General features: G+C 42.2%; 1 long non-coding RNA gene across 5 annotated transcripts; it reads left to right on the top strand.

The window, feature by feature from the left end:
* The first annotated feature begins 14,662 nt into the window (after positions 1-14,662).
* Positions 14,663-62,295, top strand: LOC139075758 (uncharacterized). 5 transcript variants are annotated; one of them, XR_011526523.1, is made up of 5 exons: positions 14,715-14,883; positions 15,809-15,912; positions 33,882-33,958; positions 35,262-35,376; positions 61,441-62,234. It is a non-coding gene; the product is annotated as an uncharacterized lncRNA (long non-coding RNA). The 5 variants fall into 5 exon arrangements; XR_011526524.1 differs by having other exon boundaries at positions 33,814-33,958; positions 61,441-61,666; XR_011526521.1 differs by lacking the exon at positions 35,262-35,376 and having other exon boundaries at positions 61,441-62,295.
* Positions 62,296-144,179: the final 81,884 nt, after the last annotated feature.

The following is a 144,179-nucleotide window of genomic DNA, read 5'->3' on the forward strand; positions in this document are numbered from 1 at the left end:
CTTGCTCAGCATAGCCCTGTGGCAGCAGCCTTCTGGCAGTGGAGGGAAGGGCACAAAGCTGTGCTAACCCTGAGAAAATGCCAGATTGTCCTCTAGGAAGTGTGGACCAGTTTCTCCATAGCTTCAGACCCTTCAGCTCTTTCCCATGGCTTAATTCAGAAGATGATCCTCTCTGGCACAGGACTTGCTCTGTGACCTTAGGTCTTAGTTACCTCTTCTGCACAATGAGAGGGAGGTTTCTGTGATCTCTTCTAACTCTAAAATTGTATGACTGTATTAACAAAATACAACAGACCATAAGGACATGTGTGCTTTGAATGATATGTTATTGGTTGGTTTGTGATGTCTCCTATACGTTCTGTAATTTAATATTGTTTGTAAAGTAATGGGGATGACTTCTGGGTAAGTCTGGGCATTTCATCCATTAATCTCACTTAGAAATAAGGCTGCATTAAAGAGCCCTTCTTTATAGCATTCATTTGAATCAAGTTGTGTACCCTGAGCAAAAGAATGCATATCATATCTCTTTTACTCTAAAAAGGAAAGTCGATAAAGTGGGTATTTCTAAACCCAAACCCCAGTTTCTAATGGGGTCCTACTATCAAGTCCTTCACACATCTGGAAAACATAATCTCATATTATCTGTAACTAAGACCATCACTCCTTGTTTACACGAAGCAGACCAGTAGTTTTAGACCAATTTTACGTAATCAATCTCTTTGGAAATTGAATAAAGCAATCACTTTTTCTCCTAAAATGTACATATAAGCAAAATATGGCACATCATATTGGGAGTTCCTTGGACCTTCCAGAAGGCCTGAAATGCCAGATCAGGAACCTGTGTTGTGTAGTTGCCAAGATGTTGAAGAGGGATGCAATCCGCTATTTGCTTAGAGATGGTTTGAAAAAAAGGGAGGTAAAATCAAGTCATTACAATTTTCAGACCCTAAAAGGTCACAATGTTGCTAGTTTCCTACACCCCAAAAGCAGACCTTTCTGAGTCACTGCTGCCACCAAGGCACAGGAGCCCCCTATTGAGTCTCTGCTGGACTTTTGGGAATGTCCTGCCAACTTCAGGCTCCTCTTGATTTGGGGGACTGTTCCATTTCTTGGGGACATGTAGAGGATCAATGGGAAGACCTGGGTGACCGTTGGGAGGTCACGCAAACCTAGCGCCCACTCATTGTCCTGGGAATGGAGAATCTTTGTGCAGGTAGAGATCACCACTTGTCACATAGCTTGCTAAGCAGAGCTCCCTGGGGAATGTCTACAGATTTGCTTCCTGAGGCATTGCTCTGTTCTCCATCCCCCATCACTTTGGAACTTCCAGAGAAGTGCCAGAATAGGAGAGAGGGAAGGAGAAACACATTGCTCTGTAGCTTTGGAGTTTTCTCTCTGTCCTTTGCTTTTGAATTTTTGGTTGTTGACCATTGGCTAGGACCATATGGCTCTCTGTTGTTTTCATCTCGATCTCCTTTCCAGCTCCCCACACAATGTTGGGACTGTTTGCAAGGTTCCTTTCCATCAGTCCACCCAGCAGCATATAACATCTTGGGGATTTGCGTTTTTTAGTTAAATCATTAGGTTAATGTTTGGGGGACATTAGTCATAGGAAGTTAGTCTCATTCATCCAGATGCGTTTTTGAAAGTTACAGCTCTTCTCTCTCCACTATAATGCCCCCCTCGAGCATACCTTCTCCCATTTCCTTTTAAAAACACTCTGTTCTTCTGGAACTCTCAAATAAAGATATCAAAGCTGGAAGGAATTATTAATTCAGAAACTACATTTGAGTCTTCCAGAGGAGCTGAACCTGGCTGGAGTTGTGGAGGATCTGTGCTGGTGTATAGTCAGGAAATGACTTAAACTGACCTGCAAGGGCCTGAAATTGCTCCCCTGTAAAAAGGGGAGGCATTTCTCCTGCCTACAACCCTCTGGGGAGACCTGAGTCCAGTGTTTGCTTCTCTTTCAATGGAAATGAATGAACAATTTTGCTCCCCAGGCTTCTGGCCAACAGAACTGGGAACGGTTCTTGGAAGTTGGGCTGCTTTTTGAGTTCTTGGGCCTTGTAAGTTGCTAGACAGATGGCTCTGGAGGGGAAGGTGGGGCTTTATATGGACTTTGGAAATGCTGACTTCAGATAGGAGGGAGGAATATTTTTTCCAAGTGAGCAAATGGCGTGAATAAATGTTTGGAGGTATAATAATGAATATTCTGGCCCCAGCAGCGCATCCACCTGAGTGTAAGCAGGAAATCAAAGTTGCTGAGCCTAGATAAGGCAGACTGGGCCATAGGTAGAAACCTTTCTTGTCATGTTCTTTGGAGTTCAGTTTTATTCTATGGATAACCTAGAATCATTGAAAGCACATGAGTTCAAGAATTTCAGGATCAAAGATGAGTCTTGGAATTGTGAATTAGGTAGTGATAATTCCATAGCTGGTTTCATGGGAGTTCATTTTGGGGCTTTCTTTCTCAAAGACCAGTGATAATATTTTTCTTGATAATGAAATTGTCATGTTCTTAGAGTTGCATGCGTTCTTTATACATCTAAGGACCACGTTTCAACTTTACATGTGGTTTAAAAAAATCTTCCTGTAATCCTCACTTCTCCAAGTTGAGCTTTGGGTTGCTCTTGTCCCAAGCACACAGCCTTGACAGCATTGACCTTAGAAGACATTAATCCACTTAAGCGCCGTGGGCATGGTCCAGAGAAGACATTCTTCTACATCATGCATCCCTTTCTGGGCCACAGCCTTAATGCCCTCATGACTCACGCATGCCTTGTATTTTTGCACTTTCTCTCTCTGCCTTGCTCTTAACCTGATCATTTTCCACTAGCCGCCTCCCCAATAGGAAAAATATTCTTTGCTCACTCAAAGAGCTGAAAAAGTAACCCTCTCTTTGTAGCTCTCCTGCTCAAGTTCACAACTACAACCCTTTTAGACCTTGTTATGGCCCTAATGCATTGATTCCTCCACTTTCTCTCTATCACTTCCACATGCCATATATCTAGCTTATTATATTCACAACCTTATAAACACCCTTACTCTCTTTCCTTCCTTCCCACCTGGCAGGAAAAAACACACTCTAGATGAGCTGAACAACCTATTATCTTTGTGCCTGTAATTAAACAGCAAAATATTTCTGGCAAGAAAAAGAGAGGGAGAGAGAGAGAGAAAGAGAGACAATCATCATATGACCAAGCAGCGTGTCTCCATTATAAATTGACCTCATGACCCTCAACTGTGCTCTCAACGTTGCCCAGGATTTTCCCTGCATATCTCCATTAAGCTTGCTTTCCCCTACTCCACTGACCATTGCATCTTCCTCTCTCCTCTCCTCCCCTTCTATCATCTCTGTCTCCCATCTCAGTGGTTGACCAGGCCTCATAATACATAGATAAATGCTTTTTCTCTAACTGTATTTACACATAATTTTATTTATTTTGGTCTAAGCTATACATTCAAATTGTTCACAATTCAAAAGTTGCAAAAGTCCACCATTCTACCCCAGTTCCTCCCTGTTTTCCTTTCCCTGGGCCACCAAAATTCTCAGTGTGTATGCTTTAGAGACAATTGAAGCATATAAAAACAAATATACGTGTATATTCTCTCAGTTCTCTCTTTTACTTCTATGGTATCGTTTTGCTTTTTTTTTTTTTTTTTTAACTTAACAATAGGTTAGAGATAAATCCATATCAATATATAGAGAGCATTCTCATTCTTTTTATAATATTATAGTGTGCCATTCTATAGATGTACTTTAATTTATCTAACCTGTCTATATTGATGGATAGTTAGGTTATTTCCTAATGCAGTAACATTTTGTTACTACAAATTATGCTACAATGAATACATTTATACCTGCATCATTTTGCATATGTGTTGGTATATTTGTAGGATAAGTTCCTAGAAATATTATGGAGGGCTCAAAAGGTGTGTCATTTTCAGTTTTGATAGATGTTGTTGGAATCCTCTCCACAGAGATTGCTCCAATTTATGTTCCCTCCAGCAGTGTGTAAGAGTACCAGTATCTTCCAGCCCACCACCACAGCATGCTACTCATCTCTTTTATCTCTGAAATCTGATAAATGGGAAAGGTTTCTCACTGTAGTTCTAATTTGCATTTCCACAGAGAAAGTTGAAGGCATTGGAGAAGACTCTAATTTTATCTCCACCATAACCATAAGCTTATCTGATTCCACTCTTGTCCCTTCCAACTCCCCCACCTGCGGCATTGAAAAATGTGTACTCCCCTAAGTCAAAGACTAGTCCTTTCAAATATGTTCTAGATCTCATTCCTTTTTTATTCTCAGGCACAGTGATCTTCATGGGTAAGCCCTTCTTTCTGCTGCGTCTTCAAACTTTCCTCCTTGCAAGATTCTTTCCATTGACTTTCAAACAAGCAACAGTAGCTCTCATGCTTAAAATATCTTCCCTTGACCCCAATACTCCCTCTAGTCACTACCCTAACTCTACTTCACAGCTAAACCACAGAACAGAAGTTTGTAAAAGGCTTCCTCTGCCAGTCCTTACCTCACAGTTGTTCTTCAGTACCTACATGTGTCTTTTTTCTCCACAACTCCTGACTGTTCTTGTTGATGTCACCAATGACTTCCATGTTCCTCCATCTAATGTTGAGTATTCAGCTCTCATTTTTCTTGATTTCTTCTTGGTAACATTTATCAAAGTTGCCTTCTCCCTTCTTCTGAAATCCTCTCTTCCCTCGGTGTTCTTGACACCACACTCCCTGGTTTCCCTTCTGTGTTCCTGACCGCCTCTCTCGGCCTCCTTTGCTGCCCCTCTTTCCTCACCAGGTCCTGATTGCTGTCTTCCCCAAGACCATGGTATCCATTTCCTTTTACTTTTTATTCTCTCCCAAAGAGAATTTATTTCACTCCCAGTGATCTAAACACCAATTATATGTAATAGCTCCCAAATATTTATCTCCAGCTCCAACTTCTCTTCTGAGGTTCTAGGCCCATATTTCCAGCTATCTACATCTTTAATTGAATAACATTTGCATTTTAAGCTTAAGATGTCCAGAACTGAAATCTTTCTCCCCACATACCCAAATATTCCTTTTCTCTAGTATTTCCCATTTCTGTAAGTGGCACCTCTAGTCATATGGTTGCACTTGCCACCAATTTAGGCATGATTCTGGAAAACCCCCATGGCTCCGGTCCAATATCAAATGTATAAACATTTCTGTTCTTTTTATCTCAACATGTATCTTGATTCCACCAGGTTTTCTCATTTCTAATGATTCTGCCTTTATCAAAGGCACAATGTCTCTCTTTTGGACCACCATAATAGTTTCCAACTGGTGTCCCTATTTCCACTGTACCCACTCTATGGTCCATTCTCACAAGGCAGCCAGTTTCTAAGCTTGCCAACTAGGTAAGGTTACTTCTCTTCTTAAAGGCTTTCATAGACTGTGCATCATACTGACAATAAAATCCAAACTCTCTATCATGGTAAGGCAGAGACTACTAGTGCCCTTCCTGATATCCATGCTCCCCACTCCCTGAGTAACCGAATCTGCCTGGTTACAAGACTACATTTCCCTCCCTCCCTTGCAAACAGATATGGTTATGTAATAGTCTGGCCAAAGATATATAAGCAGAAATGTTGCCTGGGAGCTCTGGGAGGGATCCTTTAAGGAAGCTGACTTAGGGTGCCCCTTTGACCTACCCTCCATATCTCCTTCCTATTGACTGGAGTACAAATGTGATAACTGGATCTCTACTAGCCTTCTTGGACCATGATGGGACCTGTCAGATGAAAGCCACATGCTAGACATCAGGGTAGAAAGATGGAAGGAATCCTAGTTCTGACAGCCATGGAACCGCAATATTGGCTGTGGACTGCCTATCTCTGGATCACTTTAATATGTGAGAGAAATAAGCTTCTGTTTTCTTCATACCACTTTATTTTGTGTTTCAGTTATATGCAGCTGAACTTAATGCTGGCTGATAGATATGGCTCATGAGGCCCTGCGCGATGATCTGGCCCCAGCTTTCCTCTTTGACCTCGTCTTGTGCGCCTGTTCTGCTGGATCACTGTTTACTTCCCGCAGTGGTCTCCTGTCAGTTTCTTGAACTGCTTCCCACCTTGGGGCCTTCCCACCTGTCGTTCCTCTGCCTCGAAAGCTCTTCTACTTCTCCTTTGCCTGGCTAACTCCTGTCATCTTTCAGGTCTGAGTCTAAATGTCATTTACTTGGAGAGGTCTTCTCTGACTCTCTGATCTAAATGATGTTTCCTGTATCTCTCTCACACCATTCTGATTTTTCCTTCACAATACTGATTACAGTTTGAAATGACATATTGATTTGTGAGATTTTTTGTTGTTGTTGTTGTCTATCTACCATGTCTGTTTGCTCAGTACTTATACCCAGAACCTGATTCTAGGCCAGGCATATACTCAGATAGTAATCAAACGAATGGGAGAAAATATAGAATGCAGTTTAGAGAGTGGAACCAGGAATCTAAGAATCTGGGTTTTAATCCTGACTTTTACTAACTCTGTGACTTAACCAAGTTACTTAACCTCTTTAGGCCTTGTTTTACTGGTCTTTAAATGAGGCTAATACTAGGATATTCCTGAGGGGATTGTGGTGAAGATTAAGTGACCAAATAAAACTAAAGAATTCAACATAGTGCCCTTCACAGAGGAAATGCTCAGTATAGACTAGCTATTATTAATGAAGAAATGAAGAAATCAATGAAAAAACGCAAGGTCATTTGGCAGCATGTTATCTGACCCAGGAAAGAGACCCGTGCTTCAACAGTGGTGTTCATTTGCTGAGGTCACAGTGCCTTTAGCCAAAGGATAGTGGGAATATCGTTTGTCGTGGGCATTTTGAATGTCTGCCTTGATCCTTTTGTAGGGCAACTCAAATGCCTCTGCTCCAACAGGGCCCACCCTTGGCCTTTGATAGTTATTGCCCTGGTTTCTACAGCACTATGACTCACTCTCCTGGCACCTACCACAAGGTGCCAGAACAGTTGCTCTTCAGGCCCATGTCCTAGCTATCCCTGGGGATGCCAGCCTCTTCCATGCTGGGCTATGTTTTATGTTCCTACCCTCCCCTGACTCTTCCCCTGACTAATGAGAAAAATCCTTCTAAAATTGAGATTTTAATCTTTATTGTCAAACAAGGGCGAGAACCAAAACACCAAGAAGTGAAGAATGTGGGAAGGGCGGGGGCGGTTGGCTTCCTGTGTGTAAACCACTCCTCACCCAATTACTTCAAACCCTTGCGAGAGCTGGAGAAACCACCTCAGAGTTTGTTTTGGTTCTGTTAGGGAAACTCCAAAGCCACGATTTTGGAAAGGCTTCAAACATTCCCCAGATGAGCCGTCCTTCCATTTATAAGATACTCCAAAATCCTGTATTTACTAAGAGTGGAGCAGGACACACGCATGCTCGCGCGCGCGCGCACACACACACACACACACACACACACACACACACAACAACCCACTCTGGATTCGCTGTAATCCTGCCTTGAACATTCAAGAGAATACTTGAATAATACTTACCTACCTCACTGGGGTGTTGTTAACGATTAATTAGTTAATGTTTTTAAAGCACTTTGTGGATGTAAAGTGCTTGTATAAGTGCTAAGTATTATTATTATTAAGCTGAAGTTCTCTGGTTTGGCTGAAAATATTTTTTTGCAATCACACATTTAACTGTAAATAAATCAAGTTTATTTACAAGAAGGTTTTCCTTTTAGGGTCACCTCCTGGTTACTATCATTTAACTAATCTCTTTTATTTTCATTTGGGTTACAATAGAGCTGCCTCATCCTGAAACTTTCTATCTTTGAGGTAATTTCAGGAATATCCTAGGAAAATAAATTCCCAAGGACCCTGCCTGCTTCCTCAGGTGTGTGTATTTCTTCAGCAAGAACTCTATACCTACCCAGTCTCCAGGACTTCCTCTGCAGAGTTCCCATCTAATTAGGTCTAAACTGGAAAAAAAAAAAATTGCATATGGAACATTGTCTTGTCAAATAAGTCAGTAGAATAAATTTGCTAGATTTGATGATGATGATAGCAGTAATAATATCAACAATAGGGACTGGAAGTATTTTGGTTTTCACTCCTTCACTTCCCTGTCTTCAATCTGTCTTTGTTCTTTGGAAATTTGTGAAGAGGATGAGGGTAGAAGGCTGAGGAAGCAGTAAGAGGCTTCTACGGCACAGCAGTATGCAAACTGTCCAGTGGAAGAGCAGCCTTAATGAAGTAGTCAACTGTCTAAGCCCATAGCAACCTGCAAGTAAAGTTCTTTCTTCCACTGCCTTAGGCGATTCCATGGGAGTCACGCCGGATCTTTAATGAACTTAGTAGCCTATAAATCAACAAGGGATATGACACTGGGGAAAGGGACATAAGAGAGGAAAGTCAGACAATGGAGGCTGCTGCTGCTCCCTTAGTAAAAAAGCAGTGTATTTTTGATGGACCCTATTGTTTTGGTCTATTTTGTGTGTGTGTGTGTGTGTGTATGTTTTAAGGTATGGTTGGACACCTTAGTAAAAAAGCAGTGTATTTTTGATGGACCCTATTGTTTTGGTCTATTTTGTGTGTGTGTGTGTGTGTGTATGTTTTAAGGTATGGTTGGACAGTGGCCATTTTTAGCAGGAACTTAAATTGTCCAGATATTGGATCGGTACCATGCAAGGGTTACATCCTTAATGTGTAATTCTAGGGTAGGTGGGAACAATCAAGTTGAATTACTGACATTGTAAGGAAATGAAAAGTCAAACTGCTGACCATGTGTATTTTATATTATTTAATTAAAAGTAGATAACGGTGTATGAATGAACCACAAATCAGATAAAAATGGCAGCATTTTCTCATATTTAACACATATTTGACTTGTGGTTGGGTGACAATTTACCAGAACAGGTCTATGATGTCTCCAAATAGAAAATCAGGAGTGTAATTAAAAAATACTGCAGGGAAGAAGCGATATTAACTCCAACCCCGAGCAGAGCTCATCACAGCCCCAGTTCCCATCACCATTATTCCTACTTAATGAGAGTCTCCTCTATTTCTTTCTTTATCTTGAAATAAAAAAGGGAAATCATCAGAATTTTTACTTTAAATATATCATGTGCCTTTTATGGAAATAAAGAAAATGGATGGATTACAAATTCTAGGTGTTAAGATTCCCTATTTATTTAATCATTTTAATGGACTCTCGTTAAATATCCAACAGTCAGTCATTCAAAGTTGTCCCTCAGGACAGAACTGCTAGTTCACTGGACTATCTTTAGAGTTTTTGGCTTCATCAGATGAGCAGTTGTGAGGAATGTCCATCTACTCTTCTTCTGTATCTGTGGAGTGACTATTCCTAAATTGTGCAGAGAATATTATCAGTGAATCCAGTCTCTTTAGCATCCATTCAAACATGCCAGGTATAATCAGAAGTCAGCATCCTCAGACTGAGACAATGCCACAGCCAAAGGGTCCAAGTCTCTGACTCTCTCTTCCAGATTCCACTTGACTTTCAAGCCAAATGGGGAAGACTTCGGCACATTCTCTGCTTTCTGATCTTCAATTATTTGATTATTCAGTCAATTCAGAACCGTTGTTTAGAAATATTCACAAAAATCTCTCACTATATCTTGGTTCTTCTGTCAGAGAGCGAGAGCAAAGTACGTAAACATATGCAATGACAAATCATTGGTAACTATTTGATATTTCAGTACCTCTTTCTGCTGTGGACTGTACAAGACTCTGAGGCGTTTCTGCATTAGAATCGGGTCTAACACTGCCACTATTCATACTTCTCTTAGTCCTTTGTCAGAATAAATCTCCTACTCTTTAAATTAAAATCTTGCACTTCTTACCTTTTGTTTCCCAAAATTAAGAGATTGTTTTACTGATTTTTACTTAAGGAGTCTCCTTGGAGCCAGGACAAAGAACTTGGTATTTTATCAATAGAGAAGAGTTTCAATTCATAGGAAGAGAAGTATACAAGTTGATGATTCCAAGTAAAGAAGAACATAGCTCATGTTCTTGTCTCCCGAGCGCAATGTCCTGATGAGAGAGCTGCCAATGAAGGGCAGTAACCAGGGAAGGACAGTCCTCGGCCAAATCAGCTGGGCAGACTGCTTATCTGTGTCAGCATACCAAGTGTAGCCACGGGGTGAGGGGATTTGGGAAACTGTCAAGTCCAAAGATGGATATGAGGATGATGACAGAAGGCAAGAGGAGAGAGTCAAGAACATGGTGGAATTGAGTAGGAGACATGGTTCAAGAGAAGAATTCAGAACTAAGACAATTTGGTGGATGCGAAAGAAAAATTCCCATTCCCCCTGAAATACGGCCCAGTGGGCATTGTAAGAATGGTCATGGTGGCTTAAAGGATTTTCAAAAAGTGTGGCAGGAAGTGGGAGGATGAAACCAAGTCAGTTGAGTAAAGCTATGGAAATAAATACAAACTTTAGTCTGAAGACAAAGAAGAAGGTCAGAATTACTCTGTTTCATAGATGTTAAGACATTCAACTTCTAACGTTTCAGCATTTCTGGCATTGGTCTGCCCCTCACAATTGATGGCATCTTGGATTTAATAAAATATGGTCTAGCGTTAAAGGCATAAAGGCACAAGAAAGAGATGAATCTCTGGCTACGAACAGTCCTCAGTTGACGTGAGGGCCAGAGGAATGCTTTCTGTTGCTTTTAACTGGGAGTTTTGTGAACACGGCCCTTTTGCCTATCACTATGATTTTTCAAATGAAGCTTTTGGAATGTCTCACTCAGATGCTGGATCTCAGCTTCTTCTTTTCTGATGTTGCCACACATTCCTTCTCTTTTTTCCATTTTGATTCCATTTGACTTATATTCAGAGAAAAGTAAGGGTGGTAAGAGATTAGGTTAAATGTCAGCCCCTCAGAGAGGCCCTCCCAGAGCACTCAACAAATAGTCACCTCCATTCGCTTTCTATCACATCACCCTATCTTATTCTCATCATAGCACTTACACTTTTCCAATAGTTTCCGATTAATTTTGTTTATGGTCCATCTTCTCTGTTAGCATGTATGCTGAAAAAGCATAAGGACTTTGTTTATTTAAAGTGTCCTCTGTGCTTAGAATAGTGCCTGGCACATAGCTGACTCTTAGCAAACATGTGGGGAATAAGTAAATGAATATATGACCTTGAAAAGAATTAAACTGTTCCTTGGGGAGTTAGGCCTCTTTGGAGTAAATATATATAATGAGCATTATATGCAACTAGTACATTTTAGGGTATTTTGTGGATTCCTCTACATTTCCCATATATCTGTTAATGAAATAAAAAAATTTAAAAATCGTGTAATTCTGAGTCTTTAAGACAGTAACCCTTAAAATATAGCTTGAGATTTCCCAGAATCTTAAATTAACGCCTCCCTAGCTCCATGTCTGGGCTCATACATGCTGATCCAGCTTCAAATCAGCTGGCAGTTATTATTCACCCTGAAATTAAAAAGCAGGAAAACAACCTCTCTTCTTGCAGACAGACGTTCATGGAAAGTTTTGGCCTTGATATGTTGGCTATAGTCTTAGTGATCCATATTTATATGGTTATAAAATATCTCTCACTTGTTTAAAATAGATTTATCATTAACGTTACGCCAGTAGGTATAATTACTAAGGTTATCACTTCAACAAATTTAAACCAACTGAAAATACAATCAAAAGAAATTAACCTACCTCCACATACAGCTCTCAAAATAGCTCACTTATTGCCTAGAGATGGAGATCACACTAAGAGAAATTGTGAAAATGGACATGAGTCATGAAACTAACTTTTAGCTTAACCTACATTAGTCCCTTGAATGAGCATCACTCTCAGAATGAAATTAACCTGTGATTTCAGCAGATCAACTCCCATTATGCCCTCATTTCAAGTTAAAAGCAAAAATATAAACAAAACCTGTTACCATTTTTAGTGTGTGTGATGCAGAGTCATTCAGGAATCATTAGAGAATATCTCTTCCAATTTAAAAGCAATTGGAAAGGCAGGGATACGGAAAGAGAATAACCCTTACTTGATCATGTTAGGGCCAACTTGATGCTGGCAGGGGTGCTTGTCATTTTGGGCAGGAATACTATAGAGAGTGTCATCATCATCATCATCTTTAGATTGATGGTTCAAGGATGAAGCTTGTGACTCATATGGATAGTAAGTGTTTCTCATTCCTTCATTCTGAAACCCTTGTCCTTCTTTATCCTACTTAGTAAGTGTACTTGTCTAACCTGTAATGACCCAGGGCTCGTTTACCCCCCAATCATTCACTGAGCATCTACCATATGGCAGATGCTGGGCTGGGTTCTGGGGATACTAGAGGGAGACCCTGATCTTTCCCTTCAATCTGCTCAGGCATGTCTCTGGCTTTTCTGACAATATTATGGCCGTGTGTAAACGACACTGGGGCATCTGAGTCACAAGTGGAAAAAGAGTCATCATATGCCTAGAACATGTCTTCTTTTCAGGCTATTGAAAAGTGAAGTATAGACCCAACTACCAAACGATTGGCAGAAACTTCTCTTTTGATCTAAATGTTTTCGTCTTGAATAGCCATGGCCGTTAGGGGTGGGACATTCCTTGGGTACCTTTTTGATTTGTTTAGATCGACAACCCCCCTAAGATGTGTGTCATTGTCTCCATTTTACCTATGAGGAACTTGAGGTTTGGAGATGTTGTATTAGATTTCTGTGGCTGCTGTAACAAATGACAGTAGGCTGGGCAGCTTAAAACAACAGAAACTTATTTTCTTATGGTTTTAGAGGCCAGAAGTCTGAATTCAAGATATCAGCAGAGCTGTGTTCCCTCTGGAGGCTCTAGGGGAGGATGTGTCCTTTACCTCTTCCAGCTGCTGGTGGCTGTTGGCATTCCTTGACCTGTGGCTGCATCATTCCAATCTCTACCTCTGTGGTCACATTGCCTCCCCATCTTCTGTCCATGTGTCTTCTCCTTTGTGCAGCTATCTTAGAAAGACACGTGTGATTGCATTTAGGGCTCACCTGGGTAACCCAGGGTCTTTTCCTCATCTCAAGATCATTAACTTAATCACATTCGCAAAGACCGTTTTTACAAAGAAGGTGACATTCACAGGTTCCAGAGATTTGACATGGATATCTTCTGGGGAGCTGTTTTCCAGGCTGCCATAGAGGTTAAGCCTTTGTCCAGGGTTATGTGTGTAAAAGAGGTGGGGTTTGAACATAACCAGGTCTGACTTTAGAGTTCATTCTCTTCAACCTCCACACTGACTCTCTGGAATCCACGTGGGCATTACAGTGATGATGAAGTTTTCAATGCAATTATTTAAGTAGTTTCAACCTAGAAATATAGATGAAGAACTAGGATGTAGGTTTCACTGATACAAGTGTTTTATTGCTATCCTCCTCCTGGTTCATTCCACAAGGATCAGCCAGTATTTACAGTGTGAGCTGTTCCAGGCTCTGTGCTGGCATGGAGACTCAATATTGAGCAAAAAACCCACCACTCCTATCCTTCTAAGCCCACCATCAGGTGGAGGGACAGAGATAGACATTAAGTAACACACACACGAATGTATAATCACAAACCCAGAAGGAAAGGGGCAATAGAGAACAAGGAATGCTGCCCAGGCTGCATGTGAAGAGAATTTTCCCTGAGGAAGTGATGTTTGAGTCAAGATTTGAAAGCTAAGCAGGAGTTAGCTAGATGAAGGAGGAGGGCAGCAGAGAAAAACATTCCAGAAAGATGGAGCGCCATATGTAAAGGAGAGATCATCGGCTTTTCAGAAATAGAAACAAGGCTGAAGCAGAGCGAGGCAGCTTTGTCAATATGAGCATTTGTTTCTAGGTCTAGTGACTGGGCAGGGTAACACTCAATGAATTCTCTGTGTTGGCAAGCTCTTTGTGGGCAGGGAATATGTTTTTTCATGTCTGAATGCTCTGGCCCAGCAGGGTGTCTAGTACAGAGTATATGCTCAATGCTATGCTTGTTGATTGACTTAATGAATAGATGAGTGAACAAACTAGCCTTGACCTTACATGTGCAGGTTGTTTGACAAAGCAAGTGAAATAGCCATAGTCCGGCTTGATACGTGTTCCTCTTCCAAATCAGGGGGTCACAGTGTAGCCAAGCATATTCTGGCCATTTTTTACCCCCTCCATGATTGTCCTATGTGAGCAAACGGCTGGTGAGGAAGCCAGGAATCAAGAGCTTTTGGCTCACAGTTGTGAAAAAATCTGGGAAGGCTGGTGGCAGCTTGCTCAGCTCTCTCCACATCTTTACCCCAGGACAAGACTTAGCTGATCGCATCCTGAGCCCAGAGTGGCAGCACCCTGTTGATTCCTCCACCTCCTTTGAGAGGAAAGAGACCAGGAGGCTTTTCTGCAAGCCGACCTTTATCTGTTGCTCCATTTTTAGGGCACAGTGCCAGAAAAGAGCTAGCTTTGCTTGCAAAAAGAGACAGACCATGAAGAAGGTTTTCCCTTCTTTCACTTTGAGAGCATCACCTCCCTTGTTCACCATACGTTGACAGGGCTGCCTCCTGTTAGAAGAAATGTTTGTGAGATACATAATTTTTACAAACATTCATTTAGTCTCTTTACCTCAGAGAGGACAAATTTCATTTCCATATAAAACGCACTCAAAAGGACAAGGTCTCAGCGATTGCTTAGAACTCAAGGACTGAAAATTGTGCCCAGGATGAAATCTCGCTGGCTATTTCAGCCACACAAATGCCACAGATGTGAAGGCCTGGCATGGAAATCTCACAGGCGAGGGGATGAAGGCCCGGTGTCTGAGACTGCCACCATTCCATACAGAAAGTTCTCAGGGCTGACAAATTGTGTGTCCTGGACTCTGCTAACCATACGTGGGTGTCGACTCAGAGATGAGTATGATATTTTAAATTTACTCCTAAAATAGAAATTCTATGCTGACCTGCTGGCTTTGTACTTCTAAGACTTTCTTCCACCCCTTTCTTACTGTCTTTCCTCCTTCTCTCTTCTTTCTTCTCTTGTTACTTCTTTATTCTTGAGATAGTATGAGGGACTAAAGATGGAGAGTGAATCAGGAGACCTCTGGACCAGGCTCTGGCACTAAGTAGCTGTGTGGCCTGGGCCGTGTCACAGAACCCATTTCGTCCTCAGTTTCCTCATCTAGAAAATGGAGCACTGGACTCTCGGAGTACCCTGTGAAGTGCCCACTCTGGCCTTCAGATCTTCCTTGCCTCTTTTTCCCCTAGACAGTCAGTTTTTCTCTCCCCTCCCCACAAGGCCCTCATTTTCTCTCTCTGGTCATCTTATTCTCTTACTTCCGTCTTCTCCTATCTGTCCTCTCTCTTCCTTGTTCTTGCTGTGAGGGGAGGATCACAAGTCAGATTAGGTGTTTGTGCTTTTTGGACAATAATGGGGAGATTTCTAAAGCCCCGACTGATAATATGTCAGCCATAATTACAAGGGTTTGTACTACTTTGATTAGGAGAATCAGCACCATGATATCGTAGGTTGGGGAGAAGCCATGGACTGCCAAATCGTGCTGGTTCATGATAGAAAAAAGAATTCAGATGAGAGGGAAAGACGCGATGGCATCTCTTTCCCTTCACGTATCTGTGCTCTTATTTATCTTCCTCATATCAGGGACACAGTCCCTACGGCCCTTTCTTGGAGGGAAGCCAAGAGATTCCCCATATTTGCCCCTTCACAGGGCTCCAGCTTCTCCCCCGACAGCAGACAATGTTGGATAAACTTGCAGGAGACTCTCTTCCTCCTTTCATCTGCTCTCCCAGATTATACCTTCTTTCTACTTTGTTTTTCAAAGACAGGACCACCTTAGAACATGGCTTCTTCCAAGAGAGCATTTGGCAGCCTTCTTCCAAGCCTGAGGGGAGACTGAGAAGTGGTTTCTTCTTTTTCCTAATACAGGTATTAAGCTGACTTAATATTCACTTACTCTGAAAAATCCCACTTCACAGAAACATTTTTTAACATGAGCCAAAGCGTTTCTCCCTAATTCAGCACAATTGCGCCTGGTTTATATCCATTGATGTTAAATGATTTCCTGTTTAATATCAATTGGAAATGGCTGATTTCCTACCCCAAACAGTAGTTAATGTCAATTATGGCAGGCAGGGCAGAGCTGTTTTTCAATTAACTACACCACTCCATTTTGTTTGCTGGCGAGTGGTGCAAAATACACGTGCGCAGAGCCACCTCATGAAAAAGTGACAGAGAGGGACTCAGCGTCAATTTTGCTGCCTGTTCCTGACCATTAGTTTGAGAAGTGGTGGTGGTGTAGGGGGATGCGCAGCTTACCTTCTCCCTTTTCCCAAGGGACTAATCTTGGTTTAATGGGAACCCCCTCTTCCATCGCAGAAACCTCTGGTCAGGTTGTTGGGGAAAGGACAACACTTAGCTGTAAACAGTCTAATTAGAATCGAGTTCCCAGAGATGTGGAAGGGGGTACAGATTCATTAGAGAGGATATGACTGTGGCGTAACTCTAGTGATTCTCAGAGAGTGTGGGTGCCAGTGTAAGGTAAGGATGAGAATGGTAGGTAATATTTATTGAACAGCGACTGTGGGTCAGCGATGTTATGTTATTTTGAATCCTCTCAATAACCGTATGAGAGATTGTATATCCCTGTTTCGTAGATGTCCATATCCGATTGCCTAGTGCTGCTGAGGTATTCAGCAGCTGAAGCTAGAGTTAAAATCCAGGACTGTTTGATTCTATCTCATGGACTAGTCTTCCTTTCTAATAAAACGAATGGTTGAAACTACCCTTGGTGAGTCTGTGTAACCCCTAAGGTGAGGCTCCTTAGGACACTGAGGATGGTAGGAGAGGGGAACAGGATTCAGTGGTTTCTCTTTCCCTTGGTCTAGGATCCAAAGCGCTACACAGTCTTTTCTTACGTTACCCTGTGTTTCTCCACCTCTCTGTGGGTAGACGCCTTTCCTCACACTTCTGCTTATGCTAATTCCACGCCTTTCAGGGACTAGCTTGAGTTGTCCATGAAACGTTCCTTGACTGCTCTGCCCATCTTGGGCATTCTCCTCTGAACCCTTTCAGAACTTCTGCTCTAAGATCCTTTGCTAACATTTTCCTCATATGGCTGCAGAAAACTTTGTTAAGAGCAGAAGCCATGCAGGAAAGAATTTCATGTGAGGGGGGCTAATACTTCTGAGCTGTTTGTCCTTCCCTACCTCATTCTTTCTTCATGCAACAAAGATTTATTAAGTGCCTACTATGTGCCAGGCATTATGTTGGGAGCTATTGATGCTGAGGAGCCACTATAGCAGTGGAGGAGACAGACACTGAAGGGAGAGCTTCAATGGAGTATAGCAGGTGCTATGGGATTGCCCAGGACACTGGCACTTAGCTCAATGGTGGGGTAGGTAGAGGAATCAAAGAAGTTTCTTTGGAGTGGGCATCTGAATTGAGTTTTGAGGAGGTGGTTAAACAAGAGGAGGTAGGGGTCAGAGAGGGATGTTTTAGCACAGGAGTCAGCAGCTGTGTGGGTGTAGATAATACTGGACCTCACAGGTTATTGAAACTCTCGAGGCTCAACCCTTCATCACACCTTCATCATAGGGATGATGTTAGGATCAATAACAGTGTACATTTACTGAGGACTTACTCTGAGCCTTGCATTGTTATAAGCTCTTTACTTGTATTAACTCAATGAGTCCTCATAACTATTTTATGAGGTAGGCATTGCAATTATGCTCATTTTACAGATGAGAAAACTGAGTCAAAAAGAATTTAATTAACTCGTCCAAAGTAACCAATCTAGTCAGCGGTAGGGCTGGTATTCAGACCTGGTGGTCTAGCTCCCAAGGCTGACCTCTTAGCCATTCATCTATGCTGTTTCCGGCATGAACTGGTGCACATGAATCGTACAGCGCAGTGCCTGAATGAAGTAGTCACTCAATTAATGGTTATTGCCTTGATTTCTTTACTCATCCTTTTTTTCCAAAATTCCTTTTCTTTGTAAAGATAAGTTCTTTCCTCATCAGAAAACGATTTTATTGGTTACAGGGCTGTGTTAGCTACGCAGTGATTCCCCTCTCTCTTCCACTGTGGGACCTAGTTCAGCGCTGCGCAAATAACGAACACGTGGAACAAAACAAAGCACTGGGATAAACACTTGTGCAGATGAAGATTGCAGCCAGATTAGGAAAAAGTGTAGCTTCTTGTTCCTCAGGTTTACTAGGAGTCAGTATGCAGATTTCTTGTCTGGGTGTTGCCAAGTGAGTGGACAACTCTTTTTTTCTGCTACTCTTTCTAAGATGGTTTGAGAATGAGCCTTCTCGGTTGTGGGGGCTCCTCTTGAGTTCTGAGATTCCAGGGTAACTCATACATTTTTTGAGGTGTCTTGAATGTCATACTTACTAATATAAGTTACATTTTTCATCCTGATCAATTTGTTTGGAGGGAATATCAGATGCCAGTGCATGGGCTGATCCCATTGGTTGGAAAATATGGTATGTCCTTCAAGTATTGCTCTGAGCAGCACTTAAGATGGACATTTTTCTTTTTCCCCTTCCTGTGTCTTCTGTTGCCCTACATGAGACATTCTGTATATCATCCATGTATCTGAGATATTCAAGTTTGTGTGAAAATCTGTGGGATTACTTAGTAGGACCATTTGAGGAGAATTTGGATTGTCTTTGAAATTTTTATAGTAGTAGGTATTTATTCTTTAAAACTTAAGATAATTAAAGTCATCCATAAATGCTAGTCATTTTTATTTTACTATATTTTTTTGAGTTTAGGATCAACTTTAAACATCAAAAGGGAAGGAGAATAAAAAAGAACGGACATGGGGTAGGGGCAGGATTCAAGAAGCCCTTTATAAGTTATCGAGCCAGCCTATCATTGTTTGCAAAAATGGTACCAATGATAACTCTTATGCAGTAATTTCTAGCTTAGGCGAACAAAGAGAGTTGTGCTATTTGACATTAAACAGTATTTATGGACATTATTCCATTCATCCTTGCAGTATCTCAGAATGTCACGAGAATAAATAGCTTGACCAATTCAGACTGGCTTAGGTCAATGCCCCAAAACCAGACCTTTGGAGTCCTTTTTACTACACTTCTGACTCTCAGCGATTGTCCTGTGCCTTGATGGAAAACACCCTTCTCTAGGGCGGGGCTTTCACAGTTGTGAAAAACGGACAAGGAAGGAGTTCCTGAGGAAATGAGAAGTTTATAAAGAATGCCTACTATGTGCCTAGTACTACGCTAGACAGATGTTAAACATCTTCTTAATTCCTCAGAGGAAGCCCAGTGCCCTGCACCTGCCGTATGTTCCCCTTTGGCATAGTCTTTACAAAAATAGGTGCTCATTATGCCAGAGAAGCCCAGGCCTTGCTAAGCAGAAGCAGGTATTTGGCAGGATCTGGGCCTCAGGTCCACAGCATTATATCCATCTCACAGGTGTGGTGGAAAGACCGACTCAAGGGTCCCTGGGCAGAAATTCTTGACATTTGGTTCAGGTCTCTCCTAGGGGCCTTTAATCCCTCATCTCCCAGAGTATCTAATCCAACTGCTAATTAAGGGAAAAATTGAGACAGCAGATGAGAAGCGTGACTTTTTTTTCCTTTTGAAGCGATTTAAACCTTTGGAAGGTACACAAATGTAGTCCTATTATTCAAGTTAATTTACAATCCCTCCCCGGTCCACCACAAGGAATTTATGAACCTGGACGAGCTGGAAGTCCCTTAGCAAAGTAAACAAACTATAACTCAGGGTTGCACACTTTCAAGGAGCCTCTATCAGCAGGTTTTATTTTCACATCAGAGGTGAAAAGATAATTTGGTGAGCCATAGTTTGTCTCATTGGCAGCAGCCAAGAGTCTGCCTGCATGGTGCAGGAAGAAAGGGGCTGACTAGGCAGCGTCTGCGGGTTAACACGCAGCAGCTGTCTTTGTCCTGGTGACAACGATGATTACAGTAAGAGCTGGCGTTTACTGAGCTGTTGCCATTAGTCAGGTACAATCCCACGCATTTCAGCCTCATCACAACCCTTTGGACTAGACACCTTTATTATCTCCGTTTTACAGATGAGGAAACTGAGGTTTTTAGATGTTTGGATATTTTCCCTCTAGAAACAAAGTCTGAATGTGACTTCATGCTGTTTATCTACAGATGGGGCGTGTCTGAGTGCAAAGGGTGGACTGTGTAGGAGGTGGGATTGGCTAGTTTTTTCTTTTTGGAAAGGGGGAAATTTCTGTCCTTCTCTCTGTGCATCCCCCTGTCTTCTGCTTTCAAAGCAAACAATGAGCAGTGATCTGGGAGACAGGAGGCCTGCATTCCAGTCCTAGCCCTAGAAGGTGCTGACCATACCATCTTGGACAAATCCCTTCCCCAATTCTGGCATCAGTTTCCTTATTCGTAAAACAAGGAGGACAACATAGGCACCTGATATCTAGAACCCATGGCTCTCAATTTCAGTGGCTCCAGGATCCTTTGAACCAGGGCCATCGCTCTTTGCTTTTCGACCCCTTCCTCATCTGCCTTTGTGTGTGGGACTGCGACGCTTCTCTTGGATGTGCAAGGCACTGAAAAGAAAGAAAGTTTTTTTTTTTTCTTTTATGTGCTATATACCAGACGACCTTGACGTGATGGACTACGGGATCTGGTGACACTGCACACTCACTACTATTCAACACTGTGCCGGAAAGGGAGGAAGGAATGGATTTATTGACTTGCGACTTTGACTCGGGCCTGTGTATCAGGCCTGTTATTATGTGGAATGATTAGGCTGCAGTGGCAGGGACAAGTTAAACTAGAACAACAAAAGACCTCCTTAACCTTTACCTGGACACAAGGCCATTCATAATGACTTTTGCATGGTTTGGAAAACCAAGTCTCTCCTGGAGCACTCAATACTTTTGCAGCCCCAGCAAATGAGCAGGAAAGGGGAAGATGGATGGGTGAGGGAGATGAAATGTAATCCAATTCTGCATAGTCCTGTTTAGAATGCTGAGTTCAGGTCTGTGCAAAAAACAGCAATGGCTTAGAGATCATCATCATTTTCTTTGGCTTGAAAAAGGAATTTGAAACCAGATACAATGGTTGCTCACTGAGAAAACTTCCAACTATTTGTTATCTGCTAGTGCAAATTATGCTGTTCCTGAAAGATATTTTCCCTCTTGAAGGAGCCATGTGCCTTCTATTAATGTGAAAGGAACTGGATACATAGAGCTTTCACACTCTCAGGCCCCCCCCTCCACCCGCCGCCACACACACACAGAGTATCAAACACAAGGTCTCCTTGAAAAGCTGAAATAGCTGCAAGCATCTCAGACTTCCCTCACTTCTGAAAGAAACTCCCCCCTCTAGCTCAGCTCACTGGCTCAGGCTCATGAGCCATATTTTCTGTGGAATGGATGCTGCATCAACCATTTAAAATACTGGGTATATGGGGGATTTATTCAGACATCTTCTCCTAAATACTGTAAGTTTTAATGGAGCTGGATACAACACAAGAATTAGGGAATCACAGAGTATTACAGTTGGAGGAGACGTTATCGATCACCTAACCCAAAGGTAAACAAACTTTTTTTAAAGGGCCGAATGGTAAATACGTTAAGCTATGGGACAGTGAAGGGGCCATGAAGCTTAAAGTCTGGGGAATGGTCTGGATCAGTGCTTCTCTAACATCAATGTTCATACAAGTCATCTGAGGGTCTTATGGAAATGCAGTAGGTCTGGAGTAGGACCTGAGATTCTGAATTTCTGACAAGTTTTGTTGATGTTGACTTCTGGAAAGGTCTTCTAGCTGTCTAACATACTGGGTAAGTGAATGGCATTGGGGCCAAGAGACCTGGGTTCAAGCCTTGACTTTGTAACTTCTGATCTGTGTGCCCTTGGGAAAGTTATGCCATCTTTCTGAACTTCAGTTTCCTCCTTTATAAAATAACATTAATTATATCTGGCAAATAGGGTTGATGCAAGGATTAAATCAGATAGTGGCTACAAAGGGCTCATCACAATGCCTAGCACATTGTAAAATGCCCAATAAATATTTGCAATTTTTGTTAAAATTAACCGTAATCTAATACACAAAATGAGTAGATGTCTGCAAGCTCAAGCATTTTACTCTGTTGGAGTGGAGGAGAGCCACCCCCAATTTGACATGGTTTATTATACAATATACCAAGTACAACAGACAAAGAGGGCAGCTGTCCTCTTATTCAGAGTAGTATATTTCTTCCTAGGGAAACACCCCACATATTTTCCAAGAGGAGACAACAGATTAAAAACAGTGAATTCCATGAAGGGAAAAAAGCTGTGAGATACTGAACTAGTAGCAGCCTTGAGATTTGAAAAGGAACAGGGAAGGAGGAGGGAGGGAGTCAGTAAATGGATAAGCCAACTCAAATATGCAACAACGTGGGGTTATACAGTGTGAGGGACAAACAGCCTTGCATCGTTTCATAGACACCACTGGAATCCAGTTTCCGGAAGAAAATGAGAGATAACCATAGCAAAGGCGGATACAGAGGACAGTAGAAAATCCTTAGAAGCAAATGACACTTGATTTTGGTTCTGTGCAGTGATGGCTTTATTTCTTGGGGTTACTTGATGACTCCTTCCAGTTTGTAATGATGGTAATATGGCTGGACCAAGAGGGGTTCAAGACCTGTACCCAGGGTTGTGAGTCTGGGAGAACCTGTGCACATGTCCATCTGCCTGTAGCAGGAGTTTTCAAGCCAGACAAATTTGAATCTCTGTCTCAGGCACTAGGCGGTAGTGGCCAAGAGAACCAGCTCCTGAGTCAGACTGCCTGGGTTGAATACCATTTCTGTCACTTATCAGCCATGCGAACTTAGGTTAATACTTAACCTCTCTATGCCTCAGTTCCCTCATCTGTGAAATGGGGATAATATTCATAATATTTTCCTCATGGCATTATTGTCAAGTTTTAAGGAGTTTAAACTACATAAAGTGTACAACGTGCTATTCAGTAAACAGCAGTTCAGTGACAGCATCATTACTAATTTCTCCATTGCTGTAAAAATGAGAGTTGACTTTTTTTTGCACGTCCAACCATGAAAGCACAATATTGTCTATCAGGAATAAGTCTGCAAACAACCATGAAGGAGTATCTTGCCCCGTTTTAACCAGCATGGCAGGGTGTGCAGTAACTTGAACTCAAGAGATCTGATTGGTTAAAGTTAAGGCAGGAGTGGAGAGGTTGGGGAGAAGGATGATTACAGGACCCAAGAAAGAGGTATAGAGGTGTCTTGGTGCGTGAAGCCAGATGACATTCTGAAGAGCACCATCAGGAGACCTGGTCCAGAAGGTCGAGGTTGAGACCAGCTAGCTCATCGTTGAGGCTGAAGGTGAGGAACTGAGCACTTGCGGAGTGGGAAAGAGTCAGGCAAGCTGAGATGTGGTGATGAACACAGATCAACACCACAAGGCAGACTGTGGTTTGGCCAACTCTTCCTCCAGCTATGCAAACCAGAAACCTAGATGTCATCTTGGCAACCCCTCCCCCGACATCTCCAATCCAAACCCTTTTTGCTTTTACCTCCTAATGCATTCACTCCCCCTGCCCCCAATTTCCACTTCCAACACCACCCTTATCCAAGTCAAATCATCTTTTCCTTGGACTGTAAAAGCCTCCCCACAGATCTCCCTGCTTCCATGCTGGCTTCCTTACTTTCTTTTCTCCATCCTACAGAAAATGCCAGAGGGACTTTTTCTAAAAACCAATATGAGCATTTGACAGCCTGCAAAATCTTTTCATAGTTCTTAGGACAAAGTCGCACTTCCTGCTGAGTGTTGTCAAACTGCCATGTGCTCTTCTGTAGCTGTGTCTTCTTCCAGGTGCCCCTTCATGCTGTGCTCCACCAACCCTGGCCTGCCTTCAGTCCTGCTACTCACACACCGCACCCAGCTCCTGTGACTGCAGTCGCCTCTGCCTGGAGCACTCTTCCCTCCTCCTTTTCTCTAATTCTTCTCATCCTCTCAATCAGAGGTCAAGATCAGGGAAATTATCCCTGATCTCCCTGATCAGGTCAAGCCTCCCTCTCCATTTTATTTATTTATCTTTTTTGAGGAAGATTAGCCCTGAACTAACTGCTGCCAATCCTCCTCTTTTTGCTGAAGAAGACTGGCCCTGAGCTAACATCCGTGCCCATCTTCCTCTACTTTATATGTGGGACGCCTACTACAGCATGGCTTTTGCCAAGTGGTGCCGTGTCCGCACCTGGGATCTGAACTTGTGAACCCGGGGCCGGGGAAGCGGAATGTGCATGCGCACTTAACTGCTGCGCCACCGGGCTGGCCCCTCCCTCTCCATTTTAGACTCTCATGGAGCACCACGAATTTCTCCTTTATGGCACTTAGACAATGGAAATTCCACATATACTTGTAATTAGTTATTAATAAGCTCCATGAAGGCAGGAATCATGTTTGGGTTTTGCTCAGCATTATATATCTAGAGCATAGCATGATGTTTAGAATATACTAGGGATTTGATAAATAATGGTTAACTGAATAAATGTACCCGTGAATAAATGAATGGGCACATTCATAAACAAGCAGAGATTCAGGCAGAGGCAGGATGTGGCATTGTACAAAAGTGCAGGGTCATTGGGAGGCATTGACAGCTGAGTCATCTTATCAGGAGGGAGCTCAGACCTTCCCTAATTGGTCCTATCTCTGAGCTCACCTTTCAAACCATAAGGAGTCTTCACTCTCCTACAAGGTTCAGGAATTTGGAGGCTGTATTCTGGTTGGTTCTTCTCTGCATGCTGAACTCAGTGTGTGGCATGCAGTGGGCACATAATGTGTTTTTTTCCCTTATGAATGAATGAATCACTGCCCGGGGAGGAATAATTCCTCACATTCCCAGCTTATCTATAATTTTACTGTTGAACAGTTGAGCTTGGGTGCCTGGTTTCTATTGGAGTTGGTATGGTTGATGCCTCTGGATGTGTATTAGATCCACCTCTCCTTGGGAAAGGATTCTGAACACTGTAATTTAATGTTTTAAGCCATTTATAGTCAGAGTTTTTGCCTCGCCATCCCACCTCTGCCATGTTGTGACATACCAAACCTAAGCCCTCTCACTCTGGGGTGAATTTGGACCAAGACTGCTGCCATTGGCCTAGGACACCAAGCTGGGTCAGGAACCCTCTTCCCCTCTAAAGCCTGGGAGTACCTTTGTTTCCTCAGTTGTTCTGAGGAAATGACTCTTCCGGAAAGAACAGACCCAGGCCGCAGTTTCTTGGCAGTCAGAACTGGAGGGAGAGAGTAAGCTGAGCCTCGTCCTTTCTCCCTGTGCTTTACAAATATCTCATTCTTTATTTCCCTCCAACAACATGTGATGACCCTTTGGCAAGTCCTTAGTGCTAAATTTCTTTTTTATGGAGGCAGCAGTAAAAACTCTAGGGCCTTTGATAGGCAGTGCTGGGCCGTAGAGCAGATGTAAATCACTTGAGCATTGGCTGGATTCGGTTGACAGATTTTTAGGTTCAATGAAACTTTCCTTTCCCAAATAAATCAAATTCTGACCTATGAAGGTCTGAGCTGGGAACACTTCTGAAGTGTCTGAATTTGGGCTGAGGTTGGAGGCTGTCCTGTTTGGGTGACGGGCGTGGATTTTGTAGTGCGCACAAAGGGAAACTCAGGACCTGGAATCTTGCGCATTTCCCTTTTGCTTGAGGCTTTTGGTGCTTTTTGCTCCTGGTCCCTTAAATGAAATGGATTAAAAAAAAAATCAAGTAGGTCTTGGAATAAGCATGGAGAATGAAACCTAAGCTTTGGTGGTGGAGACATTTTTATTTGAAAAGAAGTGTGTGTGTCTGTGAAACTCTAAACTCTATGAGCTTGTTGAAGTTTCTCCACAGTCAAAAAGAACAGCTATGGCGGAACCCTTGTAAGAGATTTGCGTATGGAATGGCTTTGAGAAGATCGGCTTTTAGCGTGACTTGGAAGTTTAGGATTGTTCCCAAAGGGTCAGTTATCTTGCTGTGACTCAAAGCACCTTGAGGATCAGAGGGACCTATTTATTTGCTTTCAGACTTCATTTTGTCATTTCAAATGGAATACTGTTTTCCCTTATAACCCAATTGTCCATAAGCTGCTTTGCTATAGGAGTCCCAAAAAGAGACTGTAAAGGGACACATGGTGTCCAGAATGGGCAATTTAAGAAGGCACCCACCCCACCTCTCACCTGTGGGGGCACCATCATGGATGGAAATGCGCAGCTTCACTGAAGCCAGATATCAGTCAGGTGGGGGACTGCGCTGACACTCGCTAATGGCCCAGTTATCACAGAATAGCATAGTGCCATTAACAACTGATTATACACATTATTGGGTAGCTCACAGCTAATGGGACCTGTCACAAGATCTCAGAAGACTGAGCTTATGATCTGTTGATAAATAGATACGTGGTACACATGGGTCAGTCATTTCCTTGTTAAGAAGGAAGGAGGAAATGAAGTGACAGACTCGGCAGTTCCATATAGACCATGGCTGCGTGCCTGGCTGGAGCTGGGTATCAGGATGTGAGGCCTGGGAGGTGCAGCGGGCCGTGTCTCCCTTCTACACTTGCAAATATCAGGAGTGGTTGTGGATGCGGCAATGCCACAGAGATTTTAGAAAGTGCGTTGGAACTTCCACATTCCAAAGGAGGTGTCCTCCTCCTAGGAGCCCCCTTGCAAAGCTGAGAATGCCTGCTAGTGAGGTGGCCTTTGTTCTTGCATTTCCTTTGTGGGGCTTTTTTTTGGGGGGGTGGTATATTCTTTTTGAGTGTCCCCAATTGTGTCAGATCTTTGAAGGAGTAATTTGCAAATGTCAAATGAACAGGGATGGGAATATCACTGCAGACTAGCTCTGTATAATTTAAATGCCGGTTGAGGTCTACTTCCCATCCTGATACAGTTATCCAGGGTGACAGTAAAGTAGACCTGAGCATTAGGCCACAAACTCAGGTGTGCAAAATTATTTTATTTAAATCAAACGATATCTGATTTCACTCAGAGGAGAAATTCCGTGTCACTCATTTTGGCGGAGAGTCGGGGATGAAGATGTTTCTTGAGGCCTGTCTGGCATTGGTCCACCCTGGGTATTGTTCAGACCCCAGTCTGCACCGGTTCCTTGAAGTCTGGTAAATGCAATGCTTCCCCGGCGCCATATTTTTGCCAAGTCTGGGAGCCTTCCTGTCTAGGGTCAGCCTCTTCAGGCAGAACTCCCCACCAGAGGCTCTGTCACCTCCCCAGGGAATGGCAGAAGAGCCTTTGCGTCCCACTCCACTCCAATCCCTTCTCAATCTTGGGAAATCTCCCAACTCAAAAGCATTTGTTTCCTTTCCTGTGTCTCAAGGAGCTCAAAGTTTTAGGGGGCAAAAAAAGCCAGGTAGAGATTTTTCTGCAGGCAATTTCTACTTTCAGCCTTTACAATCCTCTGCTAAAGTAAGGAACACAAAGAGCCTGGCTACTCTCTGGGAACCAAGGAAGGGAAACATAGAACAAAATGCACATTAATATCCTAGCATATTCTACTGCTGTGATAATGGCGGTGATGGCAATGACGGTGATGAAGATGATGATTTATATTGGCATTTTGCTTTAGAATTTCAAACCACTACCCAGCGTGATCCCTATAGTAGGTCAGTAAGACAGAATGGTGTGCCAAAATGAAATGAAGACTCAGAGAGGTTTTGTGAGTTGACCAAGTCCACACAGCAAGTTAGTAACCACAAGCCCTCCTTTGTTGGTTCAATATAGTTTTCTTTGAAAGAGGCCACATGTTGCCATTTTTTTGTTTGCAGAGTACCAAACCCACTGTCTGGGAGAAAGTGACTGTAAGTGACTTAGAGACAGTCAAGGTTTTGGATATCCAGGAATGTTAACAGAAGGAATCCTGAGACCAGCTGAACCTCACAAAGTCTGCCTGCTGTCTGGGCAGGAGGGGTCCCTCTTAGATCAGACATAATTTGACCTCTGCCATAGGGCACAGGTTCTCCTGGAAAGGAAGGAAAGTTTATTTTGTTGTTATTTTTCTCCTCTGCATCCATCTCAAATTTCCGCTGCTCCTTTCCTTATACTAGGACTGTTTACTTAATTATTCTGCCAGGAAACGTGGTTAAGGGTTAGACAGAAGATGCAGAAAAAGATTGTGCTAGAAGGAAAGAGAAATGTTCTAGTTTCTCAGAGGGATGCAGATTTATTTCAGTTTTTAATAGTTCTTATTCAAATTCATCCGAAGTAATTAATGAAAGCTAGAAGAAAGCCCAGACTCACACATGCACACACACCTTGCTGGGATATTTTCTTTCTTGAAATATGTTGAGTTGTTTGGTCTATTGGTTCAGTACCCCAAGCCTAGTGCACTATTGTCATCCCTTGCTTTACAACACGGTCATTATATCCCTAAACCACATTGTGATACACAGTGCCTTCTGTTTACGACTCCCGGAACTCCCACTCCATATATCACCTGCCATAAAACCCATCAAACTACTGCTACTAAAATGGTGCACAGTGGTCTAAACAGGAGCCAGGCAAATTGTGTGATACCCTACTGTGGTTAATGAGAGTGAAAATGTGGTTAGGATTTTATTCAGGCGATGTTCATTTGCAGCGCCATTGTAGTGAGATGGCAAAGAAAGATTCTTTTGTTAACTTGAATGACAATATATTTTCTATTGTACAGAGACGTTTGGTGCAGAGTTTGCCAAGTTATTTGTCAATTGTAAATAAGTCAAACTGTGACCTTGAACAACTAGATTTTTATTGCTTGGGGGTCTTGAAAACTAATTAATACACTGAGATTGTTATATTGAGTATCGGAAACCTGTTGCCAGATTTTAAAATACAGTAGTGCAATGTCTGATAAAGACCAAAAAAAGTTAAAACAGAACGTCTCTTTTCTGTAAAATAGATGCAATTTGTTGTGTCTTCTACCTGGGGGATTTTTAAAAAGAAAATGGAGGATAGGAGAAAGGGCATGGTACCTTTGGAGCTTTTTGCATTCTTATAAAACCTGAACATCTGCAGAAAATTCTTAGCAATATCTGTAACCATCCCTGAGTCTCTAAAAGATATGTGAGGATCTTCATTCAAAAATAATTAGAGATCCCACAACTAGAAGGACCTTCAGCTAGGATATACAACTGTGCATAGGGGGGATTTGGGGAGATAAAGTAGAAAAAATATTTTAAAAAAATAATTAGAGTAATTAAACGTAGCTTTGTTCTGTAAATAATCTTAATTCAAAGGAATTCTCACCCCTCCACATACCCTCCCCAACTTCCAGTTCAAGCAAGGGCCAAGACATTTTGATCCTAGAGAAAGGATTTCTTAAAATGGTTTAATAAATGCAGGTATCTTACTCAAGGAAAAACAACATAAACTTCTGTTATTAATCCATCACCCACCTTATTATCTCGCAGTTCTTTCGTTCCCTCTAAATGACTAACTGTGTGGCGTGGAACACATATACTGCTAAGGATATTAGAAAACTTTCTTCCACAAGCCTTGGTTCATTTATGAAAACTTTGAAGAAAAAATTAGAAGAGTTACGTACAGCATGTCTGATCTCATTAACTCATTAATTCATCACTGAGCTATGAGTATCCCCAGAGGCCACTCTGGGCAATGTCATGGAAGCAGAGCTTGTCCCTGGTCTGCTCTTGTCTCTCTGTTTTGATCTTCTCCATTGCTCTCCCTAGGATGAATGGGGTCCTGGGGCTGTCCCTGCAATAGAGTTGTTACTACTGCCAAAGCTGGTACCGGCACCCCACCAAACCCCAAGTTCTCTACTAAGTGCTTCCTGTATGTTATATATTTGATACACACAAAAATGCTATGAGGTGGGTTCTAGTGTGTTTCCCACTGTACGGATAAAACAAATATGAGACCCAAGGCAATTAAACGATTTTCCCAAGGGTAAGTAAGTGAGAAGAGGCAGGGCTTATTGTGACCTCCTTCTTCTAGACCTTTTTCTTCTTCTTCTGATCACCTTCTCCTGGGATTCCGTCCACTCCCAGTCCTCTTCCCCGCATCATTTCTTTGAAGTCTTGGTCTTTTCTGGAGAAAATGGGTGGCCAAGGGATGAGCTACCTGCCCTCTCCCCACTCCCGTGTAAGCACATGCCTTAATCTCAGTGCAGGGCTCTTGTTTCCTGAGGCTCTTAAAATGATGCTCTTGGGAACGTCACATGCTATGGCCTCAGCAGGGAAGCTGTTGGGAAGGAGGCAGTAAGCCCCCTTTGTAAGTATTGCCCTGTCTGCAGTGAACAGATTTCCTTAGATTCCTGTCTCTATGTTCATACCTTGGCCGCCCCAACCATGAAAGGAATTATCAGGACGGGCTAAAGAGGGGCTGAAAGAAGAATCCCACCCACAAAGCTTTTGTGGGTGATACTAGTAAATTCTATGTACTTTCAGGAGGCTTTGTTCATCACCCCAATACTACTCGGTTGTAAGGCTGAAACTCGCCAATCATTCAGGTAGAAACAAAAGGGTAGCACAGGAAGAGTGTGATTCTCCATGGAATGACCACAGGCTATGGGGCAGAGTTCTCAGATTGGGCCCCTCTGTGATCTGCTTGACTTCTTTAGGGGAAATCTGATTTCAATTGAGTCGTATTATTTTTAAAAAATTCCAACCCTGAACAGCACCACGAAAAGGAAATTAAACTATAAAAAGTGCATTAAGGTAAGGGTAGGGATCTAAGTTACTGGCCCAGAAACAAGTCAAAATCAAAGGTAAGAGTAGAACTTGTAAGTTGCTCCAGGTAGACATTACAGATGCCACCAGTATTTACAATTGCTTGACGTAAAACAGTCTACCTCGCAGTGGATGCTGACATCATCAGCATAGCACTTAGGACTTGGGGATCTCCAAGTACTTTATAAGCATCCCTTTCCTTATTCATTTCTGGTGGAAAATCAGATAACTAGAAAGTACCATTATTCAAGCCACATCCATAGAAGCACTCCAATTGGAAATGCATACTCAGCATGGGGGCTTAGTGATGATTTGGTGGCCAGAAAGGAGTTGTTGGCCCTCAAAAGCCCTGACTTCATTCTCTCCTTCACTCAGTTCTCTCATACTTTTTAATTCCTATTTCTGGTGTTAGAGATCTGCATTAAGATAGGCAGCTAGGTAAAGAGGATTATTTATATTCTAGCCTTGGTGGTGCCGCTAACTAGCTACGTGACCTTGGGCAAGCCACTTATCCTCTCTCCCATCCCTACTGTCCAAGGTTATTTTGAAGATCAAGCAAAAAAATAATGGGGAAAAACCTGGGAAAGTCTAGAGCACGAAACAATTGTATTATCATTATATAGGAGAAAAAGAAGAAAAATAAAAAAAGAGATATAATTAGAAAAATTAAGTTGAGGATCAGCCACAGTGTTTTGCAGGCATATAAATGTAATATCAAATTTAATTTAGGTACAGTTGTGCCCTTCCTAATTATTTCTTACACCAGTATGTGACCCATGGGAAAATTCTCTCAGAGGCCATGCATTTAGGGTCTTGTATATTTTCAGTTTTTCTTATTAAGTAGAAACCAGAAGCCTTTTTATGTCTCCATGGGGGCACCTCCAGAGCTTATATCAGCAAAAAAGAAACCATAACCTGAGGTGCTGGGGTTAAGACAGAAAGCCTAAAGGGACTCAAGCCCAGAGAAATGGGAGACCAGTCCACCTGGCTGGCTTCATGGGCGGCACAGCCCTATGGTCTTCTCCTGGACATGGAATGGTCATTGTGATTAAAAGGAGCTTTGCCTTTTAAAGAGGAAAGAGTGTGGGGGGCGGGGTTGGAGAGAGAGAGAATGTGTGTGTGCGTGTGTGTGTGTGCTGTGTTTATATGTAGGCTCTTAATCCAAAGTTTTGGGTCTCTCCATTAGCAGTGGGAAGAAAGTAGCAGAGAGGGTGGAGAAGGAAAAGAAGTAGCTAACAGACATCAGTTTAACACCTGGAGACATCGAGTATTGTCCAATATGTTACCTGTGATATGCTCTTCTAAACGAGGGTGGACATTCCCGTTTCTTTTCATTCTCAATTGCTAATTGTTTTCAGACTTGCCAAATCATTCTGTCGGATGGTTAATCCACCACAATTTGCCTAGTTTTGAGCTGGGTGCTCTGAGGTGCAAAAGAAGTCAGAGTCATGGTCACTGACCTGGAGAAACATGGACTGGTCAAAGAGAATATATTGATAAAAAGAGAGACAGAGCACAAAGTAAGAGGATTTGCAGTAAAGTGCTGCATCTAGTGGCAAAGACAACCCCTGCTTCGGCGGTTCAGAGAAAGGGAAATTCCAGTATTTGAGACATGAGTATTGGAGTTGCGAGTTGGGTCAGGGGGCCTCCTGGAAGCACTGAGACCAGAAGTGGCAGAGAGGAATGGACAGAGTTTGGAGACTCACCTCTGTACACACCTTGGCTCTGTGAGCAGGGACCAGCAGGGGGAGCACAAGGTAATAAACAGCTTCCTCTGAGAACTGTGCTCTTTGGAGCTCAAGGAAAATGAGGCTGTGAGCAGGATGCGATCATTCACTACTGTCCCCTCTCCCGTTGTATGTACCTGTTGCCTTTTAATAGTCCGCCATGTCTTGCTCCCACGAAACTGGTTGCACAGTAAATGTAGAAACAAACCCAAAATCTAGACAAAGAACATCTAGACAAGGAAAAAACAGTAACATTCAATTCTTAATTGTTCTTTAAAATGACTTCAATCCTTTAGCCTCCCAACTTTTGAATAACCAGGTAATATGAGGAGCTAACAGAACATTATAGCGCGGAGACCTGTTACTTTAATATTTTCTCTGCCTCGGGGAAATGGGCAATTTAGCAAAATTCAGCAAATCAATGACTGTTGGGAAGGAGATTTGGAGAAACTAATGCGATCTTTATTAGGCTTCACTGGTGAAACATACGTCAAGAAAGGCTGCAGCCTCGTGTTTATTCTCAGCAGAACTACTTTAAATTTCTAGAAACTTGCTCAAATATGGCCATAGATGTGTTAGAGTGAGGCTCCAGCTTTACTGAGCTGCTCTGCCTGGCTCTCCATAGCCCATTTTATGGGTCTTCTATCAGTTCATCAAAGAACAACACAACTCTCCCTGCCTTGGGACCTTTGCACATGCTATTTCCATTGGAAGTCCCACTCTCCATCTCCTTCTCAGCCTTTATTTTGCCTAGTTAATGCCAATTCATCATTCAGATCTCAATTCAAGTGTCACTTCTTAGGAAAGTCATCCATAACCTACAGACTAGATCTGTCTGCCATACATTCTCAAGGCACTTTGCACTTTTTAGTCATAGCACTTAAAAAAGTTTGTAATTGCATATGTATTTTTGTGACTATTCCACTGACTGTTCTTTACCTTACTAGGCTGAAAGCTCCAGGGTGCAGGAACTCTTTCCTTTTTATACACCATTGTATCCTCAGTGTGAAGTATAGTGCCTGGAACCTAATAAAGCTCAGTAACTACTCAGTTGTGGGAAGAAAAAAATACAGACATAATAATTATCAACTGCTAACAGCAGGTGTCACGTTCTGCTGAGGGCTACTGGAGTAGAGAGAAGAATTGAGACTTAGGGTAGGACAGTAAGGTCAGGAGAGCCTTGACAAAGTTTTTGAAAGAGAAGGATGGACTGGGGAGGAGAGAGAGAAGGGTATTGGGAGAGGGGCTGGATGGGGGAGCATTCATAGTGCTGGCTGAGGAGTGTATGGGGCCATTTGATGGAATATGTGGGGATAATGGCCCTGTGCCTTACGTAGTTTGAAACACCAGTCACAGCTCAATGTACCACAATCTAAAGAATGTTACTGATCGTACTAGTTATTGTCTGTTTGCTTCCCACCTCTGAATCCATTCTACATCCTTTACATCCTGCTCTGTGTCCCAAGAGGCTGACCCTGGCTCCTGGTTGGATTTGGCCAATGGAAGGCACTGGCATGGACTGGAGGGAGAGAGGAGAGAGAAGGTGGGTATGCCTACTCCCTCGCTTCCTTGAGTGCACATCTCTGATTACAGCTGCACCCCTCTGTTGCTGTAGCTCCCACTTCATTGGTCCTCTCCCTTGATCCAGCTCTCACTGATCTCAGGAAGCCATTTCCCACCCTCCTTCCATCAGCTTTAGGGCTTCCCGCTAACCTGAGTCTGTACGTGCCTCTCAGCTCATTCCTCATTCCTTGCTTGTTTCCTTAACTCTGCTTACTCCTCTGTCAGTAACCCCTTCTTTAAAGTCTCCTCTTTTGAACCATATGGAGACAACTCTGTTTCCTGCTGGGACCCTGACTAATGCACTTATTTTCTCCAAGTGATGGCACTTACTCACATGTTGCATTTGGTACAGTGCTAGGTACAGGACTGCCCGCCAACAGGCAACAAGATTACAACTGGCCATTTGTCTAGGCTCATGTTAGAAATATCCTTTTTATTTCTGGGCAGCACATTGACTGTTAGATTCTTGGCTCTGTCAATGGAGGGAAAGGCATCTTTTTCTGCTCTTCTACTCTGCATGCAACGGCTATACTGTTAACAATCTGATCCCAAATCTAAAATCTCTGACTGAAGAAATGTGACTTAGAAAACCCTCAGCTGACAGGGGCAGGGAGAAAAGACCATTAGCACGGAAGGATGCTTATTAGACATCCAGGCTGCAAAATTCAGGTCACCAAATTTTTTGAACTGGATTATTACACTAGCTGCCTCAGTTCTCTAATTTATTTTGCTGGTGCGGACCCAGGGTCTGCACCCCTTCTCTCCTCTTCCCCCCACTAAAAAAAGTAGAGCAAAGTGGAACAGGAGGATTATGGGTATAAGAGATTCTCTCCTGGTTCCGGTCCTATTTTGATATTATTGGCTAGTTAGATTTTTCTCCCTAGACATATTGAACATGTACCCCCAGATCTATAAAATGTCCAATTAAGAAACCAAATGAAAGTGTTCAGGAACCAACTCAGTTACACTGATACATAATGTAAGGCCTTAAAAAATAGAAGAGAATAATTTAAATATGTTTTTAAACTTATGGCGTATTATTTCTTCTGACATTCCCCTCACCCAACTCCCTGCCAGATACCCAGAGCAAGAAAATTCACTGAGTGAATTTTCTAAATTAGGAATTGAGAAATGACCCATTTACAGAAAATCAAATGCAGTCTCTCTCATGTTCTGCAAGTACCCAAAGAAAATATACAGAGGGCTCATTTTAGAATCTGCCACGGAAGGGGCCGCCGTTTGATCTGTAGAATCCTGTTCACTAAGGGAACTTTTCCTCGTAGGATGGAATGTTGGAATAGAAGACACCAGGACCTGGATCTTGTCTTCACTTGGACTTAATGGGACTAGGCTGGGATGTCACCCACAACTCAACAAACTGAGGAATGGAAATGTCAGGTGGAATGACGACTTGATTGTTTATTCGCTAGTTTCCTTCAGATTATTTTAAAGAACAACTTTGTATTGTACAACTTGCGCTTTTCTGTAAATAGACTTATTCTGTTTGTTTTGGTGCTCTACTATTGTTTATCTTGCATTCCTGAGTAGGAAATTGTATTCAGAGACCATCGCCCATAATCTCAAGGCTTCAGAGAAGAGCTGACGTGGCCCCTCGTTGTGCTCCCTGTGTGCAGACCTTTCCTTCTGCTGAGTCTTTAATGGGGATGAGCAAAGATAAACATAAGAATATCTGGACAGGGGGCTGGCCTGGTGGCGTAGTGGTTAAGTTTGTGCACTCTGCTTTGGCAGCCTGGGGTTTGCAGGTTCGGATCCTGGGCTTGGATACACACTGTTCATCAAGCTACACTGTGGCAGCATCCCACATAAAATAGAGGAGGATTGCCACAGATGTTAGCTCAGGGCCAGTCTCCCTCAGAAAAATTAAAAAATCTGGAGTGTACCTGAATCAAAGCTTTGGACATTTTCCTTAGCCAATTTCCCCACCCTTTTCTTTCTCAGGAGGTGCATTGCTAAAGGAAAATCAAGCTTTTTACAGTTGGTCTTGGAGTATTCGCCTTATGTAATGGGCTGATTTATAAGCATGTGGGCTATGGTTCACAGCAGAAATTCACTTCAGTAATAACTCCAAGCCTTGCTGTGTTGGTGCTCCAGGGGGGCTGGACTCATTTCAAAGAGAGTCAAAAGATGCTCAAAGTTAATTATTTTAAATTCAGTTTCATTTTAATCATATAAGCCAACCAGTTGTAGTGGTGCGGGAGTCAGAAGAATAGCTCCGTTCCTGCCACAAGCTTGTCGTGAATTTCGGGCAGTTCCCTTAACTCTTCTGAGCTTCACGTTCCTCTCCGTGAGATGAAATGTCTGGACGCAGGTTCTCTGTGTCGCACAACTATAGGGCGCGTTGTTCACATGGCCATCTGTATGGTGCTTCAGGGAGGCTCCATTTCCACAGTCCACAGTGAGGTGGTGTCCCCTGGGATGGTGCATTGCTGAGGCCAGGCTTGACTTCTAACTCAATAAATAGCTACTGACTGCCCATTACGTGCCAACAACAGACAGGCATGTAGAAGTCAAAAGGCACAATGCAAGCATTCGGGGGGGGACACCTGACGGAGGGTGACAATTATTTCATTTATGTTCATGTGCTTGTTTCACAGACAGGTGCTGAGCATCTGCTAAGTGCCAGAAATGGTGCTAGGCTGTTGCGTAGTTTTCCTCTAAACTTAGCTCAAACCTGACTTCCTTTGCAAAGACCCAATCCCCTCCCTCCAGAAGCTCACTAGCTTTTGGGGGACAAACAGAACTGGTGATAAGTACCATGGTAGTGACATGAACCTGAGGCGTGGCGAAAGTTAGCCATAAGGATTTTAGGATTATCTGATGTTTTATATTATTTATATTTCCTTTCTCTTTTGAGGAGTAATTGAGATATCAGTAATTTGGTCACCAAACTAAATAGTGGGTGAAGCACTTAAGAATGCAAGGATAGGTGACACGTAATACGTGCTGTCGAGGATTAAGAAGGCCAGACAGATTGGTAAATAACGCGGATGGACATAGTGAAGGGCTTAGCAGGATGCGATAGGATTCCAAGAGGGAGAGAGAGGCAGAGTACGCTGGCACACCAGCTTGGAGAATCAGAAAGGTCTCCGGCAGGAGGTGCCATCGAGATGACTCATCCTTGTTCTTCCACCATTGGCCTGGTCTCTGTTTCAACTCTTGTGCCTCCTGGTGCTTTGCCTTGATGGCATGTCTCCCAGTTGTAATTCTACATTATTGTATTATTTGAATAATGTCTGTCCCACTAGATTGTAAGCTCGGCAAGGGTAGAGACTGTCTCTTTTTTACTCACTATGGTGTGCCCAGGGTCTTGAATGGTGCCCCTTTAGAGGCAGTCAAAAATACTCCATAAATGAATGAATGAGTGGACATTGAAAAATAGCTGGAAATTGGGATAGAGAAGGAGTCTTCCAGGAGAGGGAACCATCTGAACAATCACCATGCCTAAATGGCCTCAGAGTTTATGGACGCTAGAAATGGCCAATGGAATCAGATCCTCTTACGGAATGCCTGGAGGGCTTATTGAGAGAAATTGTGACAGCTGCCCAGACCTGACCTCTCCTTAATAAACTCAAGAAAGATGATCACCCCGATTTTATTTAAGCTCTTCTTGAATCTAGTAGGTGCTCATTAAATATTTGAAAACAAAATTAGAGCCTGGACGTATTGACTGATATTTTCGGTCCGACAACCTTTTGGAATAACAAGCTATCATTGCCCAGCCTCTGCCCCCTCCTGCTTCTCACTTAAGCCATGTCTTTATGCTGTGAGAAAAATGGTGCAATACGGGGAAAAAAAAGCAGGGCATCTGGTTCACCAGATATGCATATGGCCACAACATATGGCAAACCCAGGGCATTTGACCATTGTGCTCATTAGGAGGTGCCGGCAAACCGGATGCCTTGCGTTGGCTGCGTCTGTGTCGTTTTTCTCTCAGCGTCCCGACCTGGTGTTAATCATCAGGACGTACTTGCCTTTCCCGAGCAAATCGCTTCCTCCATTCCTTTCACCTCTGATTTCTTCTGTAATTCCCTCCTCTTTTGTGTTTGCATTCAGTTGGTCGGTGGCCTTCCAACTTGCAGGATGGTCTGACTCTACAGATCCTATTAAAAGCATCAACAAACCACACTAACAACAAAAAGCGACAATGGCAGCTCATGGCCTTCTGGGGTGATGAGAAGAAAACACAAGGTTCATTGGCATTAAGGCATTAAGGGAAATAGTCTGTTTTTCTCAGAGAGTCTGGGATAATTAACTTTGAGCAGAAAAAAGAAAATCCAACCCTGCAGATCCCTGATTTTCACTTGGGGACATCACAACTTCAGGAAGAGAGGGCTGGGGATCGTGCGACCCACCCCTCCGCTGGCGAACAAAACAGAACAACAAGGAATTCAAATGGTTGAGAGTGGATCAGTCTTCAAAAGGCAGTGAGCTGCTCTTTCATTTTGTGTGTTTGATCGTTTCCCCCTGAAACGTCCTGGCTCCAGTTTTCCAGACCCATCTCGTGTTTTTATTGCCCTCTCTCGGCAGACCCCCACATCCCCTTCTCTAAGGGAATTCCACTTTTCAGCTCTCACTGGCCGTTGTAACACCCTTCATTTAGTATGTTTGCATTTTCCATTTTTGTCCAGGTTGCTCCTCTCCTGTTGCATTTCTAAAAATGAGAAATGAGATCTAAACTCACATTAACCCCGATGTCATCCCCTTTGCTTTTCATTCATTGCTGTTCTTTGTTTATCATCTTTCAGCAGATTTTCAGTGTGTATGACAATACTCCCATCGAAATCAATTAGAACCAGTTTCAGAAAATAGACTTACTGATGACCTGTGTCAATCTTTTCTTGAATTCCAGCTGTACACTGTCGACGCACATTCACTTATTGCTAGATATACATTATTCCTTCATCTGCTAGTAACTATCAAAAAACGGTAACAAAATTTGTCTGGAAGGATCGATTCTCTGCATAGTTCCTTCTTCTCTTTCTAAGTATTGCTGATGATTTGATTGAACTCAAAATAGTTACAGATTTTTCTCGTTTAATACCCACTCCATTATTTCAAGTCAGGAAAAGTGCAGATTTTTTTTTCTTTTAAATAGTTTTATAGACAAAGTGAAAGATTTTTCATTCTTGCTTCAAATTCATTGTGAAAACAGAAGGCAGTTTTCCCAGATGGAAATCTGTCATATCATTATGGAAATGTCAGATTTCCACCTGGGGCATATTGACAAAAAGCCATGGTTTTTGCCCAGGGGGTGGAATTTCACAAATTTCCCCAAGAAGAGGCTGCACTCCGTGGTAGAAGACAGAGGCAATTTCTTTCCCCATTTCAGATTTGTGAGACTGAGCTCTAAGAGATTGGTTTCAGGCAAATATCCAAAAAGGAGAAAAGAAGATTTTAACATCCCAGTGACTGGCCATAGGGGCTTGGCTCTTGCTCATGAGTCAGTCCTGGCTGTATTTACTTTAGTGTTATAGTCACCTTGAGCTGTAACTCTGTTAGTTATATCACAGAAAATGGGTGTGTCATATCGCCGAACAGAGGAGAAGTTTCATTTTTTGGCCTACCTGATTCTGCCATGTAAATATCTCCCCTTTCATTAATAGAGAGTCTCTTCTTAAAGTCTCTCTTAATTTTGGTAATTGTCTTTTTTTCCCCTGGGAATGGAGCATTTTAAACCTCCGTTAGTGAGGAATTCATGCATGCATTAGAAATATTAGCAAATCATGTCCATGTTAATGAATGATAGGACATTTAGAGGAAAATAAAACAATCCCCAAACATTTTCATACATTTGTAGTCATCAGAATCTCACGCTTTAAATAGATGAAAGAGATTTGTGAGTGGCATAAGTCATGGCAGAAATAGCCTTGGGACATGAGTTACTCTATTCTATTACGTAAAAGTCTTGCTGCCTTGTATAATAGCTGCAGATTAGCAAGTACAATGGAAAGGGTCTCAATATTTTTCTTAAATAAAGATTTGCTATTCTCAACAGAAAACCTCCAAAGATTATGCTAGGATAGGTACTCTGCTCTGTTAATATAAATGACTCCAATGTATATTTTTTCCTAGCAGAAATACCTGCACTTTTTTTAAAAATGCAGCAATAACTTCAAACTTCAAAGGTCTAAACTTCAAAAGGTTTTTTGCATTCTGCTTGATGGGACAGCATCTTATGCACACATGCTTTTTTCCCTGCTAAATGCCTTAATAATGAGCTCGGGTTCAGATTTTGTGAATCGGAGCCAAGTAACTCTATTTTATTATATTTGCTGGGAAATGAACTAGCTCGGGGTAATTAGGAAAGCAATTTTATTAGCTTCTATTTCATAAAGATTGTTTTTTAATCAGAGTCAGAACTTACTAGAAATGATTCTGTGCTCATTGCTTGGGTCTCAGGAAATGAAGTGGGGCACCGTAGGTCCTAACCCACAGTAAAACCAATGTGACGAAGACAGAAGCTTTGCTCTTAATCTCTAACAATGCTGTAAAAATAAACCCAATCTGATGGTGTTGTAAATAAAAGGGTCACAGCTTACGATTACCTGTGTCTAGTTTACTATAGACTAGAGCCTTGACAACTGAAGAAATTAAAGCTTTCTTTTAATTGACCAAGGAGTCTTGGATTCAAGTTGTGAACAATCCTGGTTTGGGGGTTTGGGGGACTGAGGTGGGTAGGAAGAAAAGGAGAAACCTGGATTAGGTGAGTCATGTCTTCAAGAGACAAATGAGAGAAGGAATTGGGACTGATAGTGTATTTAGATAATGTAGTGCAGCTGCGAAAAAGACAAATGCTCTACGGAGACACAGCATACGAGGGAGGTGTTGCTTATAGGAAAATGGAGTTCCTGCGATCGTGCCTCTCCTGGCAGCCACTTACGGAGCACGGCATACTGTTTGGGGCACCTCATTATAAAGGGAACATCAATACTGTAAATTAGAGAGAACTCAGAGAAGGGTGACAAAAAAGATAAAAGGATTAGAAGAGATGACCTATAAAGAAAGGTTAAAGGAACATAACATTTAAAGCTTTCAGGAAAAGGAGCTGGAGAGATGGAAGCCTATGCTAACTGTCTACAAATATTTGAGCAATAATAATTTTAAGGAAAGAAGGGGATGGCTTGCCGTGGTTGAGAATGGTCTAATAAGAAGTAACGGCTTGAAACTAAGGAAAGGGGAAAATGTCGGTTAGGAGACATTAGGAAAAATTTCTTCCCAGTAAGGGCAATTAGGCACTGAAGTGAACTGCCTGGGGAGGTGGCAGAGGCCCCATCACTGCAAGTGTTGCAAGTATTTAAGAGGAGCTAAAACACTCAGAGAGCTCCTGTGAAAGGAAAGAAAGCCTACCCTGTTCTGAAGACATTCCCATATAGGAGAATTGGGCTAGAAAACCCAGGAGGACTTTGCCAATGGTCTCAACTGTAATTTAAACCTCGTAAAGTGAGTGTGTGGAGGGTGGCGGTGGAGGTGGTAAATATCGTCCAAGAGAAAAGCCCATCCTATGTGTATGGGAAATATCTTTCCAAAAAGCTGTTATTTTGTATTGTCGGTCATTAGTGTTGGTGTTCCTCATTTCCGTTTGCAGTTATCAAGACATTTACATACATCATTGCACAACACCTCCAGAAGTCAGAGCTAAAGTGGAAAGGGAAGGATGCCTCTGACAAGGAAGCACACTTAAAAATGAATGGTATGAGGTTGTGTGCATCAGTTTCTGTTGTGCAAGCAAAGGGAAATAGAGAAAATTGCCATGTTCTATCATGTCGGATGAGCTGGGACAGGTGATACCGTGATCAGGTGTGCATGCATAATCAGTCCCCCAAATAATCGCCATGTGGAGACATTCCCCCCAAATCTTGCAGCTTCAACTGATTCTTTGCGAGTGACTCATAAATCTTGGCCTTGAATGTGAATCAAGATTCCAAGCTGCAGGCTCAGGGGTTTGTTGGATTTATTCAACTTTAGTCTTTATTTATAGACATAAAAGTGTATTATTGGTTGTAACATCCAAACAAAAGAAAACAGATTGTAAGCATCCATTAATGTTTTCCCAAAAGGGAAATCGCACGTTTCTCTCGGGTCTTTCATTCTCTCCTTTGTAATATTAAGATGATGTCATAAACTCGTAATTACTTTGTGATGTTCTCGTGCACTTTATATCTGTTGGTTCGGAGATGCAAATTCCCTCTCTGATCTGAATGCAGCAAACAATATGAGCAGGTGGAAGATAAGTCTTTGGTGGCTTGCAATTTAGAAGCCTCTGAAGTTCTGAATTCTGTTTAAACTCTGTTGTCTGGGAGGGGAAAGATGCATTTAAAAAATCTGGGATCTTGCACTATATGCATGAGATGAGGTGTTAATTTCCTGGAACAGTGACTCTTACTACCAGAAAAGAAAATCATTCTGGCTAACAAATGAATGTAAGGCTATATGAAAAAATATTATTGTATTTATCTGACAGAAATTTTTCACCCACTAATCATATCCAGGAAAGCAAAGATGCTTTAAAAGAAGGAATATATTTGTATGCATATTATTAGATGTTTAGCTTTCAAGAACGTGTGACATTGGGATAAATAGAAAATACAAAAGATAGGTTCTTGAACAAAAAAATGATCATGAGATGGTGACTTTCTATTTCCTTGGCCAAATCTTTGTTCTTTTACTCCCAGCTCATCTCTTCAATTCTGCGAGAAAGGGGCCATAAAGTATCTATTTCCGAGCCCTCTTTAAGCCTTGCTCAGATTTCTTATTGCTCATTGCTAACCATTTTAATTTCTGACCTCTTCTGCTCCACTAGTTATAGACCCATTCACTGACCCTCTAGGATTTCCAACTCAGTGATTTATGTCCTTGCCATATTCATGTGAAGCGCCAGCATCAACCTCAGAGAGAAAGAGAGAGAGAGAGGTGCTTCCCCACCGTTCTCCTGCTTGGCGTCACAGCAACTTTTCTTTACGTTTCTCTTTTCTTATAATCTTAATAATGATCTTGTTGCTGGCAATTTTAGATGTCTCCAGAAATGCCTGCCCAGGGGAAAAAAATAACAGAACTCCTCTTTTGAGTTTTCATCGCTGCAGCTATTGTAGACCGAGAGGCAACATTTTCTTGAGTGGTGGAGTTTGGGACAGGATGGAGAGAAGTGATCCTACAGTAACTGTCTGATCAATAAAAGCTATTGACTTCTGGGAGAGTCAGAGAGGGAGGGTAGGGTCTGGGGACACGTCCTTCTGCCTTGGCTTTAGAACCATCTCTCTCCTTTGGGGAAACAGAGCGCTTCTTCCTTTATTATCAGGGTGTTGAAGGTTATGGAGCCATCCGTTGGAAGGAGCTGAGCCACTCTTGTCATTTGTTTAATATATGCCTGCTCCAGTCTTCTTATAAGTTGACGAGTAGACCAACAAATGTGGATGACATTTGCCAACTTCAGCTGAGTTGTTTGCATTCAAGGGTGAGTTAAAGGTGATTTGGCTTTTGAGCTTTGTTTAGCCAGTTTCATATATATTCCTTTCTGTATCTTTTTCTCACCCCTATGTTTAATGTCCAGTCCTTTCCCCCATTCCTTGCATTCTTTACAAATCCTAGGTCTTCAGCAAGACAACCACTTTTTATGTGAGCCCCGCTCATGGATCAACTTTATTTCTCTCTGACCCAGCCACGTGCTGTGTGGTAACACTGTTCAGAATGGAATACAAATGCAGACTAGCGAGGCTCTTTGTCAGGATATGGACGTGTCCCACACGTTGATCCTGTTTAGTTCTTAGAATCTGAAAACTTAATCATACACTCTAAGAAAAGGCTTTGATAAAGAATTTTACTCCTGCATGTTCATTTAAGATTTAGACTTGACGTATTAACGCCAAATTTAAAATTGTGTCCTCTTCATTGCAATCCTCTGTAGTTACAAGGTTCTAATAAATATTATGTCCTCCCATCATGCAATTAAAATTTTCCACCTCATTTCACAATGCAAAACATTCACATGTTGTCAATCATTTTGAAACATGATTTTTTGACATCATATAATTTCGCTTCATTTTTTCAGACAGACATCGCACCAGGAAATTATTTAAGAAAGAATCCTATTATATCTTTATTTTTCCACCAAATTTCACCTTCAAATGCAGTCATTTGTGTACATTTCAGTAATTTCAACAATAAACTTGTGAGGAGAGGGAATGGCAACTCCTCAGACAGACGTTCCCAGATGGGTTTTGCCTCTCTCGTGCGGCTGTGGCTCAGTTGTGGGAATCCGGTTAGAAAACACGGTTTTAGCCACGGGAAGTTTATAAGTCTTGCTGCACAAAGTGAAAAGGTTGCTGCTTGAAACAGCTACCACCTGGGAAGCTGGGAGAAAAACATGCGTATGCTGTTGAACTTTCCTCTGTCTAATAACTAGCAGACACTAATGATTTGCCCAACATCCTGATTTAAGATGGCGGTAGTCAAAAACAAGGCTGCCTGCTGGTTGTCAGGTAGCCCACCTGTTCTCTGAACCAAAGTTCCCCTGACCTGTGCCCAACGCAAAGCTGTTATCCTTTAAGCCACTGCTAGATGTGAGTGCTCACCTCGTTTGGCTCTCTTGCTAACATTCTGGGCTGCATTTGGAGAGAAGCTTCTTACCGGAAGCGCCACATTGCCTTTTTTATGAAGGAGGATCTTTGGAGAATGACCTCATGGATAGCCTTTGGGGACGTTGGGGTGGGAAGTGAGTGGAGGAGAAGAGGAGGGTTCATCTTGTCTGAGCAGCAAGGGAGAGGTAATGGGAAAATGTTGACTAAGAAACTGCTCAGTTCAGTATAGGATGAGTATCACTTCCTAGTTTTTTAAAATAGGGGGGGTTGGGTTTTCAAGAGGATCAACCATGTTATTTCATGACTTGGTGTAGTTTTTGTGAGAGGAGAAGCAGAAAACAGCTAGTGGTTGAGGGTGAGGAAGATGTGAAATAGGGAAAGCACTGTTGAAATGGTGTCTGTATTCTCTAATAGGGTCAGCAAAGGTGGTTTTGATTAAAACAAAGGGGCCTGAGGAGGCAGAACACCATTTTGGTGTGACCCAAAGTAGAAAGGTGATTAGAAGAGTTTATTAGATGCCAGTTTGCTTATCATCTGTTAGCACAAGAAAGTTAATTTAATTAACACTCTGTGATATTCAAAATCATATGGACTTTGCAATGGGCCAGATTATTGTTTCCAGCCAACCACGCAATGGCAAGAATTTGGAAGCTGCTAGGCCTGGGCTCTTTCTTCATGTTCTGCTGCTGCTTGTTGAAGATATTCTAGGTTTACATAGACACTGTAATGTAAATATCAAGAAATATACCAAAGAGTGAAACATTCAATAGCACAGGAAGGATTTCTTTTAAGATAGTTCCATCTAATACTGAATGTTGTATTAAAGTGATTACATTTGGGATTTTATTAATGTTTAATCTGGGAAAGTACTTGGTATGGAGTAAGATTCCATGGCACATTTTTGAATACCTACTGTGTTCTGTGCTTTAAAAATATTATGTCATTTAAATCTCACACCAACCCAACAAAGTTGGTATTATTATATCTCTTTTACTTATGTGAAATCTAAGATTCACACTAAGTCATATGGCTAATAAAGTGGAGAGCTCAAAATCAAATCTCCCGTACTCTAAATGTTTGTTCAATTTAATGTTGACACTTAAATCCATACCATGTTCTCTTATGGATATTCGTACACACTTATCTATTAATTACACCCCCACATGTCAGAATACCCATTTGATTTTTGGTGGAATGACTAGTAAATTAGAAGGATACCCTTTATGATAGGCAAAAACATGCTTCCCCATCTTTCTTCTAAGTAAAGACATTTGTAACGTTCTTTAAGCCCAAATCCAGAAGGGTTGTCTCCAGGGACCAGGGGATGCTTAACTTTGCTCTCTAAAGCCAATTGGGCTACAAATGAAGACAGCAATTAGCATTCAACATCCTTGATGACTTTTATCTCCCTCTCTTGGTTGACAAAGTGCTTATCACTGTGGTACCTAAGTCCATTGATGTGCTTGCTAACTTCTCATGAAATGGTACTGGAAGAATAACTCCTTCCTCTGAGCTGTTCAGGGCTTAGGTCATAGATAACCATTTAATTTTCTCAATATTGCCAGTCTTTCATTATCTGAACTCCTATGTTCTTTATACTTGTGCAACATTAATGCAATGAAATTCTTATGTGATGCTGAGCAGTCTTTTGAACCACAATAAGATATATTGAAGAGTTTATGCCATGCTGTGTCTACATACTACTTAATAGTTGCTTTAGGAATTATTTGGTGCAAGGAAGAACATCAGGGCCGGCCTGGTGGCGCAGTGGTTAAGTTTGCAAGTTCCACTTTTCGGCAACCTGGGGTTCGCCGATTCGGATCCCTGGTGCAGACATGGCAGCGCTTGGCAAAAGCCATGCTGTGGTAGGTGTCCCACATGTAAAGTAGAGGAAGATGGGCATGGATGTTAGTTTGGGGCCAGTCTTCCTCAGCAAAAAGAGGAGGATTGGCAGTAGTTAGCTCAGGGCTAATCTTCGTAAAAAAAAAAAAAAAAAAAAGGAAGAACATCTACTTGAATAAGCTAAAAAAAAAAGGTAGGTGTTTTAAAAGGCTTCATGAGCACTTCATGAAACCTGCGTGTACTCATAGCGCTTTGCCTCACAGAAATGGGAGTAGAAGTGGGCATCCACTCATCCTCTCTCTCATCCCATCATCTCTCCTCTCTGCTTCTCTTCATTTCTATGCTTTATTCTCATCTCTGATGATCAATTTCTCTGTTTACATATCTGCTTACACATGGCCCATCATGGCTGCCTTCAAATGGTGGCCCTGGCCTGCAAATCTACATGACCATCCAGTTCATATTTCCCACGTCAAAGTAAAGCAGATTCTAGTTTTCCTATTTCAAATTCCTGGGAGAAAGACTGCTGCAGCTGGGGTCATGTGTCCACTCCTGCTCTAAACAGTTGTGATAGGGGAGGGTGGCTGGAGAGGAGAGGTCAGGCAGGCTGGGCTCCTGCTTTCAGGACACTGGGAAGGTCTCCTAAGAAATGGGTTAGAGGTAGAGAGTTTTGTCTCTCTAGAATCAAGCATAGTAAAGATTATCTGGAAAAAGTGGACTTAACTATGTACAGTGATGGGTTTCTAAACCTTATACTTAAGAAAGAGAAACAAAATTCTCATGCAGAAAATCATGTGCTGGACATTTTTAGATAGAAGGGCTTCTACAGAGCACCAGAGAAACAGAAGGACCTGATCTTGGATCTCAGGTCAAAAATCTCCACTCTTTCTAGACTGAAGTCACAAAGTGTATCTTGGGAGGTTTCATGTCTATTTCTACATACAAACCCATTTGTTTGAATCCAGGGAAAAGAGAAAGTTGAATTCAGCCAAATATTCCATCCCCTCTCCACCCCCATCCCGGAAAACACTAGAAAACCACCTTTCTCCACCCTAATCCATGTAGTTTTCATATGCAGACACAGCCACTGCCAGGTATTATTGCCTTTGTGCACATGGCCCCCAAAGTCTTGAGGAACCCTGAAAAATTCAGTTAGTTATTAGGATATTTCTATCAAGCTATTCGTAGATCATAATCAGTGTTTCTAATAATCCTGAGTAGATTTCTGTGATTTGCTGAGGAAAGGTTAAATTATCATCAGTTCTTGGGGAAGGTTCGATTGGAGGGCAACTTCTCTTGGTGCCTGGGAGCTCCCTCCTCCTCCTCCTGGCAGCAGCATCGTGGTTTGGTCATACAGAACCTCACTCAGTTCAACTGCTGTTTCACCAGACTTGAGGCATTCCCAGGCAGCCAGCTCACTCTCATGAGATGAAATATCTATATTTGAACAGGCTGAGACATCAAGTCTCTTCCTTTCGCTCTAAGGTTCCAAGCAGAATTGTTCTGCCATCACAGGATGACCAGTGTGGTCTATTAGGTAAGAAATATGATCCCACTTCTAATATCCAATTTGCTTAATTTCTTTTCCAAAAAGTGCTTTTTGCACAGGTCACTGGCCCTGAAGTGTGTGGCTGAGGGTTATGAGGGGCTAATTTCTCTCCGAAAGTGCTTCACTGTCCAATTGGAGACAGGTATGCGTATAGGAGCTCGAAGTACTGTGTTCTAGTTCTACTGAAAGGAGAGTTCTAGCACAAGAGAGCTTTGTGTTTTCTCCATCTTCTAAAAACTGTTTAAGAGCATTAGATTTTGTCCCTACTGCTTCTGTCCTTAGCCTCTCTAAGGGGCCTAACCTTGGGGTGATGCTGAGAGATTGCCTTGTCCATGAGTACTGTCAAATTGCTCCACTAGGTAAGATATAAAAATGTAATGAACCCCAGCTGGAATGTAATCCTACAACAACAGAATCACTTGAAAGAGTGCTGGCTTTTGTTTTCTTGTCCTTTGGAGGATTGCTATGCATGGGCAAAAGAGACTCATAGCCCTCAGTTCCTGCTCCTTTCAGGTCCATGTAAGCAACAACAAGAGTAACAACGTTTTAAAGTAACCTATTTACTAGACAGTATTCCAGATACTTCACCTGTATCATCTCATTTAATTCTAAAAAGCACCTTTCGAGATAGGTCTTTTCATTGTCCCGATTTTGTAACAGAATAAGCTGGGGTTCAGAAAGGTTAAGTAACTTGCTTTGAGTCAAAGAGCATGAAAGGAGTGGGTTAGGACTGGCACACAACGTGAGTCCAGACTTTGTGTTTGTAACCACTGTTATATCACCTTCTGAATACAAATCCACCCAGCCAGTAGTAATGTGGGCATTTAAGGGCAAGACCAAGGTGCCTTCCCTTTGTGATCATTTCCTTCCAGTCATACCTAAATTCTCTTCCTCAGACTTCAAGCCTAATGATGCTTCCCAAACCATCTACTATTGTGGGAATTTGAAGATTAGGAGAGAAAGAGGGGAAAACAAGAAGAAGAAGAGAAGAAAAAGCAAGGAGGAGTTGGGGTGGGGAGGGATGAATAGGAGCACAGAGGAGTTTTAGAGTAGTAAAACTACTGTGTATGATACTACAATGATGGATCCACGTCATTGTACGTTTTCCAAACCCATAGAATGTACAACATCAAGAGTGAACCCTAACGAAAACAGTGAACTTTGGGCTCTTATGATGTGGCAATGTAGATTCACCAGTTGTAACAAAGGTACCACTCTGGTGGGTGGTGTTGATAATGGGCGAGGCTATGCATGTGTGGGGGCAGGGGTATATGGGAAATCTCTGTACTGTCTACTTAATTTTGCTGTGAATCTAAAACTGCTTTAAAAAAATAAAGTCTTAAAAAAAAAGCTAAGAGGAGAATGTGGGAGGAGTGCTAAGAAGCTGTTTATATCCTTTGAAGAAGGAGCGTGGAAGGGGCACACTACTTCCCTCTTTGGAAATGCTCATCTGTTTTTAATGGCTTCTTTCTCTCTTAAAAGGGCCCCAGAGATGACAAAAAGCAGGTCATCAGAGACTCGGCACTATGACAGACTGAGGAGAAAGCCTCCTCCAGATGTGGGAAGATAAACTTTGCATCAGAGTTTCCCATGATGCTGCATTCAATGAGTTATCTCCATTGGAGAGTGTGAGAAGCAGAGTCTGGCCCCTCAGGGAGGAATCAAGAGTCCTAAGATTCTGGGTCCATCTCTCCCTCTCCAAACAAGACCACTGGGTCCATGGCGGGGAGACGTCAGGGCATGGAGAGAAATTTTAATGGGAGCATTTGAGTATAAACCTATTAGTGTGAGCAGAAAGTGATCAGAAAGTGATCTGAGCATCAGTACCTTCCTGGTGGCTGGGTAGTACGGAATTAGGAGGGGAGTGAGCGCCCAGTATGAACCTCTGCCTGTACCCACCCACTTCCTAACCCTCTGTCTGCTTTTTCCCCTTACTCCTTGTTGTCAGTGAACACACTGCAGATTTTGCTTATTTAGGTTATTTATTATTTAGCTTCTTCCTTTGTGGAGTGTAAGCTCCATAGGGGCAGGGATTTTTGAGTATTTTGATTACATTTAGGAGATCTTCTTAGGTGCTCAATAGATATTGTTGAAGGAATGAATGCTGTTGGAACCCACTTGGACAGTCTGGCCGGGAGGCAGTGCCTCTGCTTTCTTTTTCACAATAGTCATTCTGTTTTCCTCTCTCATTGTCTTGTCTCAGCTATTTTGTAGCCAGGTGGCTGGCTGAATTGGGTTTTTGGGGTTTTTTTTGGCCTCAGCTTTCTTTCTCTCTGTTTTTCTATCCTCCATACTGTATTTCATCCAGTGTTTCTCACTGTCATTGGGAGCAAATTTCTCTGTTTCTCCCTCTCTCTTTTTCTCTCCACAAAATCTTTATGCTAAGCCATGAAGTGGTGTAAGAAAGATGAGGATGACAACCTAGGGTAGACAAGGGGACTAGCAATTTATCCCAGGAGACAAGAGGTTGGAAAGCATCCTGGTGTGAGGAAGGCAGATCCAAGGGGGTGCAAGCATCCTACTCTATCCATAGGACTAAGTTACCCAGACAGAGAATGAACCATTGGCCCACACCCACACTGGGTTGTGGGTCAATAGTTAGCCTGGATCAAACCATCAAGATGAGATGGTTTTTTTTTTTATGGGAAAGAAGCTTTCAAAACCTCCCTTGATAGCATTTCCTGGCTAAATACTATGTATGTGTGTATTTATTTATTTAACTAGTGCTTATAAGTGGTTCAAAAATAAATATTAAGGCACCCAGTAGTACCATTGTTATCCCCTTCCCTCCCCCTTTTTATAGATGGAGAAAAGAAGCAAGAAGACATTAAGTAACTTGCCTCAGAGTAGGAGGTAATAGTGGCAGAGCTGAAATTCTTAGCTGTGTACCCAGCTCTGGCTCCAAAGTCAACATTTTAATCCACCAATCAGGCTACCCTTCCAATATTTACTAATACTTTTGAAGTATTGGTTATGGTCTCAATAAAAATCTTCCATAATTCTCTAGCTCTTTATAAAGGAGATGACAAAAACCTACAGTGGAAGCTAGGTGGCTATTTTAACTTCAAAGAAAAGGAATTTTCTTGTCTGATATGTTTTGTTTTGATACATTGATTATCCAATATATATCTGCATACATATATATTAAATATATATAAACATACATAGATCAGAATATATACATGCATATACATATATATTCAAATGCCAAATGGATATATTTGCCTAATCCATACAGAGCTTCATCAATATTTCTTCTTTATTCTCTTTTATGCCAGCAGCTTTCTTTATGCATTTCCATTTTCCACATTTTTCAGAGTGATTGGATTAGGTTGCATACACTTCTCCTGAAATATTACGTGCATACAATCCACATCCACATGCATTGGGTCTATAGTTATGATCTATCATTTCAAAAATCCACATGTTAAAAAAGCGCGGAACAGGCCCTGAGTGCTGTGAAGTATTAGGTCCAAAGAACCCCCTGCCATTCATCTTCTCACCAATGCAGGGACTAACAAGACCCTAGAGTTTTTGTCTCATTGGCAGATCCTTTGTCCTAAAACCGCTGAAACCACACACACGCGCACACGCACACACACTCCCACACGTATGCATTTCCACACTCAGTGACTCACATCCACTTTGTATATCTAAGAGAATTAATCCATTTCACAGTGAGTCGGTTGCTGCATAGTCAAGTAGGAGAAGAATACCTAACTAGTGTGCCGTTCCTGAAATTTTTAGAGGGGATATGGTATTAGCACAAGTGTCAGTCCAGATTGTTGAGCTTCGTCTGCAGGATGATTTGGGGAAAAACTAGATTCAGAAGTGGTTGGGCAAGACATCATTTTTAACTTTTAATTGCCTCCACCTGATGTTGTCCCTCTGTCTCTCCATATTGCTTTTTCCTTATGGCCTTTATCATTAAATACTCCCAGCATTTCTGGTGCCACTGTTGGAACTTCCCCCTTTATTTTTTCCTTTGATCTCTTAGAAACATGATAAGACAGCCTTTCTTGTTTGACTTATGGAAATCGGTCTCACTGCTTGGAGTCAAGCCATGTTTGTTGCTGTGTAATTTCCTGACGGGTGGTGTCTCACTCTGCCAACTTCCTGGACAACCTCATCCCTGCACTGGGTCCACAAATTCATTTTTCCCCCCTTTTATCTCAGTAGATTTCTGCGATGGTGTGTGCTCACACCTCTGAGCATACATTCACTTTACTTCTGTCTTCCCTTGCAGTCCACTGCTCAGACCTCCTGAGTCCCTGTCCTCTGCCTTGTGAGATTTCATGACTGGTCTAAGGTTGAATATACAAGTAGAACAAAACCACTGACCTGTTCGATATGTTTTTAGATAAATTCATGAGAAAAAGAAAATTTGATTGAATTAGTTTGTTCAAATGGAAAAATCTTGTATCCTGTGTAGACATGGTATTCTTCACGGGGTATTTCAATCACTAGTTACTTATGCCTATAAAGTCTACAAAGCCCAAACACCCAGATTTGGTCAGTCATCCTTGTCTGTACAATTCCCCAAATAAGGATACTCTTACATATACACATATCCCAATGGTTAACATCATGGACCAAACATCCTGATTATTTTGTGAATTGTTCACAGTTTAGCTGGATATTTTGACTCTGTGTAGACACAGATTACAGAGTACTTCCCAGTAGGTATCTTTTTGAATCAGTTTTATTGATGTAGAACAAAGTTTCATTTGCTCACGGGTTTTAATTTAAAAAAGGAAAGCTAACGAATGTTGGATCACATTCTTCAGTGAAGGTAATAAGCCTTACATGTATATGTAAAAAGCTACCGCTCTCTGATTGTCAAAGTTTACTTCTTTCTTTTCAGATTCTTCTTTGTATTGTTTTACAATCTAGGTATATCTGTTTAACATGAAATGCAGAAAATGACAGGGCTCAGACAGCTACTGCATCCAGTGACAAAGATTACTGTCATCCTGGCTCATCAGTTAATTCATCATTGGCAATGGTCCATTCCATTTCCTGGTAGCCTAGCAACAGCCAATGATGGGGAGGGCTGTTTGCCATGTGACAATGGTATGTGGTACTTTCCAGAATGCTTTTACATAAAAATAGGATGATAATTTATAAATTTACATTTTTATTTTAATAAATGGGAATATTTGGTTTTAGGGGTTGACATTCAAAAGGGAGACAATTTTATTTTGCAGACCATGACTTTAAAGTGCTGGACTAGCGACTTGATAATAGAAATGGAGCTATCAATTTCACACGTAAACAGGGTTTAAAGTTGAGCCTGTGAATGCCTTACTTTACCTTAGAATGGATGATGTTCCCGTACAGAGTAACGATAAAAAATAATATAATTAAATGAGAGCTAGTCTTAGATCAGTGTGTGCATATACACATATGTATATACACGCATGCACACACGACATAGGATTTTGAGTCTGAACTTTGGCACCTAATTTTCTTTATCATTGGATAGGAAAAAAGCAAAGTGATCCATGAGCAGCAACAATTATTGCTGTCCTCAATATTAAAATAAAAATCTTTCAGTTTCTCACAATCCTCCTAACCCTCTATTGATGATTCATGGTTCGGCAACTCATTTGAAAATCTGCTCATTTGTTTTCACTGATTGAATTTCCTGATTGTTAGTGTGTATAAATGTGTTAGCTACTTTTGAAGCTATTTTCTGTTAAAGAATTGATAGAAAATCCTATTTAAATGTCATAATGCTTTTTCTCTTGTTATGACAGTATCACTGAGTAAATAGTTTTATTTTAGTGCTATAGTTAAGAAAAATCTATAATCACCTCCTCATAAATCTTTTCTTAAAAATCTATATTTAGCTTCATCTGCAGAGACAGGAGTGGAAAATAGGCGACTACCTAAGACATGAATTCCGTTAAATATTAAAGAGATCTCATCAATGATTTTATTAGTCTCCGAGCTCAGTAAAGGCCTCACTGACATCTAAAGCCTAATGATTTTTTTAAATATATTTAAAGCCTTGCACTGCACCTTTAAATATTGAACAATATTGAAAAATATTGAAGCTCTTTTTTTGTATATTAGCTTTAGGCAGAACTGTTGTATGATTTCCACTCCTTTCATGACATTGTAATGATGTTACCACATACAACTTTATCTTGCATGAAAAGGTGAAGTCATGAGTGATTTCTCCAATTTAAAAGCACTCAACCCTCACAGTGCTAGAAATGAATATTTTGCATATATTCATGCAACAATGATTCAATTTAAGATTTCTATTTTCAAACATTGCTTGAAACCTTCACTATGTTAGTAGTAAAATTGCCAAAATGTGTAATAAGATTTATTATAGATGAGTAGCATTTTATTTAGTATTTCGTGTTAACACGCTTTTAGGGTTACCTGGTTTAGCAGGAGAATTCATCTTTCTTTTCTAATCAGAGATAACATTTTATTGTATTTTTAAAAATACTGTTCCCATACACATATATATTATGGCACAAACTGAATTTTCTCTTGCTGGCAACACAGACCCAAACATTGCTCATGTCAAAGCTCAGTGTACCCTCACACAAAGCCGCTCTGATTAAAAAAAGGAAGAAAGATTTCCATTTCTCCTTTGTAATCCCTGGCCCTTCTCTCCAGAATAGCTGTAAAACCCTTTTGCTATACATCCTTAAAATGGGTTCGGAATTTTGCTGCCGATTTTCCCCTTTAAAGGGGTCTTGTTCCAGTCTTGTTTATACTGTGTAGATGCCTCGTGCTGTAACAGCATGCAAACGCAATGTTGTAAGTTTCCTAGAAGCCACATCACGGCATATGTTACAGGCACAAAAACTATAGGTTGGCGGGAGCTCTTAATTGAGGGGCTGTGTTTCTGAAAGAGGCTTGCACAGATGGAGGAAGAGATGTATCTAAACGTGGTTACCTATGGGCTTAGATGTGAGAGAGAGGGAAAGTATGTAACCATTTCATGACCATGCCTGTGATTGTCACAGGGGAGGCATGAAAAGGTAGAAACTCTTACCATTTCTGTGTTTATTATGCGTATTTAGGCCCTTAACTCTTCTTCCCATTCCAGATTTTCAATCATTTCAGCAGTAAAAGAGGGAGACTTCCACAGACCTGTTTTGCAGGCATTAGAGCAACACGCTTCTTCCCCAAGGGTATTTATAAAGCATACACGGACACACACCACAGCCACATAAACACACACTCACACACAAAACAAGGCCCTGTGTATGTGGGCAAGCTTATACCACCCCCCCCCCCCAAAAAAAAATCCTTATCCAAAGCATACACTTTGCCCTCGAGAAAGGAAATACTAACTCGATTTTCATTTAGAGGAAACCTATATAGTTGCTAGCAACCAACTCCATTTGTTGGTGCGAAGCCACTCACAGATGACACACCCATAGCAATGTGATTTCTTTGGTTACTTTAAATTTTGTAGTAAAAATAAAGTTATGGGCAACTGGAGATGCAGCATGCCAGTTTGTGACTTGTTCTGCATTTTGGGGAGAGAAAGAGAGTGGCAATCTTATTAGACCCCTGGGTGGGCCAAATTTTCCTAATTACATGGAAATCAGAGGCAGCCCCTAGACTGGTATCTTACCTGCATGAAGTAAACACTCCCCTGCTGTCACTAATGTCCTATAAATCATGTTAAAGAGAAGCATAATTAACATTTGTGATCAAATCAACCTTCAAAGTCATGAGGTGCTTGAGTGAATGAAGCCACATGTCAGCGCCAGCGGTGAATAGATTCTCCAGGGGAGAAGGCTGCGGATGGCTCTGCACTCCTCCTGGCCCGCCCACCTCTACCCCTCGGACCCTCGGACGTGGGAAGGAAGTTTGAGTGAGGCAATCCTCAGCAGCATACCACATTCAGTTTTGTGGGTCTAAGCTCATCAGGAGGCAGTGGGTGTGGGGTGCAGAGAAGGAGAAGTAACCCCATGGCACAGAAGAATGAGCAACTTGATTTAGTCTGGTGAAAGCGTATCTTTTTTGGCCTTGGCCAAATTGGTTCTGTTTGTCTTTCAGACCATTTAAAGAGGATGATATTCCTGGTTAAAGGACAGGTACTTTTGCACAAGTCATTTTATTCTTCATTTTTTATGTTTCTTGAGAAAATTTCCATCCAATTGCCAAAGGCCAATTAGAACTCAAACTCATCTGGAGATGGGTGCCCAAGTGGAATAGTTGAAACATATTTCTGAGATTTCTAGCCCCCAGGACAACATCTATATAGAACCCTGAAACTCCTGTCATGGGCGACAGTACTTTTCTTTCTTTCAATGACAGAAGAGACTTTAGTTTCAAATTTTTCTAGAAGTTACTGGTAAACTTGTATTCACATCAAGGTATAAGCAGTTGATAGCAAACATCACAGTTTTGATCTGGGTTTGGCTCTGGCTCTGAGGAGTTCACAGAGTTTCCCTCCTTACTGCATCTAGTGTAACTAGAGAGAGAAATTTTCACTCAGTCCCCTCCATTGGCGTGGCTACCCGGAGAGAAACATGGCCCAGCAGTGGCAGCATGGGCTACCAAGAGCCTGGGATTAGGGTTTGCATTCCTCTGCATTCCTTCTGGATCCTCCAAGGAGCACAGTATGTGGATTCACCTCCTCCGAATTTCCCATCAGCCAATGCTAGCTTTATCCCTCTTGCACTGGGTCGAGGTGGAGCCTGTGAGAAGAAACGATCCTTAATGCTTTCTGCTCCATTGGCTGGATATGTGTGGATGGGGGGAGGAGGAATGTGTCTGGTGCTAGGTTATGCTGACTCCTTATTTAAATAAATAAATAAATACAATATTAAGAGTCCAGGCACCATGTGTACTCCAGAAAAGTACATTTTCTGCTAGAGTAATATAGATTACACTGGTTTTGAGGTATACTTTCAAAGACCTTATAGGTTTTCTGGAGTCTACTCCAAGTTTGCAGTTTCAAATATTATGTTTAATAATACAGATGTGTGTGTGTGTGTTTTGGTGAAGGGTATGTTTTTAGTTATGTAACTATATCCTTTTCAAGAGAGGCATTTTTAAAAATAACAAGAACTAAAAGTGGTTTAAATTTTATAACTTGGAAATGCTTTTTATATAAATGAATTCACAAATCAGAAAAAGAATTCTTTATTAGGTCCTGAGTTCTAAATTATGACCCAGGAAATATGGTTACTAGAGTTATGTATGCCGCCCTTCTTTTTTGAGTCTAAATACTTGGAAAGCAAGTGGCTTACAAAGATAAACCCAGCCAAGCTTGTTATTTGGTTGCTTAGAAAGACCAGATCCTGCTCCTCTCTCCCTCGAACCCCACACAGAGAGCTCACCACAGTTTTACTCCTGTCTTTCATTTCACTTTACGTCATTTTACTTTGCGGAATTCAGACAAACTAAACTATGTTTAAAACAAATGAGAGAAATACAGTTTGAATTATTCTAGGAAAAAAGTGTTTATTTCCTCTTTGAAAAGATCCTGTTAACTTGAGCTAATACTACTGCACAAGAGCTGAGGTCCATGCAAACCTTCCTGGGAATTGCTTGAGTGATTTCCTAAGGTTATGCTTTCATGAGATGCTGAATCCTTTGATTATCTCTGCCCCCAAAGAAGAAAAGCTTATTCAAATAGATGATTTGACTAAGTTTTTACCTAAATAAGCCTATGGTCTTTACTCCAATATTACCCTCTTAGGGAGGTCTTTACTGACCATTCTGTTTAAAATTGCATAACAGCCTCCCCCAACCCCTTCTGCCTTCTTTTCTGTGCTTTCTTTGTCTCCAAGATAGGTACTACCATCTGACGTACTATATATTTTAATGATTTGTTTGTTGTCTGTTCTGCCAACCCCCTAACTACCCACTTCACCCATGATGTAAACTCTATGAGAGCAAGGAGTTTTCTGTTTTGTTCACTGAATCCCCGAGGCCGAGAACAGCGAACAGTGTCTGATACATAGTAGGCACTCAAGAAATATTGTTGAATAAATAAATGGAATAAATGGATTGGATTTATCAGGTTGACTAGTAATTTTTTGTAGTATATAACAAATTTAAATTTGATGAATTAGTCAAGTTTACTTTACTTTTTTGCTGTCTCTTCCTGTCTTTATAATTTTGGTCATTTTCTTTTCTGTGTCTTGTTCCTTTGACAATTTATGTGACACCAAGTTGTGGGGAAAAGGAACAAAAAATCCATCATTCAAGTTATTTTACCTCATGTAGACCAAGAAAACCTGCTATGTCAGCAAATTTTTCACCTTCCAACTAGTTGTTTTGACACTTTGAGGACGCCACTTCTGTTTTATGCAGTGTTGTTTAGTCTTCATGGTTTCACAGCACAAGAATTTGATCACAGGACACTTGACACATTCCCCAGAGTAAAAGAACTGGAGTAGATAGTTGGGGCTGCCTTGCTGGAGTGTTGAAGCCTGAAGTCTGAAAGTCCTGAATTCTACAGAGCTTCTATCTTCTGCCTTCAGTGATACAGATATAATTTATATTGTATGTAACTCTCGACCAAGAACAGTCATTAAAACCTAGCCACCATGTCTTACTCATCTTTTATTTCTGGGGATAGACAAAAATACAATGTAATACAATATAAACATTATATGTATATATATTATATCCAGAAATTATATATGTAAGTATATATATATGTATAAGTATATATATATATATATATATATATATATATATATATATAGGGGAGAGAGAGAAGAAAGGAATGAATGAAGAAATGAAAAAATGATGTGTTGGATAATGCTTGAATCAGTGTCACTGAGCATAGTTCTTCTCTTTTGCTCTTGTCTTCTTTTGCTCTGCATGAAGAATCTAGACCCCTTTACTTTCTGCCCCTCTTTGGCTCTCTTCTGGATGAGGAGACGTGCCCGGCACCTGCTGGTGTATTTTTATGTGATGTTTGGGATTTTCTGGGGTCTTCCCCAGAGATGACTGTGTGCCACTGGGGAGTGAATAACACAGAACAGTCTACAGGCTGTCGGAGCTGAGTAATCACTGGGAATTCTTCAAAACAATCTCAGGTTTGTAAAATTTTCCATAGAAAATAATAATAACAGTAACAATAGCAGCACCAGCAACAATAAACAAGATATGCCCTGTATGCTTCCACCCAATTATTAGCTAATAATGCATAATTATGATTAATTCCACTCTTTAAATGCAGATTCTAAAGAGCAATAACCATTTATTTTATGTTTTCATGTTATTTTCCTGCACGTCCTTTATGTCAATTATGTGTTTTCAGGCACATCTGATTGTGCTCTACTGTGGTTTCGATGGGTTGGTAATTGTACATTAAAAAAAAATAACAACACGTGTTTAGTATAAAAATTAATTATGTTAAGCATTCCTACTAATTTTGCCAGGCAAAAAATGGCATCCCACAAATTTTCAGCATAAAGCGGGTGGCCAGCCCACTTAAGAGCTTTATGATCTGTGGCTGGGTTTTGCGAGTGAGCTCTGTCAAGGCAGTTTTCTCAAAGCTGGAGATGGAATGCGGTGGACAGCAGCGTGCCCCTGCTCTGGTCCCTGTGTTCCCTTAAAATTCATCTCTGGCCTCCATCTAATCAACCACTTCCCAATTACGATCATAATAACAGCGCTGGAAATATTTTGAAATGTCGCTGCGATCCAAATTGACAGAGCTCCTGCCAGCACGCTGGACGGTCAGGGATGTAGCTTCCTTTTTCTGGTTTGGTCTATTTATAAGAAGTTGATTCCTGGTAATAATGACGAAAAACATTAGAGATGCCGTAAAAAATCTACCCAGAAAATCCATGGGAGTAGGGGAGGGGTGCGATAGCGGAAGGGGGAAAGGAAAAGGAGGGGTAGAACCAGAAGGAATTGGATGAAAAAAGTCTGCTCAATATTACAATCTTTTGGAAATATTTTCTTGTGATGCATTAAAAATATCTGATTCTTAAAACAATTTTCTGCTCCTGTAACTCAAAATACCGTTCAGTAAGGGGGAGGGGAAATGTAACAATTAGTTGGCTTATTTCTGAGATTTTATTACTTTGATTCTTTTTGATTTAATCAGCCACGAACACAACTCCCAGCAGACGGTGACTTTTGCCTGAAATGGGCTTCCTGTCCAGAACGGTGGCTTGTGATTGTAGGCTAATGTTAATGAAACATGAAAAGGCAGACCCTTTTTAGGAAAATTTGTTATTAACAAATAAAGGCTTGGTACATTTAGAATCACACCAGAAATCACACCATCGAAAATATGACCGGAGCAGATTCTGGAGCCAGCCCGCCCTGCTCAAGTGATAAATTTGTTTACATCCTTTAAAAGTTCTAACTCAGTACAGACGTAGTGACGTCCTACTTTTCACATTCATGTTCAATTCACAAACATAAAGAGACCCTGAGCCATTAGGGAAGCTTTCATTTTGGCTGGGGAAGGATGAAATGATAGTGATAGTGGCTTTCATAGCAGAAAATAATTGTATACTTTTCTTATTATTATTTTTGGCAAGGCGCGCACATTTCGGCTTTCCGGTGTATTACATCATTACATTGTATAATGCATCATAATGATAGAGTGAATAGAGATGAAGAAATGCCAGCGTCTGCTGCAAGTTAAAAGAGAGAGACATTGCATGCATTTTCAGCTGGGGAGGCTGCTGTTCAGCGAAGTGTTCTCTGAGATGAAACAAAGCTGCCTTCCTACTTGGCATTCACATTAATTGTGGACTTGCCAACCGGCCGGTTTCATTGGTGTATAAATTAGTGGAGAATAATTCTACTTGTCTTAAAAAACCAGAATATCTAGGAATGCTTCCTGAGATGGTGACTTATTTGTTTTTCTGTGGTTTGCACCCAGCTCCCAGAAAACCTCCAGGATCTGCTAAACACAAAAATGGTCTGTGTTCTACCCTGGCATACGTGCGTAAGAGATAATGGCTGTCATTAGGACAAATTATTAAGAAGTTTTATTATTTTCAGCAGCCTATTTTTCAGATGTATTAAAATGAACCATTTCTCAAATCCTCATTATTGAAAAGTGAAAATCCATTGACGTCTCCTGAGAGGAAATTTAAACATGCTGATTGTTATTAAAAATAATACTAGTAAATGCTAATCTAGAGTCAATGATAGTCTAGGAGCCACTGATCAGGATGTGTCAATGGGATGCTAAAATAACCAGTTACAAAGGAAAGGAAAATTTTAGTCAGTTCATTTATTTGTTATATTTGTTTGCTATTGTGTTGCAAAATAAATGTTTTTTTCAGTGGCTAAAATATATTTTTTGAATAAACCAAATTTAGCCAGATGCTGCTTCCTAAGATGTTCTGAATTTCTTACTTCTACAATTAGAGTGATGATAAACATATAGTCCAGGGCTTTCAATGCCTCTTTAAACTTTTATGATTAAAATTAACTGAATCTTAAACATCCGCTCTTTCATTCCATAATTGTGACTGTACTGTATGCTTTGTATTGTGTTGGCAGCAAGGAGACGACGGTGAGCATCACAGACCTGGACTCTCTCCTCCTGGAGCTCACGGTGCAGTGCTCCAGACATCTTTACACCACAGCCGCTTGACGATTCTGGCCACACCACGGTTTGCACACTTGCGTCAAATCAAAGTCACTTTTATTTGGAACAATTAGCCTTGAATGTATTGAGAAAGGCCACATTGGCCTTAATATTTATTCTGTTGCCTTAAGTCATAGCAGAAAAGAAAAAAAAACAGTTAAATCAGTTAGTTGGAGATGAAGTTCATGGATGTTTCCACTGTCACCTGTTTATTTGGGCATCAAGGAGATCCAGATTTTCTGTCCTTTAGATAACAGAATATTTGGATTTTCACCAGTGATGCAATGCAACACTTAACATAATCCAATTAAACAGAGGTGTATTTGGTTACTGAGAAAATCAGAATTCTCTGGTTAGTTAGCCAGCTAGCTAGCTAGTCAGTCAGTGCTATTTGGGTGTTTGACTATGTTTACCTGGACCCACACACATTACAATTGCCAAATGCTTTACAACTTGCACAACGTTTGGAAGACCTCATTTGCTTAGTGGTGAAGATCACGGGCTTTGGCGTCATCTAGATGGATAGGCCCAGGTTCAAATAGTGGCTCTGCCATATTATATTTACTAAGTGACCTTAGATTCTTAAAGTTTTGCTTCCCTCCTTGTAAAATAAGGATAATAGCTATTCCCCAGGGCTGCTGTGAGAGCTGATGAGATAATCCATTAAACTAGCTTATAGGAAACACTCAATAAATGGTAGCTGTTATTTTTGTTGTTGTTTTTTAATAATTTCTAATCCTTATTACAACTTTATGAAGCAGCCTGCTAATGATCTCGTGAAATCCTTGTGTTTATTTTCATCTGTATGTGGCTACACAGGCAGATCCCTTTCCTGGGGTTCCAGGAAACTTCCCTTTTCTTCATTTAAGTATTTCCTACCCATCCTTTAGGGCTCAGTTAGAGGTCTTTTTCCTGACTTCAGCACTTCAGCTCAATGCGTTGCTCCACAAATATTTCTTTAGCCTCACTGTATGCAAGACACTGTGCCAAGTGCTGTCTGTAGAATGACAAAAGTGGAAGAGATTATTGTCTTTGCCATCATGGAGCTTACATTCTATCAGAGGAAGCACCCTTTCAACAAATATTGCAAGGATAAAGTATTTATTTGGGGTTGGATGAAGTGCTTACAAGGTGAAATACAGGCTATTAAGAACGTATATCCCCGGGGGAAGCATTGGGTTGAGATATGAAAAATGATGAGGATTAATCTAAGGAAAGTGGGTCAGGCAAGGTGGGGAGAGAATCTGCCATATTACCCATCTGTGCAAAGCCTTGAGGAGCATGCAACCTACTTCCCAGGAGCTTCTGATGCAGGGGAACACCTTCCCTGACCACCCTAGTGAACAATGAGTTGCCTTTTCTTGGCAGCCCAGGAATGCTTACTGTTGGAACTGTTTATTTGACTTCTTTCCAAATATGCCTTGTTCATCCATTCATTCATTTATTCAACAAATATTTATAGAACATCTAGGGAGATCCCAAGTATAGAAACGTCCATACTTTACATGCATTTATATAACCAAGCATCTCTAAGGTATATTTTTATAACTCTAGATCTGGGCTTGTTTACTACGTTACAATCCTGACTGCAGGAGACATGTCTATCATCACTTTCGGTCCCATTCAGTAGCTTGCACACAGTAGGCGCTCAATAGATATTGACGACCCCTGGTGACCTCTGTGCTGATCTCTCACGTGGCTATTATCTGCCGTACTTTTTAAATCTCTGGCAACATCCTGCGATGTTGAATGTTTCTAGCCTAACAAAAAACTTAATTAGGAAGGTAAATCTGCTGAAGCTGAAACAAATCATTTAATTCATTCCACAAGCCAAATGGAAAATGATTTTGAGATTATCCACCGTATTGGGTTATCTGCTCTACTGCTCCGTACCATTAGCTCAGGCAGTTGGGAATTACTTGTAATTCACAAAGAAGCAGATTGTGTTTGGTTTGCGTTGGCTGTGTACCCTCCTCTGAAGTGGCTGCAAGTCCTCTCCAACTCAGCTAAGGCAGCCAGTCAGGGAGGCCAGTAAGCCAAGGAGGTTTCTCCCACGTTGGTGCTTCTGTGTGGTGTGGGGTTCGTGTGCATGCGTGTATGCCTACCTTCCTCCACTCTGTTCCCTATCAGCTGAAGGTGGTACCTGGTAGCCAGTCATCTGAATTTCCGGATGACGTGGATTCTGCTTAACCTTTCATCTTTCTTAGGGGTAAAAGTGACCTGATACTGTCCTGTCCAGAGTCATTTTCCTTTCACAAGAGGTGGATGCTGCCTCTGTTTCTAAGAGGTTTTGGAAACGCGTCCTGACCATGCAGGAGCTCCCTCACTCAGGGGAGAGGTTGGGGTGTCGAACATTTTAGCAGCTGAATCCACTCGTCTCCTTTAACGTAGTTCACATTGCTCTGAGACCTCTTCCTGCTTCTCTGGCTTTTGAAAGTTCACGTGTCCAATAAGGCAGAGTAAGGTAGTGCCATCATGAGACACTCCTCGCAAGCTTAGTGGGAACCTACATCAGACCAACTTGCTTCGTTTGAGGACAACATTGAAAGAGAACAGCTGGTAAAAGCCGTGCTGGTGACGGTGCAGGTTTTGGGTGTGCAGCTCCAGGGTGACTGGGGTCCAGTGCTGCAGTTTCAAAGAGGGTTCAGTTGTCTGTTCACAAAACCTGGGATAAGCCCTTCAGTAACTGATTGACAGCCAAGAAGGTGGGGAACACATAGATGGAAGGATGTGCAGGCAGATAGATAGAGGACTCTTAGATACATAAAATGCTGGTTTCCTTTATGGACTTGCACCCAGGGTGGCCAGGGAGTTACTCAGATAGTCTTAAGGATTTTCCCTCATCACCTTTGCTCAATGAATCTGGGAGCCCTTCCTGTCCTTTGGAACTGTGAAGAGTGGCAGTGACACTGGTGCTTTGCAGTCCTGGCTGCTCCTGCAGGGCCGATTGGACCATTCTGGCAAGGCTCCTGTGAGGCCAAGAGAGGCAGACCCAGGCATTGGTAGATGTCACACTTTATTAGGAAGGCTGCTTATGAGTTTGGCTGCGTGTTCTCAGAATGTGGGAAGGCTGAAGTCTGGGGGGAAATAAGTTAATAAAAAGAAAACACCTGACTCAAAGCAAGTTATTTAAATAGATTAGGCAATTTGCTAATATCACAGTACAAAATGATGCTTTTCTTATGCTAACCTATGTAGAATAAAAGACAACTGGGAGCATCTCATAAAAAGTAGCATAACTTTCTTTTTGATGAGGAAGATTGGCCCTGAGCTGACATCCATTACCAATCTTCCTCCTTTTTCTTGAGGAAGATTGTCTCTGAACTAACATCTGTGCCAGTCTTCCTCCATTTTGGATGTGGGATGCCACCACAGCATGGCTTGATGAGTGGTGTATAGGTCCACACCCAGGATCCGAACCTGAGAACCCTGGGCCACCAAAGCGGAGCACACATGCTTAACCAGTACGCCACTGGGCCCGGTCTATAAAAGTACCATAACTTTTGTATCAAAATATTGCTGTAATCTAAATGCAGGATGATTCCATCTACATTAGCCTGAGAAAGGCCACTGGCCTATAAATCTAGCATGATGATAAGGTGGCACTCCACATTGGGGACTTTTGCTCAGGGAAAACTCCAAAGCTATTAAAAAAAAACAAAGCAAGATGTTCTTCGTGTGTAATAGCACTGAAGAACACTAGCTACATGAACTGTCATAGCAATTCCCTGTGGCTCTCCCTCCCATGTGGAGGTTCTCCTTCCCTGTGCCTCTACTTGAAGCTGGCTAAAAAGATAAATCAGGGCACGGTTCTCATGGTGACAGCCAGTAAGGTGCCAGGACTGTCAGCCATGCAACCTCAAGGAACTGAATTCTGCCAACAACTGTGTGAGTTTAGAAGAGGACCCTGAGCTCCAGAAAGGAACACGGCCCTGAGTGTCACTGTGATGGTCGTAGAGAACCCAGCGAAGCTGTGCCTGGACACCTGACTGCAGGAACCATGCGGTAATTAATGTGTGATGTTTTAAGTCACTACATTTGTGGCAATTTGTTTCACAGCAACAGAAAACCAGTACAATTATTCTCCTTATAAAATATTCTACCATACAAGTTATAAATAGCAAAGTCTCTGGGTCTTCTTATAGGGCTCAGTGTATAAAGTTGCAGTTGGCACACGACTTCTGGCCTAGAAGCATCGCAATGTAAAGCACGATACTCTGTACTCCTGCTCCTCCCCAACTGCTGCCTCCAAGGGAGGAGGACCGCCACTGTACCTGTGAAACATCTGGCCTGTCCCACGGTGCCCCTGCTGTCACAGGCCGCTTTCTCAGTTGTCTTAGCATGGACACATTTGATTCAAGTAGGGATTATTAGTCCTGAGGGGTCTGGGGGGAGGTGTTGATGGTGACAAGTCTCCTTCAGATGCTAACAGCCCTAACCCTCGTGGAATTTCAACTAAAGCTGTGTATTGAGAGTCCACAGGGTTATCCAGACAGACTTTCACGCTGGTCCTTTTCTGTTTTGCCCCAGGGAGAATCTAGCCAACTATATATTCATTGCTATTTTCCCCATTATTTATTACCTAGACAGAATAGCATGATTAATTATTGATCATAGACCAGTAACTGATTAAAGTGTGTTCTGATCAGCAGTCAAAAGTAATTTGTTTCCAGGCATTCGTAGTTCCTGCACAGAGAGTGGCAGAACAATACTCTCTTTTCAATGCATAAAATATGACACCTGTAGGCGGGCTGTAGTTATAAGCCAGCAATGGAGCTCTTCAACTGTACTTTGTCTTAATAAATGGGAAATAATGATTTGCCCAAAGAGAAAAACTGTTTGGAAGATTTACATGTAGAGAATATGATGTGAAACATAATAGGAGGATTCTAATTAGAATGGTTTCTCGTGGACTAAATGCTTTGCTGAAGAGAAACTCACTAGGAATAGCTCTTTACCATCTGGGAAGCATATCAAATTTTGTCTCATTCTTACTTTATTCCTGGGTTTATTCTCCCTCTCCACCTTTCCTCAATCTCTCCTCTCCTTCTCTCCATTCCTTTCTTGTTCCCTCCCTCTTTTCTTCCCTCCCTTGTTTCTTTACATTTTTCACTGGATAATTTATGTCAGGGGATGGCAAACCATGGCCCATGGGTCAAATCTGGCCCACCATCTGTTTTTGTAAATAAAGTTTTGGAACACAACCAGGCTCATTTGTTTTCATATTGTCTACAGGTGCTTTTGCAATATAATAGCCACTGTGCAGTTATGACCGAGACCATGTTGTCCACAAAGCCTAAAATATTTACTATCTGGCCCTTTATAGAAGAAAGTATGCTGGCTTTTATCCTATGTGCGGGGCCCTTGGGGACACAGTCACAGATAAGACACAGTCCCTGTCCTCAGTGGCTTCAGAGTTATGTGAGTTTATAATTACCCTATCTTGTGGAGGGTAGGATGGTGGACATCTCAATGAAGTACCGTGGGAACTAGAGGACAAACATTGTGTATTTAAGAAGCGGGATTAGAGGATGACCTCTCAGCAAAGGTAAGATTTGAGTTGGGAGTTTCTTGGCAGTTTGGAAGTGGAGAAAAAGAATCAGCACTTGAATCCTGTAGCTCAGCTATCTTATTTCAGCCCCCACAAAATATCCAATCCAAAGTTATAGTTCCTTCTTTGGAAGATAATACATTTCTTTTTCCTGGCCAGTACCAAGGTTATTACTGAGTCTTCTGCTTAGAAACATCTCCAGACGTGGGCGGCTTTGTGGTTCTAATTTTTCTCTTGGACGTTGGAACCTACTAAATTGGTGAAGAATGGAGCTTCGGATGGTGGGGAGTGGCAGGAGATTTTGATTGGTCAAACTCTCTCAAAGCTCCAGAAATGCTTGCAGACACTACTGCATTTGTCTTGAAAAATACAAGACCATCTTTCCATTGCTCTGATGTTTGCAAATGGGAGTCAGTTGGTGCCAGACGAGGAGGAGACTCCTACATGCCTACAGACAGAAGTGGCCTTAGGGTTTCCAGCAGTATTTGCTGCTAAAGAGAAGTGTCCCTGAAGTTTTGGCAGTGAACCCCTTCCCACTGCCAACCTTTGACCTTGCCTGGAAGCTAAGTTCATTCCAGAAACAAGCAAGCGTTATGGTTTTTCTTTTCTCTTCTAAAAAAATGTTCAACCTCAAAGTAGGAAGTTCATTCCAAGAAGCTAGTTTCAGTCCACCTAGGATTCTTTCCAGGCCAAGCAAAAACAAAAACCCAATTACAGAAATCAAGTAAAGACCAGAAGCCAACTGTGTCAGATTTATGAAATCTCTTTTCCTCAAAGTGGAAAGTAGAACTGGTACGAGATTGCTGTCTGGAAAAAGGGAAAGAGTAGAAGAATGCTGGAAAACACTGCAAAATGAGTTTTTAAAAAATTGGGCAGCAAGGCTTTGCCAACAAAAAGAAAAGGAAACCCACCAGAATAGGTGAAACCATCATATTTCATTTCCCAGTTATCAAGATGTCAATTCCTGTGTGAGAGGATTTGAATCCAAAATTCCTAAGGTGAAAGGAACTTCCCTCTGTTGAATGTGGAGTGAATGCCAGTCAAGCGACCTGGCTTATTTTGACTTTTAGACTTAAACATAAATCTCCTCCTTGGAGTCGTTAGGTGCTCTCATCCAGAAACTATAGAAACTTCTGGAATACCTAGCAAAGGTAATGGTGTCAGGTTATGAGCCTAGGACTTGAGCCATCTACACTTGTGCTTTAATTCCCATTTCCATTCCTTAGCCTGAGGCCTTGATTAAGTCAGCTAACTTCTCTGAACCCTGGTTTCTTCATCTGTAAAATGGGGATGATAATAGCGATGTGACGTGGCAATTGTGACATTTTCATGAAGCAATCTCCATAAAGCAGTAAGTACCATGCCCTACACATGGCAATAGATTCATAAATCTTAGCTATTTTTATTTTCAGTTCAATCTTATAGTGATTTGGTTTCCTGGGAGGTTTGGGGGATATTAGAGAATAACTTGGACTTTCAAGTTCACACTTTTGCCCACACACGTTTGGAATGTTCTCACTGAGTCAATTAAAATCAGAAATGGTGCTTACTGAGCAATTTGTGAGCACAAATTTCTGAATGTCTCCTCAAAGAATGGACAATAGAATATTCAGGAGACAAGTGTATTTACTCAACATCTGTTGAATAAGCATGATGCGTTAGACACTGGGCAATGGCTTTGGTGACTAAGATAAATAAAATATTATTCTTGGCTCAAGATTTTATAGTCGAGTTACTCTATGGGCATGTTAACAGAAGATTATAGTTCTGTGTGAAAAGTGCCATAGTGGAATCTGTGGGATTCAGATGGCACAAGGGAGAAGGAAAGTCCTCGTGGAAGAAGCTTTTGAGCTGAAATTCAAAGAACAAGCAGGTGTTTTTCGGGCAGGCAGGCGAGGAGAGGACATGTCAGGCAGAAGGAACCATGCAGAAAAACCTCGTAGTATTTCAGCACCAATGGAACTTAAAGCACGTGTAGGAGATAGAGGAGGGAGATACAGCTGGACTCGTTGGCCGAGCCCTACATGCCCCACAAGGCGTTCTGCTTTCATCCTGTAAATGAGGGCGAGCCATTGGGAATTTTTGAGCAGGTAAGTCACATGATCCAATATGCTTGTCAGAAAGACAATCTGCTGGGCAATGTGTAGGACTAATTGGAGGCAGGGAGTCAGGGAGACACATCAGTTATGAGGCTATTGCAAGTACTTGGGCAAGAGATGATGAAGTTCTGACCAAGAGTTGCGGCAGTGAAGAAGAGGAGGAAGAGCATGTGAACGATGCTGAGGAGGTAGGAAGTGACACAGATCGACTGGTGTTGATTGTTATTTCAGTGAAGGCTGGTGTAGGTGTGCAGATCTCTCACAGCATTGACTGAAATTTGATGTACGTGTCTGAAAACTCCTGTGATCTGAGGTGGAACCTATGGGAGACCAACGTTGGCCTGCTCATATTAGCTCCTTAAAACTCTAAATAGGACCAGAGATTTAGTCCTCCAAGTTCAATTCTTGTTGATTGATATCTGGTTGCATATCTTAACAGTGTGGGTCAGCCTAAGTCACAGTTGAGTGCCCACAATCTGTGGATCTTAGTTTATCATCAAAAAGAAATAGCCTGTTGACAAAAATGGCCAATTCACACTTTCCCTACAAATTCTGGCTTTTTGAAAACTCTAAGTAAAAACTCCAGTCTCTCAGAGATTATATTTAAATATCATAGTATTCATTATCCATTCACTCATCTATCCATCTATACATATGACCACCATTATTGATTATCTTTGACTCTGCCACAAAAACCACAGGTGAGTTTTAGCAGGTAATACGAATCAATTTACCAACAATTGCTGCCATGAAAGAGTTAGAAAAATTCAAAATGTAGATTTGGAAACATCTTTTGTCAAATCTAAAATCCACAAAGGCTTTTTATTTGCTTGCTATCATTATCCAAATCTTGTATGTTTTTTTAAAGGATGCTTGCTAATGAAGCAATAAGTAGAGAAATATTTTTTTTTGTGTGTGTGTGTGCATAAATATGTACAGTCGTGTGACACTTAACGACAGGAATATTTTCTGAGAAATGCATCATTAGGTGATTTCGTCATTGTGCAAACATCATAGAGTGTGCTTACACAAATGTAGATGATATAGCTTACTATACATCTAGGCTTTATGGCACTAATCTTACGGGGCCACTGTCATATATGCGGTCCATCGACTGAAATATTGTTATGTAGCACATGACTGTACATATGCTGTCATACAGTGTACATACATAGATACATCTATAGTCAACCTGATTCTTAATATATGCTAATCTCTATAGCACATGTAATATTAAAAGAAAATTTGGTAATACTTTAAATGTTCTATCATTGTGAATTCATTTTATATTCATTGTAATAGCATTGATCAAAATGAATTCATTTGGTATTCATGTAGATGTCACATGTACTTCCATAGGTGTTTCATTGTAAATTAGCATTTCTCAGAGGACACTTAAAATAAGTGTTACTGAAAGTCCTCATTACACATATTGCCGAGATTAGTACATTAAGGATCATGTACTTACATAGTACTAATGCATTTCTGCCACTTAAAATACTACATTACCCATCTCTGATATCTAGCAAATATCTAAGGCAATTTTGAGAATTACTGACATCCTAAAGGAAGTGGTACTTTTATGATTAAGCGGGTTGTCTATATTTTGCTCTGATTTAAAAAAAAACTGAAGTTCTGTTAGATACAAAAAAGGATTAAAAATGAAATTTATATGTTGACAACAATGGTCTTTAAGTGACTTTCATATAGTCAGGCACCCAAAGAAAGTAGAACCTTCTCTAATTTTATTTTTAATCAGTAGCTTTGCTAAAAAAAATCAAGTGAAGTGAAGAATTTATGGACCAGACTATAGATTTACGAAGAAAACATTGAAAACCTGGATGTACCATTTTTGAGCTTGACTTATCTTAGAAGCAACAAACAAACATACAAGTGAATGAAGGATCATCAATCTTTGCTATTTTCACCCTCCTTGTAACTTATCCATTACCATCTGGGGCAGAATTTTTGTTGTGATCATCTTGGATGCTGGGAGGAAATGATGGTGGCTCACCCGGGTAGCAGTTGGCTACAGGGGAATTCATGAGTAAGTCAAGAAAGAGTGTCCTTGGCTCTTCTCAACTGCCTGAGAATTCTGACAGAGAAAGGGAAGATTCTGTGAGCGGCATGGCACAGCCAACAGGCTTGCAGATCAACCAGGTAAAGCTTTGGGATTTATCAGGATGTTCTGAGTGCTGGTTGGGATGTCTGTCTTCGCATCACACTTCAAAAAGATATAAAATATGCTTTGAAGAGTAGAGTTTCCCACTATACTGTTAGTGTGATGGAAAATGGGACAGCTGCTATGGAAAACAGTATGGAGGTTCCTCAAAAAATTAAAAACAGATCTACCATACCAGCAATCCCACTTCTGGGTATATAGCCAAAAGAATTGAAATCAGGATCTCAGAGAGATATTAGCACTCTCATGTTCATTAAAGCACTAATCACAATAGCCACGATGTGAAAACAACCTAAATGTCTATTGAATGGGTGAAGAAAACATGGTACACACATACGATGAAATATTAATCAGCCTTGAAAAAGAAGGAAATCCTGTAAAATTTAACATCACGGATGAATCTTAAGGACATTGTCTCAAGTGAAATAAGCCGGTCAAAAAAGGACAAATTCTGCATGATTCCACTTATATGAGATATCTAAATCTGTCAAATTCACAGAATCAAAGAGTGGAAGGGTGGTTGCTAGGGCTGGGGGGAGCAGGAAATGGGGAGTTGCTAATCCAGGAGCATGAAGTTTCAGTTAAGCAAGGTAAATTCTAGAGATCCGCTGTACAGCATTGTACCTATAGTTAACAATACAGTATTGTACACTTAAAAACTTGTTAAGGGGGCTGGCCTGGTGACATAGCAGTTAAGTTCGCACTTTCTGCTTCGGTGGCCCAGGGTTCACCAGTTTGGATCCTGGGTGTGGACCTATGTACCATTTATCAAGACATGCCGTGGCAGGTGTCCTACGTGTAAAGTAGAGGAAGATGGGCATGGATATTAGCTCAGGGCTAATCTTCCTCAGCCAAAAAAAAAAAGGTGGGGGGGAGGATTGGTGGCAGATGTTAGCTCAGTACTAATCTTTTTCAAAAAAAAAACTTGTTAAGACGGTAGATCTCGTGTTGTGTTCTTACCACAATAAAATAAAATTAAAAAAAAAAGAAGAGAGAATAGAGTTTCCCAATAAAAAGCTGTGCACTAAAGGGATTTAGGGCCACGTAAGAGAAAAGTCTTAGTGCTTCTAGGACATGTCCAGTCATCCACTGTCGGTCCAAAGTCCTTTTTCTTTTTAGATTCATTTGTTCTTATCTTCCTCTCTGCACAGAGCATCTGTTTGCTGTCTACACCTGGTACCACACTGAAGGCTTGTCCCTGACATGGACTTGCTCCTCTCAGCCATGCTGTCAGGAGACAGCACCTTATTTGGTGCTGACTCAGTGGGAGCCAAGTTTCCAGCAGGCTACCAACTCACACCTGCAGAATTTGCCGGCACATCCGTTTTGCAAACACACAAAATGGGTAATTGGGCACACAAATGCCTATTTGCATTGCAATTTGGCATTTGTATACACAGTGATGGATTTTTTTCATGTGCAAATGTGGGGGATGCAAGTGCAAAATGGATGTCCTCAAGAAGGAGGGGTGCCTCTAAAAGCATATATATCTTTGCAGAAACCTGCTAGAATTTTGAGGAGTGCCAGGAAAATAGGTAGGTACGTGATGATATTTTTCTTTTTTCCCCCATTCAGGGAAAGTCGTGATAGAACACAGTTCATTTGTTACTTTTTGAAGAAGGGCTACTTTTTCCCAAATAGGCAGAGAGGCATACAGGGTTTTTTCACCTTAATAAAGGACTTACCTAAGGTGTCGTGGAGTCAACTAATAAATATTAGTATGCTAGCTCTAATGAAATGTGAGGAGTTTGTACATTTTTAGAGTGTTTGGCATTTTCTAATGAATGCCATACCCTAGTTTTGAGGTGCGTTGTTCTGGTTAACGTTAAAGTTATACATACAAACAAAGGGCAACATTTGGAACCATAGATTTTTGCAACCCATTGGAATGATGCAGAAAAAGTTAATGATGGCCCTTGTACAAGGAATGGATGCAGAGTGTTGAGGTGCTTCGTGTGTTCCAGGTCATTCTCTGGTTTCCTTTTCCCTTCTGTCTGTCCTTGGCACTTTAAGTCTTGGTGCTGCTGGCTCAAATCTCATCACGTCCAGTGGGGCTCAGGAAAGGAAGCTATGAGTATCCACCTGAGGGATCCTAAGCCTCGGCCCAGGACTATGCCCTCCTTTGCCAGTCCCTGGCTAGTATCTGCCTGTTCTCCAGGCTCTGGCCCCTGGTTCCCATTCAGAGTCCATCCCTTCTTCTGAGCCGGTCCGCTAATGGTGGCTTGGAGGACCTTCTCTCGGCTCCTTTGGACGCTGGCTTTCCTGCTGGCCTATGGCTCTCCTTCCTTCCTTTGTTTTGCCTATGCCTGTGATGCTCTGTGGATGCTTCTAGGAAAGACTGACCTGTGGCCCAGAGATGAACTTCTGCCCAACAGCTATGTGTTCCTGGCTCTCCTCTTCTCTGAACATTCTCACTTTTTCTGAGCCCAAGCACACTCATGACTTCCATCATCGCCTGTAGTCTGATCGACACCAGTCACCTGTGTTTCACTGTTGCCTGTTTCATACGTTGCCCAGTTGCATTGTGCTGTCATTATCTCTAATTGAGCATGCCTAAAACTAGATTTGGTTTTCTCTTCTTAGTTTCTTCCTCCTGGCATTTGACCTGCTGTCCCTGTCTTCTCTCCTCTCCTAGCCTTTTCATCCTCATTGGTGCCTTTCTTTTCTCTTCCACTCTCATCCCAAGGGCCATCGAGTCTCATTGAGACTCCTTTTGAAATGTCTCTCAGGTTCTAAGCCTTTCCCTGTACCAGAGCCACCACCATTTGGTCCCCTTATGACTGAATGGTGATATTCACTGTCTGAGATGTCTCTTGGCTTGACTATTATTTTATTAAATGCCCTACTTACTATGGCTTTCATCTGATTATGAGTTAAAGAGATTCCATATTATCAGGTAAAGTTCCAACTCCCCATCATGGCCTTCAGGGCACATATTAAACATTATTTCCCACAATAATAGTCAGAAATTCTTCAACAGATTTTTCACTCCAGACTTTTCTCCTCATTTGCCCAAATATACCTCTCTCTTACCTGTCTCTGCCTTTTTCCATGTGGGTTTCTCAGCCTGGAATGTTTCTCCTTCCTCATATTTCTCTAAATCCCAAAACAGCCTTTGAGGTTCCCATAAGCCCTACGTCTTTAAAGAAACTAAGTTAGCCCAACACAAGTTCTGCCCACTCTGAATCCTACAGAGTGAGAGCCTGACAGCAGTGGCTCTACATGGATCAGGCATCTCCTTGAATTATTTTTTCAGGTCTTGCACTAGACTGGAATTCCCTTAAGGATAGTCACTATGCTTTACAATATGATGTCCTTTGTAATACATAGTACAGAGCTAGTCATATGGAAAATGCTCCCTTAATACTCCTTGACTTTGTTTGTTTTCACGTCTTCGAGTGCTGGAGACTGAAGAGAAGCCTGAAGAGTTAGTAGTGGGGGGAAGTCATGAAGCTCCATTAAATATTCTCTATTTACAATGCTGCCAGCACACCGGGTTATTATTATTGTTTTATATTTAAACTCCGGTTCTTCCCCTTTCCTCCTCCTCCAGAGTAACAAGGGCCTAATAGGCTTCATGTATAAGTGCCTATTTTTATTAAAGACAAGTGTAATCTTTTGTAGACCAAATGTCCCTATCATAAATGCTAACGGAGAAAAATATTAGGACTCATTTATTTATGAACCTGTTAATAATGAGGAGCAGTTATGAAAAAAGGCTTCCTCAGCAAAAGCTCCTGAACAAACAATGCACACTGGGGAAAAAGAAGCTAGTTAGCCTTCTTGACTTAGATAAAGCTATGGAGAAATGACAAGTGCCAGTAATTAGCGCAGCCTCTTCAACAAGATAACCCTATACATCTTTGTCTATTTCAATCACCAAAGACTCTGATTCAGTGTAAAATTAAACCTTGGATGCCATCAATTTCTGTTAACCTCTTTATATTGTTCTGTGTTCATGCCTATGTGATAGATAGATTTTGTCATTTTATTAAATGGTGACATCCCTACAGACACGTGACCTAAAAATCTGTTTGCTCCTTAGCAAAGTATTCTTAAACATCTGATGGTATGTTTCACAACCGGGGGACTAGATGTATTCCCATAGCCCATTGGTCAACTCCTTGTCTTTAAAAACTTGACGCTTCTGTTTGTTTGAGCTATCCTAAATTTGGCTGCTCCCCCCAAACCTGCCCTTCTCCAAATAATCTAGTCAGAATACTAGTCCAGGTCTAGACTCTGGATCAGGCTGTTTAATATATTCACATATCTATTAAGAAAACTCTGGGATTTGAAGCATCATCTCCCTGTGCATTTATGTCCTTCTTCCCACTCAGGACCACCCTCCAGCCTATTTTAAAGGCTCCTGATTACCCACAGTTTCAACAGTTAGTTTTAATCTGGGCTGTTCTAAAATTTTACTTTCCTGCCAATAGGCTTTTATTAATTTATTCATTCATTACTGTAAGAAATAACAATAAAAGTTATCCTCCAAATTTGAAATAGGAAATTATAAGAAATCACAGTTTAACTTTGGAGTCCAGGTTTATTTACAGTAAGTCTTGTGCAGACCCGTGATGAAGCCAGTAGGACCCATGAGCATGGCGTCTGTCCTATCAGACACCAGCCCGGTCAGTGTGTGTTCACGTGTGAGGCAACTCTGTGTCCAGGGCACAGGGGAACATCACCCAGCTTAGAAGAAAAGTGTACGACATGCTCTAAATTCCCCAGTCTTCTTCACTAACTTCCTTCCAAACTTTATTTCTTTAAAATGTTTCCTACCATTTAATTTTGCATAGGTCTGCATTCCCCCTTATCCTTTTCCTAGGAATCTCGCTTCTCTGCATGAGTAACATTTTTGTTTTAATGTACTTCCCTCACTTTTTTCTTAACCACATTGTGTTCTTTTTTTTTTTCCCCATTCAGAAGACAATATGACATGCTTAGTCCCTTATGGTGAGAAGGGTGCCAAAATTCAGCTTCTGCAAATTTCTTCTCACCCTGAGCCCTGATTGCACTGGGTCCCTGGGAAACATTCCAAGCTATCATTTAAATAATTATTTACATGATTATTTTAAGATGTACATTATCTAGCAAATAAAGCAAAACAGCTCACAACAAGTTAGTGGAATCAAGTGTGTTTAGACAGTCTTGAAAAGCACTGGTGGCTTTGCAGTAAATGGTGAGGGAGCCTTTGGGCCAGATGTTTACCAAGGGGACTCTGTTCAGGGTCTTAACCTTGTTGCTGCAATTGTTTCCATGACCTGCAGCTTTGCCCTATGGGTTAGATAGACAGGACCATTGAGTACAAGTCACTACAATCTTTAAATTTGTGAAATTTTTGGTAGTGAAGAAAGAAGTAGCGATGGAAGGGAAAGAAAGGCAGGAAGAAAATTAGAAAGCAGGCCAGAAGAAAAGGGCATTGATACTTTGGAAACAAAGAAAATCCACGTAAGCAGCTGTTCTGAGCTAAAAATAAAGGTGCAGATCTCCATGAGAAAGACGTACAACAATGTGCTGTTTGCTTGTAAGTGGCTGTGACTGGGGATATTTAGATTATTAGCCAGCCCCTTGAAAGTCATGTCAACCAAAATCACGAGTGGAAACCTTGAATCCACACAGGTATGAATTCCATTCAAGAGCTCCATCAAACTAACACCATCACCACAACAACACAACAACAACAAAGGGAGTCGTTTTTAGAGAGAGTGGCTGTCCAACTTATATCCCCAGATATTGAGCAGCTTATGGAATGCAATGCTCCAAGTTATATTAAAATTTATCTTCGCTCACTTCTAGCTCTTCCTACTTCCTGTTCTCTCTGTTCCCCGTCTAAGACTTCCACGACTGGGCAGGACCTCCGTGACGTGAGCGCCTTTTCTGCCTAGCCCTGTTGCATTTACTTTTCCTCCCCACCTTTCTCTATGGTCTGAACTTTTACTTTCTTCTCCAGACACTTCCCAACTTTTCATGTGTGCTCTAAATGTCCCATCTCTATTAAAAAAAAAAAAAGAAAGAAAAAGAAGAAAAAAAAGCTCATGGGGTTTAATTTTCATTATTTTTAGGTGTTAAGTTTTAGATTAGCACACTCTGTCTTAAACCACCGTGTTAGAATGCCGCTTGACTCACTTCCAAATTGAAGACCTTTTAAAAAAATTGAAGCAGTCCAATAATTTTAAATCACTCTACACTGTGCATTGCAATTTAAAATTATTGGAGTGCTTCAAATTTTTATAAGCCCTTGAATTTGGAAGTGATCAAGGTTCTAGGCATACTCAGTGTAGAGCAATTTAAAATTATAAGAGCTGTCAAATTTTTATATAAGCACTTCAGTTAGAAAAGGGATTTGAGTTCTGGGCATGTGCAGAGAAGAGCCATTTAAATTATTAAAAGTGCTTCAATTTTTTTTTTCCCCAAGCACCTGATTTTGGAAAAGTTTTGGTTTGTGCAGCCTAAAGTGACAACTTCCTTTGAGAGAGTCTGTGTAAAGAGACTTTCAATCTTTCAAATAGGCCCTGCACTGTGGGGACATGAAGGAGGCAGCTGGCTTTCTGGGGTGATCTGGAGGATGCCAGGAGAGTGTTACCCCCAAACATCTCCTCTATCTATGGCTTGGCATCTTATCGCTATTACAGTTCTTTTTTGGGTAAAGGCATTTCCAGAAGACCCCTTTAAAACGCCCATTTCTCATGTTAAATCCCTGACACATTGATGAGATTAATGTATGTATCAGTGAAGAGTATGGCCCTGGGGGGCTGAAGACTCACAAACATTTTGGTGGAGAGGAGAGAAGACAGGCCTCTGACACAAACCTCGTCTCCTGGGATGTTAGGTATGGGCCTGCGCACAGAGCATGGGGTCTTTTGGTTCCTAAGTGGCTGAGAATATTCTGTGTGGCCTCAGAGTAGAAAGTGGATGAGAGCATAAAAGTCACTTTGTGTGTCAGGATTTTACTGAGCATCGATCCCCTCCCCTACTTAAACTAATCATTAAAAAAGGTGGATTCTCTGATACTTTTAATGTTCATTTGCATTATGGCTTGCCCAGGATATCAATTTTCTTTTTTCTGAGAAGTGAAATATTATTCATCGGAAGCATTTTAAGGGGAAAATTGAAAGGAAGGTGGAATCAATAGGTTCAGCTTGAAGGTTGATTTTCCTTATTTCCTCTTTTGGTTGGGAGTTTCAATGACGTGAAAGAAAAAGAAGGGGGCAAATCTAACCAAATGAAAATAATGTTCCCCTTTCAAAGGCTTATTTACAACAAAGGGAAAGGGAAGATAAATGATGTGAAATTTAGGCACTTTACAGTTGTAATTTGTACTAATTTCTCACCTCAGTGAGACTTAGGTGTCCATTTCAAATATTTACCTTTATAAGAAATATGACAACCACGTTGCCATATGTGACTGTGCCATTTGGAATATGTTTGTGGGTCCTCCAATTTCTCAAAGGGGAAATGGCTTCAAATCTGGAAACTTAAACATGAAGAAAACATTCACTCCTCTTAGCTTCTTCAGAGAGATGTTGATTCTCTTTGAAAGTTGAAACCCTCATTGTTGTGGAGTGTGAAGCTTGCAGTGTATCCAAGGGCTCCTTAAAGGTACAGGGTGAAGCTTCCCGGAGGGCTCCATGTATTTGTTCTTTCCTCTCCCAGGCACACAGAGCCCAGGCAGTGGGCCAGCAGACACCCCGGTCTCACACTGAACGCAGCCCTCTGGGCCTCCCGCTCCTTGCCTGCAGGTGAAAGGGACCCCATCCTTCCTTGCCCAAAGAACTAGGGGGCTGGGCAAGTGTTTGGAAAATGGAAACCACTTGACTTAGCAAATTGTACTTCCTTGAAGACAAGAGGGTAGCTTATGCCCTTGTCTTTGTGAGAAGTCAGCAAACTCATCCTGGGCCCGTGGAGGTTTGGTTCAGAGGCCAGCAGCCTCTCCTTTGTCCAGCTGTGGGCACAGGCCAGTGTTGGGCCTCACCAATCTCTGTGCCTCAGATGATGGCATGAGAAACTTTCAGAGTCAGCAAGGCAAGGACAACTTCCTGTGTCTTTCAGGCCAGATGAGTTTGAAGTTAAAATATCATTCCATCACATTAATCCAAAAGTTAGCACATCAATAAATACATTAATTAATTAAATCACCATCTGTTTACTGAGTATGAGTCATCGTGTTAGGTGCTAAAAGATACAAAGATAAATGAGAAATTGTCATTCTCAAGGAATATCAGTAGGAAGACTTGTGCACACATGGCTACAATATAAGGTATCACATTTTATTATAACATGTTTTTAGAATATAGTATAAAACATGATAAAATATATAATCCCATATTCCATATTATTATTACTTTTTATATTAGGCCTGACTCATTGTAGTATTCCCACATAGAGAGCGATTGTTGTACATGGTATATTTGCTCAATAAACAAATGTGAATTAAACGTGAAAAATAGAAAGGATACAAGCCAAATTCTTGAGCAGGGCTTCTCAAAGTTGGGTAACATGAAAATAACCTTGGGACTCTTAAAAAATGCTGACTCCCCAGGGCCTCATTCCTAGGGATTTTGATTTAATTAGAAGAGGAAGTAAACATTTTTAAAGGCTCCCCAGCTTTGAGAAGGGGACCTCAGCTATCCCAGGGGATCTCAGAGGGGTGAGACATGAACTGCACTGGGGAGCGAGCAGAGGCTGTTTTCCAGAAGAGGAAATGCTGGAGCCTGAAGGATGGGTATGATTTACACAGGGTTTGATGGAGGCTGGGAGTGGAGAAAATGACATTCTCAGGAGAGGGAACACCATGGATGGGGCGGAAGAAGGAAAGTGCATAGTACGTTCTGGAAGCATCAAAGCTGAGGTCACCATCTGCTGTGTGAGAAGGTGTAGTGGAAAAAAAGAAGGGGCTGAAACCATAGGTTGAGGTCAGATTGTGGAGGAACTAGTACACTTCTCCAAAAAGTCTGAATTTATTTTACACATGCTGGGGAACCATTGGAGGTTTGAAAGCTGACAACTGGCATGATCAGACCACTGTTTTAGGAAAACCTGGGTGCATTGTGGAGAACACATTAGGGATAAGGAAAACTAGAGCAAAGGCAACCAATTTGGACGTTATGGCTTTCAATAGACTGGGTGAGGGAGGAGGCGAATCTGCGGCGGACCAGTTTGGGCAGGAGTGTAGAGAGGAGGGTGGGTTTGGGAGACATTTATGAGACGGCCTTGAAGAGATTTGTTGCATCATTGTGTATTGAAGACCAGGGTGCAGTTAGGGAACATCCAGAGGGAATACAGAAACAGGAGCAGCCTCTACAAGAGACAATAGGGTAGGCAGGGCTACAGGACCGAAGGTTCTAACAGACACTTGGTCAACCTGGTCCAGAGCTCAGGGGCCAGATTCAGCCTAATATGCTGATGTCATGACCCAGAACCCTTTCTCTCTCAACATTTTGGCCTTTGTTATGGTTTTCTTTTTATCCATGTCACTTCAAGCAAGTACACATTTTGTTTAACAGCAGGCATCAAATGCCAGTGCTCTATTTTTGACCACCAGCGCTGCTGTTTTACTCAGGGCTTCCAGAAGGCGGCCATTTGCAGCCCTTACACCTTCCTCAAAAATGAAAGTTTTGAATAAAAGCCAGTCATAGAATTAAGTCAGGGCAAAGTGGTGTCAGGGGTGAAATTCAAAAGACAATACGTAATAATTGGTTTTAGAACAGGAGCCAGATGAATCATAAGGCCAGACATATGAAAGGAAAAAGCTTTCTCAAGAAGACTTTGGGGCTAAGGCTGCAGGGGGCTGTTTGAAAACAAAGCGGGATGATGGTGGTAGATCCCGCGAGTGAGACATGAGTGGGAAACCGCTCTCCATTTTCAGGGTGAAGAAAACTCTCGGAGAGAAGAAAGAGAGCTGTCTCTTCCGACTGTTGATGGCTTTCACAGAAGCGGTTTCTACCACGTCTATAGTCATTGCTCTGTTTCCTCCAGAGAACCCGTGGGTCAGGGAGAAGGGAGACAGGGCCAAGGATGTCAGAACGTTAACCTGTCTGCTGGAAACCATCGGTCCCTAAGGGGAACAGGTGTGGGGCCCTAGACAGAGGCGCAGATACTTAAAGATGAGAGTGATGAGATACTGTCTAACACCTAACTTCCCAGTGGGGGGCACTGAGGCCAGAACGTATGGGGACTTGCTCCGCGTGAGAAAGCCAGGTAGCAGTGGGGTCAGTGGTAGAATTAAGACCTCCTGGCTTCCAGGCCCGAGCTGGTCCACCTCACCACTCCCCAAAGGCGGGCTGCCCCAGGACTCTGTGCCAGTGTGAATGACTGCAGGGGTGAGGAGCGAGAGGAATCCCAGCCATTCAAAAATCTTTTTTGTTCTTTTGACCTTTTGTTCACTCACTGTTAGCTTTTACTCTGTTTCGCTGACCTGGAGTGCAAATGTCAGATGGCATGTTGGAGTTCGGATGCAAGAGATTGCAGTGTGATCTTCCTACAAGATGCATAGGTACAATTATTGCCCAGTCATGGGTTGCCTCTAGGCCGGTGGCTACCCAAACTTTCCTCATTGAGCTACTTTTGTTACATTGGTGGAGTCCTGTTTTGAAAGATTTTTCGCTATGAAAATGTTTGCGTAAACAATGTTTATCTCTTAGGCCTCCTCACATGTGGCTCCTGTCTTCTGAGCATCACCCCTGCAGCATCACGTGCTACCTGACCTGCCACCTCTGACCATGGCGAAGAGCATCAGGGATGCAGCCAGATCTCAAGCCATCTCGTTTATTTCCTCTTGGAAATTTGCAATTGAGACACAGTGGTTCTCCTTAGCTGGATCTGGAAGGTCCTGGGAGCCAGTGGGTTCTGGGTGGTCTAACTTAGTTACTGGGAGTCCAGCTCCTGGGGCTAGTCTGGGCTTACATGCTGGCTCCACCACTCCCTGGCTGTGCAATCTTGGGCATGTTACCTCTCTGCCTCAGTTGCCTCAATTGAAAAATGGAGATAATAATAAATAATAATAAAAGAAATAATAAATGGATAATATAAAATCAATGAATGAATAATAAAATAAATAAAAATAATAAGGTGGTTGAATAAATAAATTATGTATTATGTACTTAGAACAGTGCCAGTAACTATTCAAAAGCTTCCTACTATTATCACTAATATTAGTAAGAGTTGTATCAGTACCGCCATCATTATGGTGCTTTCAAGATAGTCTGTGAGGAAAGGCAGCAAAAGGAAATGGGGTTGCGGAGCGAGGCAGGGATTACACAGATGTAAAGAGAGAGGCCCGGTCATTGTCTCGTGTGTTCCCTGAGTAAGAGAGAAATATAAATATGGAGAGAAGAGGAATTTGGAGTTTGATGCCTCTCCAGGCCACAGTTCTATTATCTCTTGAGGCCCAAATATACTTCTCCCTCTTGGGTCCTCTGAGCTCCTCCTGTAATAAAACTTCTCCCTTGAGTTTCTTTGAATGGGGGTTTGTTCTGTATGACCTAAGGATTCCTAAAGAGGAACAACGTTAAATCCTGCAGGGGTGAAAGCAGACAGGCATCTTTCTCCCGTATCTTTTGCCTTTCTGAGGGCAGTGTCCTGGCTTAGCTCCCTCTCCATGCTCAGATCGTTCTCCGGCTAAGCCTCATTTTGGGTAATTCAATTTAAATCAGCAAGGCCTGATCCCATGGCGGCAAGTGCTGCCCTGGCCGCTGAGGTGAGTACTACAGAGTTATAAGACACGGCCGCAATGAGCTGCTTATGTCCTGGGAAGCAATGCTAGCTCCGCCAGACAAAGTATGTCTTATTCAACTATGTGTCCCCATCACCTAGCAGAGTATCTGGCACACAGAAGGGCTCAAGGAATATTGACCGTGGAATACATAAAGGAAGCAGTGTGTGACTGTGGTTGAATGGCCAGGCAGTAAGGACGCAGGAAGTCAGAAGAGGACTGGGGCTGGGGTGGGCAAGTGGGGACTATGTTTTCCGGTGTCAAGGTCCCCGATGGAAGTGTCTTGTGGAACCACTTTTGGAGTGTACATTTGTGCATTTTTATCCCCATCTTAGACATCCTTCTTTCTCCCAGTCATTTGCTATTTCAAAAATTTCCAAAATAATCAAAATGGGAAAATCAGGACCTGCATGTTTATTAGTTTACAAATTTATATTAGATTTTATTATTTGTTTCAAAATTAATTAGTTAATTGCATTTTGGATTTCGTGGCAGGTCGAGGTTTTATTATCTTCATAGTGTTTGGAGGCCTTCTGAGCTTCAATGCCTGGAGACTCGTTTTATTCCCCTCACCTTCACACCCTGCTGAGGAGGGAGGGCAGAGGCGGAGAAAATCTTGACCTTGACATTAACCTTCATCTCCCTGGACTTTGTAAAGGGTGATATTTAAATATTTAGCCACCAGCAGCACACAGGCCCCTACAAATGGGGATAAATGTTGCTCCAGTCAGAAGGGGGCTGGCTGTAAATGACATGTCCAGTGAGTTCTCACTGAATACTAACCTTGATGTCTCCAGATTTGGTTTCCAAGAATTTCAAAGGAGTCTCCTTTCCTTTAGAAACCCATAGGTCCTAGCGCTGGACTTCTAAGCATGAGATACTTGAACACTGTAAGTGCAGTAAGTGCACGTCATGTACTGGGAGGTGCAGACCAGGCTGCATCCAAGGGTCCTTGCGGCAAAGCCCATTCCTGTAAATGAATAGAATCCTTCTGCTAGTTCGCATCTCTTCTGGTCAGGAAAATGGAGGTAACTTTCAACACTTGCCTTCATTGCATTATTTAGAAAGTACATGTAGCCAAAGAGAAAACAAATGGAGCAGAGACTTCTGTACATGGCTCCTGGCCCCTGGCCTTTTGAGTCTCTCTCCACCCTCCTGTGTACCGTGGTCATGTCGTGCACCTGACGCAGATATGTAAAGATAGCCAGAGACTTCGGGGGAAGGACACAGGCCCTTGCAGAGCCCATTTCTAGCATGAAGAATGAGAGTAGCCGATGCCTGTCCCCACCTCTTGTGATAGGCTTCACAGTGAGACACGTCCAGTCGCCAGCCGGCTCCTTTTTCCCTTTAACAGAAACTTCCCTCCTTGATGATTTCACTCCAGACACTGCTTTCCCTAAACCTTTCCTTGCCTAGAATCATGCTAATGTTGACAGTTTCCCCCCACCCCCACCCCTTTGTTACATCTCGCAACCCAGAGCGAACGTGAGGTGAGCTTGTCGGAGGAGATGAAAGATGGTAAGAAATGGGTGTTTGGGGACCAGTTCTTTGGTGACATCGACTCTGCAATCCTTTTTTCACTCTCAGAACCTCACTCCGTCTCTCGCCTTCTCCCTCTGCCTCGCTCCCCCTGCCTGCTCTCCCTCTCATTCTCTCTGAAATGGTGTGTGCCTCCAGTAATTTACATAATACTCTTCTGACACCTTTACTTTAGTCATCAATCACAGTACCTTCTCTCAGTCTATCTTTTGTCTGAGCATGTCTCTTCTTTATCAGGCCATGCACAAAAGATTAATTTCACAGTTTTTCTCCCTTCTTTCTTTCCTTGCAAGATACAAAGCTCATGAAATGACAGCAGCAAGATAATGAAAACAACAATGCAAGCAATTTTTTTTTGTTCTTGCAGGTTGGATCTCAAGATACTTTTTCTAACCTCATTGTGTGCCATCTGTCTTAGAAAAGGTCTGCTCTGTATTTTTTTAATACCTTTCTGATGCTGTTTAGTAGACTACCTGGGGGAAGGGGGGTGGATTACATATTTAAATCAGGTCAGAGACTTTGGGTTTGAAAATCTTTGGAACAATTAAAGCAAGGGGCCCATCTCTAATGGAGGCATGGACTACTGCACAATGCCCACGCCCCAATTAATATTAATGAGATCTTATGCATAGCCAATTTATGACATTTGATTGACTCACCCAACCACCCTTCAACCTGTCTTATAAAGTGAAATATATGGCAAAGAGGGCCTTATTTGCATATGCATATGTTCTTAATATTAATTAGGCTAATGGATCTAAGGACTTGGAGATAATTTGGGCACTGGCAGAGAGGAAAAAAAAAAATCTACCACCCACAAAACAGACAAGTGTTCCATGTCCTGTCTCTGCACTTGAACAAAAGAAGTTGAACTGGAAGATAAAAATAAGTGTGCCGATATTTCCTCCTTTTCTTGCGTTCTACAAGATTCATATTTTAAAAACTAAAAATATTTACCACAGGCATTAGAATTATTTGTCTTTTTTCTTCCATTTAAATTGGGAAAGGCTAAATAGATTATGGAATAAATTATAAAAATAAAAGCCTAGTTCAACTGTATGTCAGTGGCCATAGGTCAGATCACTCCTGTCAGCTAAAGGGATACTGTGGCTTCAGGAAGAGGCAGTGTCTCAGAGAGACACATATTAGATATAGGACAAGAGGTTATGTCAGGAGGAAGTGTTCCTAAGGACATCTGCTTTAGCAGGGTCACTAATGGAATTTATCCCTACAGCGGAGCGGCTGGGAAGAACGCCTTTGATGTAGGCTGACTAAGCCTGGAGAAGACTGTCCAACTTCATGGATTTTGGGTTGGAATTGGGGGCAACACACACCCTGACTTTTTCTTTCAAACCATCCTTTAAAGCCCAGCTGTGATGGTCTTTGATTCCAGTGATATAAGGAAAAACATTTCTGTATCAGCTAACCCTCTCCATGCTAAAGGACATTAAGACCAGGTGACTAGCAGGCCTCGGACAGCAGAATAGCAAATGGTCATATGAGCTTGCTTCGTGGTACCATAAGTAATAATCATTGTAAATAATAAGTGACAGTTACTTGAGTGCTTATCCTATACCAAATACTGTGGAGAGCTTGTTCCATATTCTAACTTATGCCACTTCTGTAAACTATAGCTTTAGATCCCTATTCCAGAAATCCCTACTTCGGTGAATTGAACCCCAGAGAGGTTATAGGACAGGCCCAAGGTCACTCAGCTGAGAATGGTGAGGCCAGGAGTCACACCTGGACTGTGACTCTGAAGTGTAATCTCTTTCCCTTGGTCTTCCAAGGTCAGGACCCCTCAAGGGCCTGGGAGACTGGAAGCAGCTCAGCCTAGAGTCAATATAAACAGCAACAAGCATTATCAGAAGAGGGACACGATGTGCTTCCTTTTAAGATAGTCAGTGACTTGGCTAACTCCATGATGTCCAAGAAAATAGTTACATTCAACTGTAAAAAAATGATTATTTATTGCCATACAGATAAAAGGAAGTGAGATATGGAAAGAAACCTGATTAATTAGCAGGTCAGTACAGTGCTTCGGAACACAAAATATTTATTTGTATTTAAGATTTATGAGTGAAAACTGTTTATGGAATAAGGTCTTATTGGACAAAAATCTTCCAGAGCTTGCTAGAATGGTCAGACCCACAGAAAGAAGAGTGGGGCAAATCGACGGGGCCTGAATGAAGCCTGTGCTGGGGGGATTCCAAGCTGGTAGCATGAGCGTTAGGCAAGGAGTGGAGGCCCCCAGAGCCAGGGCTAGCCCCATGGATTCTTCTTATCTCAACGCCCCAACCCCTGTCTGCAGTCTGGTGGCTGGGCGCAAGTGGATATTAAAATTCCTCTGGGGATCTCGCCTTCTGATAAAATCCCTAGCAAGTTCTATGAGCTGCTCTAGTCCTCACCTAGCTCTCCAGTCCATATTGATGTGTGCTTGGCTCAAGTGAACATGCATTTTCGGGGAGGGAAGTGGGAAGAGCAGGGAATGGTGAGGAGACACTTGCAAAGAGAAAAGGAGGTGACACCTTCTTCCCAGAGACCTCAGGCTTGAGTTTGGCACTTACAAGACTGGTGGGGACCAGTAGGATGAGTCCTTTTCTCTGATAACATTTTGTCGTGTGCAAACTTACTTTTTTTTTTTTTTTTAAATTATCTCTGCTGCTGAGAATGCTTTCACTACATTGTAAAGATGTGACAGGTAGTGAAGCAGTGTGTGATCATGGAGCTGATATGCTTTCTTCTCTTCTCATATTAAATCTGTGTTCATTAAACAAGGGCTTGTTTGCAGAGAGAGTGGGAGAAGGAGGCAGAGGAGGGAAAGCACTGTGTGTGCCTGACACCTGTTGTTCTCATCCACATCTAGCTCAGCAAGAGCCAGCCTCGCAGAGTGGTCAAGTCTGTGGGCTCTGCGTCCAGCTGCCTGGAATTACATTCTGGCTTCACCCCTAGTGAGCTGAGTGCCCGTGGGCATATTACTTAACCTCCCTGCGCCTCAGCTTTTCCTTCTGTCAAAGAGGTACATTAAGAGCACTGATCTCGTATTGGACTGTTGTGAAACGTAAATAAATATACAGTGCTTGGCACAGAATAAGTGCTCAATATATATTAGCTCTCACTGTTATTATGACCAGGTTTCTCCACCCCGTGGATGCGCTAAACCGCTCACCTTTCTACTAAGCATTCTTGCAATTTGCTCAAGAATATTCTCTTTTAATAACTTTGTACTACCACTGCCAGTCACTGTACTAGTTGCTAAGGATGAGCAGGACAAGTGTGACTGCTGCCCTCATTGAGTTTATGGTCTAGATGAGCAGAAAGATTTTTAACAACTGAATACAATAGAGTATGACGAGAGTTCAGAATGAGGATTTATGTGAGTCACGGGACGGGGCAGAACACGAGCTGCCTGAGTCCAGGAGTCAGGGAAGATCCCTGAGCTGGGATCTGAAGGATAGGTCAGAGAGAGCCCTGGGAGGGGGTCAAGGAGGTTGGGGAAGCGGGCAAGAGCAGCATAAGTAGACTCCCAGAGATGGGAAGGGGCAGGTGTGGGGTCAAGGGACTGAAAGAAGGCCAGAGTGACTGGACCTTACAACTACAGGAAAGAAAATGGCGGAGGGCAGGTAGGAGGGGCAAGGAGAGCCCAGCCACGTGAGGTGTGAGGTGTTGTTGGTCACTCAGGGAAGTGGGATATATGCCATGAGTCACAGGAAACCACTGGTGGATTTAAAGCAGGACGGTTAGATGTGATGAGATGCACATTTTGAAAAGTTGACTAGATTGCAAGGGTGAGAGGCAGAGGGAGAGAGGTGCACCTGGCTGGTGAGGAGCCAGCTGCTCAGATAGTGATTACAGAGAAGGGCAGGGGAATGAACAAGCTCCAGGGGTAAATTATCCTCCAACGTCCATTGGCCAAACAGTTGTCTCTTGCACAACTGCTAGGGTTCATTTTAATTCAGTCCAAGGAGAGCAGGTCGTGTGCTCCAGTGTAGGAGGAACATTCCTAAAACTGGAAACCCATCTGTGAGTCCCAGGAGTCAGCTCCAAGAGCAATTTTACTTGACCCCTCCAGTTCTAGGTCTCAGCCCCCACCTGCCAAAAGGAAAATGTATCAGGAGCACTTTAGGAGAAACATACCAGCAATTTCTCTCCCATTATGTCCTCTTCTCTACCTCCACTGACAGTGAAAGGGCCGAGCTGTGGAATCCTTTCTAGTAGGAGAAAGCATGCACTAGCAATGCAACCATGTCTCCTTCTTATCTCTACCAACCTCAGGGCTAGACACACAGTAGGTACTCACTCAATGCACAATGACTTACCTCATCCCAGTAATCACCGTTTTCTCTCCTCCTGAAGAGGGGCCAGGGTCTGGGGACAATGATGCTTCTGTGATTGCCAAATTCTCCTTTTCCATCTGCTCAGCATTTATCACGGTAATAGTGGTCCAGCTTCTGTGGAGGAGAGGACACTGCAAGAGGAAGCCCTGGTTGACTAGCCCAAGATGCTCAGGGGCAGTCAGAGGACAAAAGTGTAAGGTTTGATCCCAGGCCTGTCATTCAGCTCAGGCCTGTCAGGGCCCTGGGGTTTCCAGACCTGCAGGCTGCCATTTGAAGGAACATTTGGGAAGCAGGATGCTTATGGAATCCATTTTGGGTTTGGCAGCCAGAACAAAGAACTAGTCTGGAATGGAGCAAAGAGGTGTAAATGTAGCCCAGAGCAGGGGGTTATCCAGTGTCTCATAGCTGACCCTTCTGTGCAAGGGTGTGGTTTTTGAGGGGAGGGTGTATGTAAGGGGACCACTTAAACTCCTACAGCAAGCCAGAAGACTGGGAGCCAAATTGCAAATGAGGTCTCTCAGGCAGCTGCCTCCCAGAGATGAGCAAACCCAGTCTTTGTTTATCTATGGATAAAGGGTTTTTTGCTCTGCACTGTTCAGCTATGGTGTGCGGAGGTGAGAAGGGCCCCTTGCATATTTGTGGGAGTCGGCCCAATCTCCTTAGCTCCTGCTAATAGGATGTGCTACTTCCTGGGACGGCTAGAGCAAGCTTGGCTACAAGTGGTCCTTGTGACCGTGCATCCTAAAGAATATGGGCATTTGCAGGCAAATCTCTTACCACCTTCCGGCCCCCACCCCACATGCACACTCACACACACCCCCACCAGTGAGCCCTGTTCTGCTTGAAAAAACTCTAAAATATTCTCCGTCCTTCATATACAGGGGAAAACCCTTTAGGCGTTAGATACTGCAGTAATTACTATATAATGGAGTAAATACTATACTACAATAATTAACTTGTAAACCTTGAAATAACATTTACTGTAATTTAGACCAAATATGAACTGTGAGTAATGAAGCTCAATCCAACATGAAATCGTTTGCAGAGCGCTTTAAACATACGCCCGGGCAAGGGAAAGCAGCAGTGTCCCTCGTTACCAAAACGGGTCCAAACGAGGCCCTCGTATCCTGGAAGTGCATGCAGCTGCCGTTATTTTGAAATATCTTGTTAGCATTTTTTTTCCTTTTTAATAAATCGCTTTCCTCTTGCCTTTCCCTAAACTGTCCTTTCAGGCTTTCAGAAGGAGGCCTGGGTTTTGTTTTGTTTGGAATTTAGTTTTTACCCAAATGATTGCCAATGCTCTATGCAAAGCTAACATGTAGAGCCTGCGCAGGAGTCTTGAACTGGACAGAGGGCAAGAAGGTTCTTGGGTTGCCTACATCAGCAGCAAGCTGTGGATGCTTCTGGAAAGCAGATCTCTGAGCTAAAGCTGCTTCTGACCACCGTCGTGCCTGGGGCCTGGGACATCCAGAGAGTGGCAACACGTTTTGTTTACTCATCATGTAATGCCTTTGCTTCTAAATCCCCTTTTTTTTTATTTGATTTTTTTCCTTTTTATCCCCAAAGCCCCCCGGTACATAGTTGTATATTCTTCATTGTGGATCCTTCTAGTTGTGACATGTGGGATGCTGCCTCAGCATGGTTTGATGAGCAGTGCCATGTCCTCGCCCAGGATTCGAACCAACGAAACACTGGGCCGCCTGCAGCGGAGCGCGCAAACTTAACCACTCGGCCGCGGGGCCAGCCCAGCTTCTAAATCCCTTTTATGTGGGCCCACTCATCCTCTGAGAAGCTCTGGGTGGGGGAGGGTGCAGATGACAGGTTTGTCTCCCTCCAGTCCCCCACCTTATGCATTAAAGTTAAGGAAGGGTCTCATATTAGGTTGAACCAAATGAAATTGCTGTTTTTATAGGTCAAAAGCAATGTAATATTGGCAACATCATATGGTTCAACCTAATACAAAGCACATGGGACGTGCCTTCAGACATCATACCCCTGTGCCTTCCACTGAGCCATGACTTAGGCTCTAGGTTCAGTTAAGAAGGTGCCTCTGTTGGTCTCATATTGCCCAGCTCCCAACCCTCCCTTCTCAGAGACACACTTTTGGAAAGCATCTGGCTTTCACTTACCTTTCTGGCTCTTTCTCTCACTGGTCCACAAACCCTTCACTCTAGTCAGACTGAACCATTTATTGTTTCCCATTTGAACATTTCCAACTTTGAAACTTTATGCTTTCAGGTCCCCACTCCCCCAGAATGCCCTTTTGGCTGACTTGAATTCTGTCCATTCTTTTAAAGAGACAGCTAAGCTCTACCTTTTGTCTAACCCTTTCCTCAAACAAAGAATATTTAAGTTGGGAGTAACAACAGCTGGCATTCATTGAGTGCTTGCTATGTGTCTTTGAGCATTCACTAGGGGCATCATATGGATTATTTTATCTGATCTTCACAAAACCCTTATGAGACAGGTACTATTCCTCACCCTATTTTAGAGATGAGAAAAGTGACATGTACACTAATGTTTGGTGATGTGCCCAAGGTCACATGGTTAGCCTGCCACAGGATTTTTCTTTGACAGTCGTGGCCTGGAGCTGACAACTATATCCTTGCAAAGGACAGCCCAGTCTGAGAGCAGTCACAAGAGCCGTCTCCAGATCCTCGAAGGACTGAATGGGGAAAAGGGATGAGATATTTGCGCATTTTATGGAGAAATCCAGGACCACTACGAGGTGTCAATTTATCACAACACCCAAGTCACTACAAGTCTTTGAAGATGGGCTGTCTAACTACCGAAACTGGAGTGTGTCGCTGGGTGAGAATGAGTGAGACGCCTCTCACTGGAGATATTCAAGTAGAGCGTATGGATACGGGATTGACATACAGATGATCTCTTAGGCAGGACAGCTTGGTGGCTAAGAGCATGCGCTCTGGGATAAACTGGATGGGTTCCAAATCCCAACTTTACATTGACAGGCTGCATCTCACATTTGTTTCTCGACACACACCCCCTCAGACACATATACCCCATGCACCCTCACATATACCCACCCCCCATACACCCTCACACATACCCACCCACCTCCACCTCCTCCCACACCCCCTCACACACACCTCCTCCCCCCGCAACATACACACCTGCTTTCAGTTTCCTGAAGCCAGGGATACTACTTATGCTTCTTAATGAAGATACGAGTCACTGCAACCTGGGGACCATTAAAATGCAACTCTGATTCAGTGGGCCTGGGTAGGACCTGAGAGTCTGCATTTCTCCCAGGCTCCCGGGTCATGCTGAGATGCTCTGATACAGGGCCACACTTTGAGTGGCAAGAACTTATATCGTATGCCTAAACTCTACCTCCCCAAAATTGTAATATTAACTATTTTCCTTATTAGGTTTTAAGCAAATAATAATGATTGATTGCTTGCTTGGATATACTCCCTAATCTAAGAAGGTCGAGACTTGGTGATAAGAAAAATAATCTTTCAAGTGCCAGCTCCCGAGTAGGGCCCACCCATATCACTCTTTGCCTTCATGCCAACTAATGCATTTGTTAAAAATTCCCTGTGATTTCCTTCTCTTGCTCTTTTATGAAAATGGCTCTGATATCTCTCATAGCATTTGCCAGCAGAGATTTTAATTGGGACATGGATAAGGTTTTGAGCAAATGGCAAACTGTGGGAATTAAGATCAGTTAGGCCAGCAGTTCCGGTGATGGACATCTCTGTGGAGATAAATTATTTTAGGGAAAAATGCATATTCAAACCTGTCAAATTATTCCAATACATTTTATCAGTTTTTGTTTTCAAATACCTCACCTATGTATAAGATCTTTTATCACCTTATGTATTTGGAGCAAATGACCACTGCACCCTCATTTCTCCAGAGACCTGAAAGTGTTAATGTTCTTCTTTCTGTCTATTGTAAGTGGTTGGCATCACAGATGGGTTTCTGCTTGACGCTGGATCCCAGAAACTTGTGTGTGTGCATCCTGATATTAACACAATGGATTGAAATCATATTTATTGTTTTCTTTTTCAGAGAAGGATCAGAGACGGGGGAGTTGAATGCTTTTAAGCAGTTTTTCAAGAAACAAAAGGCTACATTTTTGAAATGCCAGCTATTACCAGTCCGCAGTTCAGACTCTAGGAAGACTCGTTAGCACTTGCACGGATCCCTCCCTCCCTGGAAGAAGGGCAGGAATTACACTCTGAGATGTGACCGTTGAAACAGACTCAAAGTCAATGTGCATAATTACTTACCACAACAGTGGTTAATGTGGCCTGAAATATTCCCAGCTCCCCTCGGCCTGGGGCTTGATGGTTGATATTCAGAGTTTCTACATAAATGTCCTGGATGCTTTGCTTACACCATTTCCCCAAATGCTTCTGCATTATAATGACTGTGTTTTCCCTCTCCATCTAAATGTTGGACCGGATGGAGGAAGGAAAACCTCAGAAAGCTGTCACGTTACAGCTGTAATGGGGAATAAATAACTTTCTAGAATAGCAGAGCTAAAAAGGGCCACAGTAATCTTCTCCCTCTAGTTCAACCCACTCATTTTATAAATGAGGAAATGGAGGCCCAGAGAGGTAGAGTGACTTACCTAGGGTCACACAGCTAATTAGTGGCTGAGTCAAAACAAAGGCCCATTCCCCTGAATCGAAGTCCCATGCTGTTTCTGTATCAGAGTGGACTGCTTCCCGCGTGTGCCACTGTTGCGGTGAGAAGGGCTGATGTCTCGTTTGGAGTCACCTGAAGGCCTGGCTCTCCTTGCATCACCCCAGGCAACACTCAACTGCTTCTCAAACCCTCTGCCCCAGGGAGGAGGAGATTTCCCAAACCTGCCCTTTGTTTTTCGGCAGCATGCCCTCTTCTGTTGTGAAGCTCTGGGCTCTGATGCTCCCTCACCCTCTGAGGCCTTGCAAGATGCGGATCGCCTACGGCTGCCCTCGCTACTCTGAGCTGTGTCCTACAGTGAGGTTGGTTTTTGCTCCTTCTGTGTCAAGACTTCTCCCTCCCTTCTCGTTCCCTTGGGTCGTGCCCTCTGTTGGGACACTAGAGACAGTGGATGATGTGCTCTCACCCACCCAGGTAATGTACTTGCCCTTGAGAAGCATCTCCAACAACAACCCAGAGCAGTGACCACGATCCTGGGGGCGGGGTGCAACACGGGCAGAGGTGGGCAGGGGTGAGGACTGAGGGTGACGACGTTCATAAAAGATCCTGACATTGCCCACTGTATGCAGGCCAGTCCTGCCCCAACACAGCTCTGTAGCATTCACTCAAGGAGTATCAGCATCCTCAGCTGTGCCAGGCCCCGTGAGGGTCCCAGCGTGAAAAAGCTGTAGTGCCTGCCATTAAGAGGGCACAAAACGGGGCAAGACAAAAACACGCTCACTCGCAGTCCAGCAGAGAGTTGTGGGAGCACAGGGGAGGGAGAGGCTGGGTCCCCTGAGGGGGTCAGGGCCGGCTTTGTATGGGAGCATAGGAGGTGGTGGGTGGATTAAGCCTTGAATCTCGCAGGCGCGACTATTGGTGGGGGGAGGGGTGCTGAGGAGAGTGAGGCAGGGAAGAGGTATTGCAGGCTGCAACAGCTTGGACAGAGCCAAGAGAAAGGAAGGCACATAACTGCTTTGTGGGGGACAGGATGATGCCCAGTGTTCTTGGCTCAGAGCGAACTCTGGCCAGCGTATTGATGCAGTGTGCTGACAAAGCAGACCTCAACGTGGAGCTGGCCTAAAGGCAAGCCCACACGCCCTGGTCCTGGAGACACAGCCCCTCATACCTTATCTCCCCACAGGCCTGAACCCCCCCATCCCAGCTGGGGCTGCACTTGGCCTCTGCTCAGCCCTCGTGCTTCAGTTCTCTCCTCACAGGCGGTGATTCTCTTGCATCTGTCTGGGGGCTCCTGTCCTTCCTTCTGCCTCGCTAGCCTTGACTCTTCCTTTAAGAGCCCAAGCTCCCCCCTTCTTCTCTGTGAAATTTCTCTAAACATTTTATAATGGGCTGAAATCACTCCCACCACCAACTCAGGTCTGCAAAATTTGTCCATTTCATAATTTTCTTTAAATCAAATAAAATCTGCCTTTGAGCCCCTGTCTGCCCAGAATGACGGTAAATTCCATCTCAGTGATTGTTAGGGCTTCCTCCTCCTTCCGGGTTATAAGCCTCCCTGTAGCTGGAAAATGGAGGAAGAGCCTGTGGTTTTCATCCATCAGGCTTGTTTCAGATCTCTTCTCTCTCCAAGCCTGTGTCCTCCTTGGAGGTGGGTGATTCTGTCACGTTCAGGCTTTGCAGAGCGTGCAGGACCTAGGCTAGGGGTCCCATTGCTCGGGGGCCAACCTTCCTGGGAAGACCACGCAGCTGTTCCCTCTGAGGTCTTGTACTACCACGAGTGGGGCATGGGTCTCTGCCTTCCCAGGATCTGTTAGCATCTTCCTTGTCCTAGTCTTGGAGCCCTCGCTCTTCTCCCTAGCTCCCTCACACTTCTCACTTCTTTCTGTGGCCCCAGGGCTTTGGCATAACCTCTTTAGTGAACTGAGGCTTTCATGGAACATGGGAAAAGGGGACACTTCAGAATCTTCAGCTTCCACCCTGCGACACAAACATTCCAGAGCCAAGGGGGCACCGAGGGCTTGGCTCCCTTCTTAGGAGAGGAAGGATTTCTACAGGAGGGAGGAGAGGACACAGAGAATAAAACTCAAACTCAGTAAATTATCTGAATCACAATCCCATTCATCCTTTGAATTTTAGATTTAGATGACTTACCTGCCTAGAGGAACTCTGCCTGCCCTAGTTTCATTGTCTATAAAACAGCAATAATATTAATAATTATTTCCTAGCGTTGTTATAAGAATCAAATTACTTAATACCTGCAAGTTACATAGGACAGTACCCATATCATAGTTAAGCTGTTAGAAACTGTGAGCTGCTTCATTAGTTATTATCCGTTTGACCATTAACATGCCATAGAGGACTGTTAATGACTTTATTATCTGTATGGCGGTGAGCATCCACACATGATTAAAACCTCTTGCCCATTGCAGTGCTCAATACATTCTTGGTGATTCTGACTTGACAGAAGGAGCAAGATTTGTCCCACGGATCCCAGAGGAGAGTCTGCGCCCTGAATAACTATTCCAACTATTGCTCACCATATGTCCACCACCAAAAAAATAATTTTGGAGGGCAGGAAATGAGCACACATGTGCACGTCTGCAGAGAGTCGCCTGCTGAAATCGACATGTAAGACATATTTACCACCAAGGCAAATGCCTTCATGTGTTTGTAAGTGGCTATTTCTGAAGACCCAAAAAGGAAGATGAGAGAAGCCAAATTCAAATGGCATCATGTGTTTGTTATTTTGGAGCAAGGTTATGTGGAAGGAGAGCTTCCCTTCTGCCTGGAACACTTTAAGGGGAGAGATGAAGTATTTAAAGGTATTTTAATGATCATGAAAGGCACTGGCTTAACAGGGCAGGAAACTACAGTTCTCTTTTTAGTCCCAGAAGGAAAATAACAAGGCTGTGGCTTAGCCTTCCCTGAAGAGTCATAAACTGGACTGCAAAGAGGCAGCCCCTTGAGACGCCCTCTCTGGGTCTCTGCAGCCCCTTAACTGTGGGTCTGTCTGCTTAGGTTTCCAATGTCCTTATTAATTAGTGATCACAGCACTGTGCTCAGGTAGCAGCAACCCGCACCGGTTTCTGGGAGAAGCCATTCTTTCTGGCATGTGAGGTTAGGGACCTTCCTGACAAGCCAGTCTAGTTAGCCCCACATTTCCTGCTGGCTTCTCAGCTCTCCATGGCCAGGTCCCCCACTTACCTATCCAACTCTGTCTTATATTCTTTTCCTGCTCAAACACAGAAACCCCCATGCTAGTTCCTATTTCCACCATCAGCATCACATGATTCTCGTTATTTGCAGTAGGTATGCTCTATAAAGTCACCGGGAGTACTGAATTAGTGAATACTGAACCTCTGCTTCTAGGGAAAATACTGGGCTAGGTTCCTGTGAGCCTCTAGTCATAACATTTCCGTTAACCAATGAATCCATAATCTTGTTGTATGCGTTTCTGTTGAAAGACACCTTAAAATTAGCCGACTAAGCACTCTGGGGTTAATCAGTGATGTAGGATTCAATGGAAGAGACACCTCAGGGTGTGTGGGCCCTGAGGTCCTCTCCGCTCTACTGTAATCTTCTCTTTTCCAGATTGTGGACCTGAACTGCGAGCCCAGAAGCTGTCCTCCCTGGAACCCGGGGTGTTACAGATCTCACTTCCACTGAATACGTTTCCTTATACCCCATATCTGTCTTGCAGACCCCAGTTTGATAACCTGACCCTTGAATCTGTTCTTTGCCTTTACTTGAGGTCTCTGTTGCCACTCACTTCTGGCCTGAAGCCTGCTACAGCAAACCTGTCTGTCATATTACCCTAAGCTCTTCTTGTTGATATCTCTTACCCTGGGATGGAATTATTTCTTAAAAGTGCTAAGAGCGTATTTTTCATCTCCTGAATTCCTTTCATCTCCAGAATCTCTTGACTGTCTTCATTAAACAGAAACATACGTTGGAACTGTGGTAAGGCCCTCAAGCCAGCACGTTAAGGACACGTGTTACGGACATCAATGTGGAGGTCATCAGCAGGCAGCGAGTCTGGCTAGCATCAGCCTTCCTTCCTGACAGCTCCTCCAATGGCCATTCCATGGAAGGCATTAGGAGAGAGAGGAACGGTGTCCAACTAGTACAATTCCAACTGAGATGACATAATCGTGAAAGGCTAAACTGTGCTTATAGAAGACAGGGCATCTCAAAGAAACCAGGACCTGAAATATAATCAGGAGAACATTTAGCAGATGACCAGAAGGCTATAAATATGATTGGGCTTTAACAGCCATCACCTTTCATGGCAGCGTTTGTCTCCAGGTTCTTAAAAATTATCACATCAGAGTCGCTGGTGGCTTCGCCAGGAGAAATCTCAGTGCCTTTCCAAGTGAGTTTTTCCACTCTGGTTTCTTGAGTTTAATCCCATTTGTGTTTTAGTTGCTTTATCTCCAGCTGGCTTTTTTCTCTATTTCCTTTTGCCACAGCTTCGTCTTCCTGCTTTTAGTACCTTCCCCCTCCATTCCATCATATCTTCCTCCCTCGTCCCCCATACACATAGGGACATATACATGTTTTGGATTAGAACCCAAAGCTGATTATCCTCCAAATGTGTGAGAAATCAATTGCCCGCAAATGGCCTTGGGTACTGCTTTCTTTGGGGCCATGTTTGTGAAAGCACATGGCCTGTTCTAAAGCTTGAGAGGAAATAGTAACAGGGAAAATTTTGTTGTAACTCAGGAAAAAACACTCCATGTAATCCACGTAAGAATGACACCATCTTCACAGGGAAGTCTGAAGAATATCCTCCTAAGTATCCCCAGAAAGGAATTTGGAGGGCAGAGTTTCTGTCCATCACTGGACACAGAAAGGAAGGGAAGTGCAGGGACATCCGGTGACTCCTCAGACTCACATAAGAGCGGAAGAATAAGGGCTGGGATCCAGGACTCCTGTCTCAAAACCATGTCTGACCAAACAGCTGAGCCAGTGTGTGTCACTGTGCCACTGGCCAGCTTCCTCCCTGGAGGGAGCTGCCTTTGCACTTTACCAATCCCAGACAACTAACTCCACTCTTCCCAGAGACCCTCACTAGTTCCCTCTCTAGATGGCTTATAGTCCCCATCATTCCATGACCAGGAATGCCCCTCTTCTCAAGTGCCAGGGTACCCAGATAGATGCGGAAATCAAAATATGGCTCAGTAAACTGAGCCTTAACACATGTCGTGCCTTCTGGGAAATCATCCTGTGGAGGGGCTAATGCAGTTGGATTAGAGAGTGTGAATCTTTTTTTTTTTTTTTTTCCTGAGGAAGATTCGCCCTGAGCTAACATCTGTGCCAGTCTTCTGTTTTCTATGTGGGTCACTGCCACAGCATGACTGAAAAGTGGTGTAGGTCTGCACTAGGGATCCAAACCTGTAAATCTGGGCCGTGGAAGGGGAGCACAGCAAACTTAACCACTATGCCACGGGGCCAGCCCCCGAGAGTGGGCATCTTTTAAGTATATCATCATAAATACAGTTTCATGCTGCAGGAAACTTGTTCTCTGGCAAAGTGCTTGCCATCCCCCCCTACCCGCCAGCCCCTGTTTTCTCAATGAAAAATCAGTGTGTCCTTGATACATCCATCTCCCCTTGCCTCTTTCTCTGGCTCATCTTCTCAAAGGCAACAAGGTCTCCCTCCTTCCCACAGGGGTGGTGGAAAGGGAAGCACACAAACTGATTTATCTCAGCCTGGCAGTTGTTTGAGGACATCAGCGCTGGAGGGCGCCTGCTCCTCCTCAGTCATCACCAGGCTCCAAGGGAGAGCTCCACCCTTCACTAAAAGCACACACAGTGCCCCTGGAGAATGACCACCACGCTTACTGTCTGCTTTCCAGTGCAGCGCCAGGATGGGGTCTGGAGCCTCTGCTTCCATGCAGCCTCCTGTCAGAGCCGAGAGGAAGCAGCTGAAAGCAAATCTCTTCTGGAAGGGTACTTGATGGTATTGGTGCCATGCTGGAGAGTTTCATTTTGGGTATAAATGAGAAGCAAGCATTGCAAGTGACAGTTACAGCAAATCAGAGTACAGTGGATGGTTCCAACCTTTATTCACATTATGTGTCATAATAAACGTCTCTTTCAGAAAGACAGTGTGTGCAGAGTCAGATGGAATAGCCGAGGCTGCAGCTCTGCAAAGGTGTAGGAGGAATCGCCACTGTGAAAGCAGAGTGTGGCCAGAGGATGAGAACACACCTCCAGCCGGAGCCCTCAAAGCTCCTGCCTCCGTCCTCTAGGAAACACGGCCCACAGGGTCACGACATTGGGTCCATTATTACTTAATGTCAGCGTTAAGGAAGATCAAGTTGCATATTGATTGTAACTTCGGAACAGAGCTGGATGGGGAAGATATTGCGGAGGCTTGATCTGGTTTTTAGCACTGCTAGGGGGAGAAGCTCAAGGCTTGCATAGGGTACGGACCGCAGTCTCCTAATGGCCAGCAGGAAAGCTGGTCACATCCCTATTTTAGCTTTGAGGAAGCCAAACACAAGAGGGTCCATGACATACATCAAGTTCTCAGCTAAGTGACCAGCAAAACATGATTTCTGAATCTTGGTCCACTCAGAAGAAAAAGCTCACCCTATCATGGGTAGAGGATGCTCTCTATGTTAACATATACCTACTCATCACCTCCAAAGATTCCATCTTCTGATTCCTCTTATTCAGTAGCACTTAGGGCCGTATATGCCTATATTCATCCCTCTGGCTTTGCTTAACTCAGAAGAATTTGGAGATTAGGGAGGTCTGTCAGCATGGTCAGAAATGGTCTCACATGTCATAGTCATAATGGTCTGTGTATTTTAATTATGTTTATTCATATGACTTGACATTTCTTTCCGGGTTACTTTGTGAATCTAAAGAAATAATCTCCAGAATTCTAAGTGGGTTCTCAGTTGTGTCCCCAAGACAGAGGGAGAAGGAAAGATTGTTTACACTGATCCAAAGGAAGCATGCCTTCAGAGATGGTACTCACTTTACCTCTCCAAGAGTTAAATAGCAGTGACTACAAGCTTGGGAGTTATTGATCTTATCAACAGGCCCAGTTAAGTGACTGGTCCAGAGTTTCATGGTTAGCTAGGTTCTATGCCTGCTCCAGAAGTCAACACCTTGCCCTCAGCATTTCCACTGGTTGAGGGAGGATTTCACATCTCCTCCACCCGAAATATGGGCCACAGAAGAAAGAACATGCCAGGAGCTTCTCAGGGAACTTCTACTGTTGAACTTGAATTCTAAGCTAAAACTGAGCACATGGGACTCTGCCCCTCTGTGTCACTTTCAGTCTTAGTGAAATGACTAGTGAGTGCGGAGGTAAAGTATCTCGCAAAGGCAAGGCCAACAGTAGGGGTGTGCAAACTTTACAGTGAAGGGCCAGATCGGGTGGTCCTTGGCCTCCTTTGTAACTGCTCAACTCTGCTGTTGTAGGGAGAAAAGGTGGGCTGGATTTGACCATGGGTCATAGTTCTCTGACTCTTGATTTATACTATAAAGTTCAGATAATGTTCTGGTTTCCTTTCAAAAGCAGACTCCTCCAGCGGTGAATGGAGATTCCACTGTCTTTCTAGGTGAATTTAAAGAATGGAAGAGGTGGTGGGACTGTTAAAGAAGAGTGCTAGTGCTTTGTAAAATACTGCTAATGCTCTGTACAAAATTATTTTCTTCTCTCACTGTATTAATTGAACATGTACCTACACAAGTAGACACTGACACCAATCCCTTATAAAACCCATGAGTGCAAACACAAATGCATGCACAGAAATACAGAGACTTGCGCAATACCAGATGTGTGTTCTCCGACACATCCGGGCGTATATAAGCATATGCATGTGAGGACTCTCAGGAATTTATCTGAGTCCATTCTCACACTGGATATTTCATGCACCTCTTTAAAGTCACAACTCTGCTTAGAAAGTCCTCAGGTACCCAAACTCTTCACCTGGTTCCCTTTGTCACCTATTTCTTGCTGCAAAGAAACCTGAATGGTGACACCAGCAGTAGCGTTATTCTCTATAAAAAGGTAAAGACTTCTCTCCACTCCTGCCCTGCTCCTTCCATCTCTCCCTCTCTTGCCTGCAGGCTGCCTTGAGTAATGGCCAAGAAACAGAAGTTTTCCGCTTCACCCTCTGTGCATAGGGCTGAGGGCCTGGCACGGAGAACCTTCCTTCTGTGGGTTCAGAGCTGCAGAGGAAATTGATTTTCAGGCTCCAGCACAAGGTTTTCTACTTCTGTGGGCTATCTACATCATGTCCCTTTTCAGAGGGAAGGAGGGGGGCAAGCTGCAGAGTCCAAGATGCTCATTCTCTTTCCAAACACGTTTCACAGTTACGCAGGACAGGAAGTGTGAGTTGCCGTGAGAGCCTCCCTGATTTCTCTTCTGGGTTCAGCAGGTGAGGAGGAAGCACAGTGGGCAGGATTGAGTGGTTTTTATTCCAGAATTTTCCCCCAATCTCCTGACCATCCCAGGAATGCAGAATTTAAAAGTCTGCAAGGATGTGGTTGGGCATGGTGATGTCCCTGAAGGATGGAGTGCCCTGGAATTGAGGGTCGGGTGGGGACATAGCAATTTCCCAGAACTTTCCCTGTCCCTTTATTGGGTGGGAGAGGAGAAAGAGCCATATTGGCACAGGTGGATACATCGGCAGTCACCTTTGATTCCCAGGTGACTCTTGGGGATGCCGGCCCAGGAGTGACATGAACCAGCAAGGTTCTGCTGAAGGTGTTGATGGCAAAGTTTTGCGAGCACAAAGGGGAGAGGTTTGGGATTCACCAATGGGTGGTAAGAGCCCCTGTCCATCCTGGGTGAGGAGTAGGGCTCAGTAAAACTGAGAGCAATTCTCTGCTTGTGGCTCTCATCCTTATTAGATAATCTGCTACCTTTAACATCCACTTCTTCCCTCAACATAAAAGTGTTCTTAAAGTAGCTGCTATTGAAGAAAACTCCCAAATTCGGTTGCATAGCTATGCATTTAATGTATTACCCTTAAGCTGGGGTTTGCTAAACCGGGCTAGGCTTTAGAATGTCTCTGAATGTCCTGAAACTGTGCCAAATTATAAGGGAAGCTTTCTATGTGTGTGTATGAATTTGTGTGAGTGGGTGTGGTTGTGGGTGGCTTCATAACTATGATCAAATTCTCATGAGATCAGTGGTATCTACAAGGTTAAAAACTATTTTTTGAAGCCAAAGGAACCTTGCCTTAGTGGTTGGGTTTCAGGTGCCATGCAGGTGGGTGTAGAAGGTGCTCCTTCTACTGGTGCTGTGGGCTTGGTGCTCCTCACTTGTCTGCATGGGCAGTCTCCTCCCCAGGCATACAGGGAAGGCAGGAATGACTGGTAGAATCCCCAGGTCACCAAAGTGTTTGATGCTTTGTAGCATGAAGGGGCTGATCTAGCTCTCTGGGTCTTTGGTCTGTGATGACAAAGCTAAAACTAAACGCATCTTCCAGCTGGGTGTGGAATACCTTCACCACTTTGCAAGATATAGAAACAATCATGACAGCTTTAGCTCTAAGCATCTTGCATGTATTAACTCATGTAATCCTCACCACCACCTTACAAAGTAAGTTGTGAGTTAATTCCACTTTACAGCTGAAGGAACTGAGGGAAAAAAGTTCACTCAACTAGGGGAAACATTTCCCTTTCACATGGTTGGATGGGCCGTTGACATGGAACAACATGGAAGAGGGCTTTTTGCACAGGTCCTGGGTGGGCTCTCCCAGGAAAGCCAGCTCCCTCCTCTGTCTCTGTGGTGCCAAGCTGTGCACACATTCCCACACTCACAACAGCCCATTCCCACACGTGAATGTGCCTTTCGAGAGCTCACAGCTCCTCTTTCTCTGACCTTCCCACCCATGGCTGCATTCCCGGTGGCTTAGTCCGCCAGGTCCCTGGCCCAAATAATCTAGCAAGAACACACTCGGCACTGCCTGCCAACGTCCCTGCCTAGACCTGCTGGCTCCTGGTTTGGAATGCCATGCAAAGCTGGAACCTTGCTCCCTCGGCCCACTGCTTCTGTTCAGGCTTAGCCAGAGGGAGGGCGGCTATTTCTTCCCTTCATACAACCATAGCGTAAGAGGACCTCTTTCTGATACTGTCTAATTTGTGTTTGATTTTTTTCTTCCTCTTTCAGCACTCATAAGGAGATCTCAGTAAGTGGAAGTTCTGGAGAAGTCTCGTGTGCCTGAGGGGCAGTCTGCATGTGTTGGGGAGGGTGGAGCTCCGCTGCTTGCCAGATGCGTGATGTTGGCAAGTTGCTTTACCTCTCTGAGCCTCAATTTCCATCTCTTTTAAAGGAAAAGTAAGAATAATGGTAGTTATTCTGTAAGTTGTTGGGAAGATCAAATGAAACCATGCAGATGAAATATGATTGGCATATACATGATTAGCACAGTTCCTGAGATGTTGTCAACTCTTAGTCTAAGATTGCTGTTTATTATCGAGGTGCAGAGAATGAGAGGTCACTGTAGGCTGGAGAGTTAAGGGTGGAATTTGTAGGTTTTGATATTCATAGAGGTAGAGGAAAGGATTACAGAATAGGAAAAAGCCAGAGGCAAATGCACGGAGGTGGTGTGGGAGGCAGTGTGAAGGGGACTTTGATTCCTGCAGTGACTGGGGTCATTAGGGCACCAGAGCCAGGTGGGAAGAACAGATGGAGGTTTTTTATTGGTGATGCAGTTTGGGTCTTTATTAGGTAAATAATTGAGAATCATTCAAAAAGTTTCTGAACAGAATGGAAATGTGGTAAAATGTTATTAAATGGTCTTTGACAAAGATTAACCAGACAGGAGTGTGCAGAAAAGATACTGTCCCGAATTCACCAAAGCCAGTTTTCTTTTCCTCCTGAGCATGTAACTAGCCTACATTTCCCAGTCTCTCTTGCTGCGAGGAGAGGCCATATGACTGAGTCCTGGCCAACTAAATGTCAGTGGAAGAGATGAGTACCACTTCCAGGCCCGGCCCACTAAGTGTGATGCTACACATTCCCTTCCCCATCTGCCAACCGGAAGCGGATGATCTGACAGAGAACTTCAAAATTCTGGGGAAGGAGGGGCCACAAGTTGCATGGAGCCTGAGTCACTGAATGACTGCATGGATCAGTGTCCTTTCTCCCCTTGCTACCTACTGCACTTTATGTGAGTCAGAAATAAACATCTAACTGTGGTAAGTTACTGAGAATTTGGGATTATTTGTTATAGCAGTTAACTTACCCTGACTAATATAAGATGGAATAGAGAGAGACCAGGGGGAGAATCAGGAGGCTGGTGCAATGACTCAGATAGGAAATGAAAAGCTCTAATTTGGGAGAGGTTGAAGTGAGAATAAGTGAAAGGTATTCCTTTGGGCAGATATACATGACTAAGTGACTAATTAGATGGGGGCTGTGTGTGTGTGTGTGTGCGTGTGTGTGTGTATGGCTAGGTGAAGGAGAGAATTGAGTAAAAAAAAAAAATGCCTGTGATTTTCTAGTCTAGTGACTAAGAAAATGGTAGTACCATTGACATAAATTAAGATATCATAAGATGAAATAGATCTGGGAAAAATGATGAAATTTATTTGATTTGTGGTGAATTTGAGGTGATTGTACAAAAGGAAATCTTTAGACGAGAGTTTCTCAGCCTCGGTGCTACTAGTATTTTGGGTCCAGTAGTTCTTTGCTGTGGGTGGCTGTCCCGGTCATTGTAAGACATCAGCAGCAGCCTTGGCCTCTCCCCACAAGATGCTTTCCTTCATCTGTGCCAGTTATGACAACCCATAATGTCATCATGTCATAATGTCTCCAGACATTGCCAAATGTCTGGGAAGTGGGGAAAATCACCCCTGGTTGGGAGCCACTGGTCTTGAGGGAGCCGGAGATGTGGGTAAGTCTGAACAGCCTGGATTCTGTGAAGATCATACAATCAAGGCACTTTTAGGCACTTTTAGTTCTGCAAGGCTCAGATTTTTGCTGATTGCCAGCAGTTAGCAACTCAGTACTGGCCCCATTGGAAGGTGTCTCCAGGACCTGAGGCCACATTTCAGTGAACCCTCCTATGCTCTGTACTCTGGGCTTCAGACAGGATGAAAGGGGAGGAGATCTGGGGGCCATATGTCCTGGCAGAGAGACTCAGGAGAGCCAGGGTGGGGACCAAACATGGCTTGCCTTCCAACATCCCAAGGCAGGAAGAGTGTGGCCTCTCTCGAGCCCAGGAGAGGCCCAGGATCTCCAAGGCATGTGTGTTTGCTTCAGCGTATTATCAGGTGAGGCTGTAACAAAGCTTTCCAAATGGCAGGAGCAAATCTCTTGGATGGCAACTGGCCACGTGGTTTGGGAGGATTCCCTTTTCATTTCCTATGTTTTATGATTTTATTTTCTTCTGCTTTTCAAAGAGCATTTTTACAAGCTAGCATTCTATATTGCTCTGCCTCTACTCTGGGAAAAGATAAATATTTTCAATGTGTTTTCTGAGGCATACACTCCCATTGAGAAAATGTATCCCTTATGGACGTAGCTGTTTTGACCTCTTTAGCTGGGGAGATCAGAGGGAATTTGACAAACAGGCCCCTGGATGCCCAGGAAGCCTCCGTTACTTTCCAGGGTAGCTGGGGGGCTGGTACCACTGGGGGTGCACCTTTGGGTTTCCCAGAGGGCTGCAGCAGGCAGCTGAGGGGAGCCTAGTGAACAGGTTTATCAATGAAAGAGGGCTGGGAGAGTGACCTTGCTCCTGGTTCCCAACTCCAGGGTCCCACTTAGCGGGAGTAGCAAGGAGAGACTGGAGAGCTGGCTCAGAATTCTACAGAGGCTCCAGGACCACTCCAGGGAAGCTCACACAGAATGCAAAACTGCCAACAGGTAACTATGGCTGCTCTCTCCCTGAAAGGCATTCGGAAGAAGGTTTCACTGGTTAGCGGGTCACCAGCTGGTTGCAGTTTGACGGAGACTTTCCCAGTTTTAGCACTGAAAGTCCTACATCCAGGAAACTCTGCTGCCCTGGCTAACCAGGCATGGTTGGCTACCCTAACTGCACGAATGGGCCCAGGTGGCAGCTGTTTGTGCTCTGAGGAAGTGGGCAAAGCCTGCTGCTCTCCACGTCTTTCACAATACCCCAAATGTTAGACATTTGAGCCTTTTGGGCATCTTGGCAGCCCTGCATTATATTGTGGATCAAGAATCCCAGTTTCACACTTGCTAGCTGGTGACTTCACATAAGTCGCTAAATCTTTCTGTACCTAAGTTTTCTCATCTGTGATTTTGGGTAATTATACCTACCTCTACAATTGTTGCATGGACCAAATTAGATTAGTGTACATGAAGCACTTGGCACGCAAAGGCTGTCACAGTGTGGATAATAAGCTATAGTTGTTATTACTATAATTGGTATCTGATTCCCAAGATCCTTTATTAGTAGGCAATAACTCCAGAGAAGGGTGATCTTGTAAGTCATCATCAGCTAACAAGCCAGGTCAGTTTCAATCCTTGTCTTACTTGAATTACCAGCAGCCTTTGCGCAGTTGATAACGCCATCCTGAAAGCGTCATGAAACGCCTTCTCTCCAGACTCTTGAGACATCGCTTTCTCTGATTTCTTCTTTTTTCAATATCCTTTAATAGATCCTCTTCAAATTCCCAACCTCTACATGTTGGGGGCCCCCAGATTTTAGCCCTTGGAATTTCTTGTTTCTGCCCACCCTCATTCTTTAGAGGATCCTAACCTTTCTCATGGCTTTAAATACCATCTTGACCCTGAAACTTCAGATTTTACATCTTAATCCCCAACCTCTTCCCTTATATGTAGCATCATATACTCAATTTATTCTCCCCAGGCCCCTTTGTTTTACATCTCTGGCGAAACTTTATTGTCAGACTTGTGTTGTGCTCCTCTCTGATGAAAGTGAAATGGTACTGCATTCTTTACTCTGTGTGTCGTTCTGTCACCTAACCCTATTTCTGGTCCTCAGAGACATTCTCACTCTCAAGCCTCTTTGCTATGAGACTGTGTTGTGGGTTGATGTGTCCAAGACTCTAGGATGCTTGGGGGCAACTTAGTAGCGTTTTCTTCAAACACAAAAGACTGAGGCGAGAAGAAACCAGCTTCTTCTTGTCTAGAAGCCAGCACTAGAACCGTTATGGTGACTCCAATTCTGTTCAGAACACTACCTATCTTGATTTACTTATCTTTTCTTTATTTTATTATCTTTTTAAAGGTAAAGTGTGATGATAAAATCGTGTAACTGACTTTTAAACTAATACACAAGGATTTACTCTAAATCATGTGACACTTTGTACTTCATTGGCAAATGCCTTTCTGAGAATCTTAAATTATTTATGGAACAAGGTGGGAATATAGATAATAAATAAATAAATACCTCTTTATACTTGTGACCTATTCTTTTGAATAACACTAGAAATAGTAAATATTATTTCTTTGAGGGTGAGTATAATATTTGGAAATAACTAAATAGTGACACATAATTATTAGATTAACTTGCTGCATGACCTTGAATAAGTTGCTTAACCTCCCTGAATGATTTTTTTTTTTTTTTACTGATTTTTAAAATAAAGGGGTCATGATTTTCACTCAGGGGTCATTCTAACTCTTACATTCTTTGGTCTAAAGGACCATTCAGTTATCTGATAGCCCAGAGATTTATACTGATCCCATGTTGTTATTTGCGTATTCCTTTCTTTGGTGAAGGTGCATGCTTATGAGGTCTGTGTGCAGTATATTTGGGTGTGTATTTGTCTACGGGAGCTGAGTATTACAAGCTTGAACAATCAAAGACTGACTATGACTTAGATATAATTCCATTTGATGCATATCTTCAGACCAAACCATATCCAGAATTATCTAAACTTATGAAGGACTAAGCCACTTTGAAATTCATCACGACTCTTGGAGATTTTGTTTTTAAGAAATTCTTTCTGAAGATTAAACTAAATCTCTCATGTAGTCCCCCAGGCGTGGCCACCCTTGTTCTCCTTGGAAATGGGTAGACACACGCAGTGTGAAATATGAAACTTGAAAATGTGAATTTGCGTCCAAAGTATACCTTTTTAAGAAGAGGCCAACAGGAAGGAATGATAGACATCTGGTAAATATGAGAGCAGCAAAAACTTCCCCTTGCAAAAAAAGTCTATTTATCTATCTATCCATCCGTCCATCCATCCATCTATCTCTGTCTATCTGTGAATCTGTCTTAGCCTAAAGAACAAATAGGTGGTATTCTCTTCCGGTGTGCCTGTCCTATTGTTACGTTAGTGGTTTCTGTCTTCAGAGGCAAAGAGATGTTAGAGGCAGTCATCCACGCTAATACTAGACACACCACCAAACAAAAACTCATACAGAAGTGTGAATTTGAGGCCCATTTAACACTGTAAATTTCCCCCTTGTATAACAATTATGGAAACATGCACACTAATTGACAATGCAGTGCGGCACTGTGTGAATGTGAACAGTGCTCACTCGTCCTCATAATTCCTCTTTTTATGGCTAGTGGTGAGCCTGTCCAGAGGATGTGTATCCAGCCCTCTTACATAGCAAGCCTTCTCCTAGCTGAATATTGTCCAAGATTTCCCGTATGTGTACTCATACTGTTTGGACCAATATCTGGCTCATTGTACCTACAACTTGAGTTGTAGTCTCCAAATGCATGCTGCCTTATTTCTTGTTTTGGGGGCTGACTATTATTTTACTTTACCTTCCCTATTTAATTATTCCCGCCTGGGGTAGTTAAGACATATTATTATACTCAGGAGAGGAGCCTGTGGCCTTAAACTATTTGGTTCCTAGCAACGGTGGGAGTGGACCTCATACATTTTCGTACAAAAATCACTTACCAGGGACTGGAGGGGTATCCACAAAGACAGATTTTTTTTTTTTAAATCTAAATTAATCCTGTGTATACTCACCAGGACACTAATCCCTCCTGAAGAACGGTGTGCTGTCTGTCTGGGGAGTCCAAAAGACATACGGCTAAAGCCTGGTCTCTGCAGGCTGACCCCCTGAGTCTAGATCTCAGCTCTGCCCTCATGGCTAGGTCATGGTGTGACCTCAAGGAAGGGACTCAGTCACTTTGACTATCACTTTCCTCTCTGTAAAATGGGGATACTGTTGGCGTTGTGAGGATTCACTGAGATAATCCATGCAGAGCATTTCACAAGGTATCTGACATATGTTGAGCACTCATTATAAGAAACGTTAAATTATCCTGGCAGGAACCTGGAAAGTGAAAGGAGGACTAGGGTCATCCAGGGGACATTGAAATCCTAGTTTAAAACAAATAGCAGGCATCTTATCTCATTTGACCCTCATTCACATTAACCTTATAGAGATGGACCCCCGAGTCCGTGGCACAGAAGGTCCCACGTTTCATTGTCAGGCTTGTCCCAGGTCAAGAGCACTCACTCTGCCAGCATCATGGGGTTGTTCTGAGGGTGAATGAGTGAAAACAAAAGAAAGTGTTTGAAAGTTTTAAGTGCTATATGCATGTTATTCCTGTTTTAATCTAGGCCCTGGGTATTGCATCTTCTTTCCTTAAAAGTCTTTAGGTTTCTAAACGTGGGCACTGAGATTATGTGTGTGAACCCAGGTGTGCACAGGGCTTTGAACTTGTGTTCATGCCCATGCTGATGGGAAGAGAAGTCGCAAAGGTACCATTGGAGTTAGCCATTGGAGTCCAAACTCTCTAGGTAGGTTCTCCACTGCCCCAGGACCACTCCCAAGAAAACAACTTTATAAAGCAAATAGTACTTTTTTTTGGTGAGGAAGATTGGCCCTGAGCTAATATCTGTACCAATCTTCTATTTTGTATGTGGGTTGCTGCCACAGCATGGCTTGGTGAGTGGTGTAGGTCCACACCAGGGATCTGGGCCCACAAACCCCGGGCCAGCGAAGCAGAGCACACGAACTTAACCACTACGCCACAAGGTTGACCCCTAGCACTTTTTCTTTTTTTTAAAAAAGATTGACATTACAGATGAGCAAAAGAAAGAAGTGTTGGGAATGTGAGGGAGAAGAAAAGGAAAAAGAAGCCTTGTAATTGTTAGTGGTGTTTCAAACTGATTTTAGTTACTACTAAATTAAAATTACAACTGGATGTGAACTGACAATTTCTTCCCCTTAGAGTGTCCGGTACGTGTGATAAATGCCTAATTTAGTAGATTTAGAAATTCTTGATGACATGTCATTGGCAGACAGTTGCTCACAGTCATGAGCTCACAGGTATACGAGTATGGAGGCAACTCTATTGCATTTCGTGTTTTTTCTCCTGTTTTATTTTGTGCTTTTGTTTATTTGTTTTGTTTGTATAACTCTCAAATCCAGCCACAGCCTGTTCTTTTTAACGTCAATCTTGTTTTCCTTCCACTTCTATCCCCAAATCTCTTTTTTGCACAATGAGGTATCGGGGTATGGAGGGTGGGTTACGGCAGGAAAAAACCTATTAGATTATAACATTTTATGGATTGTCAAGGCTCTAATGACATTAGCCACCTAACTGCAAGGTAAAAACCTTTGTGATGTCATATAATAGGTTGCCATGGGCTTGACAAACCTTTGTGAAATAAACAAGAGAAAGGAGACGAAAATGCCGATAACACGTCTCGCTCCCCCACCCCCGAGAGTCTATTGCCACCCATGGACATTCCCTTCTTGCTTATTAGCCCCCGAAGGGCATTTTTAATATAAAATATATATAAAGTCTTCCCAAATCAGAAAGGTCTCCAAGTCTCCAATTTAATTGGAATGGAAAATGCTAACTAATTGGCATCAAAATTTGATTTGTGGAAGAAACCTCCTTTTTGTTGGAAACACAACAGTGTGTCTGGGAACGCAAGCCCAGTCCTTCAAAAATCATGTGTGAGCGCCACCGAGGAATCAATTAAAGTTGATTTGGCATATCTGCTTTTGACAAATATAAAGAAATCTCTGATTAGGCAGAGAAGAAAAGCCGCTTTCTCTTTCTTGCTCTCTCTTCCTCTCTCTTTCCTCTGCCTCTTCCTCCCTTCTCCTCATTTCCCTTTAAAGTCAGTAGGTGTCAGAAGGGGGTGGGTAGTGATATGCAAAACACGGCCTCCATAACCAAAGTAGCCTGCAAAATTAGGTGTCAGCATGCAAAGCTTATTGATGTATGAATGCGGAAAATGAAAGGCGGCAGTAGACAGCCGGGGCTAAAGGTGAGACAGGCACAGCGAGAGCAGCTGTAGCTCCACGTCAAGGTGTTGCTATATGAGCTCGGGTTTTTTCTGGAGGGCCACAGCCTAACAAGGTAAGCCTGGCCATGAAATGATGGAACAATACAATATGGGCACACACAGTGTGAATACCAAATAAATTGACGTGGTGTCTCACCCCCCACCCCCATGCATGCATACCCCTCCTTCTCCTGCACTGCCATCCCCCCTTCAAAGTGTGCCTGTGTATTCATTAATAAATTCATATTCTGAGTTTTCAATAAAAGAAGAAAATGCGGTGTAAACTGGAGTTACTTAGTGACACCCAGCTCATTGCTTTTTATTGTTGCTTGCAGCTACGAAGCCTTCACAGTGCACTAGTAGAATTTATTACTGTCTGTCTCTGTAGCAAGTTGGCGAAGTGCGCCTTTTGAAGAAAATTGACCCACACTTCATGAATATGATGAAAAATGCCAATAACACTACAAAGACTAAGCTCTTGACATTACTCTGCAAAGAGCTAAAAGACAGTAATGAAAGTATTGCAATTACAAATCATTACCTCCTCTCCAGCCAATCGCCACCTTCCCTCTTCTTTTTTTTTTTTGGACCAGTCTCAAGCTCTGCTGGCTGCCCCAGGTGCTGCTTTGCACAGCATGATGGGAAATGGAGGGTGGGTGAAAGCTCCAAATGACTTCTCAAAGAAGAGGAAGGAGACAAGAGAAAAAGAACGGAGGGGTCAGGTGTGGGAGGGGGCAGTGTGTGATAAAAGCGCCCCTCTCATTGCACCTGGATAAGGAAGATATAAATGAAAAGTTCTTAAAGCCAATGGTCAGAAGGTGATGACCTTATTTTGTGATCTCATGCATCTTAAAAGTGGAATTAAGAACAGCCCACCTACTTCTTTGCTACAACTGTTTCCATTTGTCGAGGTCCTTTTTAGTTTGGGTTCTGGAGAGCACCTTTAATCTTTAGCTTTTATTATTTGTTAGAATTCTAATTCAGACATTGGCATATGAATTATCAAAAACATACATTTGGGTGTTTTCAAAGTAAGAAACTGGCCTATCTTCTTATCCTAAAGGTGATGCTGAAAAAGTCAAAACAAGAAGAGAGAGAGACAGAGTGACTGACTTTAGACTTTAATGTGTCAAAAGCCTGAGGTCCTGGTCCTTAATGTTTCAACAACTTTCTCACGTGGGCCTTCTGTTGCATTTGCTTGTACTGTTGATGTTTAGAGTCTTGTTTTGTTTTCTTTTTTATTTATTAGCAGTTTGTGTGGAGGGAGTGTATGAATACATGCATTTCTTAACTCTTGTATGTCTTACCTAGAAAGACAACAGAATTGTGTTCTGCTTGTGCTATTATAGAGGCTATTAAAACTTTTGGAATTTGGAGTGTATGAAGTCAGAAGCAGAAGCAGGGAAGAAGTTCTAAAGTAAAGAAAGCAGCAGTTCAGAGTCCTGCCTTGAGGAGCAGACGAACAGAAGAAGGACAGATACTGCGGAGTATTATTTGACGTTGAGGTAGTCCTTCTGCCACCAGATGCCCTCTTCCAAGTCCAGGTTCATTTTGCTCTCTGATGTTGCTGGAAAGGTTACTAATTGGAGAGTCCGTTTGATTCCACAATGCCCCATTAAAAATGCGAATTCGTCTGGAAAGGAATTTTCCGTTAGCATGAAGGAGCTGCAGCCTGCCCTGGTGGTCTAGTGGTTAAGATTCATTGCTCTCACCACTGTGGCCTGGGGTTCGTTTCCCAGTTCGGGAACCACACCACCTGTCTGTTGGTTGTCATACTGTGGTGGCTGCATGTTGCTGTGATGCTGAAAGCTATGCCACTGGTATTTCAAATACCAGCAGGGGCACCCATGATGGACAGGTTTCAGAGGAGCTTCCAGACCACTACAGACTAGGAAGAAGGATCTGGCCATGCAAACCCTATGAACAGCAGCAGAGCATTGTCTGAGATAGTGCTGGAAGGTGAGACGATGGTGCAAAAAGACTGGGAAGAGTTCCACTCTGCTGTACACAGGATCGCTTGGAGTCGGAATTGACTCAATGGTTCTAACAACAAATGAAATAGCTGCATCATATTTACTTTCCTTCTGAAATGCAGCTGAACTTTTTATTGGCCATAGGACATAGAGTATTTTGCATCATGAAACACTGAAGTAGGGAGAGGGTGGAGACTAAGTCTAGGTGGATCTGGACAATGTAGGGCTTAGGTTACCCTGGAGGAATCGATTTTGGGGGAGAAGAGTCACAAATAGCAGAAGATCTATCTAGAAGAGAAGGTGAAATGGTGCTAAAATAACTTAGCACCTTTCAAAATGTTGTTTGAGGCTAGCCCTTTGACCAGAAAATGGGGATTTCTTCTTTCTCCTTTCTCCTATATTAGATGTTCCTTTGCCCTTTTCTGGGACCCAGAATTTAGGTTAACTGAAATATTGTTGTAAATCAGTTTTTGGCGGCTAGCCTAGGAGTATGGGGACCAACATCATCAAAAAAATCATTGTTTATATGTCAAAATGCATCGCAGGATCCAGAAACTCAATTTGCTAATTGCAACTCACACTCCCAACATGAGATGGGTGCCATGAGCTACGAGGGCTGATTGGTTGTAAGTGCCTGATGCCTGCCGGATGCTCATGAGAGTGAGGAACAACCATGGCCATTTAGTCCATCGTCCTTCCTTCAGACAAGAAAATGTTTGCATACCAGAAACACTGAACTTTTATAGCTTCTATTTCATCTTTTCAATAATCTCTTACATTTGTTAATTTATTTGCTTCCGTGATGATCTTAGCTGAGAACATTCAAGTCCAACAATCCCTGCCTGTGGACCAGGTTGTCAGCTAAGGACCTGCAGCAAGAATGATATTACCTGGCATGCACATCATCTCACCTCCCTACCATAGCCATGCCATCCAACTAAATAGTCATCTTCCGCTAAGCCTCGGAATCCTCACGCTGTGTTCTAGGGAACTCCTACTGATTGATCAAAGTTGGCATGTCAGAGTAGACCTATTTGTCATACTTGGGCTTTACCAGTTCATTCAATCTCAATATCCCTAGCAAAATATTCTCCCTAGGAAAAGCTATTGGCCAATGCATCTCCTAAAGGGGATATCAAATCTCTCAGTGGTCAAGCTAATAACATAAGGTACCTATCTCTCATTTATTCATTCCTCCATTCTATATAAATACAGTGAACTCCTCTTATTTGCCTGGAACTCTTCTGGGCCGTGTAGCTACATCAGTAAAACTCCTAAGGTTTGACCATGAAGCAGGACCTAGTGGCTAAGCTGTTTCATACACTTTCAGAAACTGGCCTACCAATCTGGATGGAAAATAGAATTAGACACAGCCCCCTTTCTCTGCAGGGCAGCGGTGCACTGGGAGGAGCCTACAGAAGCAAACAGAAATTAACACTGGGGCTTCCTGACTCGAATCTGGATTATTACTGCATGGAAACTTTATCTTACACTTAAAAAAATGAGATTTGCAATTAATTTCTTGCTATTAAAGCGTAGAAGTGACTAGGAGAGTAGCAACCACTAAGCAACAGAGCTGAGAGGCAATATGTAAATGTGAATATGCCACAAACTGTGTACCTACCAGTCTCCATGGCGCTAAATTCACCCAACCGTCACTAGATTTTGCTTATGTTCTTCTACTTTCCGTGTGAGTCAATACATACCAGCTCTTCTCTTTCTTGTAGAAAGAGTGGTAAAATGAGGCTGGAAATGGAAGCCAAATGGGCTCCTTGAGAGAGTGGACTGTGCTTGTATAACTGGGTCTAGCACAGTGCCTGCCACATAACTGGTGCTCAAAAGACAACAGTTGAATCAAGTTGTTCAGAGGGTCAAAGGAAGTGGGAGTGCCTTGAAGGGTTGATTTCCAGGTCCAGTCCACTAGGCATCCTGTGGAAATTTCATAAATGGAATTGAATTTGATATAATATCAGAGAACTTGCATGAAAGCACAAGGACGGAGTAACTAAGTATTATAGACCCAGATACTCAATAAATGTTAGTAGATACTCATAAATACAGGTTTTTTTCCTCATTTCTTTCATATTCTATTGACCTGGTGTATGAATTAGGCTAACATCAGGTAGCTATAGCTGCTGTAACAAATAACTCCCCAAATTACAGTGGTTGAACACACTAGAAATTTAGTTCTCACTAATGTAACAGTCTTATGTGGGTATTCCTGGTTCTCAAGAGGCTTTCCTCCATATGGGATTAGACTTCTTTCATCTTATGGCTTTGCCATCCCTTAGGGCCTTGGAGTTCTCTAAAACCAGCCGGTAGACAGGGCAAGAAAGTATTTCAAAGATACAAAACTGAACTGCTCACATTCCCTTGATCACAACCCCTTCAGACCCCACCTGAAGCAGGAGGGCCTGGAAAATATGATCTCTGGCTCGGCACCAACTTCCTAGTAAAAACTGTGCACTGTGGAAGTTAGAACAGAGATTTTTGGTAGATTGTTAGCCATCTTACAAACATAGGTAAGTGATCAAGCAGAGGCAGCTTCAAATATGAAATGTGGTTCACCTAGTCATATCTTCCCTAGCCATTGCCACAGAGAGAATTCCACCATTACTTGTCCTTTCAGCTTATTCTTTTTAATAGTTCCTTGCTTGAAATTCAAAAATGTGAAGAAGCAATAACACATGTAGGTAGTTCACATTAAGGAAGGCAGTCAGGGAATGCTGACCTCTTGTCTGTATCATGGAAGACAATAAACAGGAAGGGGCTTGATTTTAGAATCTGTCCAGGGTCACTCTCAATGTCCAGGTCCCATGTGGAATGTAAGTCGAAGAGAGTAGAGTGTATTCCAAAGCTGACGGAAGTATTCACGAGAAGACCTTCCTCTCCATCTTAGGCCTGTTGGTAGGTGCTACTGATAAAACAATAGAGATTGCTCCCTGGGAAACGCATGCCAGTTGCAGTCTGTCCTGGTGGCACTCCAGTTAGAGCATCCGCCAGCACTTCTCGAGGTCTGTTTGGTCTGAGGCAGTAATGTTTTCCAACTTGCCTGCATCTTTTGTACCAGCACCATCTTCCTCCTCTTTTGGGTATTCAGGGCTTGTCTCTGACCTGAGAAGTGAAGTCAGTGGGCTCTGGTGTGAGAAACTTGTACACGTGGCAGAAACAACTGCATTGAAGTAAAAGGCCATCACCAGGGTGCCATGATAACTGGGGCTCGTTTTGGCGTAAACCAATTGTCTCCACCCTTCCTCATACTCTTCTTTTTGCAGCTTAATCTGTATTAAAATTGTCACTGAAAAGCTCTGGAGACAGTCTGATTCCCGCTTTGGGGTGTTTCATGGGTTCCTTAGGTTTGCGTACTCCTTGAACTTGGATTTACTGTAAATGTTCTGATTGGTTTCCACCAAGGCCAGTGACCTTGTTTTGAGTCGGCAAGGTGGACTACCTTGCTTCTAAGGGGTGGGGGCGGGTGTAGAGCTCAGGAGGGGGCCTGTTTCATTGTGGTACAAATGCCACGCTTCTTGGGGGAAATAAACACTCAGATTATTGAAAGAATGTAGAGATTTGTTGGCCGTTCTGGGTCAAGGGAAGTCAGTAGTTATATATTTTTTCTATTTAGAATTACACTGGGGAGAGGCTGGCCTCAGGTGCTCAGGAACCTGGCTGTACCTCCTTGTTGCTTGGCCCCAGAAATTTGAATGGGTTTGTATACACACCTTCTAATATTTCAGGCCATTTACTTGCTTTGTAAGTAATGCGGCTTCCCCTTCAAGTTTTGCATTTGCTCACAACTAGATGGCCATGATGCCTTGGCTAATGCCTTTTAATATCCAAGCCTTGTACATCTAGTGCTTGGTTAATAACAGGGAAAAAGCTCCGGTGACTCACCTTGACCTCTGGAGGAAAAAACATCCTTTTAATAATCTGGGAGTTTATTTGGATCGAAGGCATACTGCATGTTACACAATCTTCTTGTAGACCCGCACGGGTCACAAAGCGACACCCTTGTTTTTTATGAAGTCAGCAAAGATGTATAGGGGCCAGACTTGCTGCTTCTCTGAGAGCCTTCAAATTCATCTTTAATATGTAACGTACCAGCAGAGCGGAAACCCTCACTAAGTTTAATGGACTTTTCTCTGAGAACTTTTCTGAGTGTATAACCTTTGTTGCAATTAAAGGTACGTTTTCTAAATGTCCTTAAAAAGGAGTGCACACCAATTTTTTAGGAGTCAACCCAGAATCTCTCATGTTTTATCCCTTTAAACTTTCTCTCTGACACTAAACTGGGAACTACTTGAAGGTAGGGTCAGGTACATCGATCAGTGTTCCAAATAGAAGGTTGGCTAAATACATGAGTCAGATTTGTTGAAGAAATGGATGTAGGAAGGCTTACCCTACACTGGTGGTTCTCTGATGGGGGTGGTTTGCTCCCAGGGGACATTTGACAATGTCTGGAGACATTTTTTCTCTTTTTTTGAGGAAGATTAGCCCTGAGCTAACATGTGCTGCCAATCCTCTTCTTTTTGCTGAGGAAGACTGGCCCTGAGCTAATACCCGTGCCCCTCTTCCTCTACTTTATATGTGGGACGACTGCCACAGCATGACTTGACAAGCAGTGTGTAGCTCCATGCCTGGCATCCGGACCGGTGAATCCTGGGCTGCCGAACTGGAGCATGTGAACTTAACCGCTGTGTTGCTGGGCTGGCCCCTGGAGACGTTTTTGATTGTCACAACTGGGAGGGGGTATGCAGGGGTGCTACTGGCATTTAGCAAGTAGAAGTCAGGAATGCTGCTAACACCCTACAGTGCACAGAACAGCACTCACAGCAAAGAGTTATGTGGCCCAAAATGTCAATAGTGCCGAGGTTGAGAAACTCTGCCATATGCATCCCACAACACCACGTGCATTCGAAATGTCTGAAAGATGGCTATTGGTCTTTGTAAGGTTCATTCAGCAAATATTTACTGAACATTTTTCATGTGGAACTTCAACCGTGGTATCCCCCCAGAAAGCACTCTGACATTTTCTTTCTCCCTATCGCAACTCCCTTTTGCCTGTCCCCCATCACTTTCTCTAGCATTTTCCAATATCCACAGAATAAATGAAAGTATACAGCAGGAGGGAAAGACTGGAGTCAAAAGCATGACTCTTCCTAGTTACTAATTTAATTATAGCCATGTCTTTTCTGGACCATTCCTTCTGAAGATAAGTATGTTTATGCTGCAAGTGCTGCCCTCGCACAGCTTGGGAAGGCCTTTGGAGATGGGCATTGAAGGTAAAGAATCACAGTCACAGGATGTTTACTCTAATGATGCTCTCAAAAGCATTTGGGATGCTTAAACATATGCTTCCAGCATCTCTCTTCCATCTTCACGTTGGAAAAGCTGTAAATAGAAATAATGGACTCAGTTTATTTTTAATTAGAAGGCTGCTGCTTATAGCTGAAATCGTGACAGTACCAAGCATGTCTTTCTCTCATTTGGAAGGGAAGAATGGAGAGTTCCTAGGGTTTTGAACTTGAGCCAGGTTCCCTGAGTCTCTAGGTCTCTGTCTCTGCAAATCCAATGTCATTCAGTGGCATGTGGCCATAGGCTGATTCTCTGCACTGCTTAATAATGTCTTTAGATGTAGCAAGTAATTCTATTATTTCTACGGTTCGAAAGAAGAAACACTTTGATGAACTGTTTTATTTTTCCTTTTTCTTCATATTTAATTGTTAACATGTATCATTCAATTCAATGAAATTTGTAGAGTCATATTTAAGTCTCTGTTTCTTTTTTTATGGGAAGGTTTTGTTCTTTCTTAGGTATGGAGATAATGTTATCATGTTGCTCACTATCTCCCAAATAATTTTATTCTGGGAATATAATATTTATCTATAAACAACATTTTTGAGACTGGTTTTTTTTCTCCCAGTGTAGGATGACAGGGACAGACAGAGCTAGCATGGTATTCTGTTATTTTAGGTTTCCTAGATTGTTGGGAACCTTCGGTGTTGTGTCAACCTTCTACACTAAAGTGGAGAAAATGCCCATGTGCGCAATGCCCCACCTGGAACCCCTGGGTAGTGGGACAGAAAGCAGCACACAAGGGTCCAGCTCTCGGTCCAGGTGTTTTCTAAAATGCTGTGATTTATAAAAACTACCCTCCTTGAAAGAGATATTTCTCTCTTTTTCCATGATATTTAAATTCTTTCCCTACTGGGTTAACATTTCCTGTTATGCAATGGGAGGTCAAGCTTAAAGGATGGTGATTCATGGAGAGAAGGCTTACTGTTTTACATTCATACTATAGTGAGAAGGTCTAAGAAGACAATTTGATGGAATATAAGAATCAGCATATTTAGTAATGCCTAATTAGGTTTAAATGGATGTAATGGGAGGAAAATGGATTTAGAGAAAAGAAATAGTGAAGAGGTGATTTAGAACAGTGTTGTCCAGAATGATAGCTGCTAGCCACACGTGGTTGCTGAGCCCTTGAAATGTGACTAGTCTGAATTCAGATGCAATGTAAGTATAAAACACACACTAGAGTTCAAAGACTTCGCATGAAAAAAATGCAAAATGTCTAATTCATAACATTTTATATTGATTATGTATTGCAATAATTAGAGTTTGGTTATATTGGTTAGAGAAAACGTATTATTAAAATTAATTTAACAATTTCTCTTTACTTGTATTATGTGGCTACCAGAAAAGTTAAACTTACAAATGTGACTCACATTTGTGACTTTCGTTATATTTCTATTGGATGGAAAGCTTTCCGGCAATGGCCTTGCCTTCCAGAGTGCATTTCCATGGCCTAAAGTTGAAAGTTTTACATTTGCCATAGTTTGGTTTAACCCAAACCTTACTATAGTTTCAAGTTCTCTGAGCAGCAAATTCCAGTGTCACAGAAAAGCCCCGGAGGAAGGATTCAGACTTATGGGAAGCTGAGCCTTTAAGTGGTCAGTGGGTGGATGCCACTGTAACTGTGAAAACTCTAAAATGCAAAATTGTGTGTGTGTGTGTGTGAATTCCACTGAAGAGAAGCTTCTTGACTTTCTTCAGACTCTCCAAAGGATCCTTGACCAACACTTGGATCGTACAACTCCAGGGGACCACTATTCCTATAGAACTGAATGGTGACTGGTGTCTGCCACTGAGGCTGGGCAACGTGGTGGTGTTGCCTTGATCCCAAACTGTTTAAAGACTCTGACTCAAAGCGAGGACTCTCAGTGTGGTCCTGTTTTTCTTTTGTCCTTTAGTTCTTAGTGGCTTACAGCTGCCTTCAGAATAAAGCTCACATTTCCTAGAAAGGCACTTAAGGCTGATTATATATGAATACTTTTCTAGTTTCATGTCCATGTTTGTTCCAACCGCAAATGTCTGCTTAATGTCCTCAGAGTCTGACCTCTATTTACAAGCCGTGTGTCTTTGCAGATGCTGTTCCTTCCCCCTTCTTCCTCACCAAACCTTCACCCATCTAAATTCTACTCAACATTAAACTAGGTTGTAAGACAGGATGGAAAGAATATATTTGCTTATTTCTTGTAGGATTAATATAGCAAACATGCAAAGACTTTCATAAATTGGTAATAAAAAGAAATAAAAGACAAGAAATAGGCAAAAGATAATAAGAAGTTCAAGGAATAGAAAGCTATGACCAGTAAATATGAAAAGATGCTCCATGAGTAAGAACCTTTTATTTAAATTTTGATGTGCTAGATACCATTTAAAATCCTTTACATAGGTTAATCATTTAATCTCAATATTCATTACCACTGATGCTTAATTAAATGCAAATAAAAACAATAATAAATGTCATTGCTGGTGATGGCAGGAGAAATGGGCAGTCTCATATAGAATCAGTGGGCTTGTAAATTGGGCAAACTTTTTGAAAGCCAGTTTGGTACTATCCAATTAAAATCTTAAATGCACATACCCTGTCACCTAGAAATCTCATTTTTAGCAATCTGTCCTACACAAATATTAGGAAGAATGTATAAAAGTGTAAGTACAACGTTTCTTAGTGATAATCTGGATTGGTTAAATCAATTCTGGAATAATCCTGTAATACAGTCATTGAAAAAGAATCAAATTGATCAACATGGAGTAATTTGTGAAAAGATGCATAAGCATTATTAATTGGGAAATATATACAGTATAATATATATAGCTTGATTTTACTTTTTCTTATTTTTAAAATTTATTTTGTGAGGAACATTAGCCCTGAGCTAACATCTTTGCCAGTCTTCCTCTACTTTGTCTGTGGGATGCTTCCACAGCATGGCCGATGAGCGGAGTAGGTCCACACCTGGGATCCGAACCTGTGAACCTGGGCCACCAAAGCAGAGCGTGTGGAACTTTAATCAATCAGCCACACTGCTGGCTCCTGATTTTACCTTTTAAAACAAAATATATGTGCATATACGTAGTCATACTACTACCACATTTATTGTGTACTTACTATGTGCCAGGGACCATTTACATTCATTTTCTCATTTAATTCTTAAACAGACCCAGAATATGTACCTTTAATAGCTGTGCTCTATATTTTAGAAAAGTAGCACAGAAAGATGTTAAGTAACTAACCTAAGGTCTCACAGGTGGTTGAGCTGAGACTTTGAAGCCATCCAGTTAGATTTCAGAGCTGGTTATCTTAACCTCTGTGCATGTGTTGGGCTAGGGGGTGCAGTGGCATATTTATTTAAGAACAAGTTACAAATCTTAAAGTATATGCAGTTTGGTAGAAGAAGAAGGAATGAAGGTCAAGTTAGGGGGGATTTTTATGTTTTGTGCTTTCTTATATTTTCCAATATTGTTTGCTTTTTGTACATTCAAACATTATTTATTGAATATTGAACATGTGATGCTCTATAATTGGGAGCACATCCAAAGTGCTGTTTTGAAGTTTTAAGACTCTGCTCAGCCTTTGTGAAGCCCTTCCCAGTCTTCTCGGTTAGAATCGACAGTGCTCTGGTCTGCACTCCCTTTGGAGCTTTTCCTCATTGTGCCTTGTATTGTATTAGTTTTGGTTATGTCTTTCTCCTGCCTAGACAGAAAGCTTGTTGAAGGCAGGGATGGCACATAATAGGCATTCAACTAGGGTTTGTTCAATGGATGGATGGGTGGGAGGATAGATGGATGGATGGATAGAGTAAAAACGGCATGAATGCCACTGAGGGATTTTCACCTTCAGCTTCAGCTTCATTGCTGTGTTATGATCTTAATATTCTAACAGGTAGGACCGCTGGCACCTCTCTAAATCATGGTGTGTTGTGTCTAGCTTGATGCCAGGATGTAGTAGGGCCAACAATGACAAGTGCTATGTGATTTTCTTGGCACGCTTTGGGCTTAATAATGGGAAGAAATGTGGCAAATAAATTCTTTGAAAATTTGTCAGCCTTGGGTGGAGATTATGAGAAACGGCTTAATCATAGTAGAAAAAAATGAAAATTAGGAGCAGCCTTAAAAGATCAACTTTTCTTCTTCACCTTCCTGTGAAGATGAAACAATCCCCAATAAAATGAGAGAATGTATTGAAAGCTTTCAGTATAGTACCTGGCACTTAGTAGGTATTCAGAAAAGGTATCTATATACATATATATCAAAGGAATATAGCTCCCATCAATTCTTACAGTAGTCCTGGGTTAGAAAAGAAAAAAGTTCATAAGAATCATTAATTATTTTATCTGATTTGAAAATTTACTCAAGAAAATAAGTTATAATCTATAAGAAGGCAAAACAGAAATGGAACTCCCTTGATTATTGATCTCTTCCTATATTCTTTCTCTGTCTCTACCCTTAAAGATAAAGGATTGATTAGTTAACTGGGGAAGCTGTCACACTTCTGAATATCAGTTTGATGCCACTGTAAACTTGGAGTGATTATTTCTTTAAAAATGACTCTGCTGAGTTGAAAGTATGAGCTGTGTCCACAGCCCTTGGCAACAGACTTGGCTGTGGTAGCCACAGGCAGAATTGGCCTCCTTCATGTGCTGATCCTGGCTTAACCCCTTGAATGCCCAGCTGATTTGTAGTAGATGTGCAAAGAGGTGATACTTGCAGGGCTTTTCATTGCCTCTTTGCTTTCTGTGGGATCACTCAATTAATTATAATTTTCCTGCCCTAAAGAGCATGGCCCTCAGCAGACTAGGGGGTGTGGACCCTCAGGGGTTTATTTCAAACCTTATTTTACTGAGGGTAAGTCAATCCATGGACTATCTTCTTCAATATTTAATCAGGCAGCTGGAGCTTCAATGTCACAGGATCTCACTCTTCACTAGAGAGGTTTGTGGCCTCTTTCAAAAACAAGAAAATAGGCTGTGCATGTAAGTCAAGAATAAGCAGGGTAGATATTACAACCCCCACCTCCATACCTGCTCCAAGAAGAGCCGGGATATTTTGAATGGGCTAATTGCTCAAACCCAGGAGCAGGAAACCTGTTTGTAGCTTATGTTTTGGTGTAAGCCATTTGTGGAGGAAAAGCGCCAATAGATGAGATAAAGAAGGAGGAGGATGAAGACATGGAGGAAGAGGAAGAGGAAAAAAGGAGGAGGAGAGGAAGGGAAAGTAGAAGAGGAAGCCGAGGGAGAAGGAGACAACTATGATGACGACCACTTTAATCAGAGCCATCCCTAGAGATTTTGAACTGTCCCTTAACTAGGCACAGGGTTCATGCCAAAAAGTGCATTGTCATCCTTCCTCTCCCAGGCCCAAATCTCTAACATTTTATACAAGGAAAAGGTTGCTGAACATCAGGGAAGTCCTCAAAGGAGGCAGGTCATCAGAGGGTGGAATATGTATGTGTGTTAAGGATGGAGGAGACTTTCTTGGTGGTGCTGAGCAAAGGCGTTTCTGGACTACTTGTTTATATGTACTTGGATCTTAGATCACTTTTTATAATCTTTTGGAGAGCCACTTTCTTTCCACAGTCTCTCCAAGAGCTATTAAACCTATGGTCCTCGTTGTGTCAACCTTAGGGGCAATTCTAGCTCTGGGCTTTTTAAAAGACCATCCCTCATTACTTGAGCTGTCCAGAAGATTTTCATCATAAATACAGAGACAAAGTTTGTAATATAAAGGACCACTATGTATTTCTGAGCGCCTACTACATTTTGTTCCCAGTGCTAGACACTGTACAGAATACAAAAAATGTTCAAAGTCCTTGGCCTCATCTGATTTACTACCTAGTCATTAGCCAAGATTTTCCTACAAGATAAATACTTCAGTCACTTAATCATGCAAGTTTTCAGGAGCCATTTATGAAATACTTATAGATGCCAGGTACTGGGCTAGACAGTTAGATGTAGTAGTAAATAAAACAGTTTTTGCCTTGAAGAAGCTGGTGGAGAGAATATATATTAAATTGTGTTGCACGCATTGCGAGACCATGGAAATGCAGAAGACTGAGGGATCAGGATAGCCTTTACGAAGTCATGGGGACCAGAGCAGACTCTTAATAAGTCCTGTTTGAGTGGTCCAATCTCAAGTACATTTGTGCATTTATTCAGTAAACATTTGGGAAGCAGTCTGAGGCATTTGAGCTGGAATTTGACCCCTGGATAGGGTTTTGATGGCTGGAGAAGACAGGAAATTTCAGAAGAGGGGACCACATGAGTAGGCAGGTGAGGTCTAAATAGAGCCTTAGTCTGTTGGAGTGACGGGAGATCCTGGTTTATCCTCTCCCTTCAAAGATGAAGAAACTGGGGGAAAGGATTTAATTCAGGACAAGGGAGCAGGAAAATGGCTCTTACCCAGGTCCTAAGAATTCCTTCTGGTTTTATTTCTTTATCTCAAGAATGCAGCATTATACTCTCTTTCCTCGAGAGGAAAGCTTGGGGGTCTCCAAGGGCAGAAGGCCTACTACGGTCCATTCTGGACATCGAAAGTGACAGCAGCTTAAAGTATATCAAAGAATAGATGAAGATGAAGAGGAAAACAAGAAAAAGGAAAAGAAGAAGAAAGGGGGGAAGGGAAGGAGGAAAAGATATGCTTATCATGGGCCAGATGCTCTGCTAAGCTCGTTCTGTGAATTTCATCCTTTAGTCATCGTATCAATCCTATGAACAGGGTTGGTATTGTTTCCTTTTACATGAAGGCACTGACGCTCAAAAGAGCTACGTGTCTTGCCCAAGCTCACACACCCAACAAGTGGTGAGACCAAGAATCAAACTCAAGTTTATCAGATTCCTAGTTTGTGCTCTAAAAACTGCATTGACAGCAAAGAGAAGAGTATCCAGACAACCTATACTTGGATCCCTAACTTCCCTCTGGGTCGGTGCCCCGTGTGGTAGTATTCCTATTTTGAGGAAAGGTGAAAGTGCCGGGGGTCATGATTTTTCACTTGAAATTTCACTTATTCTTCACCTCTCTCTAAGGCTGTTATTATCAGTCCAGTTTTGCAGGACAGGAAACTGCTGCTGGGAGTTGAAGCAAATGGATTCAGGTCACCCAACTTGTAAAGGACAGAACTGCAATTTAAACCAGATTCCTTTGACTCCAAATCCATGTCACTTCCTTTATTGCATGAATTTCCCAGCCACGGAAGGGAAGGATCCCTGGCAGGTAATTGAAGGCCAACTGTAGCGTGTCTACCATTTCCAGCTTGGGATGGAGCCCAGAACCTAAGAATCTTATCGGCTTTATTTCTCTCTCTGCCCTGAAATTCTTCCCTTGTATTTTATCTTGAAGGCAATTTTTAGGAGCTGAATCTGACCAGTAATTCAAGGACAAAATTCCCAGGCTCCACATGTTCTGCTAAAAACTCAAGCTCATAGACATGTCTAGGCCATGCAATCTGTCTGCATAAAATCCTGCCTTTGTAGAGAAAGATATTAGGAAAAAGATGACTTTCTAATGGCAAAGGACAGGACAGGCACCTCCGTTCTCATATGATAACCATCTGCTTAAGGAGTTAGAGCTACTAATTGGTCTCTCACCTTCAATATAAAAAATACACCTCCAACTTGGGGTTATTGTACAGTTCACGCATCAAAATCTACATTAAATGAAGCTTCAAGTTGTGGCACAGACCACGACTTCTCTTTTTTTTCTGTCATAGAAATTAAGATGACTGCCAGGAAGGCATGGAGGAAGCTTGTGCGACAGATGGCGGGATTTCTGAGGCCAGGGAAGTCTGTGATTTTTATTGCTTAGGGCTCGTTTAAAGCACTCGCCAAAGAGCCCAGCCTGGAGCGTTTAGGAAGGCTGGTCAGTGAGTCGCTAAATGTGGACTGTTTGATAGCTTTAGGATTTCAGGACGTAATGATCCCATGAAGTCCTTGTCCTCAGGAAACTTACACTTTTCTAGGTCTTTCTAGGTCTCTCTACGTAAAGATGGATTCTGAGGTGAAGGTTGTACTTATAGCTAGACAGGGTAAGTGCTACTCACATATGATTATTTAAGGGCAGCTCAAATCTTCCCCCACCAATCCCCCAACAAACAGGAAACAACTATTTTGTCAATTTGCTACAGGGTCTGAAATACCACCATTAGAGATGTGTTGTTGTTCTGAATTTTGAGTTTAGGAATAATGCCCTAGTAAAGTGCATACACTCTTTCAACATGTATCTGTTTCTTTTTTTTCCCAGCACAGACATCTGAGATCAAAGCTCTGGGTGGTGGGGGTGATGCAGCGGGAGAGACGTCTGAGGGAGGTAACAAGAGGACAAATGAAATGGTTCACAGTTTTGTTGAGATTGGAAATTCATGCAGAATTATCCAATTGGCATTGAGCATCTTCTCTAAACCTTGCTATGGCAATGTTGTAGAGGCATGGCTTCACATAGAAAACCCCACAGGCCAGAAGGAGATGGATTGGAATACACGAAGAAGATGCCAGTTTATTTCTGCTCTCGGGAGCATACAAGACCACTCCCTTTCATCTTCCATTGCTCCCTGAAAATTTGCAGAGTTAACTACAGAATCATGGTTACTATGGCCAGCTGATTACCCTGGTAAAAGTGTGTTCTTATTTCCCTAGAGCCACTAGCCTAGTGGAAATCCACTTGCTACTTGGTTCTTCAATATTCTGTGGTTGAGCCAAGGAAGAAGTTGATGGGTGTAGGAAAAAAGAGAGAGAAATTTCTTCCAAGCCACAACTAAAGTAATGAGCAAGAAAGCTTGACTGATCCCAGGATTCTTCCTGTATTTCTTCAAATGACTTAAAGGCAATGACCTAATTCATGGGCTCTCATCCTACTGTCACTCCTAGTTGAAATGTCCTTCAACACTCTCTGTAATCTTTCAAATCCTCCAGTGCCGTCCAGGTGTAGAACAAGACTCATGTTCTCCATCATGTGCTTTCTTTTCATTCTTGCCTACATAGTCCAGTCTTCTTCTTTTATTGTTCTTATCACTTTTTTAGACTGGTATCAATTCATTGTTCTGAAGTGTTGTATATCAAGTTCACAGGCATTCTTTGTATCTCTCTATCTAAACTATAAGCCCCTTAAGGAGAGGGATGGTATCTTAACTATCTCCAGCGCTTAATGAATTACGTGGCACTGTAATACCTTTCAATTGAGGTGAATTGATTCATTTATGTCCAATTCAGCTGCAATGCTAAGTTGCCAGCCTTGAGTTGGAACGAACAGTGCCAAAGGATATAAGCAAAATATTAAAGTTGATCAAGTCTTCAGTAGAATGGCTTCACCAGGAACCATAAATTCCCTGTGAGGATCAGATGAAAAACATGCTTTGAATACATAACCCTGGATCACCGTGAGCAAGCGGGTGAAAAGAGGTGAAGGGTGATTTACAGGAAAGGAAGAGAAAATTAAAGAAGATTAGGGAACCTGGAGACTATATTTTGAAACTATAAGCAAGAGGACAGTTAATCATCATGTGTTTCCAGGGCAAGTGTTTTGTAGTGAAGAGTGGTTTTAGAGAAAAAACATTGGGGCAGAGAAGAGGTGGTTCAGCTGATGATGGAAACAACTCGGAACTATTCTGGAACTGGAGAAACATAAGCTGTGGAAATGAGAAAAATTGGATTGGAGACCCCTGGCCCAGAGGCTAGAAAATATGGGGCACATTTGGGTAAAAAGTTATGCAGAGACAGCTAATGTACATCTTCAAGGAGATCCAGTGGAGTCGTGCACAGTCAGGCACAGAGCTTGCCTGGGCTATTGAGGGTCTTGACTCCTTCCCTCCTCCAGGAAAGTGAGGACTTTACAAAAGGTTGGGAACTTCAAAGGGTGAGGTGTCAAGGAAATGAGAGTGGAAAGAGTCCAGCCAAGGGCTGGCTATTAGCTGCCCTAACCAGCCCATTCATTCCTGGGGGCAGATCGTACCTTGGATAAAGGAAGGATTGGGCTCTGGAGAAAAAAGACAAGTAGAAAGCATATCTTTGCCCATCCATTCTCCAAGTCATTTCATAAGCATTTGAGAGTTTGGTGTCCTTGCAGGGTGTGTTAAATGGATTCTTTCTTTTTTGGCTGTACTTATCTACCCTGAAGTTTGCTCTTTTCTGAGGATGATATTTTTTGTTGCTCCCGAAGGGAAAATGATCTGAACTTGGGAAAGATCTGCAAGCCCATGGCAATGCTTTCATTCTCTTTCTGGGACTGATTCCTGTCCATGTCCTCAGGAAAGGCCCTCTGTTTTCCTGTCTCTAAAATGGGATAATAGCTGCTCTGACAGAGATACCATGGGAATAAATCCATTTGCCAGGCCTCTCCCTTTGAAGTCAACAACGATGTGTTATCATTAGTATAACCATTCTAACACTTTCTCTTTGAAGACACAGGCATAAACCTCGAGGCATCTCCAACACATTTAATTGAGTCCATTTTTCTCCCAGCAGCATTATAAGGAGGATGGCTAAGATGTTGGAGTGGGAATAGGCAGCCAAGTGGGTGGAGGAGGAATAAAATAGTAAGGGCAGAACTTCACGATCCTAAGAGTAATCATAGGCCCAAAAATAATGATGTTAATAGGAGCACCACCTGACTGTTCTAAAAAATGTAAAGACTCTCCAGGAGCATGCTGTAAATATCAACGAAAAGTTTGGGTGGCTTCTGGCGCTGGAAGCCTGTTCCAGAGGCACAGTTTACAGGTGGGGAAAGGAGACCCATGGTCAGTAGTCAAATAGGAGCAGAAAGTTGGAGAAATTTGCTGCATAAGGCAGGTTTGTAGCTCACACATTCTACTTTGGTGGCAAAACGGTAATTCCGAGGAGAATTCCAAATTTCAGGTGCTTGCTTTTATTATTCAAGATTCAGCCTCAGCACAAAACCTGTGGGTGACTTTTTCCTCTTCCTTTTTCTCTTTTCACTCTTTCTGGGCTGATTCTATTAATTTCCCCCAATGGCACGCGCAGCCCTGCACTGATGCTGCCATTGATGATCTCCTTATTCATCTCGTAGCAGAGAGGCCATTTGGATGAATATATGTTCTCCATTTTCTTTGCATTATAAATTCAGTGTTGTGGGAAAAGGAGCGAAATGTAATGGCAAGGCCTCCACAGAGAAATGTCCCTATTTGAGAAGAGGAGTTTTATAGGGGGGAACAATTGACAGCCTCTCAGTACAGTGGGCACATTTTTCTGTACAACTGCATCACCACTAATGATAAATGAGGAATGTTTGATAGCTGGCTCCGTTGTATGACAGCTACAGTTTTGGCCAGAGGGCCGTGGCAGGCTTTAGACTTCTGTTCAAAATGAGTTAAACATATTAGGCATTATGAAGGCACAGAAGCCTCGAGAATGAGTGCTGAAATGAGTGATCCGGGTAGGCTCCTGGGTACACAACTTGCAAAGCAGATGTCATTCTAATAATGTGTGATATAGAACATGCCTGGCCTAAACCCTGCTGGATGAAATATGAAGCCCCGTTGGTGATATTTAATACCATTTTATGAGGTGCCATCTTATAAAGACAATGCCCGCCGTATGTGGAATGCTTAAGGTATTTTGCCAAAGGCACAGGGAGGTATCTGGAGTAAGTAGAATTTTTATTATTTTATAAGCCTTTACTTTGTAATATTTCTGTTTCCACATTATTGTGGGCGCTTGCTGCCCTAACCCTTTGTCGAGTGAACTTGATGAGCAGCTTGCCGGTAGATTGACGGATAGCCATTGCTGTTTCTGGAAGAAAAGGCTAGCTCCTACCTAAATGCATTCTTCAGAAAGCCCTCAAAGTGGAAATACAGCTTTGCTACAAGCATTCTTTGAGCGGGGACTTTGAGGCTGGCATACAAAAATATTGCCATTTTTCAAGTGGACCATTTCAAGGGTAATAGAGGATTTGCGTGGACTGCGGCTACCAGAACATGTTTTCTACTTCCTCTGCAGTTTCTGATGCTGGGTACGCACTAAAGCTTCCAATTTTGGGTCCCTTTCAGGACATCCTAAGGTCAATGAAGCTTGTGAATCCTAGCCACAGCATTAGGGTGGATCTTGCTGCCCCTGAAGTCCTAGAAAATCTAAGTGTGTGAACAGCGATGGCCCAGGGCTAGAAGTGATTCCCAGGAGAGGTGTGTGTGGTGCAGAGAGAATAGGGGCGTTGTTGGAAACAATGAAGTGACAATAAAAGTACCCAATTTAAAACATATTGCATTTTACACTTGTCTTTTAAGTGCATTCCCATTTATAACTCACGTACCCTGTAAGTTATTCCATAAGTTGAGAACCACCTAGCTGACCAGACTTAGGATGCTTAGGAATGACACCACACATTACTCTTCTGAAGCTGTGTTTGTTCTCTTCATCCCAACATCTGGGCAATGACATTTCTTCAAGGAACTGTTAGGTGAAGGTCCCATATTAATTATGAGTGCAATGGGTGAAGAAGTACTTTTTTTTTTTAAATAAAGATATGTCTTCAGTTTGGAGGAGCTTTGAGAAATAGAAGATGTACCAATGAAACAACTTCCCAGGACATCTGCAAAGTAACATAACCAAGGTCAATTACTTCAGAATTCAGGACAAGCTCTTTGGACAGAGCTCTGCCTAATAGCTTGTGGGATTAAGCAGTGCCTTCTATCCACTGTAGACCATGCGGTGATGCACACGGTCTGTTGCATGCTTGTGGCTTGGAAGTCTGCTCTTCAATACACCATTGCCTCTCAGCCACCATCAATGGAGCTATTTGCTAACACAAAGTCTACAGTGTTTGTTTTCCAGTGGGTTTAGACAGATTGTTCTTGTTCTTGTGTGATTTAGTTAAATATTTAGTAATTGATGAAATATGATGGCAAAAAAAAGGGAGTTGTTCCTCTGTTATTGAAATGTACACTTTGAGACTACTTGATGAAAGGAAGAAACTAAAAAAAAAATGTGCTGTTGAATTAGGCATGTGTAAGACATTTGCAAAGGACTGAGGGAAGATCATAAAAATTAAGAGCATTTTAAATTCAAATTGCTTTGCTAGTGTCTTAGTTCTCAGTCCACCTTAAAGAAACTGAAATGGGAAATTGTAGCTGACGGACACTATGAGTGTGGTTTCTGCAAGAAAGACTACTTGAACTCTAAACAGCTGATTCAAAGACAGCTTAGATCTAGATCAGAAGATTGGCAAATAATATACTTTTATAAGTTTTAAGCTAAACCAAAAAGTTTAAAGTCTGTATAGATGATTTTTGCAGTTTTATGCTTTACCAGACTTTTTCCATTGATCAGTCCCCTGCAGGTCCTCATTGTTGAGGATCTGAATCTATTCAAGTTCAAACGGTTGACGGCATGCCAAGCAGGATGGTTACGTTCTTAAATGAGCTGGATTTTTGCTCCTATTTTTTGGGAAATGAAGGAAATTGGACAAGTTTGGTATTTGAAATAGAAGGACAGCATTATAGAGTAGGGACAAGAGCACAGCATTTGGAACCTGATGACCCAGCTCTGCTACTTAGCGCAAATAACCTTGAGGAGGTACGTCACTTAACCTTTCTGGACCTGTTTCCTCATCTGTAAAATGAGGATAATGACATTCTTCCCTATCTACCTTGCATCACTGCTCTGACTAGCAAATGATATAATGTGAAACTTTCACATCATCTATGAGTATGAGGTCCCCCTGCTGCTATACTGCTCCTATTACTACTACCATTATTACTGCTATTACTACAACTAATACTGTACACCCAATTCTTACTACTTGGGTGTTAATGTGACTAGGAGGAGCAGGCACTGGTTCCCCTCAGTTCCACATGGTCTTTTCTGGAAGGACAGCTTTGCTTTGAAGGAAGAGAGAGTGCTAGACTGCAGTTTGGAAGATGTTTCTAGTCTTCTCCTCGCCACTCACTCTATGTGGGACTCTGGAAAAAGCATCTCAGTTCTGAGATGTGTGAAATGAGGGGGATGTTTCTAACCAGCAGTTTTCAAGCTGTTTTTCTTCAGAGCCCTAGTTATCTGCTTCCATCTGATCAGTTCTATTATTATATGATTTTACGTAGTGTTTCTATGTCAAATTTTGTTGAAAAAAGTGATAAAAAGTTCCAATATTAAAAAGTGCTTACAAATCACTAGGTCAGAGATTCCCTAATGTCCTTTTCAGCTACAAAATTCTTCAATATTATCATTCTATGAATTATTACAACCCCCATTCCCTGATTCTCAGACTGCTGTGGTCACTTAATTCCCAACTCGATCATCAGAGCCAAAGAGAACAATTTGTCCAAGCAATTAATTGTTTTGCATATGTATAAGTGCCAGCTTTCAGCATGTGACCTGGCCCTTCCCTATGTGGACAATGGCGGGCTCAAGGTCCATATGACAATATTTTCTATGCCAGACCTCAGATCTATCCTTTAAATGGGACTTGAGACCCCTCACACTTCTCAAGAGAAGTAAATGAGATTAGCAGATCGGTGATTGCCCATAGTTTTTAACTAAGGTGTTTTAAAGTGTATGTGCCTCTTCCCCAAATATAGGCATTAAGAGAGAAGAACGTGTGACTGTTACAAATCCTTTATTTAAGTCTCTTTGTATACAATCCTGATTGATTGTTCTTTTGTTGTAAACATCTTGATAAATCAATTGGGGAGAAACTCATATTTCAAATGAGGAGTAGAGAAATTGTGACTGGACGTTACCATAGGGCCCAGCCTCTGCCCCAGAGAAGGTATTAAAATAAATCAGGGGGCCCACCCCTCAGCCTAGTGGTTAAGTTCAGCACGCTCCACTTTGGCAGCCTAGGTTCAGTTCCAGGATGCAGACCTATACCACTTGTTGGCAGCCATGCTGTAGTGGTAATCCAAGTACAAAATAGAGGAAGATTGGCACAGATGTTAGCTCAGAGCAAATCTTCCTCAGCAAAAAAAACCCAAAAACTAAAGCAAAAAATAGAAATCAGATTATTTCTCTCTTCAACTTCTTTTGCTGGAAAGTCCTAAGCTTGTTCCTCCAAGGGATTCACTATAGGCTGTGGTCAAATCCCTTTTGCTGCTACCCCACTTCTAGGTGAGGCACCCCATTGCATCTTTAAGTTCAAGACTGCTCTGTCCATTGAAGACTCCCATACCCAGAATGGGTAACACCTTGGTATTACTTAGCATAGGGAATCGGGGGAGATTGAAAGCCCTTGACTGGACTCTTTCTCATGAGTCCTTTACATCTCAGCCCATTATTATTAAAAGAACTAAAGAACTACCTAGGCCAGAGAGGAGAGCATCCCTAATTTTCACAGGCTTCTGAAGCGATGTTTTTGGGTACTGATCCCAAAAAGCCCAAGTTCCTCATTTGTGTTCTGTGACTTTTCACAAAGGATATAGAAGTCTTTCCATTCTGATTTGCATTTGTAGTGAAGAAGGAAACTCTGCTCTGTGTGCTGGACAGGTGGATTAACCAGCATCCATGATAAAGGTCTCATTTTCCCACACGAGGGTAAAAACTGTTGCCAGCTGGGCCAGATAACTAAGTGATTCAGGTAAACAGTATTTTGGTCATTGGAGAGTTATGACAGGCACTACATGGTTACTTATTTCCATTGCTTTAGAATTCAATGCTTAATTTTTGGAATAACTAACTTATGGAACATAATAGTATTAGATACACACTATTGTCAGCTCTGGGAATTTCAGCTGTCTACCCAGGGACATACAAATAAGGACAAGAAGAATTCCTCCTGAGGGTTAAGCTGTAAAGTCAACACCTACTGCGTCAGAGCACAGATAAGTGAGATCACCTTACAGTGATGGAATGATTTTCATGTTCAGGAGTACTGGGCTGCAAACTGAGTCACTATAGTGACAAATCTACACAAATACTATGTTTACCAGAAGAAGGATGAATCAGATATAAAGGTAGAAAAAGAAGAGGATCCCAGGAGTAAACACTGGCTCATCCAAGCGCCATCCAGGGGAGAGAGCCTCAGTCTGGTAATGCCATGCTGGGTCAACACAAGTATGTCAGGTGATGCCGTCCAACACACCAACCATGTAACAGATTCTCCTTGTTCTGACTCATATAAACTTCTGATGAGTGATCACCTTACTATTAGGCTCCAGTCTTGGGCAGAGAACTACCTGGTCACCCAAACCCAACAATTTTAGTCTGAGTGAGAATAGTATTCTCATTAAAAGTAATTAAATGAGCACTTAGGTTTTATACATCAGTCTCTTGAGCTTGACTTGCTTGAGTCTACCAGTGAGAGATGGGCTGTTCTTGGTGTGCTGACAAGTCAGTTTCCAAGGGGTGTCAGAAGTACAGAGCAGACCCTAATTAACCATGGACACGGTTGCCCTGTGTCTATCAGGGTAAATGCACAAACAAAAGGAATGTTGCCATGTGAGACCTCATGGGAGGTCGCTCATCAGGCCCTCTAAGGTAGGCACACCTTTCTGTGTGTCTGCACTGTGGTACCATTTCCTCTAATCGGAATTCTCCACCTGCAACAGGCAAAGTGAGCACACATCCCGATAGGTAAGTCAGATCTCTGTGACCCGCCTTCTCTCCATTTTACCACAGCAGACAAAAGAACTGTTGAGTACTCAAGTCACCAATTTAGCATCTTCAGCTTTGTTGTTGGTCATGCTTAGGCCTTGAATATTGGTTCTAGACTTGGGTAGCCTCGTTTGTTCGGACTTTTATTCATTTCTTTAAGAGTTTTATTGAGGTTTAATTGGCATGCAAAATAGCACGTTTAATAGGTTTTTTATTTTTATTTTTTTTAAATTTTTATATATTTATATACCCATGAAACCATCACCACTATCAAATTAATGAACATACCTATCATCCTCAAGTGTTCCCTTGTGCCTCTAGGTAATCCCCACCTACCTTGCTCCTGGGCAAACATTTAGGGGCTTTTGTATTTTAAACCACTGGTAGACTCATGCAAGTCAAGCTCCCGTCTCATATTTTCATACTAGCAGCTAAGTAGGTCTTATTGCTTCCTCAATCCAGTGCCTAGATTGACTTTTCTAGCTCTCTTGGAGACTGGTGTCTGCATTTCACTTCTTGCTGTAAGAATTCCCTGTTAATAAAGGCCTCCTTGTCTGGCCTATGCTCTATAGTTTGCTGCTAGAGTCATTGTATTTCACCTATCTGCTGGGCTGCCCACCTGTGCACTCTGCTGCACCTCTGACACCAACACACCACCAGATACTTTCTACCTTTGTAGGCTACCAGGCTGTGCATGGAAAATAACTTTGTATTGCCACTGCTCCCCTATAGGTCCTTGCTAATGTCTGGTGTCTACTTGGCTGCATTTTCCCCCTTACGTACTCCTGGAAATGTCCCTGAACAATTACCTGAAGCCACTGATCTAATCAATTTTTAGTTTGGTCATTCTAGAACTAATCTATCCCATCATTGGTTGACCCCAGTACTGCTAAGAGAGGATTTAACACTAAAACTAAAACATGGTTATTTTGATTATTTCTTCATTGAAAACCTTTTTGGAATACAGGGTATATCAGTAGTACCATTCTGAATGCCATTGGTCTGTAGGTAGGTTGACTTACTGGTTAGTAGAGAATTCTGGGTTATAGAAAAAAGGATAAATGGTGATAGTGACTAGATCTCACGTGATGAGAAGAACAAAGGAAGAAGGTCTTTGCAAAAGCTATGACCCTATTTTCAGCAGGAGTGTCACCATGTCCTTCTCTCTATTTAGTCTTTGAATACTGAAAATTTTCTTTAGCTGGAGAAACCCAGAAGGCAAAAGGTAATTATAACTTCTCTACCTCTGCCTTAACCAGAATCAGGGTGAGAAATTAAACAAAAAGAAATTTAATCCTGTTCTCTAACATTTATTGAGTTGCTGCCATGGCCAGACACTGAGTTACTTGGTGGTAAGATTTAACTGACTGAGACCATTTATGCTCTCAAGTCACTTACAGCATAGTGGATGGGAGGGAAAAGCTTCTATTCTAATATCAGAACTCCTTTGCTGACTCTTCCTTGTTATAGCAATTAGTTATGGACCCCATGTGCTTTCATGCCTTAGCTAATCTCTCAGATGCAACCTTACTCCTGACTCTTGAAAAATTCCTACTTGATCATTCTAGCGCTGATAACACTTCTGGAACTCTGATGCTTGCCTTACTGGTGACTGCACATCTTTTCTAGGTAAACTACTTAGCTCATTAGCTTCTGGGATGATAGTAGGAAATGCTCTGCTGTGGAGGATTGGAAATGGCTGTGGCCCATCTACACGTATCACCTGCTGGATTTTGTATTTGCATGTCCAAATTGCTGTTTCTACTCACATGAAGTTAGATACTGTTTTTTTCCTGAACACCTCTGTAGGAGTCAATGGATTTGTGATCCAAGATAATTTTTTTTTAAGAAACGGAATTTTGGAGGTAAGGTTACATGAGTGGGGCAATTCGGGCACCTCTCTCTAAAGGATCTCCTCCGAAAAGTGTAATATATAGAAAGAAATGTCCTTTTTTACTTAAATATCCTCATGCCCATGGTTTATAGTTAGTTAGTGACTTTAGTCACACATTTATTTACTGGTACACTTATTTAGAATTCTGGCCAATGCCACACTTGGATACCTTGAGCTGTCTGTGAATTCTTAATATACTCCCCAAACACAATTAATTTAAATTCATGTATTTCATAAACACATGCCATATAGCTATGTAAGAAAAGAGGATGTCTTGAGACTTCAAAAATGATTGAGAATATCAATTTTAGAGTATGGTGACAATATCTGATACATATTTACATGAGGCATCCAATGCATGAAGTCTTTGTAAGATCAGTTAGCTTAGAATAAATAAAGCCATGTGGATGGAATGTACAGCGTGGTGATTAGAGTTAATAATACCGTAATGCATATTGGAAAGTTGCTAAGGGAATAGATCTAAAAAATTCTCATCACAAGAAAAAAAAATTTTGTAACTATATATATGTAACTATGTATGTATGACTTATTGTGGTGATCATTTCGCAATATTTACAAATATTGAATCATTATATTGTACACCTGAAACCAATATAAGGTTATAGGCCAATTATACCTCAATAAAAAAAAGGCCAGTTACCTCTGCACAGAATAAATCTCTGCAATCCAGTAAATTATAAAACTCATAGTCAGCTAGACTCCTTTTGTGCCTTTCTGTGATGAAGTTGATATTGTGTATGTGTGTGTGTTTTATGTGCATGTTTTTTGGAGAGGTGAGTGGAGAGTTTAAAGGAAAGAAAAAGGTTAATAACAGTACAAATCTTCCCCACAGCTGGCAACGGTGAATCAGTAGCCTGGTCATTATATACAAGCAAATGAATTTGGATCTCTTTAATCTTTCATGAAATTAAATTACTTCTCTTCCTTTAGGTTCTTCCCTTGAGCAGAATTTTAGGGAGACTGAGTGATAGTGAAGCTTAGGGGAACATTATATTAATATCTCCTTAGAATATGAAATAAATATAAAAAATGATATAATAATCTGCACAAGTGCACTTGGGTATAAATCATTAGATTGTTTCATTCGTTCACTCATTCACTCATTCACCACCTGTTTAGTGAGCCCTGGACACTATTGAGCTCTAGACACTGCGACCGTTAGGGACATAAACGTGGATTTGGCAAAGTCTGTTCCTACAATGTGGTTGATAATGAACCTTATTTCTCTGAAACAGTGAACTCCCAGCACAGAACCTGCCCCGTAGGCTGGATGCAGTCAGTGTTTACTGACAAAAGTCATTGTTTCCCAAAGTGTGCTCTGTGGAACACTAGCCTGGAGGTGCTCTGGGAAAACAACAATGAAAAAGAGATTCCTGGTCAAAATGTTTGGAAAATAGTAGCAATTATCTTTCCCTCTTGCGGATTCACAGAGCACAGTTATATATTTCAGGCTCTGAGAAATCTAACTGAATTTTGTTTAATCCAGCATTTCCAAAGCTCATTTAATTGGGATACTCTTTTTTAAAGTAAACTTAATAAGCCCCATGGAACACATGTTAGGGAATACTGGGCTAAATGAAAGTGAAAATCAATGTCGGAAAGACCTCGAACGGTTTAAACAAGCCATGGAGACCTTCAGTTCCTCCCCCAACTGCATGACTGAGGCCCCGCTCCTCAGAGGCCTCATTATTGTGTCTTTTTGACTTAGTGCAGAAGACAAATTTTGGCTCAGTAACATTAGTAATATCAGAATATATATGTATATACATATACACATATACATATATATAGTTTGTAATACGCACATTTGTATAGTTTATAAAGCAAAAAATCACTAGATAAAAACTTCCAGTCTTAAAAATTGCCCACTCTTTCCCCCAATTGTAGTTCTTATGAAATCATGTTTCAAGCAAATTGTAGGTACATTTCTATCCCAAGTCACCTGGACATTTTTTATATTATTAACCGCATGAATAGAATTTAATGAGAATAGCTCAAATAAAACTTGCCTCACACTACCTTTGATTGTCAGTTTCCATTTCCTGAATGGCGTTGATGGGGGTTCTACTCAGAATCCTTCCAAAATCTTTGAGGAATCCTTCTACATTTAAGAAATATAAATCAAGGTTAATTGAAGAAAAATGAGAGAAAATGTGTTTTCATGTTGCTCTGATAAATCTGTGGCTAGGCAATAATTGCAAAACAATACACAGGTGAAAAATAGAAGCTGACAACTCAAAGTAGCAAATGCTGATTGTATGGAATTACATTATTGCACGGGATAACTCAGCTCCCTGTTTATCGCACGCTTCCTTGGGAAAAGCTTGGAAACCAGGTGCATATTTCTATATCTATTATTTTAGTTATACAGGTGGTTCATTGAACAGGACTTTTATTTTTGACTCCCAAATTGACTTCATTCCCTTAGCAATGTGACTTGAGTTTGTCTCATATGGCCCTTGTTTCAGGCTCCATGAAATTTTCAGTTTTTTTCCCTTCCTTCTGGATATTGTTGCCACTGTCAAATGGGAAATACATAGAAATAGGAGATTAAAAATGTAAATTTTATAAACAGAAATCAAAGGTCCTAAATCCTTAGCAAAGAAAAGCCAACATAAGTAAGAACATTAAAAAACATACATAAATAGTGCTTCCAGGCTGAATATGTTAAATAATTCAACAGTTAAGTCATAAGCGTTCTTAAACTTAAGTATAAAAATGCCCTTGACAATATTTCACAGCCGTGCATTTCTTTAAAATATTTAGCATTCTCATTAAAGAGAATGACTTTAGTTTATATATTAGTTACACTCCTGCTTGTTAATAGGAAGGAATTTAGGAGCAAAAAGCATTCTTATGTATATAAGCAAAAGGCAATTTACATACAAAGTTGGACAACTATTCACTTTTTATTTATTTCAGGATCATCAGCATCTACATATAGCTATACAGCATTTAAACAAATTTGTTCCTTAATGTGCAATATTAATATTCTCTGCCCCAAAGTGCCATTTGCTAATGCCATTGTGAAGACAGGTTCCTTCAAAGCTACACGGAAGTCCCTGCTTTAGAAAGACTTAATGAACCTTACATTTTTTGGAATACTGCACAGTGTAATGCCTATTACATATTCATTGCTAGAATGGAAGATTTCCTTTAACTCTGAGCTTCCTGGTCTAGTTCTCTGTAAAACATTGTCAAAAGTCACCAGAGACTTTCGTAGAAAATTGTGACTCTTGATAGCAGGATGTAATGGGGAAGTTTAGAGTAGAGAAGCCAGGAGTCTATCGCCCCACAGGGAGACGTTCTGACAGACAAATGGATGGATAATACAATTTTGACATAATGGGATGAAAAAGTTTATGCCAGAAAGAACTGAATTAAAGTTATTACTTTAAAAGAAAGTCTGAAGTTTGAAATCATCAGAATTTCCAATGTGTGCTTCATTTTATTGCTTATCCGCGGAAGAGATTTTAAAACAGAGATGCTGTCAGCTGATTTATAGAGTTACTAACAAGGCCGCCATAAAATTTTAGTTACCTCTTTGGAAATATCCACAATAATAAACACAATGTTCTTTTTTTCCCCTCATACTTTTAATAAAGAAAACCTAACATTGTGCTTTTATGTTCCTACTTTCTCATTACAAAAAGCAGAGAGAGAATTTGTAGAGGCGCAGGGTACAGTTCCAGGGCATGGAAGAATGGAAGGCGCCATGCGGAGATCTTCACCTTTGTTGAAGAGCAATGTAATGCAATGACAGGCCTGGAAATCAGCAGTGACAACTGGGCTGCAGGCCCCTAATGGTGTGATAAGGACTGATTTGGAAGAGTTGCCAACCATCTCTCCTTTATATTGACCCTGTGTGGCGCTAGGTCACCAGCACCAAGGACCAGCATTGAATAGAACCATGCCCAACACACACTCCACCTCATCCACTCAGCTGGATGTTTGGAAATATAATGCTACCTTCATTCTTTTAACATTCTCCATTTTATTTCATATCCTTAAAAAAAAATCACATAATCTCATAATTGATTTCCATTACACCCTATCTTGTTCATGTTTAAATTAGTCCATACTATCATTTCACCAAGCACAGTACTTGGTACCTACCCCATTGCTTCTCTTGTTATTTTGTATGCATTTTGCTCATTTAGTGTCTGTTCTCCTTTCTGGATGATTCAGTGAAGGTCACACAACGTCTTTTCATCTTTATATGTCAGTGTGTGTGAGGCTCTGTAAGGAAATAAACAGGGTCCTGCAAGTGAGTGCCTCTTGAATTTTGCACCCTAGGTGTCTCATTTGCTTTTTCCTACTCCTGTCCCTGGTGCTAGCACAGTACCTGGCACATAACCAGAGCTCAATACACACTTGTCAAATGTCCTATGCCCTACTAGATGAGTAAAATTTAAAGCATATTATCTATTGTTTGAATAGATACCCTAAGAAAATTGTGTTCTCCCCCTCAACATTTTGGAAGGTAGAAAATTATCACCATATCGTATCTACCAGAAATAGGTTTCACTTGATTATAGAGGAAAAGGGAACATGTAGACTTAGTACAGAGGTATTTCTCAAATAGTGCAAAGCATTTGCCATTCCTGGGACTCATTGGTAGAACTCTTATGATCCAAAGCTTATTTTTAAATAATGCTAAATAATGGTTTATAAAATCACATAATTCATTAAAATTAAATATATGGAATTATGGACATCAAAAGAAAACAGTAAGAGAAAATAAAGGGAGAAAAAGGAAAGGATAGAAAAGAAAAGAAAAAAGAATAGAGGAAAAGAAAACATTCTGGTGGCTTGCATGAATCCGCCAGCCTCCCTCCACTGAATTTGTGAACTGGTTCGTGTGTGTGAAGAGATAATACAGTGGCATGTGTGACAGCAAGAGACATTCTGATAGTTCAGTGATTAGAAAGCACTGCTGTAGACTCCCAATGAGCGAGGGGAAAAAAACATAGACCCTGGAAAACTAGTACTATTTAACATAATATGTAGAAAGAAATGACAGTGTAATGCATTTGATTTTTTTTTTTTTACATTAATCTGTTCAAACAACCCTAAACTCAACATGTACTTTGGAGAACTAAATTCTAGTTTTTCAACTTTAGGATCACCTGTGAACTTTTATTTTTGATGATGATGATGATAATAAACATCCCTTAAATTTTTGTTATTGTTATTGTTGAGGAAGATTGACCCTGAGCTAACATCTGTTCCTATCTTCCTCTTTTTTTTTCTTTTCTCCTCAAAGCCCCAGAACATAGTCGTATATTCTAGCTGTAGGTCATTCTATCTCTTTTATGTGGGGTGCCACTATAGCATGGCTTGGTGAGTGGTGTGTAGGTCTGTGCCCAGGATCTGAACCACTGAATCCCAGGCCATTGAAGCAGAGCACATGAACTTAACCATTTGGCCATGGCGCCAGCCTTCATTAATTTTTTACAGTGTTTTATAAAATGCATTCTTCAGTGTTATATCATTTGATTCCATAGGAATGCTATGGTATGCAGGTATTGGAAAACTCAGTATATCAAAAAGGAAACTGAGTTTCACAGAGGCCCAGCAACTTAGCTGAGGTCAGCTGGTGAGTGCATGTGCATAACCACTCCATCCTTAAACTTAGTGGAAAGAACGTTCCTTTCCGTACTGTCATTTAAATGTATCACAAATCACATCATACAATTGAAACCATCGTTGAGTTATTCTATAAAGTATACCAAGAGCTACAGGCATTGCTTATGATATTTTAATTTCATGTGTGTGCATTAACACATCATATCCACTAAAAAATACTTTGGGGAGTTATTTGATGCTTGCTGGGGTGCCTTCCTGGTTTTAAAAAGACACAGCTTGTATGAATGGAATCCACATCAGTATTTGAAATGACTGAAGAACAGACAACCTAATGTGAGCTATTTTGTGTAGAAAAAAATGCCATGCTCTCTCCTAATTATGACAAGTACAAAAGCCACTGATTTTAGTCAATGCCCTGGAGCCTCACAAAGGAATGGCTGGACAAGCCGGCAGCTACCATTGAGAGGCCCTGGGCATCTACCGGGGCTCTAGGACAGGTTGGCACGTTGCTCAGCAGTGCACCAGGTAGATTTGGATGGCATTTAGTGGGAAATGATCCAGTAATGACCTGCCAAAGCCCTTGCACAAAAGCATTTGTGCCCAGTGTCAACTATTCAGCCTCTGACAGTTTAGTGGACATCCTCTCTGGGATGGCTTTCAGCCATGCCAACACCCCGAATGCAGCAAACAAAGCTTCAAGATGTGTGTGAGAGAGAGAACCATGTTACTACAAAGCATCAAAAGGCAGTAACACCACAGGCAAGAGGTTGCCAAATGTTACTTAGCTATACAATACAGACAAGCCACAGGGCTGTCGTTACTGCTCACAAACAGTTGACGTCTACCACCGACACTGAAAACCAATTGGAGACCCAAGAACCTTCCACAGCAGCAAGAGAATGGTATGCCAAAGGGTCAGGGGAAACTCTTGGCTTCCAGGAGAGAAAAAAATTAGATGGTTCATAGCATCCCAATAAACTGTCTCTCTCTCTCATCCCCACTCAGACACACGCACACCTGCTTATATACTCAAGTGTGTATGAATAGAAAGACATGCAATATAGAAAAATAAGTTGCATCTGTCC

This window comes from Equus przewalskii, chromosome 14 (assembly GCF_037783145.1).
Source record: "Equus przewalskii isolate Varuska chromosome 14, EquPr2, whole genome shotgun sequence".
NCBI lineage: Eukaryota > Metazoa > Chordata > Mammalia > Perissodactyla > Equidae > Equus > Equus przewalskii.